At 39.6% G+C, this 144,179-nt stretch overlaps 3 protein-coding genes across 4 annotated transcripts in view; 1 reads left to right on the top strand and 2 right to left on the bottom strand.

The window, feature by feature from the left end:
• Positions 1-26,918, bottom strand: part of myo5b (myosin VB) — a 502,861-nt gene extending 475,943 nt beyond the window's left edge. Inside the window, exon 1 of one of the 2 annotated variants that reach the window (XM_051928010.1) lies at positions 26,387-26,918. In XM_051928010.1, coding sequence (XP_051783970.1) covers positions 26,387-26,413 — 27 coding nt within the window. In that variant the 5' untranslated portion in view covers positions 26,414-26,918. The remainder of the gene's footprint in view (positions 1-26,386) is intronic. The other variant, XM_051928011.1, reaches the window with a different exon arrangement.
• A 43,969-nt stretch (positions 26,919-70,887) lies between these two features.
• On the bottom strand, positions 70,888-112,186 carry cfap53 (cilia and flagella associated protein 53). Its single transcript, XM_028802584.2, has 8 exons — positions 111,931-112,186; positions 107,008-107,237; positions 95,386-95,559; positions 81,474-81,777; positions 79,191-79,409; positions 74,902-75,118; positions 73,589-73,691; positions 70,888-71,677 (listed from the first exon to the last, which is right to left on the bottom strand). The coding sequence occupies exons 1-8, from the start codon at positions 112,000-112,002 to the stop codon at positions 71,437-71,439; spliced, it is 1,560 nt and encodes a 519-aa protein (XP_028658417.1). The 5' UTR covers positions 112,003-112,186; the 3' UTR covers positions 70,888-71,436.
• Positions 112,187-140,520: 28,334 nt separating this feature from the next.
• The window catches only part of tspan36 (tetraspanin 36), a 46,437-nt gene continuing 42,778 nt past the window's right edge, over positions 140,521-144,179 (top strand). Inside the window, exon 1 of the mRNA XM_028802581.2 lies at positions 140,521-140,703. Coding sequence (XP_028658414.1) covers positions 140,644-140,703 — 60 coding nt within the window. The 5' untranslated portion in view covers positions 140,521-140,643. The remainder of the gene's footprint in view (positions 140,704-144,179) is intronic.

The raw sequence follows: 144,179 nt of genomic DNA, 5'->3' as shown, positions 1-144,179 counted from the left end.
AGACGGGGCTGTTCAAGCTGCAAAGTGGTATATAGGGGCAACTCCATATCAATTTTCATGGCTTTAGATTTGGATTTCCAACAATCTCATATACAGTAAGTGGGATGATCAGATGTCCACAAATATTTGGCCATACAGTTTTATTTTTTTGTTCTAAAACTACAGTATCTAAGTTTACATACTTGAAATCTGAATTGTGAAACACTGTCAATAGGCATCTGCCTCACTCGGTCAGTATGTTTTGGGAGCACCCTACACTCAGATCATTCTGGACTAAATTTCTTCATATTGCTTAGATTATCTGGGATCTGAAAAATCACTCTTATTCCCTTAAAAGCAATATATGGAATAACACCAGATGGATAGCACAATCCAAGGAAAAAAATCAATTGTTGCATCCTGAACACTGCTGGCAAGACGACTCATTTTGCTTAATTGAAAGAATCCTAATCTGCTGCAGACTACACAATGGGAAAGCAATATTTTACATGATAATAAATTGGAAAAACTCAAACTGTTTCTCAGAAGAATGGTTCATGAATTGTGAAAGAATTTGGCAAGAATTCATTTACGTTATCATAAAATAGCTTGTATGACTTTTACTGTTGTTTTAATATACAGTATGAATTGAATCACATTAGGCCTTTTTTGCCACACATCTCTCTAACATGGGTATGGTGGTTTCTTTTGTTATTCTTTTGTTATTAGTTTGATGGATATTTTAGTTTTTTTTTCTTCTTTGGTTGGAAAAGAATGGTGGTCCTTCTCTATTGCTCATGGGTGCGTATAAAGCAAGTATTCACTTTTTACACATATGGTTATGATGCAGCCTTATCCTAAAATCATTTAAATTAATTTTTCCCCCATCATCAAATGAAACTCAATATCCCAGAATGACAAAGCAAAAGTTTTTAGGAATTCTTGGCAAATTTATTAAAAAATAAATAAAAAATGGAAATATCACATTGAGACAAGTTTTCAGACCTTTCTCTATGACACCTGAAATTTGGCTCAGGTGCATCCCATTCTATTGATCACCATTGAGGGGTCTGGAGAATACTTGTGGTCAGCTCGATGGATGGAATGAGATTGGGAAACACCTAATCCCCCAAACACCTGTCTATAGAAGGCTCCATAGCTGACAACATGTATCAGATCAAAAACCAAGCCATGAGGCTTAAGGAACTGCCTGCAGAGCTTAGAGACAGGATTGTGTCAAGGCACAGATCTAAGGAAAGATACAAAAAAATTTTAAGCAGTCTGAAGGTTTTCAAGACCAAAGTGGCCTCCATAATTCTTAAACAGAATAAGATTGGTACACCCACAATTCTTCTTAGAGCTGGTTGCCCTACTAAACTGAGCAATCAGGGAGAAGGATCTTGGTAAGAGAGGTGACCAAGAACCCGATGGTCATTCTGGCTGAGCTCCTGAGAACCTGTTTGGAGATGATAGAAAAGCCTTGAAGAAAACTCCACTGACATGGGCTTTACAGCAGAGTGACCTGACAACACATGAACACCTGTTTGGAGTTTGCAAAAAGGTTACAAAAGGAGTCTCAGACTGTGAGAAACAAGATTCTCTGGTCTGATTAATCCACATTTAAACTGATTGGCCTAAATGCTAAGCATCATGTCTGGAGGAAAACAGACAGAATCGAATTTCACAGGTAAAGAGCACTAACAGTCAAGCATGGTGGTGGTAGCATCATGCTTTGGGGTTGCTTTTCAGTGTTAGGGACTGACAGACTTCACAGGGTGGAGGGAAAGCTGAATAGAGCAAAGTATAGAGATATACTTAAGGAACATTTGCTCCAGGGTGCTCTGGGCCGAAGGTTCACCTTCCAACAGACCAATTACCCTAAGCACAAAGCAAAGACAACACAGAAGTGGCTTCTGGGAATGTCCTTGATTGGCCCAGCCAGAGCCTAGATTTGAACCCAGTTGAACATCACTGAAAAGACTGACGGTACCCATCCAACCTGACAGAGCTTGAGAGGATCTTCAGAGAAGAATGGGAGAAAATCACTCTGTTCAGGCATAAAGGCTTCAGGGCTGGAATCGCAGATAAAGGGGTTTCAACGTAGTGTGGAGTAAAGGGTTTAAATACTCTAATGTGTTAAAGTGATATTTCAGTTTTTCATTTTTAATAAAAAAAATGCTAAAATCCTATTCTTGCTTTGTCATTCTTGGGCACTGATTGTTGTTTAATGTGGGGAAAAAAATTATTCAATTATTCATCAATTAGTGATTTTAGAATAAGGCTGCAACAAAACAAAATGTCAAAAACAGTGAAAGTACTGAATATCTGTCTGGATTGTATGTCATTGTATGTGTTTTGTTCTCTTAAGTTAAATATTTTTAAAAAATAAATCCATCCATCCATCCACCCATTATTCAACCCGCTATATCCCAACTATCCCAGCCAACACAGGGTGCAAGGCAGGAAACAAACCCTGGGCAGGGCACGAGCCCACCGCAGGGCGCACACACACACACACACACACACCCACACACCAAGCACACACTAGGGACAATTTACAATCGCCAATGCACCTAACCTGCATGTCTTTGGACTGTGGGAGGAAACCGGAGCACCCGGAGGAAACCCACGCAGACACGGGGAGAACATGCAAACTCCACACAGGGAGGACCCGGGAAGCGAACCCGGATCTCCTAACTGCGAGGCAGCAGTACTACCCACTGCGCCACCATGCCGCCTCTAAAAAATAAATACAATTTAAATATTGTTACATGCATGTGTATAGGGGACAGTTTAAGGACTCGGACAATCGTAATCTTCCTCCAGAAAGCCAGAGGGCGCTATCAATTAATGCCTTTTCTCTTCCTCTCCACGCAGGCTGGAAGATTAAGAACCATGACACCTCTGATGTCACTTCTGGTTTCCACCCACCTGGACCCGCCTGTTCCTGCCAAGAACCTTTATCACCAGAAGCAATACCATCTTAGTCTATCTTGAAGAGTCGAGTCATCATGACGTTTTTTTTTTCCTTTTCATCACGCTATACCTCACATTTTATTTGAATAAACAGGGTTAGCCTTCAAGGTGCCCCTTTATTGCAATACAGAATAATAGACATCATGTTTGGAAAATCATACAAAAAGATTGTATTTATTCATACGCAAGCACAGTATGGCAAGACTAAAGAAAATGCAGAGAGATGACCTATAAGACTCACTCAAGAATAAAAAGGCACAAGAAACCGGGAGTAAAACAAGAGAGGGATTGGAAATGCAAATGGAGAATGTGGATTTACAGAATCTGATATAAGCATTGGCACTTCTAAAATGAGAGTAAATAAATAAATAAAACAAATCTGGACTGTTACATACATACATACATATGACTTCATTAAAATAAATTCTGCCACAAACAAGTACTGAAGGGCACAAATTCTCCTTTCTGCTTGTAAGCAAAGGTTCTTATCAGTTTATTCCAATGAATGTCTGCTCTCACAAGGTCAGTTTTAGGATTATTTGCTTTCTAGCTAAAACCATCTTGCAACATCACCCATTTGAACAAGCAATTTTTATGCATGTCAGCACAGGAATTTTTTGGAAAACGTGCTGAATGACAAAGTGCAGAAAAACACTACAGCTTCACGGCTTTAGCAGTAAAAGCGCCTGGAAGCCTCAGTTCTGTATATGATTTAATAACAAAGGAATCAAACTAACAATCAGCAGTAAATGCAGCAAATTCTGCCACAGCACAGCACTGCTAGCATTTCAGGTTCTTTTATTGTCCAACACCGCATCCCCAAACAGAAGTCTACTCTCCGATAAGGAACTCAAACTGGGCCACCATACAGCTTCAGTGTGCCATATATTGCACTGTGATTTGAATTCTTCTAAGTGTACCACTGAGAAAATGCATAATAAGACATGAAAAATTAATAATGCTTCACTGGCTTAAAAGAAAAACTAAAAGATGGGATACTGCGTTCTTTGGACCAACTCACACAGTGTAAATTTTCAGGATTAATTTGCTGTATAATATACTTTTAAAATGTGTACAAATATACATTTGTATCACATTTCCACACAATATAATACACACTTTTTATATGAAAAAAAAATTGGCAAAGATGTGATTAAGAATGATTTCTCCTAGGATGGTGTCCTTGGCATGATGAAGGGATTTATCTGTCCCAGAAATCTTTGTACCTTGATTGATAGCAGACATGAACTCCGGGTAGGGGTCTTCTTAGGAATTTGGAATGGGGGAAGAGAATAAAATAAATAAAAATCAGGAGTGGTCTCCCCTAGACTTTCTCATATACTCAGATATAGGGATGAATATTTGAGGAGTAAACCACACAATGATTATACTTTTACCAGTTGCGGCGCACTGCACGATAACGCTCAGTGAATACACTTAGTTGAGCATTCCTAGTTTTCATCCTCTTTTTCTGTACGTTTAGCATTCATTTGCTCAGAGGATGATGTGCTTGCTGCTTCCTGAGCAGCTCTTCTTTTCTCCACCCTAGCGGCCCACTTCTTCTCTTCTTTTCATGTTGAAACTGATTAAGTCAGTGTTTGTGTTGCAATTATTTAGTATGTTTTCCTTAATTTTTCACTTAAGCTGGACCTTAAGTCTTCAATCTGCCCCAAGAATGATTTAAGATATGAAGAGGTAGAGGAAGTGACGGTGAAGGTGGGAGGGAATAAGAATGGAGCTGGTACACATGAGCCCCACAGACTCCATTTTGAACACTGCCGGGAGTTGATTCTACAATAAAATAAAATAAAAACGAAAAGAGGAATAACCTTGGAGGTCAATCATCACCCCGAAAGTGGATAGTAGACACATAGTATATGTGTACCAAATTTCAGGTGAATTGATCAAACGGTTTGCGAGCTACAGGTGATTTAAAATCCTGGACAGACAAACAAACAGCCATGTTAGCATATTATACTGTATATAAAGATATTATGTACATTAAAGAAGCATCAACAACAAATCAAATCAAATTAATAATATACTGAACAATTATTATAAAAGTAAAGTTCAATAAATCGGCAGCTGCATGAATAAAAGGTAAAGTACCACTTCTGGTTAGCGGAAATAGCCAAAAATTAATAGTAATGTACATTTTGTACCTAATACTTGTATGCAAAATTTGGTTGACCTAAGTGAAAGCGTACTCAGGTTATTGTGTTTACATAAAAACACACACTCAAACATAGAGACATAATTCCAAAAATTGTATTTTTGGACTCAGGGAGGTCCAAAACATCAAGATTCTTCAAAATCTCGACATCAAATTTCATATATGAGAAAGTAAAAAAGGAAGTAATGGACATGACATGGAGTCTAGTGCATAAAATGAGAATATGGAGATCCTGAGACAGATTAACAGTTTGGCACAATAACAGATTGCTGCCAGAGGAAAAATGAAAAATAAAAGTTCTCAGGCAAAGCTTTCAAGTTAATGTACTGGTCAGTCTACATTGGTAAGAAAAAGTATATGAACTCTTTGGAATGACCCGGTTTTCTACCTGACATTGGCCATACAATGTATTTGATCTTCATCTAAGTCATAAGTATAGACAAACACAAAATGCTTACACTAATAATGCACAAACAATTCTAAGTTTTCATGTCCTTATTGAACACACCCATCAAACATCCATAGTGTGCTGTGGAAAAAGTAAGTAAACCCACAAATTTAACAACTGGTCAAAACTCGTTTACTAGCAATAACCTCCAAATAATTGCTTCCAGTAGCGGTGGATCAGACCTGCACAACATTCAGGTGGAATTTTGGAACATTCTTCCTTAGAGAACTGTTTCAGCTCAGCTACATTCCAAGGACGTCTGGTGTGAACGGCTCTCTCTTGAGGTCAGTGCACAGTATCTCCGATTGGTTAAGCTCTGGGCTCTGCCTGGGCCACTCCAAAAGCTATGCTATAGTAGTCTTTGTCATTGTCCTGATACTTCACTCCACTTCTACCGAGCTTCAGCTGGCGGACAGCCACCCTGACATTATCCTGTACGATACCTTGATAAACTTGTGAATTCACTTTCCATTCAATGATGGCAAGCCGTCTAGTCCCTGAGTCAGCCAATCGGTCCCCAATCATGATACTTCCTCCACCATACTTCTCTATTGTAGTGATATTTTCATATCGGCATGCAGTGAGTTCCTTTTTAAAGCCATACATACCGAACAATTCAACATTACATTCATCAGTCCACAAAACATTTTCCCAGTGTTATTATGGAGGGTCAAGATGATCTTTGGCAAATTGCACAATTTTCTTTTCTTTTTTTTTTTTTTTTGTTTTTTTTTTTAAAACAGTGGCTTCCTCCTTGTTGTGCTGCCATGGACACCATGCCTGTTCAGTGTTTTGCATATGGTAGAATCATGAACAGAGATGTTTCAATGATTCCTTCAAGCCTTTAGCTGTTCTTTTTTACCTCACTGAACATTATGTGCCTCTCAAGTCATCTTGGCTGATGCCCACTTCTAGGGAGAGGTAGCCACAGTACTAAATCATCTCCATTCATACACAGTTTGTCTAACTGTGGACTGATAAACATCTAAACTTTTTGAAAAGACTTTGTAACCCTTTCCAGCATTATGCAAATCAACAATTCTTCGATCTTCCCAGATCTCATTTGTGGGAGTCACGAATGATTCTCATCAGCAGATGCTTTCTCTGAATAGCAAATTCAAAATGTTTGTCTTTTATTTTTTTTTTTTAAATAGGTCATAATGTCTCTAAACCACACCTCAAATCTCATTTCATTCAGGGACACAAACGATCAAAAGATGTAAAAGCAAACAACATATGAGATTTGAATTCTAATAAATAGAAACTGTACAGCTAACATTTGTTTCAATTTTTCCTATTTTCCCATTTCTAAATCACTATTTTCTTCGCTCTCTATCTGAGTGGGATTCCATTACAGTTAGATATAAGCTAGTTAAATTAACCGATGACTCTAAATGGACTACAGACTTGTACTTGTGGGCTCCATGATGGACCAGAGCATTGTTCGGAGTAATTTTCAGCTTAAGTTGGTTCTTTAGGTATAAGAGGACATTTGAAGAGTAAAAGAACTGTTGGCTCTCACATCACCTTTTAATGAAAAGTGCTACTGAAGTGCCAAGCAGCTAAAAAGAAATAGGAAATGGACAATTAACTTAATTCACAAACATCCAATACTTCTAATTAAAAGGCTGCCTAACCACACACCAGTGCAGAGACTCCAAAACTCCACACCATGCTGCATTGTTTATCAGTGAAGTTTTATAAACGTGTGGATATCAATAAATCAGTGAGCTGTGGACACTTAAAGCAGTGCATACAATAAGGCTGATGACTGACAGCACAGCTTCAGAATGAGTTGGCATTAATACAATGAGTTTGTTTTCTCCAAACTCCTCTCATATGACAAGAAGACAATTACCTACTATATACCCCTTAATTATTTTATCTGAAAAAAATCAAAATGATTTGTTTGCTAAATTAAGCCTTGTCAGTATAGCTGTTAACTTGATGGTGTAGCACCACTAAATTACAGTGTTACTGGATTACTTCTTCCCACGGACTCACTAAATGAGTCTTTATACTTGCAAAAGCCTCAATTGTAATACAAAATTTAAAAAAAAAATGGTAGAAAGGTGCTTTCTCTAAAGGCACTATATAAATTCAAACTCTGATTTGATTTTACAGAGGCTTGTGATTATAGAAAAAAGTATACCATACTGCCAAGCAACCATCACAAAATTGGATGCCATTATGAAAAATCCCCTCCATCCCCTCCAGGGGGAGCCCTTTTGGAGCACGTTTAGCCACAGCCTTATTCCACCATGGTGGGCTAAGAAGCGCCACTGGGTTTTTTTTCTGCTATCTGCTTCTAGGCAATTCAATGCTTCATCCCGATGTACTTGTTAAGTTCATTTTGAAATTTCAGAGCACAATATACATTGTTATTTACTGTATTTATCCATCCAGCTGATTGATTTATTGTATTATCTGTCCTGTGAGTCTGTATCCTTGTTTTTTATGTTTCTGCTGCTGCAAGAATCTGAATTGCCCCTTGGGATTAATAAAGTTGATCTAATCTAAGGCGGCATGGTGGCGCAGTGGTAGCGCTGCTGCCTCGCAGTTAGGAGACCTGGGTTCGTTTCCTGGGTCCTCCCTGCATGGAGTTTGCATGTTCTCCCAGTGTCTGCATGGGTTTTCTCCGGGTGCTCCAGTTTCCTCCCACAGTCCAAAGACATGCAGGTTAGGTGCATTGGCGATCCTAAATTGTCCCTGGTGTGTGCTTGGTGTGTGGGTGTGCCCTGAGGTGGACTGGCTCCCTGCCCAGGGTTTGTTCCTGCGTTGTGCCCTGTGTTGGCTGGGATTGGCTCCAGCAGAAACCAGTGACTCTGTATTAGGATATAGCGGGTTGGATAATGGATGGATGTAATCTAATCTTATAAGCACCCTGTGAAGTTTAAGGTGGTCTCATGGTAAATATCCTATGCACCATTTCATTTGTCCAGTTTCATTCTACTGTCATAAATATATCACCTGCATTCATCATTTCTAGCCAATAAAATTACATACAATTTTAATCAAAACATCTGATGTATACATTGAGAAGAATCATTTAGGTTATTATTCCAATTGCTTGCTTGCCTGCTTAACATTCACTTATTGGTCTAGTGTTTAATCTCAACATAGGTGCACAAATATATATAAAACAAAATGTGGGTCAGCTGTGCTTAAATCATTAAAACCATCTAAGGCATTACCACATCCATTAATACCCTATATTCCTATTCATGGTTATGAGAGTCTGCCAGAACCAGCTCTGGATGGGACACTTACATACATTTCAATTATGGGTCAATCAACCTGAGATGCCCATCTTTTGAGGATGGGGGAAAAAAAGAATTCAGGGAAAGGCCACACTAATGGAGGGAGAAAGTACGAACATTGACCAGGCCATCAGGTAGATGGCATTTCAGGGCATGCGACAAAGAGGAAGGCTGTTTTGCAGTTTGCCTCAATTGAGTGAAGTGCACTGTTCGACTTTATTGTGGTGCATCGGTGCCTTGCAGTGTAGGTCATTTATTAGTTAGTGCTCCTGTCCTATGATATGAAAAGAATGAAGAATTTACACGCACAATTGTCACCTGTGAATGAGCCGCAGAAATGCGTGTTCTTGCGGGTTCCTTGCTCCATGCGTCATGTTCATAAAGGCAAATTGCCTTTTTTTTAATGAATGGAATTTGGACCTTGCAAATATCATAGAGAAGGTCGATGTCTAGTATTGATTTCAATGTAAGCTCCGATTGTGAAAAGTCACTCATTTCAAGGTTTGATTGACATTTCTGCCACGGTGGGACAATGGGGACTGAATTGGATGCAACACCTGCTGCTTAAACTCTGCCTCTCTCTCCTGCTGGGGGTCCCAGCAGTAGCGCAGCAACTTTAACTGTGTGATACATCTGTTTTTAAACGGCAACACAGGTGTGATCAGGGGACAAAGTTCACAGAGAGTGTTTCATTGCTTAACGGTGTGTCAGCACCCATTGATTCATGGGGGTCTTAAATCCCCCCAAACCCTTGACTGCTGATCATGAATCATTTGATGCAACCCCTGGATCATCACTTGAGAGTCTAAGCTTCACAGGGAACACATTTGTAGGATTATTGAGATTTTTTAATGGTAAAATTGCTCAATTTAAATTTTTTCCACCAAGATGAAAGCTCCTTTTTTTTTTAGTTCAATTTGTTTACCCGGAGTACTGTATGTGGTTCAAAAAAAACAAAACAAATTTGACTTCATCTTCAAATGTGATATTACTTTTGTAAAGGGATGCGAACATAAATCAAGCATTTCCTAGAGGTGCGGGGCATAGAAAATGTTGGGGTTAAAGTTACTCCTTTTCACAAAACTTTGATAGGCATGTGGAATGTCATTTTATGCTCTTTCAAGGTTGCTGATCATGAATATGATAATATTTTGGATATTTCATTCTTTAATGGTGGTCCTAGCCCTCTAAAAGCCGCTCCCAGAAGATTAAACATGACAAATATCAAACATAAGCACATGGGGTATCAATTCAAGGTCAGTGATTATGAACACAAGGCTATTTTTTTTATTTTATTGTAATCATTCCATACAAATAGATCCATTTATACAAAAAACGATTGAAGACAAATCAAACCCCACCCTTGAGAAGGAGAGCATGGCCAAAGAAGAATTGCTAAGGGCTTTTTAATAGGGCAAAGATAAACAAGGAAAAAATATATATATATATATTTTTATATATTATTTATATATAAATAAATAAATGGAGAAGGAAAAGAAATGCGGAAATAATTATTTCTTCTTATTCTAAAATATTATTGATTAGATCCTGCCAGGTTTTGAAAAAATTCTGTACAGATCCTCTAACTAAGAATTTGATTTTTTCCAATTTCAAATAATATAAAACATCGGTTTCCCACTGACTTATTAGAGGAGAGTTAGGATTCTTCCAATTTAACAAAATAAGTCTGCGTGCCAAAAGTGTAGTGAATGCAATCACAGTTTGCTTGTCCTTCTCCACTTGAAGTCCATCTGGAAGAACACCGAACACAGCTGTTAATGGGTTAGGAGGGATTGTGACAAATTTTGGTCCAAAATGATGTTAATTTGGCGCAGGCCCAAAACATGTGACCCAGTGAGGTAGGAGCTTGGTTGCAGCGTTCGCAGGCTGGATCTTGCCCTGGAAACATTTTGGACAGTTTTAAGCGAGACAGATGAGCTCGATATATAATTGTTAGTTGAATAATTCTATGCTTTGCGCATATGGAGCTCGAGTGAATTCTCTGTAATGCTACCTTCCACTCCTTTTCTGATATATTAATTAAGAGATCTTTTTCCCCATTGTTCTCTTGGTACTTTGAAAGGAAGGGACTCTAACATAATTTTATAAAATGCGGAAATGGTGTCTAATTCCTCGAAATTGAGCAGTACTTTTTCCAGCATGGTGGAGGGTACGAGATGAGGAAAATCGGGCAGGTTCTGTTTAACAAAGTTTCTAATTTGAAGATAGTGAAAGAAATGTGTAGCTGGGAGGTTGAATTTGGAACGTAATTGTTGAAAGGATGCAAAGATATTGTCTATATAAAGATCTCTGAGCAATTTAATCCCAAATCTTTTCCAGGTATTAAAAACTGGATATGTTTGTGAGGGTTGAAAGAGGTGGTTCTCCTGCAGGGGTGCCACAGATAAAAGATTTTCCATCTTAAATTGCTTTCTAAATTGGTTCTATATTCTGAGTGAGTAAACACAAGGCTATTTTTGATCTTTTACTAGGAATTTAGCCCTCTATGGACCTCTATCAGAGGGTGAAAATAACAAATTACAATTACAATCAAGAATATTTTGCCTTTAAACATTTAAATTGAAGCACACATTTTCCATCCATCCATTTCCCAACCCGCTGAATCCGAACACAGGGTCACGGGGGTCTGCTGGAGCCAATCCCAGCCAACACAGGGCACAAGGCAGGAAACCAATCCCGGGCAGGGTGCCAACCCACCGCAGGACACACACAAACACACACCAAGCACACACTAGGGCCAATTTAGAATCACCAATCCACCTAACCTGCATGTCTTTGGACTGTGGGAGGAAACCGGAGTGCCCGGAGGAAACCCACACAGACACGGGGAGAACATGCAAACTCCACGCAGGGAGGAGCCGGGAAGCGAACCCAGGTCTCCTAACTGCGAGGCAGCAGCGTGAAGCACACATTTCAAATACCTGACACAACTATTTTGTTTATTATGTACTTCTACCTCATGAAGTAAAGCATTAGAGTTCTTATGTACACCCCCAAATAAGGGCAGCTCACACTAATTTAGTCTTTTTTGCTTTTTAAAAAATATTCTTTTCAGTCTGTTTTTAAAAACAGGCAGATATTAAAAAGCATTTTAGTATTATTTGAATTGTCCACATAGAATTAAAATATTTAGGCCCAAAATATGCATGCTGGGACAAACAAATAAATTGGTGCAATGATTTACGGCCCTTCAAATACTCCTTGTAGTGCATATTTGACTAGAGAAAGGTCTGTAAAACATTATTTTGTTTAGTTTATGTAAATCTTCATCACATGTAAATATTCAGTTACTTCCTTCTCTGGTGGTAGCCTGACTGCTGACTTCACACAGCTTGTGTTTCTGAGGTGCCACTACTCATGTCTCTCCGAAGAGTAAACTTTGTTCTCTTCTAACGTGCTGATGAAGAGAATGGCACATTACATGACAGTCTAAAAAGCTCACAGTTAATGACGTGAAAGCCAAGCTCGATTCAGTAAATGCAAAAAATCGTTAACAATTTGAACCAAATCCACAAAAGGCCTTGTACACTTTCAAATGTTCATCTTTTTATATTTTCCAGGGCATTGTATTAGTGGGATGGCTAGCACTTTTGCCACACAACACTTGGACGCAGTTTAATTTGCACTTCCAGTGTCTTCTGTATACGAGTGCCATGCTGTCCCGGTGTTTCTGAAGGTTTTCTAAAGGACCCAGGTTCCTCTAGAAGACAAGCACGTCTTTAGATATAATGGCACCACTAGAATTGCTAAGTTTGTGTGTGCATGTGTGTCAAGTGATAGACTTGTGTGGTGTATGCAATGTATTGTGGGGTAGAGGCCAAAGCAGTGGGTTTTAAAGCACAAGGTTGCTGATGGCCTCTGCCTACTTAGTTATACTGAGCAAGTCACATAAAGTACCTATGCTGCAACTGTTAAAAGATATTTATATATGGAAATAGTTATAATGTATCTTAAACTAGTAGGATGCCTTGAATAAAGACAAAAACCATCAACATGCATCACACCTTGTTACATCTGTATATTATCTATAATTCTAATATCAGATGGAGTATGTTGCCAAAGCATAAAAATGAAAAGATTTTTATAAAGATCATTACAGGAAGTTTTCAAAGCTGTAATACGTATGCGTAGCAGCATATATTAAGTTTAAAACTTTGATGCTTTCCTACAGAGTAGTCAATGGGTCAGCACCAATATATGGAGACACTTGTGAAGTCCTATGCTTCTTCTTACCCACTCAGGCCTGCAGATGAAATGCATCTGGTGATGTCACCTCTGCCTGACATCAAATCTCAGTCCAGACTCTTTCCATGTGTAGGTCCATGCAGGTGGAACGAGTCATTGACATCACCTCTCCATGCAGTCATTCGCCACGACAAAAGTCTCATTGCCCTAAGACAGGGATTCCACAGACATTCCATCCAGGAATCTCCTGAGAACGTCTGAGAACACCCTTATTAGACTTTTCTGTTTTGATAACAACTTTTTCAATCAGGTAATTGCAGTTGCAATGGGTACTGGAATCTGACCTAGGTGGAAGAGACGCTCTTTTCTTCCTACCTAAGCTTTGGAGCAAATTCGCATAATATGCATATTGGTGATTCTGTTGGCGCTGCCTCTTGCTCCTCAAGTGAGCTACAGTAATTAATCAATAATTTTACTAGTTTCTATCTATTTCTCAGGTTTAGAGGCAACGTTTCCTCCACAACTTGACCATTTTTAGATATTAGCCTATCATCTATCAGCTTTCCGGGAATTCAAGTCTCTGTCTATCACAAGACAACTAACTCGCACAGTTACCTTCTCTACAGCTCCTTCCATTCCCAACATACTAAAAACTCTCTACCTCTTTGAAAGATCCTTACACTATTCGCCTCTGCAATGATGGGGTTGACTTCTGTAATGAAGCCGTCAGAATGACGACCTTCACCGATTGAGGATACTATTATATTTTGGAAGGGACCTCAATCAAGCCAAGATCAGACCTCAAAACGTCCTTTCTAAGAGGAACCGCAATAATGAAACCTGTTGGCCAGTGGTCCTCCCATTCTACCCTAACACTCTCTAATGGAGCACAAAACAAAATTTCACAAAGTACAGCCACATTCTTCACCAGACACTTTGAGCTGTAACAGGAGCTGTCACTGTGTCATTTAAAAATATGTGACCTTGTATGTGGTGCCTCTGGTTAATTCAGTGTTAAACAATGGGCCACTTGCCAGCCTAAAAGTCTTAGCTTTACTTCATTTCTTGTACAAAGTGTCCAGTCATCTACATTAGTAAAACGGAGAGACATCCAGCAGACCGTTTCAGAGAGCACATTCAAGCCACAAAGATCAAAGGCCTTGCAAAGCCCATAGTAGAACACTTCACGTCCCATGATCAGAGTCACACTTATATCTCAGTTTGTGTTCTTTCAAAGGGCTTCAAAGACACTTCTCAAAGAAAAAAAAAACAGAAGAAGTCAAGCTTATTCTCAGCCAGGGATCACACATTTCTCCAGGTCTTAATGACCATCTAACGTTTTAATCTCTCCGTCCATCTTCTCTAATGACAGATAGATAGACTTTATTAATCCCCAAGGGGAAATTCACAATGGCAGCTTTTTCTCATCTACTCTCACATTTTCTTCTTTCATCTGCCCTGCCTTTGCTACCTCCTATATATGTACGTTACCTGCTCTTTCCTTTTCAGTTGCACACCTGATGAAACCAATTCAGCTGGAACACTGTGTCTTAAGCTCCTTTCCTTTTCAGCAACCTTTTATCCCTTTACAGATGTACACTGATGCAGCCCTACACTGAATAAAAGTGGAACAACCAATAAGTGAGAATCTGTAGACCCAGAAAAGTCATTGTCTTCAGCCGTGGGCAGATTGTGAAAGGCTAACCCTGTTGTCCAGAATCCAGGTATTGCCTATATGAATACAGCAGATTTAATCTAAAGCAACAGATAACTCGAAAGTGGAATCTAAAAGCAAGTACATTTAAGACAAAAAACAAGGCTCTTCATTTCACAGAAGGTGGTAAGAGTCTGGATAAACCGTCTGAATCATGCACTTTCGGACGGCTTTGAGGAGATTCTGGTCCACCATCCGGCGTCTCAGGAAGGGGAAGCAGTGCAGTGTCAACACTGTATATGGTGGTGATGGTGCGCTGCTGACCTCGACTCGGGACGTTATGGGTTGGTGGGGGGAGTACTTCGAAGACCTCCTCAATCCCATTAACATGCCTTCCAATGAGGAAGCAGAGCCTGGGGACTCAGAGGTGGGCTCCCCCATCTCTGGGACTGAGGTCACCGAGGTGGTCAAAAAACTCCTTGGTGGCAGGGCCCCGGGGGTGGATGAGATACGCTCGGAGTTCCTCAAGGCTCTGGATGTTGTAGGACTGTCTTGGTTGACACGCCTCTGCAACATCGCATGGACATCAGGGACAGTGCCTCTGGATTGGCAGACCGGGGTGGTGGTCCCCCTCTTTAAGAAGGGGGATCGGAGGGTGTGTTCCAACTACAGAGGGATCACACTCCTCAGCCTCCTGGAAAAGTCTATTCAGGGGTCCTGGAGAGGAGGGTCCGTCGGATAGTCGAGCCTCAGATTCAGGAGGAACAGTGTGGTTTTCGTCCTGGTCGCGGAACAGTGGACCAGCTCTATACCCTTAGCAGGGTCCTGGAGGGTGCATGGGAGTTTGCCCAACCAGTCTACATGTGTTTTGTGGACTTGGAAAAGGCATTCGACCGTGTCCCTCGGGGAATCCTGTGGGGGGTACCGGCCCCCCTGATAAGGGCTGTTCGGTCCCTGTACGATCGGTGCCAGAGCTTGGTCCACATTGCCGGCAGTAAGTCGAACCCGTTTCCAGTGAGAGTTGGACTCCGCCAGGGCTGCCCTTTGTCACCGATTCTGTTCATAACTTTTATGGACAGAATTTCTAGGCGCAGCCAGGGCGTTGAGGGGGTCCGGTTTGGTAGGCTCAGGATTGGGTCACTGCTTTTTGCAGATGATGTTGTCCTGTTTGCTTCATCAGGCCGTGATCTTCAGCTCTCTCTGGATCGGTTCGCAGCCGAGTGTGAAGCGGCTGGGATGAGAATCAGCACCTCCAAATCCGAGACCATGGTCCTCAGCCGGAAAAGGGTGGAGTGCCCTCTCAGCGAGATCCTACCCCAAGTGGAGGAGTTCAAGTATCTCGGGGTCTTGTTCACGAGTGAGGGAAGAATAGAGCGTGAGATCGACAGGCGGATCGGTGCGGCATCCGCAGTAATGCGGGCGCTGCATCGGTCTGTCGTGGTGAAAAAGGAGCTGAGCCGCAAGGCGAAGCTCTCAATTTACCAGTCGATCTATGTTCCTACCCTCACCTATGGTCATGAACTATGGGTAGTGACCGAAAGAACGAGATCGCGAATACAAGCGGCTGAAATGAGTTTCCTCCGCAGGGTGTCTGGGCTTTCCCTTAAAGATAGGGTGAGAAGCTCAGTCATCCGGGAGGGGCTCAGAGTAGAGCCGCTGCTCCTCCGCATCGAGAGGAGTCAGATGAGGTGGCTCGGGCATCTGATCAGGATGCCTCCTGGACGCCTCCCTGGTGAGGTGTTCCAGGCACGTCTAACCTGGAGGATGCCCCGGGGAAGACCCAGGACACGCTGGAGGGACTATGTCTCTCGACTGGCCTGGGAACACCTTGGGATTCTCCCGGAAGAGCTAGAAGAAGTGGCCGGGGAGAGGGAAGTCTGGGCACCTCTGCTCAAGCTGCTGCCCCCGCGACCCGACCTCGGATAAGCGGGAGACAATGGATGGATGGATATAATATTTATATTTTTCTTGAACTTCTGTAACATTTATGTTCCACATAAATATTATCTAACTATGGATTAATCCACTCAATAATCTTCTAATCTCACTTTTTCCATGAAAAGGCTGTGAGGATGAGTTATCCATATTTAATCCATCTTCTGTAGCTGTTCAACTTACAATTCATTTCCTTTTCTTTTTGTAGCTACACACTGAATGCTTATTAGCAATCTTTACTAGGCTGCTCCCGTAGATGGCCAGTCATGATGAAGAGCTCTTATCTTAGTGGAGCTGAAATGCACCAGAATTTAATCTTTGCCTTTCTCTACAAAATTGCTTAAAGACACAGCTGTATTTGATCCTGAAGAGAAGTTAACCATGATTTATTTACTTGGAAATAACACAACTTTCTCAAACCTACTTAATCTAACTTACGGTCCTGGGGAAAATGCATAAACAAATATTCAAAAAGCTTAAGGAGGTTTCATTGCAAAATCTTTAATATGCTGTTTTTATATACAGTTTGTAAAAGGAAACAAACAGGCACAGTGAGCGGATCCATGCTGCTGCTTGACTACTCCGAGGTTCTGTCTTGATCTGATTTTTGTTTTTCATTTTTTACTGCAGTTCCTAGGCATCTGAAAATTTGTCCAGCATAGTTTTCAGGGTTTTGAGTGTCAAGGAATCAAATTAATTGTTTTCATCCATTTTAAATATTATTAAAAAATGATTCCTGCACTCTTTTGGCGCCATCTTGTTTTTCTTATGAGCACTGATTTCTTGGGATAGTTTTTGTTGCTATGCCATTGCAAATCTGGATAGCCAGAAGCTACGTTCCCACTAAGACGCGTGGGTGTTTTTGGGTGTCACACAGCTGTTATCACATCATTCACCCTTTGGAGATACTCCTGAAAGCTCCTAAAACTCCACTTAATACTTCACGGGGGACACCCTTAACACTGCTCGTGAAGAAATGAGTCGTAAACAGTAAGTATCAGTTCATGTGCTATTCACATCTGCTCATCAGTAAAAAAAAAATTAGAGGGAACATTGGCCAGGAGTGTGAGACACATGACGTCATTATGTCAATAATATAAAGGTCAGTGTCAGGCACTTCCAGGTTATCCAAGATCAGTATCACAAAATAAAATCTTGATCATACATTATTTTTGCCAGTTCTTAGTTTTCTGGTTTTGACCCCTTCATACAAAGATTTACAATTTGCTATTTTGGCTCTGTTTACTGGTGCCATTTGTAGCGTTCGACAACCGCATCATTTATTGATTTTGATTTTGGCTAAATGTCCTGAGCACTATTTACTTAATTATTAGCTTCCTGATTACAACCTTAGCTTCTACTTTTGACCAATCCAAACTATCATCCTATTCCATTTGATCACAAATTGACAACCAATGGGCTCCCAGCTGAAAGTACAATACAACAATGTATGGAAAGAAGAAGAGTGGATGTTTTTTGACCATGCAAACAGAAGATAAGCTTGTCTGCCTGATGGCTTGTGTGCCATACCACTACAAGATGGTGAAAGAAAACAAAACCAAGCTGAGACTATAGCTAAACTTGCTGTACCTCACCATTTATACTGCCTCCAGTGCTGTCACAGCATGTTACAGAATGTGGCGAGCTTGCGATACTTTAAAAATCTGAAACTATGCCAAGATTTGTGCAATCAATTATCCCCTGAAATATCTATGCATAATCGCACATCCTCAAGGCAAAGAAATCCAACAGACGCAGTATTTAGGTGTGACATGGTCTCCAGCATGAAAATGTATAGTGTGATGGTGGCCTTAGAAAAGGCTTTGTCACAACAGGTGACTTTTCCAACATTGCAACATTGGACACAGAAGGCGGCATGGCACCAGTCATCTAATGTAACATAACCAATGACCAAATCCAACAATTTTGAGACTGGCTAGGATAAAATCAAACAGGTTTGATTTTCTCTTTAATTGGAGGGATGGGCTCCTTGCAGCTGAGATTTGAGAACCAATAAGCGTTCAGCTGAAATGGTATACAGCAATAAAGAATAAAGAGCGTAACAAATAGAAGAGAAGCTTGTCTGATGTCTCGTGTTTTATGCACCAAAACAGAATGGAGAAAAAAAACAAAAAGGGCCAGGTCTGTAGTTAAACACTTCACAGCTGTTAACACTTCGTACAGCACTGGAATTGTAGCGGCTCCATCTAGCAGTATGGGAGCTATGGACATCACAAAGGGAACATTAGCTTGTCTGTCTGAGGTCTTGTATTATACATACCATAACAGAATGGAAAAAATAAATAAAAGGATAGAGATTGCTGCCAAACTCTCTGGAGCTATTAACCCTTCACACATCGGCAGCTCTGTCAGGCAGCAAGCACATTATTGGACGAGCACAACTGCACTGGAAGATCAGCAATCGGTAATTAAATTTGACATGAGCTGCGATTTCTTATTTGGGTAATTTGACATGGTGCAGCACAGAGATCAGTGACTGCGATTGTCAAATCTAACATACTTCAAGACAAAAAGATGAGTAAAGTGGCATCAGCTTAAGTCAAGATTGAAGTATTCTTCTGCAAAACTTTTACTTCACATTCTCTAGCCAATTATGTGTAAGTTTTCAATCAGTATTTTCAGAGTACTGCTTTATATCCTGCCTATCTAGACTCAGGTCAGGTTGCGGAGCATGCACTGGTACAGCTCATTGCCGTATCCACTACACAATGAAACACCTTGGGATCCCAGTTTGCAGACAAGTGATCCAGTCCCATCCTTTGCAAATGACCCTCTATATGCCACAGCCAGGCATTTATATGGGTGTCCCCTTAGCCTGGTCCAGCCACTTGGGTCCTCAGCAATGAGGATTCTGTGAGCCGGATCACCCCCAGGGAATTGTGCCACATGGCCTTAGTGCTGTAACTGAAGCTCCCTCACAGTGCAGGTAATGTGCCTCATTTGGGACTCTGTGAGCAACCGCTCATTCAACACAAAGTCAAACCAACAGTACCCAAGGATTCTCCGGAGACACAGTACCAAAGGAGTTCAGTCTTTGTCCAAGTCATATAACAAAACAGGAAGCACCAAGACTCTAAAGACTTGGACTTTCAACATTTTGCATAGATATTGGGAGTGCCACATACCCCTTTCCAGCGACCTCATGACTTCCCATGCTCTCCCAATCCGTCTATTGAATTCATAGGAAGAGTCACCAGAGACATGAATGTCACTGCCGAGGTAAGTAAACCTCTCGACAAGGTCAACACTCTCTCCACAGTCAGACAAACTACTGATGGCTGTGTCCAAGAGGTCATTGAAGGTCTGAATCTTGGTTTCTATCCAGGACACTCACAAGCCCAGACACTCAGACTTCTCACTCAGTCTCTCAAGAGCCCCGATCAGAGCCTCCAGAAGATCACGGCACCATTGGCAAAGTCAAGATCAGTGAATCTCTCTTCACCAACACATGCCCCACAGCCACAAGACCCCACGATGCTGCCCAACACCCAGTCCATGCAAGCACTGAACAGAATAGGAGCAAAAACACACCCCAGAATTAACTGGGAAAAACACAAGAGATTCTGTCTCTATCTGAACTACCAAGGAGAAAAACTTTTCTAAAAAGTGCAGTCCGTTTAAAAAAACACCCTCTTTTATTAGCTCATGCTTAGTCTGTCACATCTCAATTTGTCACTACACCTAGTACCCAGAGTAGCCAAAGTGGTGACAATGCCACTATCTTCAACTGGCGGCTCTTTTATACATCAACAGTGCAAACGGCAGCAATTCCTCTATGAAGATCTCACCCAAAAGGCCGAGGCTGAAGACTTTGGCTGCATCCTATTTGAACCGTTTCACTTGTGTAGGCCAGAAAGTTTTTGAGCCAGGCAGACCATTTTACTTTTTGACAAGTTTTGTTTGTAAAGTATTTATCATTCTTAAAGAGGAAGGCTTAAGAGGAGGTTTATGGATGTGGTGAGAGAGGACATGCAGGTGATGGGTGTAACAGATCCAGAGGAAAGGAAGATATGGAAGATGATGATCCGCTGTGGCAACCCTTAATGGGAGCAGCCGAAAGAAAAAGAAGAAGAAATCAAGTACTCGAAGTTCAATAACTGAAAAACACTAATTAAAAGGTACACATCAGGTATATGAGAAGAACTCATAGGCATCAGTTTGTTTTGTAAAGATTATATCAGCCTGAAAAAAGGACATTTTTGGAGATAGCATACTTCAAATATTAAAACGAACCAGGAGTCATCGAGTTCAGATATGGAGGGACAGAGTGGCTGTAGGTTTTTTTCTTAGTTAGAAGACATCCCTTGCCAATGCTGGAAGATGTTATTTAATTCTGTGGCATGCTGGGGTCTTTACTCTGCCATGCTACATCACTCTTATATTTCAGATCTTTTATTTCCAAGGATACAGTACCATCCAAGTGATTTGCTGGCCAGAGCAGATGGTTAGATCTCAATTCTTCACTTGTTTTCCTTTTGTAAATACTGTATTTTATTAAACCAGATATTCCATGATGAACACACACACACAGGTGTAAATGTGATTAAGTTAGACAATGGGACTGCTGCTCCATTTGTCTTTTGCACCTTACTGCTAATTGGCAGGTGGCTAAGATAATAAATAAATAGAAACCGGGAATTTAACACTAAAAGAATACATTAAGGAATGGGAATTTTAACAAACATGTTAGCTAGAATGAACCACAAATGTTGCTTCAGTAGAATATTTAATTAAGAAACCGTTTTAGAATAAAAGCCTGTAGGACTGAACTTGAGGCTTCCCGTTTAAAACTGAAATAATGACAAAGATTAAATGAAAAAACAGTACTTTTTTAATGATAAGTTGTAATGGGGAATAAACCCAGTAGCCTGCCATCAAGTTTTCAAATCGATTTAATCCAAGTTATCGTTGCAGGATAACCAGAGCCCACCTGGCAGCACCGGACAAAAGAGCACCTCGGGGTCCACTGACGACATTTTGCACTTTAAAATAAGCGTCATATTGTGTGCACTACAAAATCGCGTTTATTTATTTACTTACTGACGGAACGAGAAATAAATCAGTTTACCGTACTTCGAGAGTAAAGTTAATGTATTCAGTTACTGAGTAAACTGTTCTGCGGGGATCAGTGCGCCGATAAGGAATAAAGAAACTTTTTTATTTTGTTATTTTATGAGTTGATGTGGCTAACATTTTTAGTCAAGCTATAATGCAGCGTGCTGTGGAACGACAGATACTGGATGCCAACCGCGTTGTCTCTGCAGAAACCAAGTAGTGAAGCGTCAACAGGAATACCCGCATTGCCCTTAACAACAGGCCGCCGTAAGGGGCCGTCCACAAACTCCATTTAACTGGCACGGCGCAGCAACGAATGTCAAACTCGGCAAGACGCGAATTCAACTTTACACAGCCGATCCCACCGTTGAAGTCTTGGGCTTGCAACTGAATTTTATAGACGACGTGTTTCACATAACGAACTATAAAATACATTTCATTTTTAAAATTTATTTGAAACTACCAATCTGACGTGTATTAGATTTTCATGTATTTGCTAAGCAGGCTCTTTTATTCAAAGCGACTTACAAAGAAGTCAACACAATCCAATAAACTTCAGCCTGGGGGACTGTTTGGGAACACGTATTACAAGTTAAAGTTATAAAACTGATCACCACACGTGAAGAGTTTAGAACAAAAGGCAAGCTAGATAAACTTCCTCAGGACGGCCTTACCAGCATCATAGGACCCCCTGGTAAAAACTATTGCGCTGGGGTCCCTGTTTTGACAGCAAAACAGAAACATACATAGGCATCAGAAACATCGTTGGCCCCAATGCTCCTGGAGATCCTGGCCAGTGTCCATTGTGTTAAGATGGCCCTGCAAGTTGACTTCCTCAGTTACAAGAACCTATCAAAGCCACCGTCAGTTAGATAGAAATTCACAAAACCAGTCTTCAAACATATTGAGGGAGTCAGCAGTTCGAATGGAGGTTGGCAGCTCGTTCCACCAACAAAGGGCTGCACGGAGATCTGATGATACACTGAGGTGGCATCAACAGATGCCGTTCACCTAGAAGACCTGAGTGGGCGAGAAGGAGCAGAAGACCTCAAGAGTGCATCCATATGTATAAGCGCTGACCCACTGGCTACTCCGATTTCAGCTTAACCCATACTGCTCCACGGAGCCAGTGTAGTGACCAGAAATGAGGAGTGACATGTGCTCACCTCAGCTGGTTGAGCACCAGATGTGCCACTGCATTCTGAATCACCGATAAATGTAAAATAAAAAAAAATTTAAATTTTCACTCTATATAAAATATCAAAAGATGATTAGAGACAAAAGGCACCAACTCTCTCTAACCTTTTTCTTTCATCATGGAAATAACCTTTACCTATTTTTCCTTCACTTTTTCAGATAGACACTGACACATCTTTCAAATGATCAACCATCAATTTTGATATTATACTGTGCACATAGTGACTGCCTATTCAGAATGTACGCATTCAATCAGCATTTACACCTGATAGTCAAGTCATGAATAAGAGGTTAATAATAATAATAATACATTTTATTTATATAGTGCCTTTCCCATGGTCAAGGTGCTTAACGGTTTGTGGTGATTGACAGACCAGCACCAATTCTAAATCTGGACCCAGCTTTGTTTCCACTGCTCTCAGGAGAGGTTACAGCTCCTTTATGACCGATGGTCAACTTTAAATTGAGTGGGTGTGCATATGGGTGTAAATGAGAGATGCTGGTGCCCCCTTCAAAGATAGTTTCTGCCTCACACCCGATTCCTGACACGATAGGGTCCACTATGTGGATTCCAAAATGGACAGATGAATGGATGTCTCTGTGGTGTTTATGTCATTGTTGCTTAGTAATTAATGTGACTCACAGCTCCATCATTCTGGGTATACACTATAGAATGAACACTCCACGTGGACTTTGCATATTCTAACAATATGTGTTTGTCTTTCTCCTCACACATTACACAGATGACGCCTGTTAAAGCTATGCCACAATAAATGTTTCCTGTGATTTTCAGTCATTGCCATCATTTGCATTATCTTCGGGAATCAGGCGGTGGGCTCCTGTGAAGCCAGTTGCATAATACGACACGCCCAGGGATTCCAAATAGTCAGCAACTCGCTTTGACAAAATCAAACAGGTATCTCACCCCTCTCATTCTTGGAATTAGCCTAGTCACTCTACTCTGGACTTTTTCTAGTGCTGTTCAGTCCTGTTTGTAACACATTAACCAAACTGCACTCCGTAGTCCTGAAGAGGCTTCACTAGTGCGTTATATACCTTAAGCATAACCTCCTTTGACTTGTACTCCACATATCATGCTACAATATATAACTTAACATCCTAGAGGTTTTTCTGATAGCAGGCACTGTGGTGCATTGGTTAAGGCTTTGGACTTCAAACCCTGAGGTTGTGGGTTAAAATCCTACTACTGATATTGTGTGACCAGGAGAAGTCATTTGACCTGCCTGTGCTCTGATTGGAAAATTAAAAAGAGATGTAACCAAATGTATCATAAATGTTGTAAGTCATGCATGTAATGGCATCAGCCAAATAAGTAAATGATTGCTTCTGACAAGTCCACTCTGAATCCCAGGTTCTTTCCATATGGGGTAGTTTCAAATCTCAAATCGTGTATTCAGATCTTTCCTATGTGTTGGAAATTCTATCATGTACAAATTGCTCCACGCCTGCATCAGCACACATCCCTTTGTAATGATTCATCTGATTACCTGCCATTCCACCTAGTTTGGTATCTTCTGCAAAATTAACAGGCTAATTAAAATACTGTTAGGATGATTTATTTTTACTGAAAAAAGTAGCAAGCCAGCCCAAGCACTGATCCTTGAGGGAGTCCACTTTCAAGATCTTCTCATTATAACCCTTTGTTTCCAGTGTTAATGCTATTTTGCAACAATATACACATGACACGTTCTCTGTCGGTTTAATGACTAACCTCTTATGTGGTACCTTATCATAAGCTTGCAGAAAATCCAGATAAATAATATCATGCATTTCTTTTATAATATCAGTTTGATGTTTCCATCATAGAATTTCATCACAGAAGTGAAAATGGACATGGCTGTCAGAACCCATGCTGACTTTTTATCAATAGTCCTTGCCATGTGATACTCAATCTATTCCTTAACAATTGCTTGCATTATGTAATTTACCTGTGAATCATGTTAAGTTTACTGGCCTTTAGTTACCTGGGTCAGCTTTTCCATGTACTCAGCAACGGACTGTCACCCTTATGGGGTTGGTTGATGCCTTGAACCTTATACAACTAGAATAGGCATGGCGCTTATAACGACATAAGTGTGTTTAGAGCATGCATTGAATTCATATAAATGTATTTTTCTGTTTCAATTAACTAAATATTCATCCATCACATTTTAGCTGATATTTCAACTTCACGCAAGTGAGCACAGAGGACTTGAATCTTTGTCTCATTGCCTCGGAACAAAGAAACCTTGGGTAAAGCACGGGGTTCTCCCTTCCTGGAGTTTACATATCCATTAAAATCTGAATGTTTCGTAAGATCATTTAATGGATGCTTCTAACGGAAATAACTTACAGATCCTAAGTGCAACAAAGTAAATAACAGAACAAATATACAAGCACTATCTATGGCGCATGCAATGGCTATAATATCCTCTAAGATTTCCAGCGACCCCGCATTGGGAAGTTCTAGTCCAGAAAAGCAATGCCTGCGCTAAGACGAAACAAATACACTCACCGCCTTCGTTTACTACGGGAATTCTCAATTCGCAGACACTCCCTTTCCCAAACGTGGCAGCCAAACCTAAGTTACTTCCCCGAATGCACCTGTCCGAACATTATTGCGCGCTCGTAACTATGCACTCCTTTTTAGAACTCAAATCGCTTCCAATAAACATTAGATCTCTGACGGGACATAGAAAAGGTTGCGTTTCTGTATTCGGGATCCCGCGAAGTCCAAAATTATTTGAAAATACCAATTCAGATCGCGTAACTAACAAGCCGCGCTGTTTAATTAGGAAGTACGCCTAAACCGAGGCGATCATATTCTTCCTTGGAATTTCAAGAGTTAATCCCAGAATCGATACCATTTCCAGTCGATGCGGTATTTTTTTTTTAATTTCCCCTCCCGCTCTCATTCCCAGACTGCAGGTTTGTATCCACATTATCTAGAGATTTATAGAACCGCAGCAAGTTGGGAACACATCATCCAGATGAGAGAAAGAGGAAGGGAGAGAAATATTTTAACAAATAAGCAACATGCCCCAAAGCTGCGTGAATATAAAACATTTTTGTGAAATACTGTTTCGGCTTTGACATGCTTAAAAGAAACTGCCAGCATTTACTTCGATCTGCTTAACACTGCTGGTAGATTGTTTTACAAAAATGAACACTTTATCAGGTACCTGAACAGGTACGTCATGGTTCAGAAAAAATCGAGCTTCTTCTGGAATTTCTTTTACTTTTAAGATTCATTCTAAGATCGCAATGTCAGGAAATGTAGACGATGCTGATCAAGCAACTACATGCTGCATTTGTCCACTGGCGTCCTAAGCAACCTTATTACTGACAGCTTCTTTTACGCTCTTTACCATAAATACACAAGCTGTACAATACAATTACCATGAACCCTAAGTGGAGTGTACACAACACCAAAATAAAACTTGTCAGCCAGCAATTAAAAAGATAAAGTAGTTTGAGCTTACCTTGGTGTAAAGCTCGCCCACTGACATCTTCTCTTCCTACACGATCTCTCTCTCGGCGGAGCACGCCAAATGCATGTATATAATGCCAAAATCCTTCAGATCTGATTAAAAACAACTCTCATTCAGAAAGTGCCGTTCTGATTAAAGAGAATCCCGTACGGTCGCCATTTTACATCACAAATACAGATATCAATTTTTTTTCCTCCACTTAGGAATATCCGCTTTGCGATTGTATTGTTGCTGCCTATTGTTCGCCGAGCCGGTGAAGTTTGCTTTTTAACTTGCTGGTTCCTCTAGCAGGTGCTCCTCCCTCACCAATAAACAGCGCTTCTCTCCCAGGTAAAATTAAAAAAAAAGCCAGACTGAGTTGGTAAGTAGAAAAGTGCCCACACCATTACAATTACTGCCAACAAGAGTATCCCTTCTGCCCCACCTGGCGCAGTTTCGGGTAACCTCCGTACTTTGCTCACTTACAGGCGATACTCGTGAGGCTGTCCACACAGAGAAGGAGACACCTGCTGGCTTACTGACCGCAATGCACTTCCGCGTTACCTTCAACAGGCATTTACTGCATTTGGTTGTTTGTGCGTGCGTGCGCGCGCGCGCGCGCGCGAGTAAATCCCGTAAGTAGAGCCGGGTTTGACGCTCCAGTGCTGAGGCGCGTGCTCGTTAGCGCAGGTGTCGCGGAAGGTGAGTGACATGCGCGAGTCTCAGTCGCTGCGAAACTCTAAGAGAGACAGAAACAAGCGCGTGAAATACTGTCCAGCCTCGGCCAACCTGGGGTGCTTCAAATGTGCACTATAGGTAACCGAGTTTAAAATTGCACGTGCAATCCTTTGATATTTTTTTTCTTCATGAAGCGCTTTTAGATAGCAAATAGGCGATTTATCATTTGAAAACAATGTTCACATTCCTTCTTTGCTATTGCCAGAGCCGGATTAACCCTATGCTCAATCCCCACGATCTGGGGAACACCCGCACAAAAATAAATAAATAAACACGATTAAAGCTTCACTAGCATCTTGAAATCTGCATTTGGACATTTTCATTCGCCGGTTTAACTAAAATTATACAAAAGATCTGTCAAATAAATAAACGTGATTTCCTAAACTGAAGTTTTTGTGTGAGAGCGGGCATGAAGACCCCGCTTTCTGTACAACATGTGGTGGTGCCGATTGAGAAAATAAAATTGTCAGACGTCAACTTAATGCAGGGGTTCTGAATCCGCGGTCCGCCTCACTTGAACGAGTCGCCCGCACAAGTGCCTGGACTTTACTGACACGCGGACGCAAATCATTTTCTTTGGTAATTTCTCCACACTTTTACGTATAATGGTGAACTACTGTATATGTAAAGGCTCGTACTTCTTCCGTAATCTGTCAAATCAGTTTATTACAGCATTTTATGATGCTACGTGAGTGCTGGTCATCGAACAAAAATGACAAGTGTGGTGGGTACAATTTCAAATTACGCGCGATCGTAGAGTATGCTGCTGTTACTTGACTATTTGTGATTTGCCGTCCTGTCCACTGTTGCTCTTCGCTTGCTTGCTCAGGTGGGCTAAATCTGGTTTTAAACACTGTGAAACTGTCTATAAAGAATCTAAAAGTGCAAACTGCAAAACAGCATTTTCTAAATGTTGGAAAGAACAGGAAAAACCTCAATTCACAAACCGTTAATAATTCTGAGCGACTGCACAAATTCTAACAGCAACTCAGTCCTATGGTTCCTTCACTTGCAGTTTAAGAAAATGGACACAGGTCACAGGTGTCTGTATTTTGAAGGTTTTTTTTACCTTTATTACTGCCTTATTAATTTTTTTGTATAGTATATTGTATTTGATTTGACTGTGTGTGTGGGTTTGTGGATGTGGATGCGGACAGAAAACATGAGAATAAACGTCAATATCTGGGAAAAGGATACTCTTCCATCCTTGCTGCTTTCAAAGATTTGGCTCTCATTTCTTTCTTTTGGGTGTGGGTTGAATTTTGGTTTTGCTAAGTTGGATTTGATTGAATGGATTGTTATTTGCTTTTAATTAAAATCAATAAAATAAAAAATGAAAACGTGCTGATGCCTGGGGCACCATACAGCCTTAATCCAGTCCTGGCATACAAAATAAATGGCTTATATAGCAACATCCCCTATGTCCACTAGTGCCTGGTGCAACGGACATGACTGAGGCAATGGTGTTGGTGCAGACCGACCTTTATAAACAAATAAAATTTAAAAACAATGACAGGATGGGGTTACATTTTTTTTCTCCTAATGGTTTAAGGGGCCAAAGAGCCACAGAAAAACTGAAGCTACCAGCAGCTTGTATGGAGAATGATGCACTGAGGTGTGGGAGGAAACAGTGAGCTTAACTGAGTTTGTATTATTAATAATCAGGCAAGCTAGGCCATTGTGAATCTATGAATTCCTGCCAATTTCCAAGATTTTATTGTGGGTATACATTTGCTGACCAGCTAAAAATAAACTGAAAGGCAATGCAAAGCCACCGTTAGACCGTTGTGCAGTCGCCCATAGGATGTGTGGCTGTTTCGAATTTCAGATGAATGATGTTATGATTGAGTCTAATCTCTCTTATTATATTAAAAAAAGTTTTCCATTGTGTCAGCGTTATTCAGCCTTGACCACTCCCCTCCACACTGCTTGCCCAATCATTATTCTCCTTTCAACGCAGTCGGTTATAATGGCGCACAGAAAAGCAAATTGTCTATTCAAGAACGTCAAATTTTAGATTGTGATAGGAAAACAGAGGCAAGGACTGATATTGGACATCGAAAAAAAGAAAATGAACAAAAAAGAGCTGCATATAATAAACATCAAAAACAAAGACAATCATCCAATTAACAAAAAAAGTGAAGAATATCCTGAAGAATATGCCAACATAAATGCAAAAAAGCACAGTTTATAGAATGTGAGAGGATAAAGTAATTCATAATATTGTTTTTGACGAGGCATTACTGTAATTTAATATTTATTTACTTTTTATTACTTTTTACTTTTTTACTTCCTCTTTTTTACTTTTTACATTTTATTGTTCATTGGTATTTAAAATAGACAGTCAAGTCACTTATTTTTTTTCTGTAATAACTAAGAACCAAACCGTCTTTACTTGCGCCACTGATACTCTTCTGCATACCAACTCTTTAAATACAATCTCTTTTTGTGACGGAGGGGCGCCCCAACGCCATTTGAGTGGCTCAGCCGTGAGATAGCAGGTGCCCTGCAGTGACCACCTCCGGGGGTTGGCGAGCAGGGGCCGGATCCCCCTGGTCTGTTAAAAGAATGACTTGTTTATGTATTTCATGTATTCCTGTATTGTATAGGATTCATATACTGTATTCACACCAACTTGGCTTGCAATGGAAAATACATTCTGTTCTAAATGTTTCTTGTATGCTCTGCCCTCAGCTCCAGTTAACACTTGCTATGGTCAATTTATCATCCACCAATTACGTAAGACATGAGCATGGAAAATGCTAAGCGTTAAGACACTTCGGGATCTTTATACAACAACAACATTTATTTCTACAGCTCATTTTCAGACAAAGGATGTTGCTCAAAGTGCTTTACAAGATACACATGCAATGCTTTAAAATATGCTATTAACTATAGCCGTGCTGCCAATCTAAGATGTGTTGAATTCAAAGTAATCAACATAGACCTCAGCATTAACATTTGTCGTGCACCATTTAGATAGATAGATAGATAGATAGATAGATAGATAGATAGATAGATAGATAGATAGATAGATAGATAGATAGATAGATAGATAGATAGATAGATAGATAGATAGATAGATAGATTATACTTTAAACATTTACAGAAGCTCCAATTGGAATGTATTTTGTAATGCATGTAGTAGTAGTAAAATGCATTTTATTTGTCGTTCCAACAGATGATGCATCACAAACATTTGTAGTAATAGAATGCATTAAAACAAATGTTTGTGATGTGCCATCTGTTGAAAAGACAGAGACATAGCAACTGGATGGACATAAAGTCAGACACACAGCACTTACCCTTCTATTAAAGTGGATTGTTTTATTATATTTAATAAGTTAGTTTTTTGCTTGTGTTTGTTGTTGTTATTTGTTTTTGTTTTTTGCTCTTTACTCGTGTCTCTCATCTTTTTCTCTTTTTTGGGGTGAGAGTAGATTTTTTTTTATGTGTGTGTATTTCTAGTTTTCCTTTGTTTTTTTTCTATATTGATTTTTGAAGTAAAATGTTGGATCCGTTATGTCATTATTATTTGTTTGATTGAGTTGCATGCCATTATAATATTCTGGTTTTCAAAAATAAGATATGAACAACCTAATACTTAAAAAAAAGAACAAACATTAAGGCAAAAATTCCATTACAGTACACAAGGCTGTTCCCAGTGGAGAGTTTTGCAGTTTCAGCCTTGCACCCAGTGTGCTGAGATTGTTATCCAGTGGCCATGGCTTTAAACAAGAACATTCAAGGTCACAGTTTCATATCCTAGGTGAACACGTCCGTTTACCAGCCTGAGTTTAAAAATTCTGTTATCCGTTTTCTAAACCTGCCTTTTCCATTGCAAGGCTTGGGGTTCCAGAGCCATTCCTGACAGCCGTGTGTGCCAGGCAGGGGATAACTCAATGTAAGTTGGCACATCATCTCCCCCAACCCATAACTTAGTTAATGGGAATAACCAATCTGCCCGGTCTGCTAACATCCTCGTTCTAATGTATTAAATGCAAAATCCTTGTGTACTGGGCATACATTAATAATGGCAGGGTTCTTGGAGGTGGGGGACACTGACAAGCTTGCTCCTTTCTGTTTAAAACCCTTGTATCACCACTGCATATACTTTATGACTTAACCTTTTCAGCTACAACCATATTTATGGTTGCTTTAGCCGAAGGGAGCATGGCAGAATGGCACAATATTGCTCCACAGCTCCAAAATTGTGGTTCACATATTGCTTGTATTGAGTTTGCATGTTCTCTCTGTGTCTTCCTTCCTCCCACACCCTAAACAAAGATAAGTTAGCTAACTATAAGCTGGTCTGGTATGAATAAGGGTATGTGGTGGGCATGAGTGGACAGGTGGTATATGCCTTGCATCTCGTACTACCCAGATAGATGTTGACTCATTACAACCATTTAGTATAATAAGAAAATTAAAGAAAAACTAAAGAAAACACATTTGACTCAACAGGAATACACATATAAAGAAAGAATGTTTGAATTTACCTTAGTGTAGAGACCGGGTTCCATCATTAATTCCTTTTAAGAGTTTGCTAGGAAAAATAATTCCCAACAGAGAAAACCTGCACTCTTCCTGAATGATGGCAAATAGGTCAAGAAAACCAGCCAGGGCAGCTTTTCTTCATTTAGAAGGGTTCATCATTTTATGTTTCATTTAGCTCTTCTTCTCCTTGGTCAGCTCTAAAGTGTAGTCTAAAGTCTCATTATCGTGTCACTTTTCTGTCTTTTGTTTCATGAAAAGCACGTCCTTGCAATGGGTGACGATAATGGGTGTAAAAAAAATGTTAACCATGCCTGACTTCTTTGTTTCTGGCAGCCACTCCCTGGTGTGGCATGAGGAGGTGAGGAGGTCTAAAAATAAACCAAAGGTACCTTTCTGTCTGGAAGGAGATTTTTTTTTAACACAATAAGCACTTCTGGTTACATAATATTTGTTAAAAGTCAGAACAAATACACACATTTTGATTTCAAATATTGTCTAATTTAGTCTGATGATAAGATCACTTTGAGTGCCACTCTTTTAGCAAAGCAAACAAATACGATGTAATGCAGTATGAGTCATAAATACGTTACATAGGTGATGGCACAGATTCAATTTTTTTTTTTCAAAATTCAAATTACAGTAATATTTCAAAAAGTTCTTTATTTTTAATTTCTATTAAAATGAAAATAATAATGGGCCTTTTTGTTATAACTATCATATAGGGTGTCACATGTGGCTGGGGGGGCAACCCGGCCAGGATGCCCTGGAGGACCGGAGGAGGGCTTACGCCTCCCCCAGACCATGTGGGGGCGACCGTCCTGGTGGCTATGGGGACCACGGGTACAGAGCTTTGAAGCTCAACCCTGTAGGGGCCCGTGGTCACGGCCAGGGGGCGCCCCAATGCTTATGGAGCCCTGGACCTCAGCACTTCCACCACACCTGGAAGTGCTGGGGAGAAGAGGACCGGGGACACCCAGAGTGCTTCCGGGTGCGCAGCTGGCACTTCCACCACACTGGGGAGTGCCAGCAGAAGATTGTCGGGAGGCACCTGGAGCACATCTGGGTGATTATAAAAGGGGCCGCTCTCCTTCATTCATGGGCTGGAGTTTTGGGAGGCCGAGAAGACAAGGTCTTGGTGGAGAGGCAAGGAGGCGACCTGAACAGTGAGGCATTGTGTTGTTGGCCTGGACTTTTGGGAACTTTGGGGTTGTGTGCACTATTGTATATATGGAGGATTATAATAAACGTGTGTTGGGTGATTTAAATGTGTCCGCCTGTCTGTGTCCGGGTCATGTTCCACAAGGGGTATGAGAAATTTTTGAAAGGATGGAAGCTTGTCCAGTTAATCCATTTTTCAAATCCATAAATTTGTATTTTGAATTTGCCAAGGTCTTTAGCTACAGGGCACGACACACTTTGCTCTAGATCTGTTTGTGTTTTGATTCTTCTTCATTTCAACATATTTTCTGAAATGTTATTCAAGTACAAGCAATCAGCTGGATGACGTTTATGGGTATTTTCAAAAATTTTGATGGTCTCTGTGTTTGTAGGTTTTGAGGGACGGCTGCCTTCCTTACCCTGCTGGGACGCCCTCACAATGGAAGGACAAGGGAGAAACAGAATCTTTAGGATATTGCCTCCCCTGGAACACTAGATGGGCAGCGAGCCCCGGCTGGGATCCCTGCATGGAAACCCACAGGGCATGCCAGGTATTGTAGCCCCAGGGGACAGCCCTGTTGGGTCTCTTGGGGGCCACCAGTGGGAGCTGCAGGATTTGGGAGTCCTTACTCTGTAGGGCTACAGCCTCACCCAGAAGTACTTTGGAAGTGCAGCTTTATGTCACTGGGAGCGCTCCTAAGTGTTAGATAAAAGGCGCTGCCTGCCTCACATCAAGGAGCCTGAGTCGGAGCTGGGAGTGGAGATAGGCACTCAACACTCAACTGGAGGAGTAGCAGTGTGGTAGAGAGAAAGAAAGAGAAGAAGCACCTGTTTAGTCACTGTTATACAAGGTACTTTGTGATAAACACCCTTTATTTGAACCTTATTTTGTTTTGATAGATAGATAGACCGCGTAGAAGAGGGCGCTCGCCACAACCGTCTGATAGAACATCTGCAGCATCTTATTGCAGATGTTGAAGGACGCCAGCCTTCTAAGGAAATATAGTCGGCTCTGTCCTTTCTTGCACAGAGCATCAATATTGGCAGTCCAGTCCAATTTATCATCCAGCTGCACTCCCCAGTATCTATAGGTCTGCACTCTCTGCACACAGTCACCTCTGATAATCACGGGGTCCGTGAGGGTCCTCCTAAAATCCACCACCAGCTCTTTGGTTTTCCTGTTGTTCAGTTGTAGGTGGTTTGAGTTGCACCATTTAACAAAGTCCTTGATTCTGTTCCTATACTCCTCCTATTGCCCACTCCTGATGCAGCCCACGATAGCAGTGTCGTCAGCAAACCTTTGCACGTGGCAGGACTCCGAGTTGTATTGGAAGTCCGATGTATAGAGGCTGAACGGGACCAGAGAAAGTACAGTCCCCTGCATGTTCATGTTTGAGGTTTGGTGCTCTGTAGCGCCCTCTAGCCTTTAGAAGGTGTGCATATCACTATCTCACGACAAACGCTGTCCAGGAATGGTTCTGATACTGCTGGGCTGTTAAATCCTATAAATCACAACAACCTGCACTCAATGTTTGTGCATGTGTGACACCACTCATATCAGTGCAATTCAGTAGTAGTACTGTCACGCTCAGAGTACGGTGAAATTCTTACTTAATAACCCTCACCTTGATCTACAAGATTGTATTAAAAGAGAGGACTTCATTTTATTTAATAGAGACTGCCTAATTAATCAAACATGCATTAGGCAGGCAGTGTGGCGTAGTGGTTAAGGCAGCTTTTCTCAACTGGCAAATAAATAAAGTTGAACAGTCAAAGAAAATAATAAACCTTCTCTAAAAGGAGTAAATTCGAGTTCACTTTAGTTGTATTAACAGCCACTAGGATGAGTGGCAATGCTGCCCGTGCTTCACTTATCATACAGCAACTAGCGCTAGTGTCACTTATGAGTTAACTGGTGCTGATTAGTGCAAGATGGTGCAAGTAAGAAATGTGAGAAGTTCAGTCAGTCTCTTATCAATCCTATGTGTTTTCTAGCGTACAGGTATGTATTCACTCATTAATATGAAAAGTTGGTATGTTTTCCTTCTCTCCCCATTTTCCAATGTCAGTCAGTCATTGTCCAACCCACTATATCCTAACACAGGGTCACGGGGGTCTGCTGGAGCCAATCCCAGCCAAAACAGGGTGTAAGTCAGGAACAAATCCAGGGCTGGGCGCCAGCCCACCTCATGGCACACACACACTCCAAGCACACACTGGGGACAATTTAGGATCGCCAGTGCACCTAACCTGCATATATTTGCACTGTGGGAGGAAACCCACGCAGACATGGGGAGAACATGCAAACTCCACGCAGGGAGGACCCAGGAAGCGAACCCAGGTCTCCTAACTGTGAGGCAGCAGCGCTACCACTGCGCCACCATGCCACCCTTGTTTTATTTATCTTCTTTTCATTTTTTTTTATTTTGTAGAAATTTCTAACTGAAAATGTGGAACAGGTTTCACACTAGAAAAGTAAATTTTATTAATCATATGTTTCAAGAATAACATTTCTTTGGCACTTACATTTGTTTATTTGATATTTCACTTTGATTTATCTTATTCTTTTTGAAAATTGAGATAAACAATTAAGTATAGCACTTATTATTGTTATGTTATACATGTTTTCCTTATGATCTTTAAATTTATAAATAAAAAGCTACTAATCTTAATACATAATTCGCCTGCCTCCTCACTCACTCACTCACTCACGTCCATCCGAAGCCGAATGCGCAGTCGCCTTCTGCGCAGCTGCCCGAAAAACCTTACGAGACTGACATCCAACCCCAACATCGTGGCAGGCGGCGGATTTACGGCCGCAAAAATTCAAAGAGAAAGGCGACGTTGATGAAAGCTCTAGAGGCCTGAAAGGCGATTTCGACTACAGCCCGAGGCCTAATGACGCTTTCTGATTCAATTACACATTCATTCAATACACCTATATCAGGTTTGTGGTGCTTATACTTATTACTATTCCATATTGTACTGGTTCATTCATCATTCAATATTATACTATAGGCCTGGAAAATTCATCAACTAATAGTACAAGCCTGTACAGTAATGAGTAAAGCGGACTACAATTATTACAAAACAACTTCTTCTTTACTTATCATTTGTTCTTCATACACTGCTGACACAAAATCGTGCCCGTTTCATCTTACGTTGTCGAAACGGGCTCTTTGTCTAGTAATGATATAATTATTATGTAGGAGTTCCCTAGAACATGAATATTAGTATCTATCTATCTATCTATCTCTATCTATTGCAAGGGCAAAAAGGTTGAGAAATGCTGGGTTAAGGTTTTGAACATTGGACTTCAATCCCTGAGATTGTGGGTTTAAATCCCACTACTGACACCATCATGATCATGAGCAACTCACTTCACCTGCCTGTGCTCCAATTGGAGAATCAAAAGGAAATGTAACCAATCGTATCTCATATGTTGTAAGTTGTCTTGGTTGAAGGCATCAGCCTAATAATAATACCATGCAGGTCATTTGAAAGTATGCTGATGTAGAATGGATTCAGAAAGTATTCAGACCCCTTCACTTTCTTCACAGTTTGTTATATTTCATCCTTCTGCTAAAATAATTTGCATGCATTTTTTTTCTCAAACCAAACAACATTTAATACCCCATGTTGTAAATTTTGGACTATATTTTCATTATATTTTGTTCAAGACAAAATAACAGATGAACTTAATACTTGCATGGACAGTTAAGATCAAAGGCAATCTGTTTTCCTAAATCACAGTACCATTTGTTTGAACTGACCAGCAATTCAGGAGATTCCTCAGGCTGTTGATTACTTTAAAACCTGGGCATCTGGGACAACTAGTTGCTAAATTGGTTTACAAGTAGCACTAAGCAACATCAAAAGTTTTATTTTTTGGGAAAACAGGCGTACTCCAGATTAAAGAATTTGAGTGAATCCCTTCATCATATTGACAGCCCGCCAATCAGGTGTAACTAACCGCGTAGAATTTTATAATAAAAATGCCTTGTCAGAAGAGGAGATGAAGACGTCAGGAGAAGCGAACAGAGCAACGTCAACATACAGCCGTTTCCATATGATCATCAAAAAAGCATCTAATGAACAACTACAAGTGCTAGATCACAAGCCGCCTGTGACATTCATCCTTGTCATCTTTGAACTTTTCGTAAGCTTTCTAAATATTATATATATCCAGATTTTGCTATCCACATTTTCTTTTATGCTTTTCTCTGCTGGTATTATTGTTCATGTAATAAATACCACGCTGCTTTTAACTTTCTATATTTTGTCTTCATATTTAGAGTGATTGAAGTAATAAGGTAGATTTCTTTGAGCACCTGGTGCAACCAGAGGTTTGCCATTATCGAGCTGCGGACAAAGAGCTCTGTCCAGTAATGAACAGTGCATTAAAGTAAAACATTCACTGCTTAATAAATGGCCTAGCGCCACAGATGTTGAGTCTTTGTATGTTTGAATATATTCTTAGAGACCAAAGGTAATATTTAGGTCTGAGGTATATGCAAGATATCGCACGTTGTTCAAGCCTATGATAAGTAAGTCTCTTGGAGTACTAGGGAAAGCGGGCTGTGCATGTGGTATTCATACGGTACTTGTGTGGGTTAAAGTGCAAGTGTATACATCTTTCATAAGGTACTTTTGTAGATAGATTCCATGTTCATGTGTATATCTACTGTATGCATGTGTGTGTTAATCTTAAAGTGCAACAGTAGACCAACCCGGTAACAAACTTGACGAGTACACGTACCCTCAAAGAAAATAGGTAAAGGGTAAGTAGAGGGAAATATCATGATAACACACCCCAGAATGCCAAAGTGAAAACAGGATTTTAGAAATGTTTGCAAATTTCCGAATAATAATTTACTGAAATACCACAACCTGCTTGGAGGTTGTCAAATGAAATTTAAAGGACACTGAGAGCATGAGGAAAAAGATTCTCTGGTCTGATGAGACAAATCTTTGGGCAGAATTTCACGCACTATGTCTGGCAAACATCAAGTACTGCTCATCACCTGCCCAGTACCATCCTTATGATACCATCATGCTATGGGGGTGCTTCTTAGCAGCTGGGACAGGGAGACTGGTCAGAATTGAGGAATGGATAAATGCAGCCAAAAATGGAGAGGTCCTTGGAGAAAACCTGCTACAGAGTGCAGGCAAACTCAGACTGGGTTCAGCTTTCAGCCTGACGCTGACCCGAAGCAGACAGTCAAGTCAACGGGTGAATAGCTTTGGGACGAGTCTCGGACTGACCTTGTGTGGCCCAGTCTTAATCTCCATAGAACATGTGTGGAGAGACCAGGGGATGCTCACAGACTCTTCCCATCCAATCTAATGGAGTCTGGGAGGATCTGCCAGGAAGAAAGGGATAAACTGTCCAAATCCCAAAAAGGGGTGACCTTGCAATATTTTGGAAATGAGGAACTGTGTTGAAATGTCATCAAGGAGTCATGTAATTTGTCGTGCCCCGCAATTCCTCTTTGTGTGATCTGACATCTCAAGCGATGATGAGTGGCCACATTCTAAAAATCCTATCAGCATCCAAATTGCTCTTCATTTTTCCACCATTATGATTAGATTATGTATTATTTGCTCAAAATTCCAACATAACCACCTAAGGACCAGATTGGCCAGTTACATAATTGATCTTAAATCTCCTCTTAACCCTATGACCCTGAATTTGATAAAGTAAGTTTGGAAATGGATGGATGGATAGATAGAGAGCAGCGGGAGCTTGGAGCTTTTAGATTTAAGAATCCATCAGAGAGGAAAATAAAACAGATGAATGAGTCTAAAAACAAATGGAGTGGCATCAACAACCTAAATAGCTTTTAAAGCACCTACCCTGAGACGTGACCAATATGATGTGTCATCCTGCTTTTTCTGTACCGAGACTAAAGGTCTCCAACAAGTCCTCAGATGTCATATCTGAATTTCGATTTACAACTTGTCAAGAACACAGAGGTTACCACGGAGCATCCTCAGAAGCTCTTGATAAAGTCACAGCATTGGAACGGCAGACATTCACATCATATTATGGACGTGATGAGCCGAGGTGAGGTCATGTCAATCACACAGGCTGCTTTCATAGCTTTATATTTGAGCTTCTTTATATATATGTAACTGTAAACTTACCCCAGTAAATTGAGAAAGCCTTCAATTTCTTTTTTCTCTCTCTGACTCACTAACTGCATAATTGGGGATGCAAACTGTGAGGACTCTGAGAGCAGAATTGGTTATTCCCTGAGGACTTCTTCTTCTATCATGCAGAGCGAAGTCTGTTGATTTTTTAAATCGGTTTATAAATTGCTGTTCTCTCTATCTCAAACACTCTGTGCTTTTGTCTTGGTGTTTTTCATTCACTTTAAAGTAAATTTTTTCCTTTTCTACTAATCCCCTATTTTTGCATACTTGTTATGGCAACTTTTAAAACGTATTTAACTTTCTTACCATTGGTCAGTTTTTTTCCCTGTGTTTATAAAGCAGTGATATACAAGAAGGTCTCCTCCAAACCTGTACATGTTTTTAAATGGTGTACATTCTGATCATGCTGTGTCTATCTGTGCTAACTTTTAAAAGTCACATTGTAATTTCCATCTAACCGTACATTTGGTGGGTTCTGCTGCTTACCTGAAATTTCAAAAAGAATGAGTAACTGAATGAAAAATCTCCTATGATGTTTATATGATTTCGTTTTTTTAATACTGTAAGTGCCATGGAGGATGCATAGACAACTCAGCTGGGATGGAGAATGATTTCTTGCCTGGGCAGGAGGCCACAACCCGACACAACCTGACTGGAATGCCTTATCATCTTCATTCCCAGATGGACTAGGTGAAGGTGGATACCAGGAACAGTTCATTCCCCGACACGGAAGGTGGCAGTGTTCGTCTAGGCCAGGGGTGCCGAACTCTGGGCCTGGAGGGCCGCAGTGGCTGCAGATTCTAACCCTTTTCCTAATCAGTAACCAGTTTTCACTGCTAATTAACTTCTTTTCCCTTCATTTTAATAGCCTTGTTTTTAACAATTCAGTTCTCTGAAATTATTCCTTTCTTCATTAAATGACAGCCAAACAGAAATAGATGACCAGCTAAACTGGGATTTCAAACTCCAACCAATCTCTTACTGTTAATTTAATTCCATGACTTGTTGCTGCTCTCGTTCTGCCACAGCAGACATTTCCATAACTGTTGATATTCTGTTTTTTTAAGAACACCATCAAAATGTTTTGGTGACCTGTGAGATCAACCTTACAGAGACCATCATCTTTCTTTATTTTCAGATATTGTGTGATAGGCACAGGTGAGCTGGTCATGTGGCTGCTTGTTTTGTGTCTCCTTATTATGTGGCTGCTAAATAAGGAAAAAGAAATTAAATAGCAACAAAAAATGATCACTAATGAAGAAGATGGTTAGAATGAAAACCTGCAGTCACTGCGGCCCTCCAGGACCGGAGTTCGACACCCGTGGTCTAGTCTGATCCCAAGTAGGACACCCACAGGGCTGCAAGGAAATTAGAGTGTGAACGTGCAGTTCTGTCAGGGTCTTTGGGGGCCACCAGAGGAGGCTGCTGGGGAGGGGACAACATTAGTTTCCATGTGACCTGGAATTGCTCTCGATATGCAGTTCAGTGACACCAGAAGCATCTCCAGGTCTGACTTAACATCGAGGAATCAGAGGAAGAGAGAAGAAGACATTTATTTCGTTATATTGTGGCATTTGTGGCTGTATGCGCTGGAAAAGCGTTTGGTGAAAATAAAAATCTATTATTTTAAACCCAGACTTGTGTTGGGCAATAACATGTCTGAGGTTCTGAAAACGTCCCAATGAAACCCAACTTTTAAAACAGTATGGTAGTAGCAGTTCAGTAGGTTTGTGTTAAAGAGTGTTATCTCTCTTGTCTTCTGCTGTTCAAGGCACTGGAAACTACACAGGGACCTCCAAACTCTACAATCACCCCCCACCCCACTGTTTGATGCACTGGAGACTCCACTGGGGAACTGTGGCGGCAGGGAGTCACGTGCTTATGCAGCAGACCTGGGAAGCTTGAGATTGTGTGGCGTGCAATGAATGTTGGACTGAGACGTGGTGGCGGTGTTTGGGTTATCCATTATTTTCTTTGGCACTGTTTCTGTACTGGTCCAATAGCTGCTATCGATACCAAAGTCAAACTTTTAGTACTGATCCAACACAGCATTGTAATATGCACTGAATGTGGCTTGGCTTTGGCTTTGGCTTGCTGAAATAAGCAAGAACATCACTGTAGATGCCAGTATATGCTGCTCCAAAATGCATATGTACCCCTCAGCATTAGTAGTGCCTTCACAGATGTGCAAGTTTCCCATGCAACAGTCACTAACACACCCCATGCCATGGCAGGACCTGGCTTTTGAACTTGGTGGTGGCAACTAATTATGACCATTATTCTAAGGTGCAGAGTTTCACTTTTTAAATGGCAGGGGTGAGGCAAAAACATGTAAGTACCAGAGAGGAAGGACAGGCATGTACTCCTCTGTCCCAGCCAGGAGGCCATAATGGAAGGAGCAGGTGAACAGGCTCACTGGGAACAGATCATTCCACCATATGACAGGGCTGCGTTTCAACTTCAACTCCCATGCCACCCTGTGGGTGTCATGATCAGGTTTACCTCGGTGGGATTGCATTAAATAGATGCAAGTATATGTGTATATTACCGCTCTATTTCCAACCGTATGACACAAATGGTGACTGTGGAACCAGCATGTAGGTGAACTAACTGGTCAAAATTCGCGTCACATATTGCATGTCCAACAGGGAAAAATATAAAGTAGCCTCGCGAAGTACATTTTCCTAAAAGGGTAAGCGGATTTTATTTTTATTTTATTTTATTGTTATTTTTTCCGAATACAAATAAATTGCAAAAAACTCATACAAAATATATATTCGTAAAAGTCCACTATTTCTGCTTATCCAAATACAGTACTGTATTCGGATTCGGCTCCACCCCTACATTACAGGGTAAGGTAAAACGTTTAATCTGGACCTACACTAGATCCAGAATGTCACATAAAACTGAACTAGCTCACGTTTTTGTTCTTCACTTTCAAATATGTTACGTTAAGTTCACCATTCTTAGAAAAATGAGCTTGTTCAATGAACGCGCTCTTTTGAACTAGTTCATGCACAACACTGAACATTACATACCAAAAAATATTAGATAAGACTAAATCAGCACATTGTCATGCATGTACACTTGAGGTTCACCTTCCTGGTTCTGCTGAGGTAAGCGGCACAACAATGGGACAAGAGGACATGCTCACACTAGCAGTTTCTCCCTCTCCACCTGCAGCTCAGGGAAGCCACCAGGAGGAGGACAACTGACCCGACTGAAGCACCCTGTGCCAGCCCCACTCTGCCAGTCAGGTCTCTAAAAAAACCTGATGGTCTTCAGAGGTGGCCATCTGCTTTTTGGACCTGAACTTGGCCTGGACCAAGCTCCTAAATGATACCTAATCCTCCTGAAGAGGAACCCTTGTCTGTTGAACTGGGTGAATGTGCCAAATTTTTTTGTTATTGGTGCCATCAAGAACAGTTTGTGTTTATTTTGTGCCACTTAAGTGGTGACACCTGGTTGGTGCCCCAACATTTCTAAGTGGCTCGTAAAATTCTGTCCACCTAATCATAGCATACCGTATTTACCTAACATAGATATACAAGTAGCAGAAAAAAACAGAGCCCTTATTTGATTTTTAAGTCTTAAAAGATAAGTTTGATGGTATGGTCAGATGGCTGGAGAAGACAGAAAAAAAATTTCCAGATGAAAAAACAAAATCTGCAGGGGTTCCCAGGGCAAAAGATTACCCAGTCCCCACGTTCTGTAATCTACAAATCTGTCACAATTACAGGACACTCATGTGGAGCTCTTTATCTTCATCTTTCCAGCATATCATGCAACTGCAACATACTTACACCAGGGGCACAGAGAACTGGACAAAAAAAAGAAAAGAAAAAAACCCACAAACAAAAGTAGTACTTAGTGACCAGCCTATAAAACTACAAATTCAATTACATTTAATTAAAATTAGCCAATTTCCAACTCCCCTTAGTTTGAAGTACTAGTATTAAAGATGCTAGTAATTTCAGTGATCAGGAGAGAATGGCAGGTTAAAGAGGTGCATTTGTAGCAGTCATTTGAAGTGTTTATCTCTACTGGTCCAGTGTACCTCTAATGGTAAAGTAGTCCAGGATTTTTGGTGAGTAGAAACAGAAAGCCACCTCTTTCATGTTTCACTCTCGGACTACAATTACAACTTATTTTTTGTATAGTGCTGTTAACTGAGTGCAGGCACACAGCATTCTGAATAATTCCCAGTTAAAACACAATTATAGATTATACTAATTACTAAATACAGAACTAGTACACATAAAAATACAGAAGTGTTAAAGCACAAGGACAACAAGGCAGAGACCGATTAAACATAAATGAAAACCAACCATATCTCTCCAATAATTAATTGATAAACTATGGCCAGTTGGCAACAGAGAAGATTAAAATTGTAAAAGAAAAAGTCAAGAACAAAGTCACGTTCCTGAAAACCTCAGCCCACTGGCCGCCCACCCTCTCATGGGTTTTCTATAGTGGAGTCTGTGCTAGCTGTCCAATCTGGTGAGGGAATCTTTCTGCTCGATGATTCCAACACTCCATTATCTGAGATGACTTTTCCATATGCAGGAGAGCAGCCTGGCAGTAAAGCAGTGGCACCAAGTGTCACATCTAGATACTGAGAATAGAAACAGAATTGAGGAGGGTTAGTGACAGTTTATAAATATTGTATTACTTGTATTTCTGTACAAATGTCTAACAAACAGAAATGCAGTACACACAGCTAATCTGCAGCTCTAGTCAGGGTATGCTAGACTAAAGTAAGCCAGTGTGAGAGGATCTGCAGTAAGATTACAGTTAGGAATGTAGGGGAATAAACAGTCCACTATAAGAAGATGCAACACTGTTTAGAGCCTTATATACAATCAAAAGTATTTTAAAGTCAATTCTAAAGGACACAGGAAGTCAGTGCAATGATGCTGAGACTGGTAAAATATGCTGAGATGTTCTCTATTTAGCTAAAATTCTTGCTGCTGCATTTTGGAATAATTGCAGTTGTCTTTTTTTTGGTAATCCTGAAAGAACTACATCGTAATAATCTACACAGCTAAAGAAAAAAGCATCTTGCTGTGATAAAAAAGATCTAACTTGTGCAATGTTTCTTAAGTGAAAGAAGTCAGATTTAGTGACAAAATTTGTGTGTATTTGAAGTTTAGCTCTGAATCTAAAATGATGCCAAGATTTTTTACTTCTGGTAAAGAGCAATACAAGATGATGTTGATAAATGACACAAAAACAATAACTTTGTCTGAATGCCTTGAAACAAAAAACAAATGCCATTTTCATAATCCTTGGGTACTAAAACCCCAGCATGAATGCACTGTCACATGCGAGCACTTGGGAGACAACTTGAAGGCTCATGTAATGGAATTCCACCCCAAGCCAAAGGTTGGCACTGTTGTCTAGTGCTTCTCCTCCTTTCTCTCCTACAAACCTCCAGTCCCGGTGACATCACTTCCTGGTCACAGGTTCCTAGCCCCACCCCTTCTGGTCTAGCTTCTTCTTAAGGCGCAGTGCCACTATCTTTGTGTCAGTCCACAACTTGAATCCTGATCTCAAATGTTTTTTGTGCTTTTTTTCATCAGTTATAAGGGGTTTTCCTTTGAGGTGCCCCAACTTTGTCTTTGTTTTCCCTTACAGCACACTTATTAAATATTCATCCAGAGAAACCTACAGTAAATTACTGTTAACCACTGATCATAGATCACTTATTGCCCATGTCTCTGTTTGGAGTGAACATTATGGCCTAAAATTCATATCACTGTATACATGAAAGTATTTTTTGAACAAGTAAGAAATGCATTGTTTAATATAATAATTAATACAATTAACACAGACGTGCCTCTTATCCATCAAGGCTTTTTAACACTCTGCTACTCAAACTGACACAATTGCAGGTGTTTTCCTCTCTTCAGCTGACAGAAGTATAGCGTTGTTCTCTCTTTCTCATTCACTTTTGTCACAACATAATTTGCCTTCTCCTTTCCTGTTCGCATCGACTCACCAATCAGGTTGATCTGCTCGGATCTCTGGGTAATTCTCTTAAAGGAGTAGGCTCTCTTATTACACACAGTTCACATATAAGTCAATACACATTGACATTGCCCTTAAGACACTAATACACCAACACAAAATCACATTTTGACGTTTATTTTGCACTTATGTTTTGTCTTTTATGTTTAAACTAGTCATGGCACTTGTCTAAGATGGGTTGAAATCTAAGTAATCAACATAGACCTCAGTGTTAACATTTGTAGTGCACCATCTATAGGAATGTATTTTGTAATGGATGCAGCAATAAAATACATTACATTTGTCATTCCAACAGATGGCATATCACAAACATTTGTAGTAATAAAATGCATAACTGCAAATGTTTGTGATGCACTGTCTGTTGGAATGACAAATGCAAAGTATTTTATTACTACAACAACAACATCAGTTTATTTCTTGTATAGCCCAAAATTCACATAAGGAATGCATCAATGGGCTTTAACAGGCCCTGTTTTTTGACGGTGCCCCCCTACCTTGACTCTCTATGAAGACAAGATAAAATTCCCCCCCCCCCCCCCCCCCCCACCCCCCCCCCAACATTGAAGGAAAAAAAAATGGAAGAAATCTTGGGAAAGGCAATTTCGAGAGAGACCCCCTTGCAGGTAGGTTGGGCATGCAATGGGTGTCAAAAAATGTGGTAAATACAACACATGAAACAGAACATGTAATCCTCATCACAGGGCTAGATGGCCAGTCTATCATGGCGACCTCAGAAATACAATACCACGGTACAGACTACCTTGCTCTTGCACAGTGCTCACCAATTGCAAACAGAAGTAAATAGTTTACCACTCACTACTACAAACATTTGTGATGCACCATCTGTTGGAATAACAGAGACACAGTAATTGGACAGATACACAAATACATAGACACACAGACTTCTTTTTATTTATTCATTTTTTAAATATTTTTTCATAGAATTAATACTGGCTGAAGAATTTCACCTGGTATGGCAGATCAGTCGCTATATCACCCACTGCTAATCTCTGCATCACCACTGGTCTTATTATGGTTAAATGGATCTTTACATTTATTTCATCTGGCAATCTTTAATCATATACTAGTCCAGATATGCCATTATTTCTTCTCTGCTGCCTCACCTACTGTATCTCCACTTCAGTGACCTTTCCTTGTCCAAGATTGTGAATAATTCAAAAGAATTCTCTGTGGGGTTGTAGTTTGTGCTCTTTATTGATGGTATAGTAAGCCCTTTTTGGCTTTGACTTTGACTTTTCATTCACGAATAGATTTTGATGAATGATATGATGGACTCAATCATTTTTGTTGCCTTTCTTGATGTTTTTTTCTCCTGGTCACCTCTGTTATTCTCAGTTTCCTCCTTAAGGCAATCCATAAAACTTCATGGGTTATAACTAACACTTTACAATTTTCAACCTTTTTCAGATCTAAGCCTGCTTGGTCTTGTATCAACAGCCTCTCCCCTCTTCTCCCGATACTAATCCTGACCTCTGATGTTCTGGCATTTACTTTTAGTCCGCCCTGTTCCAAGTCCCACACCCTTCTTTTCAATTTTAGCATATAACAATTCCCAGAATCCACTGCTCTTGATGCTCTCATTAAGCGTATCTACCACAAGGACAAAGAGGAAAGCACTAAGAGCCAAAACCTGTTGTAGACTTACTTGCTCATTGAACAATTTTGTGTCTCCATATGGGGTTCTCAGTGTTGTTACCAAACTCATATTCATCATTTATACCTGTGGAACTTCATTTGCACTGCACAAAAGCTAGTCATTAAAGCCATGTGTAAAAGCAACAGATACTGTACTACTCACAGGGCTGGATTAAGAGCTTTTAGAGGCCCTAAGCACGCAAGAGATTGTAGTGAGCTGCACTCTCAGTGAACATCTGACCAGGACAGCTGACATGACCAAGTCAAGAACTTCAGGAGAGCCTCGGTGGACTATTACCAGATTCTAATTATGTTGTATTCCCAATATTAATTTATATATATATATATATATCATTAACCTTTTGTGGGAGACAGCCGACAGTTCAAACTGGCCAGGACACACCTGGAATGAAAGGCTGGGGGAAGGCAGCAGCTACTTGTGGACACTGCCTCCCCCAAAGCGCTAGATGTCAGCTTCCATGGACTGCAGCGATGTCTGGGATTCCTGCAGGACACTATGGGACATGAAGTCCGACATCGCAGCCCTGCTGGGTACCATGGGTGCCACCAGGGGATGCTGTAAGAGGACTGGAGGAGTCATGCTCATCCATAGCCCGGAAGTTCTCCCAAGTCACAAGGACGGAAGCTCTGAAATACTTCCGGGTTGAAGAAGAAAAGTCCTCCATCTGACCCAGAAGTGCAGGCAAGTCATGCATGAGGAAGAATAGAAGCAATTCTGGGTAAAGGACTATATAAAGGACTGATGGGAATCCAGCAAGCGAGCCAGAGTTGGGTGGAGGTGGACAAAGCTTGCTGGGGGGTGTGGAGGAGAGATTTATAGAGAGAGTATTGTGTATTCTATTGATTACGTGCCTGTTTTTTGGTGGCTGTGGAGCTGGAGAGGCACTATTTAAAGAAGAAAAATATTAAAATACTTCTTAGTACTTTTACCCTGTGTCCTGAGCATCTGCCTGTTGGGTTTAAAGGGGCAACAGTGACCCCTAGTGTCCTTACACTCTATTATTACAATTTTATTATTTTTATTAGTACTAGGGCAGGGGTAGGCAACGTCAGTCCTGGTGAGCCGCAGTGGCTACAGGTTTTCATTCCAACCCAATTGCTTAATTAGAAACCAATCATTGCCAATCTCAGACCTTATTTAATTTTATGGCTTGTTAGTCTGTGCAATGTAAGGCTCTTATATCGTAGATTTTTTTCCTTTCCAAGGATATCATCCAAATGATATGAAGCCTAAAACAGATCATTTTCAGTCTGTCACATTTGTGTTTTATTAAATCAAACAGTGCATGATGAACACACACAGATGTAATTGGAAAAAAGCTAGTTGGAGAACTGCTGGCTGCTTTGTCTTTTACATCTTATTGCTAATAAGGAGCAATTAAAACACTGAATGCAGCAGTTTAAGATTGAAATAAGCAATTAAGGTTGGAGAACCTTAACAAGCGAGACCACTAAAATGAAGCATCAAAATGTCACTTAAGCAATATGTGCTTCATCAGCCATAATTGAGTTCTCATTAAGGAACTGGGTTGCAACAAAAACCTGTACATACTGCGGCTCTCCAGGACCGACGTTGCCTACCCCTGTACTAGGGTGTTGTACCATGTTAGCCATTATGAATGTAGAGAAAAGCCAAGCAAAATGACACCTTTTATTGGCTAACTAAAAAGATTACAAGATCTTGCCTGAAGAAGGGGCCTGAGTTGCCTCGAAAGCTTGCATATTGTAATCTTTTCAGTTAGCCAATAAAAGGTGTCATTTTGCTTGGCTTTTCCCTACATTATTTTTATTATTATTTATATGAATGCAATTGTTTTATTACATGGGGGAGCCCCTTTTTGGGGAACCTGGTTCAGCTACACCATTTGCAGTTTTGCACCATATGGTCAATGGTAAATCTGGCAAAGGAAACTTTCTGTGGTGCCCCCCCTTCCCTCGATGCCCTAAGCATGTGACTACTTTGCTTATTGGCTAATCCAGCCCTGACTGCACATGAGCTTTGCCTGTCCCTTAAAACAAAGCCATCCACTAAGCTCAAGTCCTCCAGGAGTCAGTCAATACACAGAATGCAAACTTCCTACACAGCGGCTCCCCTCTCTGAGCCGTGAGCTGCCTCATGTTAAAATAACAATGCTTTCAGCTGTCCTTTGAGACGTAGGCGTATAATCTCAGGGAGTATGACTGCACATGAAAGGCACGTTATTTGAGTAGCCAGCCTCCCCTTAATAGTCTGCTGTCTAATTTAATGGTTTATTCAATGCCTTTTTTGAGATTCAGAACAAATGCACCCTTTTTAACACCTTTTGTTGAGACCAAAATAAATCAATAATAAAATATTATAAAAATATTGGCATGGCACTGTTCAAACACCTTGATCATTTTTCTCGAACAGCCTTTGTCACACACCAAGCAGGGCTTGAATAAGGGCAGTTATCTGCTGGACCAGGGGTTCAGACCATCAGAAGGAAGGCCTGATGACCTCACTTCCAGTCCCAGCTCTCCTGACCTCACTTCTGGTTCCTTCCATATACAGCATAACCTCCATCTTTGTTAGCCTGAATCAGTTCTGTACTGAGCACCATCTGAATAGACTTCATATAATTTTCTCTGCGCTTGATTTTCAAGTATACAGAGTGGCTACCGCAAACCTTTGATACCTTGTAGAGAATGTTAGCAGGAGATTAATCATAAAGCCGAACGCCCCTCAACCCAAATGAGAACTCATCATCTCTAGTAGTTTCCTCATTCTGTTCGAGGCTACTACTCACTTCCTGCAGACATTCTATCTTTTAGGAAAGAGAGACGACATATACCATATGAATGCTCCCTATTTACCTTATGGAGCAGCAAGGGACCCTTTTTAATTAATAAAACATTACATGTATGAAGGCTTTTTAATAGTAAGTCACATGTGAGTCTAATAACCAATCTCCAAGAAGTGCTGTGAACAGGTTGGGTACCAAATTGACTTTAGCACAGGAACAAAGAATTACGGTGAGAGTACTCTTGCAGAAGCCAGACGTATAATTTATACATCTGGAGACATCCATGAGTGAATTTTGCCTAAAACTGGGTGGAAACAATTAGACGGCTCACTGAGTGTCACATGTCTAAACCAATCCCACACCTCATGAGGATGACACTCAAAGTAGGAGCAGCGACTTTCAACTGCAAATCTCAGAGGTGCTCTCGTTAACCTGGTTTGACAGACAGCAAGCTTCTGATTACGATGAACAGTCTACAGCTGAAAGTCTCCTAAAAAACCCTATCAGACATATAAATGTGAGTTACGTGTGCAGAGAGCACATTGCATGTTTTAAAAATAAATAGAACCTGATGCAAGGAAAAACCCTTTCTGTATCATCAGATCATACATTGGCATTCGATGGCATCAATGGACGAGAGGTGAACGTGAACGATACGTTGTTTCAGGTGCCATGTGTGCTCTCTGTTGTTCAACATAAAAGTCAATATAAGCTTGAAAGAATTGGCAGCTATATTCATGAAAATATAAACTGCAATAGATGCATTTGAAGTAAACGGTATGTGTCACACTCCATCCAAAGGACCACCATTAACAGAACTGATAGCAAACAGCCACAGGAGATGCAGATTTCAATTCTCAAAACACCCAAATCAACAAATCTGCCTGACAACATCAGTAGACGCACAGATGAAGCTGTGCAACATCCACCTTCTGACTGCACGTCTAACCGAATAACAAAAAAAATGTAGCATTACTGGCAAATCAGAAATGCAAACCTGTGTTAGCGGGGCTACATAATAATAAGTATTTGTTTTTTGTCTGTGCTGAGTGCGTTTTGTTTTCATCGTCCCGTTTGCTATGCTATATGTGTTGTGGGAGATGGCTGGCTGTTCATCCCAGCCAGCACCCCCAGGCTGCTAAATGGAGCCCTCCCTGTAGCATGAGAGTGCCCCAAAGACCAGCAGGGAATCATGGACAATGGAGTTTTTATTCCCAATCATGCTGGACACCGTAGGGCCCACCAGGGTACGCTGCAGGGAGGCCCAAGGACTCATATGTGCCCTATAACCCGGAAGTGCGTCACAATCATATGACCGAAAGGAACAACGTGCTTCCGGGTTGAAGAAAAGGACTTTTAATCTGACCCGGAAGTGATAAGGACTCATAGACTGCTGGGCTGGAACCACTTCCGGGTCGGGGAATATAAAAGGACTATGGGAAAGCCCAGACGTTGAGCTGAGCTGGGTGGAAGGGTGGCAACGCGTCTGGGAGAGGAGGATTGGTGAATTGATTATTGATTAGTGTATTGTATGTGTAGTGTGGAGTGGAGGGTGCTTTGTGCACATTATTATTATAAAATAAATAATAATTGGAGTTTTACCTGGTGTTTGGAGTGGTATCTGAGGGTTCAAGGGAGCTCTAGCGCCCCCTACTGCTACAGTGTGTATCAGTAAATGTTGTCCCCGTAAGATAAAAGGGGAAGGATGATGAAGGGAGACCGCAACTCTGAGATGGAAATTACCTGTTGTTTTCCACCAATTACATCCAGGGCTGTCATTATTTAAACTAGAGGAGCGTAAAGGAAAAGGGAGCAAGGAAAGAAAGAAAGAAAGAAAGAAAGAAAGAAAGAAAGAAAGAAAGAAAGAAAGAAAGAAAGAAAGAAAGAAAGAAAGAAAATTGTGAGATGGAAGGAGCCATTATTTACAGTCATTTCCACCCATCATCCCGTTTATTGTGCCATTCAATTACTTGCTTTTGTCAAGATCTGGATCAACATTTACAGCAACCTGTGCAGAGAAACCCCGGGGTTTGGATTCACACCAACCATTGCTGAGGACATACAGTATATGGTGTATTGTATTGTTGTTTGTATTGTTGGGAGGAAGCAAGGTATCACATCAGCTAGTCATTAATATCCACCAGACTTTTACAGTTTTGGGACTCACTTATCAAATACATTTCACCTGCTGTGTTTGTGTTTATGTGCTGTGATAATTCATTTATTGTTTAGGGGCTAGGGAGGAGTTTTTGTAAATAGTATTATTATTGAATATCTGTGTGCTCGTGTATATAATATATATATAAATATTCACAGGTGTCATTGGGATAGTGGTGGTCTGTGTGCTCTTACATATTATTGCATATTCGTCTGTCCTCGTGCACATATATACTTATCACTTACAATATATCCGCATTTGATTTTACATTTCTGTTTACTCTTTGCTTGTTATTTCGTTGTGTCACAGGGAAAAAAGGACAATCTGTAAGAAGTGTGGCTTGTTATCGTCTTGAGAGTCTTCAGGCTAGCCGAAGCAAAAGTCTTGATAGTCTAGTCGCCAGTCTGGGAAATGGGGTCGGGTGTTACAATGTCAAGACAAAATAGCCGCTAAGTTTAACACATTGTATATCCATAGACCACAAGCAAACAGAGACACTTCTCAAACATGTGGAGCCCAGTTGCTCTGGTGGTCATTACAACGTGCAAATTAACAATTAAGCTTCAGTTACTTTGTGCTAATGAGCCCCTGAATGGATAACAGCAATTTTAACTTTGTATTTCCTCTCAGCGTCAAGTTTTTTGTTCAGATTCTTTTGCTCTCTCAATCAGGCCATTTAACACATTTTAAGAATCAAATTCATACTGTACTGCGGTGGGTTGGCACCCTGCCCAGGATTGTTTCCTGCCTTGTGCCCTGTGTTGGCTGGGATTGGCTCCAGCGGCCCCCGTGACCCTGTGTTCGGATTCAGCGGGTTGGAAAATGGATGGATGGATTCATACTGTATTTTTATACTTACATTGAGAAGTCTTCATTCTACAAACATCAAGGGTGAGTACAATAATATTTACAATTTAAAAACATTTATTTTTCTCTTTAAGAAACAGGGAGAGTAAGGAAAACTTGTCAAGTTTTTGTGTGAAGTGTGGTATACTGCATGATATGCCTTACAGAAACTGCCATTGAGAGAATAAGAAAAAAGTAGAGTGGGGGTTAAAATTTGGAAATCCTCAGAATCAAGTTGTATGGCCATAAGACTAAAGAATTCACAAAGACATCAACATCAACTAAATCAAGTGGAAAAATAATGAACATGGATGCTGTCAAGGAGGAAAACAAAATGGTGAGGGGAGAACTTGAAGACAGATCAGATAAATAAAGACCAAGACCCCAAACAACACTAATGCTGTTAAAGGGTGGAAAAAGGAGGAAATTAAGAATAAACATCAAAGAGTTATGGAGGAATTGACTGCTATGAGCTAACTTTCAGGCAGCATGCTGAATATGAAAATAAATTATACAGAATTTTTAAAGGTTCATCCCTGGGCCTTGACATACGCCATGGAACATTTAGTTGATGCAGTTCTGTGTAAAGATGGCCAATGAATTATGGATTTTAACATAATCTTATAAAGCACACATCTGCTTGCAAGAGCAGAACATGACATACTGTACTATTACAAATATAGGATCCTTAAAATGAACTAACATGGTACAAAAACAGTGTAGAACAGAAAACAACCATATAACTTATATATACTATGGCCTGCAGGGGGCACACCAGCTCCCCAAACCTGACACAGACAGACCCAAGGCACAAGTCCAGCAACAAACATGACTTTTATTCAGCTGTCCCACCAATGCAGAGTACAATAAAGCAGCACGGACGGCACAATAATAAAGCACTCAGCACTTTGTCTTCAGTCTTCTCTCTTCCTCTGTCTCTTTTTCCTCTGTTCCTTTGTCCTCCACCTTCAGACTCTGGCTCACTGAGCGGTGGCTGGCAGCACCTATAATGCAACCTCCGGAATTACTTCTGCTGAATATTTCAGCAATAGTAAGATGAGCCATCTTTGGAGTAGAAATGGCCCTGCATATGACCATAAAAATGTCATACCTACAGTGAAGTTTGGAGGTGGAAACATCATGGTGTGGGGCTGTTTCTCTTCTTATGGCACTGGTGGATGCCAAATTACCATAGGGAAGGTGAATGGAGTAACGCACTGAGAAGAATCTGTTACCATTCACCAGAATGATGAGGATGAGATGCAGATGCTCCTTCCAGCAGGACAACGATCCTAAACACACTATAAAGGAGACTTTCAAATGGTATCTTAAGAATGGAGTCATATGAAAAAGTTTGGGAACCCCTCTCAGCCTGCATAATAATTTACTCTACTTTCAACAAAAAAGATAACAGTGGTATGTCTTTCATTTCCTAGGAACATCTGAGTACTGCGGTGTTTTTTCCGAACAAAGATTTTTAGTGAAGCAGTATTTAGTTGTATGAAATTAAATCAAATGTGAAAAACTGGCTGTGCAAAACTGTGCGTCCCCTTGTAATTTTGCTGATTTGAATGCATGTCACTGCTCAGTACTGATTACCTGCAACACCAAATTGGTTGGATTAGCTTGTTAAGCTTTGAACTTCATAGACAGGTGTGTCCAATCATGAGATATAAAGGGATTTAAGGTGGTCAATTGCAAGTTGTGCTTCCCTTTGACTCTCCTCTGAAGAGTGGCAGCATGTGATCCTCAAAGTAACTCTCAAAAGATCTATGGAATGATTTGAAGCAGGCTGTCCATGCTCGGCAGCCATCAAATTTAACTGACCTGGAGAGATTTTGTATGGAAGAATGGTCAAAAATACCTCCATCCAGAATCCAGACACTCCTCAAAGGCTATAGGAGGCGTCGAGATGCTGTTATATTTGCAAAAGGAGGCTCAACTTAGTATTGATGTAATATCTCTGTTGGGGTGCCCAAATTTATGCACCTGTCTAATTTTGTTATGATGCATATTGCATATTTTCTGTTAATCCAATAAACTTAATGTCGCTGCTGAAATCCTACTGTTTCCATAAGGCATGTCATATATTAAAAGGAAGTTGCTACTTTGAAAGCTCAGCCAATGATAAACAAAAATCCAAAGAATTAAGAGGGGTTCCCAAACTTTTTCATATGACTGTAAATTAAAGGTGTTGGAATGGCCCAAGCAATCACCAGACTTAAACTTATTAGAAAATTTGTAGAAGGAACTGAAGATCAAGATTCACCAATGGGCCTCCCAGAATTGTCAAGATTTCAAGACTGTCTATGTAGAAGATTTGCCCAAAATCCCTCCTGAACAATGTGAGAGATTCATTTCTTCATACAGGAAGTGTCTTGAAGCTTTCAATGAAAGTAAAGTATTACCATATATACTCGCGGATAAGTCAGGACTTGCTTTTACAGTATAATTTCTGGCGTTTTATAATGTCGGTCATGTAAGTCGAATGTGGAAAACTCACGCTGTTGGTACAAGGGATTATGACATACTAATGCCCACCTGACAGAGTAACCATGGAGCACACAGCCTTTTTTTTTCTATGTGAGTGTGGGCAATGCGCTGTATCAGCGTGTGCTCCTGACCTCTCTCGCTCTCTCTATTGTACCTACGTGACCACAAGGTAACACCCCTGTCCACAACTATTCCGAAGCAACGTTTGCACTGATTTTCTGTTTTTTGGTATCTCACACCCTCATACACCTTTATCGTAAGAGCATCCCTTATCTACGATGGAGTGTTTGATCAGAAGAAAATATGAAGCTGGCTTTAAATGAAATGTCATTGAAGTAGCGAAAGAAATTGGTAACTGCGCTGCTACAACAAAATTCGATGCGTCTGGGAAACTGATGCGAGATTAGAGGAGGCAAGAAGATGTAAAAAAAAAATTAAAATTAAGTGCCGCATTTTTGAATGGGCACATAAGTCAGGGTCTGATTTTACAATCGATTTTTTGGGTTTCAGGACCTGACTTACATGTGAGTATATATGGTAAATAAATTTAATTTACCATGTTCAATACTTTTTTCCTGTGTCATTCCACTTTATTGTAAATAACATTTTTATGGATTAGAATGTTACGATTCCTTTTGTTCTGCTGTTTTATTAGGTTAATGGCAAGAGCTGGCCTAAGTTTCATATGTAGACCGGCATTGGAAATAAATTTAATGAGAAAAACGTTGACATGTTAAATACTTATTTACCCCACTGCACACACAGTACATACTGTAAGTAGATACACAGCAATTTATTTTGAGCAATTTAAACATTATGTTCTGAGCCACTTACCCCACACTTACAAACCACTTCTATTGAACCACTCCTCCACATAATGATATGAGAGACAGAAGATTGTAAATCAGTTCAGTGTAAGAGCTTCGAGATAACACTTGTTGTTTTTTTGTTTACATGGGCACTATAAAATCCAAGTAGTGCTTATGCCACAGGGTCTGGGGTGTTGGTCTGCTGATCTGGTACCCATTTGTGAAAACTCATTTAAGGCATCTATGACTGAGGAGTTTAAAATATACAATATGTACACAAACATAATGTACTCCAGTAAATCGCTGAGGGTAAGGGTGTTGGCCTGAGCACAGTAATAATTACAAGATCTCATCTGTAGTTTATTTACTAAGGACATGGGTGATTTGCATTTTTATTTTGACTAATACAAAGATTCAGACTAAACCTGATCCACATAACTTTACTCACTCCTTCAACTTTCATTTTAAACTTTATTTTTTATAATAAATCTGTTGAATAGGCTGTAAATTTCACTCTACATTGCAGATTAACTGAGAACATTCAGAATCAATAGAAGATACACAGGTTCTCAGGGCTCTGCTGGGGCTTCTTCTCGGCCTTTTGTTTTTCTTCATTGTATTGCCTTGGCTCTTGTTTTTTGTTGTTTTTTTTAAATTTTGTAATTTTTCCTTATTTGCATTTATCTCTTCAATGTAATCATTTATTTATAATCATTAACTATAGCTAGTTGTTATGATTGTGTGTTGTTTCTAATTTTTATCTAATTTTCTAGAGAGATTCCTGTAAATAAATGTATGGCTATTACAGTTTTTGAGGTTGCTAATTCCATTTCCAAATCTGTTTTATTTGCCTTTGTTTTCAAGTAGTTTTAAATCATTTGCTTCCTTTTCCAATGCCATCTTGACTTTCATGGTTGCTACCATTCAGTTTTCACTATGGTACTAAGGTACAGTTGTGCTTGAAAGTTTGTGAACCCTTTAGAATTTTCTATATTTCTGCATAAATATGACCTAAAACATCATTAGATTTTCACTCAAGTCCTAAAAGTAGATAAAGAGAAACCAGTTAAACAAATGAGACGAAAATATCATACTTGGTCATTTATTTATTAAGGAAAATTATCAAATATTACATATTTGTGAGTGGCAAAAGTATGTGAACCTTTGCTTTCAGTATCTGGTGTGACCCCCCATTGCAGCAATAACTTCAACCAAACATTTCCGGTAACTGTTGATCAGTCCTGCACACCGGCTTGGAGGAATTTGAGCCCATTCCTCCGTACAGAACAGCTTCAACTCTGGGATGTTGGTGGGTTTCCTCACATTAACTGCTCGCTTCAGGTCCTTCCACAACATTTTGATTGGATTAAGTTCAGGACTTGGCCATTCCAAAACATTAACTTTATTCTTCTTTAACAATTCTTTGGTAGAACGACTTGTGTGCTTAGGGTTGTTGTCTTGCTGCATGACCCACCTTCTGTTGAGATTCAGTTCATGGACAGATGTCCTGACATTTTCCTTTAGAATTCTCTGATATAATTCAGAATTCATTGTTCCATCAATGAAGGCAAGCCGTCCTGGCCCAGATGCAGCAGAACAGGCAGCAGTGCCACCGTGTCGCCCCATGAATGGAGTCCACTGATCTAATTAATTTCAGGAGGTCATTCCAGAGTCTGGGCACTATACAGCTGAAGGCCCTGTCACCCATAGAGTGCAGATTAGTTTGGGGCACAACAAGATTGCCAGAATCGGAGGAATTTAGTGGTTGAACAGGAGCATAGTGATGGAGAAAGTCACTGATGTAGTCCGGTGCAAGGCCATTTAAAACTTTGTAGATTAATAATAGAATTTAATAATAGAATTTTATACTCAATCCTGTAAGACACAGAAAGCCAGTGAAGGTGGAGCAGGATGGGTGATACGTGCTTGTTGTTGCTGGTTCATGTTAGAGCTCTTGCAGAAGAGTTTTGAATCAACTGAATCTGTTAAATAAGCAGTTCCTGCCTGTAGGAAGTTACAATAATCGATGTGGGATGTGATAAAAACATGGACAAGTTTCTCAGCATTAGAAAAAGGGAGGGAAAAGTGGATTAGTTACAGAGGTGGAAGTAAGAACATTTCTTAATGTGGTTTATGTGGGTGGAGTAAGAAAGGGAGGAATCAAAAATTTCACCAAGATTCCTTGCATTAGAAGAAAGTCTGATAAGATCACCATCAAGAGTGATTGAGAAGAAGCTCATTTTCTAATGTTGTGCTTTAGTGCCAATTTGCAGGAGTCCAATTTTGTTGCAATTTCATTTTAAAGAGTTCCATTTCATCCACGATTTAATTTCACTGAGACAAGTTGTGAGCTGAGAAGTTTCACTTTTAACATTGAAATACAGTTAAGTATCATCTGCATAAAAATGATAACTTTTTGATTACACTTGACAACGGATCAGTTTAGATGTCCTGGTTTTCAGCTTGGCAAGGCTTTAGACGATGTTTCTTCTCTTGATTCTTTATCATTAAATTCTTCCTTAATTCTATCTCTGGTAAAATATCATTCCAACTGCTCCACGGAACACCAGGTAATGTGTTTTTCATCCATCCATCCATTATCCAACCCGCTATATCCTAACTACAGGGTCACGGGGTTCTGCTGGAGCCAATCCCAGCCAAGGGCGCCAGCCCACTGCAGTTGTTTTTCCTTATTGTTTAATTATTCTTTCTTGTTTTCACGATTGTGTATTTTAAAAATTGAGCTCTATGTCAATCATGCTGGGGTGCTGATTCCAAAGTGGTGATCAGGGCTTCTATTTAAGGCCTCCTCAAGCTGCAGTCTAACTGCTAGGCCATCGAGTATCTTCTCTCTTCAGGTTACGGAAAATGAAAAAGAAGAAGTTGTGTTTAGAAAGAAGATTGGCAAGATGAATAATAGGAAAGGATGAAGAAATGAATGAGACAAAGGTCTAAGTCAAAAATACTAGCGAGGGCTGTTAATATAAGCATATAAGCAAATTACAAAGTTAAATATGCAAACCAACAATCATAAATGAGGAGAAACACTTTCTGAAGACCAATACACACACCAATTACCATCGAAAGATTTTGTTTGTTTGCTTGTTTGTTTGAAACCAAAGTCTTGGACAACCAGGTAATGTTTGATTTATACAGCGATGTCACACATCAGGTTGTCACGTGGTAGCAACAGAGATAGCAGCCAAACAGAAACGCTACTAAAAATGGCATACTCAAATGCTGCTACAAAAAGACCTTCAATCGCCAAACTTAAGAAAGACCTCTGTGTGTTCTAAACCCCCTAAACTGAACAAAACAAACTAGGAAAATATGTTTAGCAGATACTGAGAAAATTTTTAAATCCAGACAGGAGAAGAACAAGCAGGAGGAGGATGAGGAGAAAGAGAACGAGAACAAGAACGAGAAGAAGGGGAAGGAGTTTATTAGACTCTCTTTCTGTGTTTTGTGTTTTCTCCTTTACAGGTTCACTAATTTTGTTGTGGTCTGGTATTTTGGTTTGGAGGTCCCTTGGTACATTTTTTGAAGATCCCTTTTTGAAGATTTGTTAGAATTACAGACATCTTGTAAAGGGATTCTCTTTATTTTGAGTCTCCTTCTACATTTTTTATTGTAAAAACAAATTTGGGTGTTCTTGGGTATTTTGTTTATTCCCGCTCAAGGCTAGACAGTATTGCAAGGTTTTGCGGTTTTGAAGCCAAACTGGGCTATTTTTGATCGATGTCTGCAGGAAAAAAAATGGGCTTTCACGGGTTGCATTTTTAGGGCTACTTTTTAAAAATCAATGAGGTGCTTTGGGCTTCTTTTCAACCCCCTGTGAAAGGATAAGACATACTCCGATAAAGGTTTGGGGCAGCCACCCGTATAATCTCAAAATCCTTAGCTGCAAAGTTGCAATGAAGAGTAATAGCACTGAAGTGCAAACAAACGAGTCCAAAACCAGACTGACGAATTAGGAAAGAGGGCAGGGTTTTAAAGGGGAAGACAGGAAGTGAGGTCATAAGGATCAGGGATGTGTTCGTTCTCCATTGGACCGAGCCCGGATGTGACGTCAGAGGGGTCGGAGCCAGTCAGGTCTCCTTCCATTGGCTCGGTCCCGGAAATGATGTCACGAGATGTCACGATGACCATCAGCATCAAGTGACTCCGTGAAAAACCCGAACTACAAAGAGGACTATTTCATTTATGTTAGGTAGAATGCCCAAAGGGGACTGGCGGTCTCGTGGCCTGGAACCCCTACAGATTTTATTTTTTTCTCCAGCCTTCTGGAGTTTTTTTTTGTTTTTTCTGTCCACCCTGGCCATCGGACCTTACTCCTTTCTATGTTAATTAATGTTGTCTTATTTTAATTTCTTATTTTGTCTTTTATTTTTCTTCTCTCCATTATGTAAAGCACTTTGAGCTACTTTTTGTATGAAAATGTGTTATATAAATAAATGTTGTTGTTGTTGTTGTTGAGAGCCAGGTGGAATCTCCCGGGAACGGTCTGCAGGCAAGAGAGAAAAAGAGTCAGTGCACTCTGCCACCTCCCGGTATGTCTCAGAACTGCCGTCCCTCAAGCCCTTTAGCTGCCTCCCATGTGCACGTGTGTGACACCCCCAACAATGAATTTTTATCATGTTTTTCATCCATTTGTTATCCCCTTCCCATTTCACACTTGTATATTTTCTTTCTCATTGTAAAATCTCCCCCAGCTTTCCAGTGTCTCATTTTGTCCACCTCTGCTTTGGGCTATTTTTTGGGGCAAATTTGCTATCTTTAAGCTGTCATTGGGCTATATTTCTTTTGGAATGTGGCAACACTGAGGCTAGAAGTTCCAGGAGTGATGTTCAATTTTTGTTCATAGTCAATTGTCTTGGATCAGTTTCTTCTCTTCTTCAAAAAATAGAAGATGTAATAGTTTGTTTTTGTTACTTGTTTAATTATTTCATAAAAATTTTTGACTTTACCAATCCCGTGTAAGGGTCATAGTCCTTTTGGCCATATTTATAGTGCTAATTGTAACATAAGGTAGGCTGATGCAGTACATCACTTCAAATTGGCACACTGTGAGCCAGTGTGGGTTTGCAAGTGTGTCCTGCAATGGGCTGGTACCACACCCATGTTTGCTTCTGGCCTTGCAACCTGTTCCGCTGAACTAGAGAAGCAGGTTAGCAATATAATGGATGGATAATTTAATGTAATGATTCAATAATTTATACATTGTAAAATGGATATTTTCATGTAGTGACTTACCATATATAGTCGCATATGCTGTAAGTCAGGTCTTGAAACCCAAAAAATCGATCATAAAATTAGACCTCAACTTATACGCCCGTTCAAAAATGCGACACTTATATATTTTTTTTTACATCTTCTTGCCTCCTCCAATCTCTCATCAGTTTCTCAGACACAGTGAATTTTTTTGCAGAAGCACAGTTACCAGTTTCTTTCGCCACTTCAACAACTTTTAATTTAAAACCAGCTTCACATTTTCTTCTGATCAAACACTCCATCGTAAGTAAGGGATGCTCTTACAATAAAGGTGTATGAGGGTGTGAGATACAAAAAACACAAATTAACGCAAAAGTCGCTTCAGATTAGTTCGGTTATTACTGTGTGGTCATGTAGGCAGTGTACTCTGTGGTTACTCTCTCAAGTGGCCGTTAGCATGTCATAATCTCTCAGACCAATAGCATCAGTTTTCCACATTCAACTTATACGACCAACATTATAAAATAACGGAAATTATACGGTAAAATCAAGCCCCGACTTATCCATGGAAGAACTTAAACATGAGTATATATGGTAATCATTTATAAATTGATGGATAGATACTTTAATGTAATGATTCAATTATTATTTTATTTAGCCCTTTAGATCAAATTAAGTGTTGTGGGGAAATGGTGTTAAAACTGACATCACCTCATCCATCACACTACGTTCACATTAACTGGTACTAGTACTTTCTTGAATTAGCAATTAAATTAACACACATGCAGTTGAGATGTGAGAGGAAACCAGAGCACCAAGAGAAAACTTACACAGGGACGTTGTGCAAATACTCCACAGACCACAAGTTAACCCTGAGTCCTACCATTAGGCCCACATCACTCAGTCAGTGCCTTTATCATTTGCTTTCCACTTTTCCTGATGAGAACATAACCAAGATCTCTATTCGTAATTTAGGTAATTTAGGGTTAGGATTATTATTGTCTCACAGTAGTGCCAACCATCTGTATGGAGTTTTATGTTCTATAGAAGTTTGCATGGATTTTCTGCCCACATACAAAAAGTGTACTCATTAGATTAATTAATCTAATTTATCTAATCTAAGGTCAATCATTAGAGCAATCAGGTAGTCCCTGTCCAGGGCTCACTCCTGCTTTGTATCCAGTGCTGTCAGGGTAGGCTTTAGCAACCTTGTCCCTGGACTGGATTAAGAGAGTTTCACAATGGATGGAGGGAAGGTAATATTCTTTTCACATTTTTGCTCAAACTGAATTTTCAAGTAGGTATTTATAAGATTCTAAAAATATTATTAAAGCAGTGTGAGAAGTTTCTGTGACTACCATCATCCATTCATTGATTGTTAAATTAAAGCACATTCATTTATAGCCACACTTTGAGGATGTTACGTAATGGTAACTTAACACACATGTAAGTGGCTGTGGGAGGAAACCCCAGTGCCAGGAGCAAGATGACAGATGAGATGCGGTGTGTTGACAAGTGAAATGTTAATCTCTCTACCACCATTAACCAAGCAGCTGCCCCAAGGATTTTCTTGTGACTGGCAGTTAGTTAAATGTTTTATTCTGTAGCCTATCCCAATTGTTTCCATGTTCCATGAGTAAAATCATTTAAAATTTACAAATAATCTTTTTTTTTTTAATAGAAACCATGCTTCTTTGAGCAGATGAAGTGTTTAACAGAGGACGCAGTAGATGTTTTTGTAATGCAAGTGTATGAACCCCTGGCATGGACCTTAGTCGCCCTCTGGTGTCTATAAGCTGCAAGTGCAAAACTGATAGGCTGGGCTTGGCCACATATTAATAAAAATTTTGCAATGAAACTACAGTATGCTCTTAACTTTGTCAGCCTTGCTTACCATTGCAGTAAAGTTATGGGTAGTTGCCTTTGATTTCCCAAAAGACATTGCGGATTGTGGAAAATTATGAAAAGTTCGTTTTTTTTGTTATTATAGCATTTGGTAGCATTGTGAGCTTTTGAGTGTGTCTTGAGTAGTTGTGAATATTGTCAGAAATTGTGATCCTCACATGTCAGTTAAACAGGGCCTGTTAATTGAGGCATTCTTTAGGCTGTGCAAACGTACTTGTTATTGATGTGCTGCTACACAATTTTGTTTTCAAGGTTAAGCTGGTGGCACATTACATAACGTCTAGATTGTTTAAACAAAATTTTGAAAAGTGAGAAGATGCCTGAGGAGTGGAGAAGAAGTATATTAGTATCAACGTTCAAGATTAAGAGAGATGTGCAGAGCTGGAGTATAAAGTTGATCAGTCACACCATGAAGATATGGGAAAGTGTGATGGATGCTAGGCTGAAATGAGAGGTGGTGATCAGTGAGCAGAAATATGGTTTCATGCCAGGATAGAGTACTACAGATGCAATGCTTGCTTTAAGATTGTTGATGGAGAAGTACAGAGAAGGTCAGAAGATCTGCATTGAGTGTTTGTGGACATAGAGAAAGACAGAGTGCCAAGAGAGGAGTTATGTTACTGTATGAGGAAGTCGGGAGTAGCAGAAAAGTATGTGAGGGTGGTGCAGGATATGTATGAGGACAGTGTGACTGCGGTGAGGTGTGCAGTAGGAATAGCAAACTGGTTCAAGGTGAGAGTCGGATTATGACAAGGATTGGCTCTAAGCCCTTCACTGTTTGCAATGGTGATGGACAAGTTGACAGATGAGGTCAGGCAGGAGTCCCCATGAGCCATGATGATCTTTGATGACATTGTGATCTGTGGTGAGAGCAGACAGCAGGCTGAGCCAAACCTGGAGAGGTGGAGGTACGCACTGGAGAGAAGGGAAATGAAAGTCAGTAGGAGTAAGACAGAGTACATGTGTGTGAATGATCGGGAAGGTGGTGGAAGAGTTGGACTGCAAGGAGAAGAAGTGATGAAAGTAGACAACTTCAAATACATGGGGTTAACACTCCAAAGTAACAGACAGTGTGGCAAAGAGGTGAAAAAGAGAGTGCAGACAGGGTGAACTAGGGGGAGAAGAGTGGCAGGAGTGATTTGTGATAGAAGAGTACCTGCAAGAGTGAAAGGGAAGGTCTATAAAACGGTAGTGAGACCAGCTACGTTGTATGGTTTGGAAACGGCAGAGCTGGAAGTGGCGGAGTTGAAGATGCTACGATTTTCTCTCGGGAATAATGAGGGTAGACAGGATTAGGAATGAGTATATTGGAGGGACTTGTGCAGAGGAGGTTCGAGGGGTACATCGGGAAAAGAATGTTGAGGATGGAACCAGCAGTCAAAAGGAGAAGAGGAAGGCCAGAGAGGAGGTGTGTGGATGTGGTGAGGAAGGACATGAAGACAGCCTGTGTGGCAGAAAATGATGTAAAAGACAGGGATAGATGGAGACGGATGATCCACTATGGCAATCCCTAAAGTAGTAGTGGGTGGGAATGTTAAACTTGAAGACTGAGGTTGTTGGTCTCTTCCCCATGAAGATGTTGGATTACCTGACTGGAATTCACAGGGCATGACCAATTGTACCTCATGGCGACTCTCCGGCACAGTTTCACATCTCCAAAGTTTCACGACTTCACCTCTTTTTCTGACAACAGAGAATTGCAACCTAAAGGAGCAGGTGACTGTGTGAAGGCTTTACAAGTATGGCAAGATCAGCCACAATCTTAACGCTTGTCAATAAGTGGACGCTTGGTAGCATTATTGCCCACCTTTTCCCCAACAGATAGACGCTCTGAACACAGGTTTAAAAGCACCAAGAAGTATTTTAATGTTCTTCTTAAATAGTGCCTCCAAAGCACTCAGCCACAATAAATAGGTAATCACTATAATAATCACACAACACTGAACACAACACAATAAATTTCCTCCTCTCCTCCCAGCAGCTCCGTCACACTCCCTCCCAACTCCGGCTCCCTTGCTGGGTTGGGTCTCCCATAGTCCTTTATATAGTTCCTGACCTGGAAGTGCTTCTCCTCTTCTGTTCACATGACTTGTCAGCACTTCCGGGTCAGATGGAGAATTACATTTTTCTTCAGCCCGGAAGTACTATTGTCCTTCCGCCCTCATGACTTGGGAGTACTTCCGGGCTATATTGGAAATGGAAATCCCTGTGTCTTCCTGCAGCGTCCCCTGGTGGAACCCACGGTACCCAACAGGGCTGTGAAGCCGAACTCCATCTCCCATAGTGCCCTGCGGGAATCTGGGACACCGCTAAGCTGCAGGGAAGTCACCATCTAGCATCCCGGGGGTTTTGGCTGTCCATCACACCCCTCATTTTGTTTTCCATTTTTTCATGGCATGTGACACATTTCATATCAGACAGATGAGCTTCTCTCCCGTTTCTCAGGTCACCCATGTTTCTTATTCTTTGTTAGCTGCACTCTATGGATTGTACATCTGACTGAACACTCATACACACAGGGCCCACCGCTACGACTTAAGACAAAATCAAACCTGTCGCAAGGCGGTTGGAGTACATCACTGGGGACGTCAGAGTGCACAACTGCATGTCACAGGGGCCCACTGCGACTGCCTCCAACTCTCCAAGATTGTGTAAATGAAGTCTGAGACATTGTATATTGGTTTTTAAGGGAACAGAGTCTTCAAATGGGAGTGCGAGTATGTTCCCTCCATAGTAAAAAAAGAGGTTATGTTACTACCTCTAAATCCCATCTCTTTTTTTTGGGTGTAATAAAGGGTTTATACTCATCTGAACCAGTATCTGAGATTCATATGATTTGTATTAAAAGTATGCAATCATTCATATATCTACAGTAAGTGTTGGCTTCATGTGCACTTGAAGTGTGTCACGCACGCGCGTCTAGGGGGCCATGGAAAGACCCGATGAGCAGCGTACAACAGTCTGCCAGGGGATGGAGACGGGGCACTAACCTTTCTTTCTCTTGTTCCCGCAGAAAGCCAGATGCAACGCTGCCTTAAGCGTTCTCAGGACACCATTTAATCTGTTTCCTGTAGCCACTTCTGCATTTCCATCCCTTCCTCTGACCTGACTTGATGACACCATCTACCCATAAAACACCTCGGTTCCTCCCAGCATTCCAGTCACCAGCTTCCGGTCCCACCTCATTTATGTTCCCCTCTGCGAAGGGATGATGTTCTTGGTTGGACGCATGTTTGAGCCCATAATTCATTTGAGTTACAATTTTGACAGTATACGGGGCCGGAAACCCCAACCCTTTATGCTTGTCTCTTATTTACAAGTGAAACATTTGGGTTCATTTTGTTATTCACACGTTTAAAAGGGAAGAACGACCTTTATATGGAACATGCAATTTGAATAAAATACAATATGACAAACTAGAAACCTCTTCTTTGAAAGTCAGGTACATTTGGATGTCATCTTCCTCCTCATCTTATCATGAACATTTAGAGATTTAAGGTTACTGGTGTTTTTCCTCACGTTTTTTCCACAGGTTTTAGGTAATCTTCATCATCATCTTCTTAAGCTTTTCCTGCTTTTATGTGGAATCATTATATTTGACCAGTCTCCTCCATTCTCATCTGTTGTACACTTCCTCGCCTGACACCCCTTTGACCCTTAGATCTCCTTTCACACAGTCCATCCACTTAATCTCTTTGGTCATCCTCTTCTTGTCCATCCTGACACTTTCATGTCTTCTGATGTGCCCATAACTACTTTAACCTTCTTTCATGGTCTAATGAGAAAAAAAAAAAACATAACACCAAGCACTATGCTTGGTGAGGACCAGGCACTACTCATTATCTACCTAGGATCATCCATATAGTGAAGTATGGTGGTGATGGTAGTGTCATGCTGTTGCAGTCCTTCTCAGTGACAGGGACAGGAAGACTGGTTAGAACAGGGAGAAGGATGAAATACACTGCTTAAAAAATGAAGGGAACACTGAATCATCACTGTCTAACACCAAGTCAGATCAGGGATGTCAACCTGTCCGGTTAGGAAGCCTAAGTGATTTGGTGCAAATGAAAGTGACAACAGGTGCACTGGAAAGGCAACAGCAAGCCTTTTTTTTCTGAAGCCGTAAAGAGTTCTGAATGAATTAAAATAATTTAAAGTAAAAGCAGTCTTTTCCCTCTAGTGATAAGTACCCCTGAATAATAAAAGCTTGTAATGCAGTTCCCCGTATTGTTGTAAATATTAAGTCTATTATTTGTTGTAATGTTGTGTGATGGACGGCATGCATGGGCAGATATCCCTGTCAGAATTGGATGAGGTTCCTTACCTTGCAGGGATGCCTGCCCATCGGAGGAACAAGAAGAAAGGAGTGGAATGTCCTGCCCCTGCCAAAAGATGCCCTTGTGTAACTGGGTTTGCTGGCATCCTTACCCAAGATCCTTATCCTTCTGAGAGGCCAGTATAAGAGAGGAGACAATCAGCTCAGACTATTTGCTAACCCAATATACTAGATGGCAGAATCCCTGGGTTTCAGTACCTATATGGACACCCGCAGGGTATACTGGGAACTGGAGCCGCCCTGTTGGGTGCTGACAGACTTCTGTTCGACCCAAAAGATCTTCCAATGGGCTATGCTCTGCCACCGGAAATTCTCTCGGGTCTGGTTTAAAAGAAACTGCTCTACCGTACTGGGAAGCAGAAGACAAAGCTCATGGGAAAAAGTGGAAGAAGAAGGAGAGACATTGGCATATCAGTGTTTGTGGTACTTTCATTTACTTTTTTTTGATTACAGTAGTCTGTGTAATTAATGGACTGTTATCGAACCTGTGACTGTGTTGGGAGTGAGTAAATCTGGGTTTGGAGCTCAGTGCTGCCCCCAGTGGTTAGAGTTATTAGTATTTTAGCATTTTCCATTTGTTTTTGATCGATTAATCATTTCATGGTGCTCTCGAATATTTAAAAGCTGCAGCTCTGTAGTGAACTCTCACTACAGTCTTGATAGTGTTTTCCTGACTTAAAGGAAAACTCACCCAAAAATGATATTTGTTTTTATATGTTACTTAATCATGTAGTTAGTAGTGAAGGCTAAGAAAAAAAGTTTAATCTCAAGTTTCCATGCAGAATTAATAAAAATGCTTATGATATTATTGAAGCCAATAGTCGCTAATATATAATGGCAAACAATGTGAAAAACATCTATGGAAAAAAATCTCATGTTACTTATGTCATGATTTCATGAACAACAACGATCATATATCATACAAGCCAATGGTGACAGCACCACATGATGTCCATGGATAAAGGAAAAATAAAAATTACTCGTTGCATAATTCACGTGTCAGTCATCTAGTTGTATGCTGAAAATAGATGCATTTTTTGCTAAAATATTGTTAAATGAATACTTCCATAAAAATAAGCACCCATCATAAATAAGAAACTAAAGCAACAAGTGGACTGACTTTTTGGAACTGAACGCAGAACTCTTGACCAATGAATGAAGAGGCAGACAGAACTCTTGACCAACGAATGAGGAGGGGAGGCGGAAGAGAGAACTCTTGACCAATGGATGAGGAGGGGAGGCAGAAGAGAGAACTCTTGACCAATGGATGAAGAGAGGCACAAGACAGAAACAGACGCAGATGTTTAGTTCAGTCCCATGTGGCCTTAGTTTCCTGATTATGATGGCAGCTGATTTTTCTGGAAGTATCCATTTTACAATATTTTAGCAAAAAATTCTTTGCACATCGCAGTGGGTAGCGCTGCTGCCTCGCAGTTGGGAGACCTGAGGACCTGGGTTCGCTTCCCGGGCCCTCCCTGTGTGGAGTTTGCATGTTCTCCCCGTGTCTGCGTGGGTTTTCTCCGGCCGCTCCGGTTTCCTCCCACAGTCCAAAGACATGCTGGTTAGATGGACTGGCGATTCTAAATTGGCCCTAGTGTGTGCTTGGTGTCTGGGTGTGTTTGTGTGTGTCCTGCGGTGGGTTGGCACCCTCCCCGGGATTGGTTCCTGCCTTGTGCCCTGTGTTGGCTGGGATTGGCTCCAGCAGACCCCCGTGACCCTGTGTTCGGATTCAGCGGGTTGGAAAATGGATGGATGGATTCCTTGCACATTTTGAGCACGTGACTGAATAATTGACACATGGATTATGAGATACAATAAAAGTGAGTTTTTTGTTCTACAGATGTTTCTCACATAATTTGCCTCCATTGTCATGTATTATACCTTCAAATTTTTTATTATCATTCAGCATAGAAACATGAGACTAAACATTTTCCTTCATAATCACTACAAACTAAATGGAATAAGCAATGTATACAAAATATTTCTGGGTGGAGTATTCCTTTAAACATATCCTTTCTGTAGCTTAACTTCAAATGATGTTTTAAATAACAATTTAAAGTTGTTTCAGTCCAATTTACTAGACAACCAAAAACAGAGATTTGCTCATTATATTTAGTAATTACTTAGGGGGCTTTGCCCCCTGCTCGCTTCACTCGCAAAAAAATGCTCCAGCCACTTTACGTCTCCGCCGCTCGCATTGTGATGGGGGGAGGGGACGGGTAGCTGAGCGCACGCTAAGGAGATGCGGTCTGATCATCTGCTGTCATTCTGCTGCTGCTGTCGAGCTGCGTGTTCTGCTTGTCGCGCTGTGCATCGATCATTTAAAAGCCTGTACAGCAGCTGTCCTTTTGTCTCACTGCCTTGTCTCACGGGACGTTATAGTGTCTCTTACAGGACGTCAGATTGTCTTCCGAGAAGATCACATATCGTCTCCTTCCAAGCCTTCCAAGATTTTTTTTTATAATAGAGAGACATTATTTCATCACAAGTTATATACAAAGTAACCAAAAAAGCAAAACGTTCAGCACAAACAACCAAACTCACTTCCATTACTGTGATCTAAGCCCTTACTTTTATTAAATGTACTCAAATCCTTACATGGTTCTTACTACGGGATTCAAAAACATTAACATTTACTAGGATCTTGACTTAAATAGACAAATGTGAAATTCAAAAAGATGACAGAGGGATTCTGAAGTTGCACAGATAAGTCCAGTTCGAGGAGACTAATATTTTAATAATATTTTAAAACAAAACATGAATTATTTTGTGTTCATACTGTCTGCAATGAAATAAAATTTGAGGAGAATTTATAACTTTCTTTTTTCTTTTTTTATTCACATTTTCCACACTGTCCCAACTTTTTCTGATTTGGGGTTGTAGTTCAGACAACTCTACTACTGATTTGTAAAAGATTCAATATGGAAGCCACCCATAGGCTTAGTTTGGTTCAAAACCCAAATCCGGCACCTAAGACCATGTAGGATAGACTGCAATTGCAGATATGATGGTGGTACTGGGTAAAAATGTACATAAAGAGGGATTTACTGGGTTTCCTCCAGGTGCTCTGGTTTCCTCCCACAATCCAAAGACATGCAGGTTAGGTGCATTGGCAATTCTAAATTGTCCCTAGTGTCTGCTTGGTGTGTGTGTGTGTGTGCGCCCTGCTCGGGGTTTGTTTCCTGCCATGCACCCTGTGTTGGCTTGGATTGACTCCAGCAGACCCCTGAGACCCTGTAGTTAGGATATAGCAGGTTGGATAATGGATGGATGGAAGATGAAGTGAGTATCCAGTGGAACAGCCTTCTTGAAGTTTACTAAAATCCTTACATTTCCAATGAGGATGGCCTACCACTGAAGATGAGATTGGGAGTGCAGGATAAGGATGACAACAAATGTAAACAGAGAAAAACAGAGTTTTAAAAAATTAACATAAACTAACTGACCTAAAAAACAGCCTTGTTGAAGAGTATTAAATCCCCATTTTCAAGGAGCACAAATGGCCACTGCAGAAGTAATGATGGAGTTTGGTAATGATTACAAGAAATGTAAACCATTACAAAGAAATGTTTTTAGGTTTGAAAAGCTCAAGGATTAACTGATGGACTTTCCTTTCTGAAGGCTACTAAAAATTTCCATGGCTAAGGGAGCTCAGTGACAATGGCTGCTGGGATTACATGGCAAGCAAAAAAGCATACAGTGGGTTTTATTAGGTGAAAGAAGTTGAGGCTTAATTGAAATGGCATATTCATCTTTTGCACTCCACCTTTTAAATGTTTAATTAATGAGAACAAATTTCCATAAAATGAAATTAAAGAAGGGGTACAAAGTAAAATAAAGTACAGCAGGCAAAATAACCTTACAATAGAGCAACTATGAAGCATGATACATTTTTAGTTTGCTTATATTATTTAGGAATGATACACTTTGTCTGATGATCAAATAAAATCAGTACTGGCGAACAACTATACCAATGTATATACAAGAGAATTTCATAATTTTATTACAAGAATGCCATTACCTAAAGAAAATAAGAATGAAGAGACTCAAAAACAGGCCAGTAGCTGAAATATTAATATTATAGACAGTAACAGCTGTTAAATAGTCTAACTGGAAACATCATCTAGCCATAATATTATTATCATAAATAATCAATATGAGTGGGAGTGTAGAGTTTCCAAAATTGGCAAACATTCTTTATGCATGTAAAAACTGCAACTTGAAAAAAAAATAGCCTTATACTGTTGGGGATGCCCTGAATTGTTTATCCCCGCAAATTAAAATTAGGATGGAAGCCAGTTTTTGGGGCTGGAGATACGTGACCTCCTAAAAGGATGGATATGCACCAGTTTCATGTACGGACGAGTGAGAATCTCTGCCAGCTTATCCTGAAACTTATTTTCTTCAGTCTGCCCATCTTCATACTCGCGCCACTGCTCCATCTTCTCTGTCTCCCGGAGATTTTGAATATGTGCCATCTGAGACAGTAGATGGTCCTGATATTCCTTGTTTGCTTTCCTTTGGCTGTAACAAACAAATTGAGAATTGGACAGGTTTGAAAAAAAAAAAAACAAATGACCTCTGAAATACTATACCAATGGCGCTACATCTATATAACGCCTCACTGTGACTGAAGCTGCCAAGCCAGACGTTTTCTTTCTTTTCAGTCATTCTGGTGTGTATTTGAGAGACAATTTGTTTTTTGCCATAACAATATTTACTTATTGAGAGCCTGTAAAAAATCAAATTTCCATTATCTATCTATCTATCTATCTATCTATCTATCTATCTATCTATCTATCTATCTATCTATCTATCTATCTATCTATCTATCTATCAATCAATGGAATTCCTTAAATTTAAGTTATGCTGTTATGGTGATACACTGAAGGCCTTCTCAATGTGAATACTTAGACAACTGCATCTGAATATACTGTAGATAGATCAGCATCACACTACAAGACTTCTATACTTCGAGTCAGAGGGGATACCAATCTTGACGACTGCATTGTTGACTTTGTTGCCTGAGGATGTCATATTACAAGACAGTAGCACAGAGGCCAATAATGTGCTGCCTGACAGGGCCCATGCTGTATGAAAGTTTTCAGGTATGGCGAGTTCAGTAGATTATTTTTCTTTTTTCCATTATGTCATGGTGTATAAAAAATTAGACATCAGAGAGATGAAGCTCACTTCTGTTTGCGAGGTATTGCTTACTCCTCATACTGTAGCTGCATGACATGCATTGTATTTCCCTTTGAGTAAGCACTCATTGGTTGTCAGCTCTCATATATAATCCCATTGGGATTAATAAAGTATCTATCTATCTATCTATCTATCTATCTATCTATCTATCTATCTATCTATCTATCTATCTATCTATCTATCTATCTATCTATCTATCTATCTATCTATCTATCTATCTATCTATCTATCTATCTATCTATCTATCTATCTATCTATCTATCTATCTATCTATACACAGAGCCCACCACTATGACTTAAGAAATCACAGACTGGTTAAATCGAGTCGCTGGGGGCATTTAGACTACGCAATTAGTGAACACAGGAGCATGCCACAACTGCCCCCAACTCACAAACATTATGTAAATCAAGTCTGCGAATGAAAAAATCGTGTAGAGTGACAGGGTCTTATGCTCTTCTATTAATTTCTACTAATGTCCTTGATTATGTGTTTTATTATTGCATTTAAAGACTTGTGTTGTATCAACTTTACCTTCCAGAATTTTAAAGATCTCAAACAAGAAACAAGAAAGCTTTCTATGATCAAGATAGAGATGTTTCAGCCACCTCATCATATTGGAGCATGACCTTTAGGACAGGGAATCCCTGGTTAATTTTTTCTGCACTTCTAGTGTTGCTGTATGTCCTTCTGAATTATTGTACCTGGAGTTACATTAATGTCTTTGTAGATATGATTGTATTCTAAATGTTTGCTCGGGTTTTATGATTTTGTATGCTAATGTCTGTAAATGTAACTTTCTATTTGAGCGTTCATTGTGTCTTTTACTATTAAACTGAATTTCTATTTCAATATAATGGATACTTGCACGAATTGGGAGATTTCTGTTTGTGACATTTAATAAATTTACTAACCTTTATGAAAACATGTTTTCTCTTTGTCATTATGGGTTATTGAATGTAGACTGATAGGCAAATAAGGCAAGTTTATCTATTTAAAATTAAACATACAACACAAATAAGATGTGCAGAAAGTGAAGGGGACAGAAAACTTTCTGAATCCATTCTTTAAAAGAGTTTTGTAAAACAACTTGGGCTTATTCATAATTCACATTTATGAAAATATTCTTAAAGAGCAATACAGAGAAAGGAAAAGTTATCTGAATAAATAGAACCTGCAAAGGCTACTAATGGACATTTCACAAAAGAAAAGAAAGCCCTCAATAAACCCACCTTGCTTTCCGTTCATCTTCCAAGGCATTCTGCTCCTCAAGTGCTTTATAGAGCGTCTCTTTGTCTTTCGCAAGCTGCATCTGTTCTGCCTTATTTTTATCCACTATTTAAAAGGACATCAAATAAAACAGTTTTAATTATTATACAGTATATCCAAACCTAACTTTTCCACTATAGAGTCATGGGAAGTCTGAGCCAATCATCAGGCACAGGCAGTAGCCAATCCATTGTGGAATCTACTAAGGCAAACACACTTTGACTAGGCAAGTTTGGGGAGATGGGAGAACCAACATAGTGGGTGAAAATGCTTGTAAACGTTAAGGAACATAAAAATCCAACAAAGACAGTCTCACTCAAGCCTTGTGTTGGAGGCCAATACATTGTACAACTTATTTAACAACACCAACCAACCTGACAAGTGTCACGTGAATTTAACTTGTTGGTGACACAGCCATTTTTATTTCTTTCTTGAACTTTCAAAAATTAGAATTTCAAATTATCAATATTTACAGGTGAACATGTACAGGTGTGGAATTCTGTTCAGGTTTGGTTCCTAGCTTGTGCCCCATGTTAAGGTCAATAACTCCATGACCTTAAATTGAATTAAATTGTGTAATGGGAGGCAACACTAGAGTGATGTCCTGGCCAGAATGGATGACGTTTCCATTTCCGGATGGGACTTTAAAATGGATGGACAAGGGGAGACAGCACTCCAAGACTCTCTGCTCCCCCATTACACGAGTTGGCAGTGTCCCTGGTTCGGTACACCCATGCATACACCCACAATGCATATTAGGAAGTGCAGCCCTAATGGCAGCTCTGCTGGGTTCCACGGATTGCCACCAGGGGGAGCTGCAAACAATGGCTGACAAACTCTACAAAGCCTGTGTGAAGATACAGTTGTGTCTGGAGTTTAGAGTTGGCCATAATGGATTTGAGAATGGTAGGTTACATCGATATTTATGGAAAATTCTTAAAATTCTTAAATCTTCTCCACTGAACCCACTGTATTTCTTCAGACTTGATTAAATAATGTATCACTGTAAAATACACCATGTTTTTAAAATGTTCAGTAAAAAGCATCTATTAATTTTTTGAACCCAATTTTACCAAATCAAGGTCTCAGGGGAACAAATCTAGTCAGCCTAGAGAGTTAACATTGGACACAATCCTGGAATCATTGCTGAAAGGGAGTATGATTTTTCTCAAGACAATATATTTTAAGTCTTAAACTGTAAATGAAAATGAAACTAATGCTTGAATAAAAAAAACCTCAGACAAAATTGAAAGTGGCAACAAAATGAAGATCTTACATTTTTCTTGGATTTGAAGTATCCGGGTGTCCATGACTTCCTTCATGAGGCGGTTCCTGGCCTCCCGCTCCAGACTCCACTGCTCATCTCTCTTGGCCCAAGACTTCTTAAGCTCTGCATCAAGGAGCTGATCCATCTCTCTTTCTTCACGTTTCTGCTCTTCCAGCTGCTCAGCCAAGTATTGTCTGTACCACTGCTGTTCATTCCGCAGCTCAATCTGCATGATAAATGGGTGGATATGGTTTTTTTTTTGCTTCAAAAGAATTTACTCCCATAATGAGAGCATCACTGAATGTAAACAGCATGAAGATCTGCTGTCCAGTTTATCAGGAAATCAGAAAACTATTACTTCACAAGGCTGAAAGTGATACATTTTTACCCACTCTACATGTTACATTTACTTTAGTAATTTAATTAAAATAACTATGCTTTTTAGCATAAATTTTTTTATTATTCTATTTAGTGCAATAATGTTAAAAAGATTTTTTTTTATAAAAAAAAAAGGTAAAATACTGATGTAATTTTGCTAAGTATCTTGTGATGGCATTTATTAGTTTGATAGTAAGCGTACATACAGTATGTACATCTATATGAGTTAATTTAAATTAACGCGAACTCTTAATGCACACTCAAAGCATTATTGTGCCTGTGTAAGAACAGTATACAAAATCAAAAAAAATATTTTTTCATCTCTTTCTGGCATGATTTTGTGTTAGCATATCCTTTAACTTACTTGCCTCTTTTACTTCACCATATGCTGCAGATTCTGACAAGCTGTTTTCTAATTCTCACTCTTAAATCCATTTACTTATTTCTCAAACATGATTACTACAGCACAGAGTTAATGAGGGGCCCGAGCTTATCAGTGAAGTTATGGATGTAAGACAGGATGCATCCTTGAAAAGCCCACCTGTCTATCACAGAATAGGCCACAATTGATTACGGTAGGCCAGTATAGTGCCAGTAATCAGCTTAATGTGCTCTCTTTTGAGATATGGTTGGCATAAACAAAGAGAACCTCCAAGGATACAGAAAGAATCTGTAAACATCACACACACACAAACACTAATAATTCCCATCCATCCAGAAACTGCACTAACCCATGTTGCAAACAACATTCTAAATCCTCTGGCAAAGTAAATTCTAGTAATTACTTTTTAGATTTAAGCACTTTTTAGATTTTTGACACTATTGACCACTCAATTCTGTTACACAAGGCTGGAAAATTAGGTTAGACTCACTGTGAGGAACCATCCATGCATGGCTTATCTCATATTTACCAAACTGATTTCAATATAGTATATACAGAAATGTGCTGAAAGTGCTTGTAATTTTCTGAAGTTCAATGATGTCCCACAGGGCTCAATACTCGGACATTTACTGTTTTCACTTTACATGTCTGCATTTGGAACTATCATTAAAAACATTATAGTAAGTTTCACTCATAGGCAGACGCGCGTTTCCAGGGGCATGGCCTATGACCAACGGTTCATTGGTATAACGGGATGAAAGGTCAGCTAGGAGCTCATTTCTTTATCCAATCTGTGGATACAATACCTTGAAGAAAAAAAAAAAAAGCTCTAACGCTATTCTTTTCTAGGGTTGCTTGGTTTTTGATTCCATCTGGGTTTTGGTCTCTATTTTTATTTTTATTAGCTTTCTTCTCTGGAAAACTTCACCTGTCAATTCTGAGGCAGGATACCAGCATATAAATACTGGAATATTATGAGGACTTCTAAATATGGAAAAAATTAATTCAGGCATTTATTTCTAGAAGGATTGACTACTGAAATGTGCTATTCACTGGCTGTTCAAATCGTTTTTATGCAGCTTTCACCTAATTCAAAATTTTGCTGCATGAATCTTTACAAGAACTATAAAGCATGATCACATAAATTCAGCTCTTAAGTTGTTACACTGGCTTTTAGTTGAGATCCAAGCTGTTTTCAAAATTCTCCTTCTTACTCAAAAACCTAAATGGCCAAGGCCTGCTTACATACCTGAACTTATCATTACTTACACAACAGAGTGCACATTAAGATCTCAACATGCTGGACTACTAAAAATTCCAATAATTAAACGAAGAACAGTGGGAGGTCTAGCTTTTTTTTGTTACAGGGCCCCAAAGCTGTAGAAAGATCTGCCTGCTTATTTATGAGATGCCCCTTCAGTCTCAGCTTTTAAATCCAGGGTAAAGACTCATTACTTTAGACCTGCATACCCTGACTAGAGCTGCTGCATATTGTATCACTGTTTGTTAGTCATTTGCATTACATTACATTAATGGTGAACTATTACTAATCCTCCTCCATTTTGTTTGTTTTCTCGGTGTCCTGCTATGGTACATGGTACCACTGCTCTATGTCCAAGCTGTTGTCCTGCCCATGGAAAGATATGATATACTGGGAGCCTTGAAATCAATGGATAGAAAGATTCTGTCATCATATTAAATGGCCTACCACAGACTCTACTGCACAATGAACAGGAGGATGGGGCGGCCATTTAGCTGAGAGCTCTAGAACTGTCTGACCTTGTCTTTGATTTCTCTGTTACAATTGACTATGGATGCTCCAGAGGTGTATTTTTCTCCAGGGATGCTGCTGTTTGAAGGTTTTGTTTTCCTCTCCTTCGTTGTTAACTGGCCACTGTCCAACAATAAATTAATGGACAGAGAGTGCTGTGCTCCATTTATGTTATTCAGTTTGAACCACTGTTTAAACAAATCCTTGTCTTTATGTGTACTCATTATGTAACTATTAATTTGTAAACTTTTACTTGTTTCTACCTAGCACTCTGCACCTACTCTTGGGTGAAGTATGTTAGGAAAAAATAAACTGTGCTGAATGGAATTGAATCCATCTATTTTCCATAATCCAACACAGGGATGTCGGGAAGTGTAGCCTGCATGCAAATTGGGACATGGTGCACAAATATAGACAGGTAACACAAAGGAAGATATATGCTTCCTGGGTTGGTATTGAAATCATGGAGCCCACAGATAAAAAGTGACTTAGTGGTACTTAAAACATATCAGGATAAACAATTCCAGAATTAATGTGAAGGTAACTGAATGAGATACTTTCAAATATGATGCTGTACTTAACATTTTTGAAAGGCCTGAAATTTTAGTGCATCTCTGAGCAACAATCAAAGGGAACATTGTTTTAATATTTTTGGTAAGCCATACAAGAAGCCACAGTGAAAAAAAATCAGGGTTGGCACGAGAGGGCTACATATGTAAGATTGACCAATATGGTGTGACTAGAAGGAATTACAGTATGAACATTAATCAATTTACTTATTACTACTCGGCTTAATATAATTATACGGAGGTATTGTCTATCCTGGTAAAAGCCAGCACTAGATAGGGTGCTAGTACATAGCAGGACACACTCACTCACACCACAAACTGGAATGCTGGCAGAAAAATTCTAGCACAGGAGGAGAACATGCAAAACCTACACAGATAGTACATTGACCAAGTCAATATTTAAACCAGGGGTGGGCAAAGTCATTCCTGGAGGGCCGCAGTGGCCGCGGGTTTTTGTTCCAACCCAGATGCTTAATTAGAAAACAACCCTTGCCAATAATTACATATCATGGCTTGTTAGTGCTTTAACTCTGCTGTCAAGTCATTCTCATATCCTTGATTTTTTTTCCATTCTAAGGATATCATCCAAATACTTTGAAGTGTAAAACGGATGGGTAATCCTCAGTCCTTCACTTTTTTCTCTTCTCTTTCCTTCCAAGTATTTAATTAAACCCAATAGTGCACGATAAATACACACAGGTGTTAAGGGTAACAAGCAAAATGGATAACTGCTGGTTTCTTTTGTCATTTGCATCTTATTGTTAATAAGGAACAATTAAAAACCGAGAATGCAGCTGTTTAAGACTTAAATAAGCAATAAGGGTTCAAAATCTTAATGAGGGAGATAACTAAAATGAAGCAGAAGTGTTTCTAGAGCAATAAGTGCTTCTTATTAAGCAATTGGGTTGGAACAAAAACCTGCAGCCACTGCGGCCCTCCAGGAATGACTTTACCCACCCCTGATTTAAACCAAAGTATCAGCTGCATCAATCTACATTAAGAAAACACCTAGCAAAACATTCAGAAGGGTACCCAACTGCTGTCCATCATCATCTGACATCACCATGGTGTCGTCACCATAGTAAAAGAAGTCCTCTAATGACTGTAAAACAGACCCTGACACATCAAGATATTTTCTTTAACTTTTGGTGTTCATGGGGCTCAAACTGTCTATCCCAAACAGAACAACATCTCTCACCTTTCTCCGTCGCCTTTCCTCAGTGTCATCTTGCTCCTCACCGAGAAGCTGCTCCAGTATCTTCATGTCCAATGCAAGTTCTTCCTGTGCTTCCTTGTTCAAGCGTTTCATCTTCAGTCTCAAAGACTCATCTAAGAGGTTCCGTGTCTTCTGCTGTTTCTGCAGTTTCTCAAGTTCAGTACGTTCCTTTTCCAGGAACAACATATTCCGCTGCTCATCCTGAGAACAAAAAAGAAAATCTAAATTGTCAAGCTAAAAATAAAAAAGCATTAATTTACTACACGTACTGACTCGGGAGTTTATTCAAAGAACTGTATTGACATGTTTTCAAGCATTGCTACTTTCCATTTATCCATCAATTTTTCAAACCCATTTATTCCAATACATGGTTATGGTGGACTGGGGCTGACGACATCAGCATTTAGGGCAAAGCAGGAAGCAATCCCAACTGAAGGTGCCAGTCACTTCTTACTTTTTAATAAATTAGAAAATGTGCAAAAATGGAATATATTGCCCCTTGAAACAGAATTGTGACTAGACATGTTGATGCTTTCAGTTAAGAAATGCAGTAAACATTTATAGGGTCCTTATCATCACCTGCACACAGCATAGAGAAATTCTTACTTGCATGTAGTAATCATTCTCCGATGCCATGACTAGAACTAGCTTCCTTGCGTTACATAGCTACATTATGGTATAATGCCTATATTTTAAATTACTTTTTTTTACTGGTTTTCAGTAACCATCAATCCATTCTCACGCACGAGCGATTAGGGAGCAGCTGATTGACCCGGTTTGTTGCGCAAAACGTTCCGCGAGGGAGCTACAGCAGTGTACTAATCCCTGTCTCTTTACTTCCTCAGAAAGGCCGAGGTGGCGGAGCCGTAAAGAGCGCCCGGACATATCAAGGAAACGCACACTTCCGGGTTCCTTTGTAGCAACTGACGAGCCCTGATGACGTCAGACTCCCAGAAACCATCGCAACACTTCCCAGCATCCCTCCACATTATTTCCTGTCCGCCATTATAAAATGTCCGTCCTTCCCTGCTTAATTTGTCGATTTTGAGTTGCTGAAACTGACTTGACCGTTTTGATTTACAGTATACGGGGCGTAAAAACCCCAACCCTTAATCTGTTGTCGTGTATTTATTTCACACTATCCACTAATTTATATAATCCAATTTTAGGGCCATGGGAACCTGGATATGGCACCCTTGTATGACAGTGCATGACAGGCCATTGTTAATTGCCCATCACTAATAAAGGATATAAATGTTCTTGGCAATTTACATTCATTATAGAGTGAAGAGGAGGAGGAGGTCGAGAGCATGCACTGATACAGCACATTGTCACCCAGAGTGACAATCCTGCCACAAGCCCTGAAGTTTCCCTTGCAAGTTGGAGGACCTGCTTGCAGGGCTGGTTGCAGGTTAACGTTATACCCACGACGGAGCAATTGCAGGTTAAGGACCTTGCTCAAGGGCCCAACATTGTGGAATCACTTTTGGCATTTACAGGATTCAATCTGACAACCTTCCACTTTGTGGAAGCTAAAAACCCCACCCATCCGTCCATTGACAAAAGTGCTTAGTCAAGCCAGTTCTTAGTTGTAAAAACATCAGAAGCAAGCCAAGATCAAACTCTGGATGGGGTTTCAATCCACTGCACACTTACTTGCACAAAGACTATTTATATATTGCGATGGAGAGCTGGAACTCTTACCCAGATGGGACGAGGCAATACCTCCCCCGGGATTACAGAGCGCAGCCCCCCTGGCTTGCTACGGTGCCATGGGGTTGGAGCATGGAAGCTTAACTCTGCCAGGGCCCATGGCCCCCGCCAGGGGGTGCAAGGGAAATAGTTGAGCCCCACTTAGCAGGACACCTGCCACACCCGGAAGTACTGCCAGAAGAAGATCACCAGACACCTGGAAGCACTTCCGAGTGCCCTTAAAAAGGAGCCAGCTACCACTACTCCTGGGGCCAGAGTCAGGAGTAAGCAGATAAAGCTTGAGAGAGGAGCGGAGGTGGAAGGAAAGACAGAGATAGAGAGAGAGAGAAAGAAAGAAGAGAAGTGAGGAGAAGAGAAGAAAGGACTGTGTATTTTGGTGCTTGTACTTTGTTACAGGTAGGAGACAAAAAAAAGTTTCCCACTCTGAATAAAGCCTCTGTTGTGCTGGGACTTGTTTCTTTGTCTGTTGTGTCAGGTGTCAGGGGAGCTGTGTGGGCCCTGGTCTCCAGATTATGCATATTAAATGAATTAAAATTAGATAAATTAACCTACAGTCAACCGTGCTTCCTCTTCTTTTAGCCTCTTTTCTTCAAGCCGCTGGGCTTCTGCAGCTGCTTTCTGGACCTGAAGGACATCCAGCGTCTCTCGCATCCTTTCTGCCCGCTTCTGAACCTGCTGTTCTTCTCGTTCTGCCTTGGCTTGCCTATCCTTCTCCCAGAGATCTGCGAAAAATTGCTCCTCTTCTTTCTGTTTTTGTAGTATCTGCTCCTTAAGGTTAAGTTGTGCCATCCTCTCAGAGAATACCTGCTCAGTATGGCGACGACTCATCTCTGTCCGAAGCTCTTCAGTTTGTTCCCTTTAGGAATATATCAAAAACCAAGGTAAACAGGTATACATTAGTCTTTTACATATGGTATATTTAATGTTACACTCTTACTCATGCTTAGTTATAGCCACTTATACCCAGGAAGATTAGTAGAATACACATTTTATACATGCAATGTATTATATACTGTGGTGGGTTGGCACCCTGCCCAGGATTGTGTCCCTGCCTTGTGCCCTGTGTTGGCTGGGATTGGCTCCAGCAGACCCCCGTGACCCTGTGTTCGGATTCAGCGGGTTGGAAAATGGATGGATGGATGTATTATATACTGACATTGCAAGGCAACCCATCCAACAAAGGGGATGGAGTATTGTCAATTCCAAATGCAAGCATAAACACATAGATAACACATCTGACATAGAATCTATTATGCTGTAATACTTATACATTTTTTGCATTCATGGCAGTCAAAAACTTCCGCAAGATGTCTAAATGTCCACAGTAGCTTTAGAAGGTCTAGTCAAAATTGTAAAATTACTATACATTACCAAAGAACACACATGCCTCTGATCCTAAGATAGAAGAAGTGAAATCATATGGACCATGTCTTGGAAGATTATCAATAGAGGCTCCCATTGATGCAAAAGATAAGCAGCTGTAGATATATCTTATGTGTTCTAAATTGTTTCTTCTTTCAGTTTCTGTGAATGTTATAATGTCTTTTATTAGCTGTAGTGCTAACGCAATACCACCCCACAGTAAGCATACTGCCGATGTAATTTTTGTAAATAGTGCTCTTCAACCAAACACTGTTGTAAGGGTGTAAAAGCATTGTTTCCACATGGACAGAAGTTAATATTTAATGTTTGTCAGTGAACATTTTTTTGTTGTCATTCTTGCATTCTGTATCGTGGAGTATGCCTAGCATGTCAATGAACCATAATATTGTTCACTTGCTCAATGGCACCATATTCAGGTTTACCTCTTGCTTTGCTATGTGCTTCAGCGTCTTTCAATCTTATTGTTTCTCGTTCTTCACCACTAAAGTGCCTCCTGTGTTTGATCTGATGCTCTAGAGATGTCGGTCCTGAAGTTGTTTTCTGTGTGTACACTGTAGTTTGCCATCAGAATGTTCACTTTGGTGTGAGTTTACAGGAACAGGTCAGTTTGTGGAGGCATTCGTTTTGTCTTTGTTGAGTGTGCATTCTGTATCCTGTACGTGACGCTCAAAAGATGGCACAGCTGTTCTACTTCTTGACCCTATGAGAGGCCTCAGCAATAGCTGTTCTTTACCGTTCTGCAATGTCAACCTCTCGAGCAGTTTGTCATAAAAAGAACCTTCACAGAGGTTTGCTTTTCGAACAGATATCATTCCATAAGCTTTCAATTAGTAATCATGTCACAGACGGACGCAACCTTTAGTATTTTTATACTGTGTGTATATATATTGTGGCAGGAGGTTGGGGGCCAGACCCAGCCAGGATGCCTGGAAGGACCGAGAGGCAATCTATACATCCCCCGGGCCACGAGGGGGTGACCGCTCTGGACAGCAGAAGGACCACGGGGAAGAAGCAGTTAGGCTGAAACCCGTGGGGGCCCGTGGCTACCACCAGGAGGCGCCCCAAGCCTCATAAAGCCCAGGAAATCTGCACTTCCGCCATACCAGGGAGGGTGGAGGAAGAACCTCCCAGGGACGCCCACAGTGCTTCCGGGTACTCATGCGGCATTTCCGCCACACCAGGAAATGCCGCCGGAAGAACATCAGCAAGCACCTGGAACACATCTGGGTGACTATAAAGGGGGCTGCCTTCCTACAGTCGGGGAGCGAGAGTCGGGAGCTGGAGGAGGACGAAGCTCCAGCGAGACGAAGAAAGGCAGCCCACGGACGTTAAAAGGCCCGTGTAAGGGTGTTTGGTGCTGGAAGCACTGTGTGCTGTCCGGGACTGTGGTGAACAGTGTAAATATTTGTAAATAAATCGTGTGTGGTGGACTTAAGACGGTGTCTGTCTGTGGTCGGGCTGGCTATCACTATATATATATATTTATGGGCGGAACGGTGGCTGCTGCCGGTGGCGCTGCTGCCTCGCAGTAAGGAGACCTGGGTTCACTTCCTGGGTCCTCCCAGCGTGGAGTTTGCATGTTCTCCCCGTGTCTGCGTCGGTTTCCTCCGGGTGCTCCGGTATCCTCCCACGGTCCAAAGACATGCAGGTTAGGTGTACTGGCGATTCTAAATTGGCCCTAGTGTGTGCTTGGTGTGTGTGTCCTGCGGTGGGTTGGCGCCCTGCCCGGGATTGGTTCCCTGCCTTGCGCCCTGTGTTGGCTGGGATTGACTCCAGCAGACCCCCCGTGACCCTGTGTTCGGATTCAGCGGGTTGGATAATGGATGGATGGATATATATACAGTGAATCCTCGCTATATCGCGCTTCGCCTTTCGCGGCTTCACTCCATCGCGGATTTTATATGTAAGCATATTTAAATATATATCGCAGATTTTTCGCTGCTTCGCGGGTTTCTGCGGACAATGGGTCTTTTAATTTCTGGTACATGCTTCCTCAGTTGGTTTGCCCAGTTGATTTCATACAAGGGACGCTATTGGCAGATGGCTGAGAAGCTACCCAACTTACTTTCTCTCTCTCTCTCTCTCTCTCTTGCGCTGACGTAGGGGGGTGTGAGCAGGGGGGCTGTGTGCAGCTGCTTCCTGAAGGACATGCTGCACGGTGCTTCGCATACTTAAAAGCTCAAAGGGCACGTATTGATTTTTGACTTTATTTTTCTGTGGTTATCTCTCTCTCTTCCTCCTCCTGACAGAGGGGGTGTGAGCTGCTGCCTTCAACAGCTTTGTACCGGGCGGTGCTTCGCATACTTAAAAGCCAAAAAACCCTATTGATTTTTTTTTGACTGCTTGCTTTGTTCTCTGTCTCCTGACGCGCACTCCTTTGAAAAGGAAGATATGTTTGCATTCTTTTAATTGCGAGACAGAACTGTCATCTCTGTCTTGTCATGGAGCACAGTTTAAACTTTTGAAAAAGAGACAAATGTTTGTTTGCAGTGTTTGAATAACGTTCCTGTCTCTCTACAACCTCCTGTGTTTCTGAGCAAATCTGTGACCCAAGCATGACATTCTAAAAATAACCATATAAACATATGGTTTCTACTTCGCGGATTTTCCTATTTCGCGGGTGGCTCTGGAACGCAACCCCCGCGATGGAGGAGGGATTACTGTATATATATATATACTAGGGGTCTCCGCCCCCTGCTCGCTTCGCTCGCCAACCCCTGGTGTTGGGAATGAGAAAGAGCGTGATGTATGAATGAGATATAGAATAGTGTGAAGGTGTAGATGATGCAAATAGAAAGCAAACAATAAAGTGTGTGGCACAGTGTAAAGGTTTATTTGAAAATTTCTTTGTACACGCCGTTTAAGTGTAAAAGGTAATTCCAGCTCAGAACTTGTAAGGTCATTTAAGATGGTTATTGTTGTGATCAGAGTCAAGTTTGTCAGAACTTAGAAAGAGTTGTGTCTCTCCAGGAAGTAATGGAATGACTTGGGTATTAATGTTCTCCACATTAATATTTTTTGGACGTAATATAGTGCGTTGTGTTAAAAGGGGCATTTGGTCTAATGAGATTGCTGTTCCAAATGTCTCTGTAACTAAGTCGTCGCAGATTAAGGCTTGAGGAATTGTAATAATATGTGGCTGAAGTCCATCTGTATTGGTGAGTGTACCATCTCTCAGTTGTAATAAGCAATTGTTATGATCTGGTTCTGGACATCGCATCTTTTTTACTAACTGTATCTTTTGAAAGCAATGCCAATTGTCTGCGTATTTTAAGGTGCACTGAACAATAGCTGAGTGCATGGCATCTGGAAGAATAGCTAATCACTGTTTAAAATCTCCTCCTAATAAAAGTACCTTTCCTCCAAATGGAATATTATTATTCATAAACGTTTGTAGAAGTTTATGAATGGTGTTGAGTAAGTGACTTCATGCCATTGAACATTCATCAATAAACAACATTTTTTCAAGACGGATGTCACGTGCAGTGCCACCGTTAATGTTCATAGTGGATACCGAGTTGTAGGATCTAATGCAGTTGATAAAGATTTCACTTTCAGGTACATCGTCAGTTAGAAGCTTCTGTAGATATTCAGTATATGAATGTAAAGAAGGCAGTCTAATTTGACCCTTTTGACAACAACGTCTAAATGTATTACTTGTATTGCCAGTTGTTTCTTCAGGGAAGTGAACTGAATGACAATGATTGCAAATGACATTCATTAATCCGAATGAATTTTTCCGGGGTATGTTTTGCTTGTGCCGTTTGAGAGGCGCGTTGTTGCATATGTAGTATTTGGGACGTGTTGTTTTGGAGCTGTAATCGATTTGCCTGTGCTGTGTGAGAAGCCCGTTGTAGCCTTCCTTGCCGTTAACGTATGTCTGAGACGGGAGGTGTTTCGTTTTGAATCCGTGCCTGTTGCGATGCAGCACTTTGATTGATAGTTTGCGTCATGTGGATCCAGGATGTAGATTTGTGCATATTTGCGTTGTTGATTTGTTTCAGGGTGCACTGTTCCAATGCGATGCAGTATTTGTGCACATATGGGAAAGCAGTATGGGCCATTGCCTTTTGGTGGCCTGATATTTACTAAAAGCAAATGAACTATTGTAGGATCTAACGCAGTTCATAAAGTTTTTACTTTTAGGTACATCGTTAGTTAGAAGCTGTAGTTGAGCTTTGCGTTTTTGGAGTCGAGACATTTTTTCTTTTAGAAATATGGATAAGTAATAAGAAGTATTGCACTCACTGTTAATATGGAGACTTTTCTGCGGTTGAACGGTTAATAGTGCCTTATGGTAATGAGATCCACCTATGCTGCATAGCCGTCTATTTTGTTGTTTCTTTCATGTTCGTGTGTTTGTTCCTGTTATCCTTTCCTTTTCGTTTTGTACCCGTGACCGTGTATTCATGACTTGTTTCAATATGTTTCCTTTTCTGCAGTTGAACGGTTAATAGTGCTTTATTGTAAGGAGATCCACCAATGCTGACACCTATGCTGTCTAGTGTGAAGGTGCTGACGTTCACTTTAGAATATGTGGCTTTGGGTGTGACTTCTTATGGATGTGGGTGGGGGGGGGGGGGGGGTTTTGAGGATTGTTGTTGCGCGAGCGTCTTCTTTCTTTTTGTGTTCCTGTGTCTTGTTGAATCCCCCTCTTTGTGTGTGTCCCGTCCCTCGCTTGTAGGGTCTGTGGGGTGGTTTTGTGTTCTTTTTTTTGTGTTCCATGGGCTTGTTGAATCCCCCTCTTGGTGTGTGTCCCGTCCGGTGCCTGTAGGGGGGGGGGTGCCTTGCTGTTGTGCGCGAGCCTCTTTTTTTTTTTTTGGGTCTAGTTTCGTGTGCAATGTGTTTGGTGCTTTACTTGCGTTTGAATACTTTTTTATGTGCCTTTTCCTTTTTTCGGTGCTCTTTGCGCCTCATTTCTCAATTTTTCCTATGCTCACTCCTTTTTTCTGTGGTCTTGTCCGCCTCTCTCGCCCTCTTTTGTCTGCCTTTCTCGGCTCCTCAGCCGACTCTCGCGGACTCTTTTTGCGCCTGCGCAGTACGTCTTTTTGCAGCTACGGCCCATTGCAGGCACCGACTCTCGCGGACTCTTTTCGCGCCTGCGCAGTACGTCTTTTTGCAGCTACGGCCCATTGCCGGATGTGCCTGCGTCCATCATCCGGTTTAGCATTCTCGGTTAGTAATATGGATATATATATATATATACACACACAGGTGCTGGTCATAAAATTAGAATATCATGACAAAGTTGATTTATTTCAGTAATTCCATTCAAAAAGTGAAACTTGTATATTAGATTCATTCATTACACACAGACTGATGTATTTCAAATGTTTATTTCTTTTAATGTTGATGATTATAACTGACAACTAATGAAAGTCCCAAATTCAGTATCTCGGAAAATTAGAATATCAATTAAGACCAATGCAAAAAAAGGATTTTTAGAAATGCTGGCCAACTGAAAGGTATGAACATGAAAAGTATGAGCATGGACAGCACTCAATATTTAGTTGGGGCTCCTTTGGCCTGGATTACTGCAGCAATGCGGCGTGGCATGGAGTCGATCAGTCTGTGGCACTGCTCAGGTGTTATGAGAGCCCATGTTGCTCTGATAGTGGCCTTCAGCTCTTCTGAATTGTTGGGTCTGGCGAATTGCATCTTCCTCTTCACAATACCCCATAGATTTTCTATGGGGTCAAGGTCAGGCGAGTTTGCTGGCCAATCAAGAACAGGGATACCATGGTCCTTAAACCAGGTACTGGTAGCTTTGGCACTGTGTGCAGGTGCCAGGTCCTGTTGGAAAATTAAATCTGCATCTCCATAAAGTTCGTCAGCAGCAAGAAGCATGAAGTGCTCTAAAACTTCCTGGTAGATGGTTGCGTTGACCTTGGACCTCAGAAAACACAATGGACCAACACCAGCAGATGACATGGCACCCCAAACCATCACTGACTGTGGACATTTTACACTGGACCTCAAGCAACGTGGATTCTGTGCCTCTCCTCTCTTCCTCCAGACTCTGGGACCTTGATTTCCAAAGGAAATGCAAAATTTACTTTCATCAGAGAACATAACTTTGGACCACTTGGCAGCAGTCCAAAGGCGAGACGCTTCTGACGCTGTCTCTTGTTCAAGAGTGGCTTGATACAAGGAATGCGACAGCTGAAACCCATGTCTTGCATACATCTGTGCGTGGTGGTTCTTGAAGCACTGACTCCAGCTACAGTCCACTCTTTGTGAATCTCCCCCACATTTTTGAATGGGTTTTGTTTCACAATCCTCTCCAGGGTGCAGTTATCCCTATTGCTTGTACACTTTTTTCTACCACATCTTGTCTTTTCCTTCGCCTCTCTATTAATGTGCTTGGACACAGAGCTCTGTGAACAGCCAGCCTCTTTAGCAATGACCTTTTGTGTCTTGCCCTCCTTGTGCAAGGTGTCAATCGTCGTCTTTTGGACAACTGTCAAGTCAGCAGTCTTCCCCATGATTGTGTAGCCTACAGAACTAGACTGAGAGACCATTTAAAGGCTTTTGCAGGTGTTTTGAGTTAATTAGCTGATTAGAGTGTGGCACCAGGTGTCTTCAATATTGAACCTTTTCACAATATTCTAATTTTCAAGATACTGAATTTGGGTCTTTCATTAGTTGTCAGTTATAATCATCAACATAAAAAGAAATAAACATTTGAAATACATCAGTCTGTGTGTAATGAATGAATCTAATATACAAGTTTCACTTTTTGAATGGAATTACTGAAATAAATCAACTTTGTCATGATATTCTAATTTTATGACCAGCACCTGCATATATATATATATTCTGTTTTGAGTGTTAAAAGAGGTCTGAGAGGTGAAATTAAAGGAGAATATCACTTGCAGAGGAAAGGCTCACTGTTGACTAGGTAGGCTTATTAACTGAAAATATGGGTTGGGCCCTATAGTAAGCAATAAATATAATTAATAATAAGGAAATCAATATGATTTATGCTTTAAAAGGTTATATGTAACTTTTTTGTACAAACTGCCATATACAGATTTAGCTTTCATTTGCACACTGAGTACAACTTAATAGGGAGTTGGATTGTAAGCATATGAACACAGTTCCGGGTCATTGTTATACTGTTGAGATCTCTGAAAGTAAAAATGTTGGTTTGCTCTGCTAGATGATGATGTACTGCTTAATGTGATATCTGGGGGGAGGTATAATGGGAAAACAGAAGGGAACATTGGTTTCAGAAGCAAGATTTCTCAGATTCAATAAATGGTGGCAGCAGGGCTAGAATTTATCTCAAAATATTTGAGAACCTGAAGGGCTAGTAAGGTGAAAAGTTTACTAGCAGTGGAAAATTTGCACTAATCCTTTCTGCAAAATACCTCAGATAAACATCAAAATGAGCAAAAAAATTATATATCTAGCATCACATGTATAGTTGTAGATGTTTGAATTAGCAAAGCAGTATTGAGACAATAGTGACCAATGTTGGACAAGTGTTAACAACTCAAAGCATCCATGAAAAAATCTCACGTTACCTGTGTCACACACCTGTGTCATCCAGTTGTACACTTATAACATTCCAAATATGTGTTTTACTAAAATACTGTTAAATAAATCACTTCTGGAAAACTATGAACTAAAATGGAACAAGCTCAGACTTGCCTCAGCATTAGAAGACCCTCCACCCATTCATTTTTCATGAGTACAGCCCAGTAACAACTTATTCATTGGCTACCATTGCATGTCATGTGATATTGACAGTGCAACATTCACGCAGAAACATGTACAACTAAAGATTAAAATTAAAAAAAAAAGCGAGTGAAACCATTCCAATAACCTGCCTCGTACTTGTGCATATACAAGATGCTTCAGAAGCAAAAGGTCCATTCATCCGTGTAGTTTCACAGCCTACCATTAAATAAATACGAGGTGCACCAGTTGGGACTAGCTGCTATGAATATAAATGTAGCAAAGGGAGTTGGGTCTGCAATTTAAATGTTCAAATGTCTGAGAGAATTCTGTTTTAGCTCATAATAGCATTGTCCGCAAGTGACTTATTTAACAATATTTTAACAAAAAAATGTGTTCGAGACGTTGTGTGCGTAAAATTGGATAACTTGAAATGTGGTTAATGAGAAACATGTTTGCTGTTGTCCAACGCTAGTCACCATAGACTTGTATAAGAAAATCTGTCATCTCCATTCTGCATGACAAAATGTGATATAAATTTTTTCTCTACAAATAACAAGGGGCCATTAACATATAAAAAATATATTCTTAAAACTGGATCGAGGTCTTTAAAGTCTAAGCTGTACAGGCCTGAATATGGTAAGCCATTTTAACATTTAATGGCTCCTGCTAGTACCTATTTTCTGTATCTACAAGGCATGAGTATGGGAAACCATTTTAACATTTAATGACTCCTGCTAGTTCCTATTTTCTGTATCTACAATTATATTTTGACTTGTCAACTGTTCTAATCTGTAATCCATAATTACATTTTGAATGGTGAGAATTGAAATAGTAGATGTCTGAAATTGTGTTTTACTAAAAAAAAAAAACTTTTCCCATAGATTGCTTAGATAGGGCTGCAAGAATTAGTCGATGTAATCGAAGATGTCGACTACAAAAAATCGTAGATTGGGATTTTTTATTGTTGACGCGTCATAAACAGAACCTTCAATAGATGCTCCAGTCACAAAGAACCACATTGGTTTTGGTAACTGCAATGCACTACATGAACGTCTAGGGGCAGTATCGTTTGTTAGAAGAACGTCTGAGGAGAAGAAGAATGTAGAGGAAAATAAACGTGGTTGCAATGGCGAGTCACATAGAGGAGGAAGAAGAAAATGGAAAAAAATTGAGACAGAAACTTTCTAAAGTGTGGGAGCACTTCACCGAAAAAGAAAAAAAAGTTGAATGCAGATTATGCAAAGCGGAGCTTTCTGTTCACAGCAGCACCACCGCGATGCATGAGCATCTGAAACACAAGCATCCTGGAGCTGTGATGCTACCGTCTCTTGAGAGGTAAGTTTTAGCAAGTAAAGTTAGTGTCACGTGTTAACGTTGATATTTGTACTATAATGTGTATATCAAGGTTTCGACAATGATAGTTAACCCTTAAACCGACACATACTTCGGGGTTAATGCACCCCTGGACGCCAAATACTTTTTAGCTGCACTTTTTCAATAAACGTCACAATTCACAAAGAAAATGTGAAATTTTAATGGAACATGTATTTTTTTCATGCAAAGAGCATCACAATCATTTTACACACTGCAAATGAACTGTAAAAACTATAAAAAAAACTACTGCAACAATCTATTACAGTGGAACCTCGAGATACGATCACCTCTGTATACGAGAAATTCAAAATACGAGGAAAGTATGAGCGAAAAATTCAGATCTAAATACGAGCATTGGCTCACGTAACGAGCCACGAGCCAGGCTGTGGGTATAGCTCGCGGCTTAGCGAGGGGGCGTGGTAGCTGTAGCGAGCCGCAGGGCGATCTGCGGTGTCTGCGTTTCTCACCTAAGTGCACAGGTGGGAAACTGCCCACATCCATGATTGTTCCTGTGGCTGATGGGCTGGGCAGGGTTGCCACCCGTCCTTTAAAATACGGAATCGTCCCGTATTTGAGTATGAAATTGCGCGTCCCGTTTTGAATCAATACGTATGCGTCCCTTATTTTTTTGTATTAAAAGTGGTAACCCTAGCAGCTGCCATGTCTTCCCCGCATATATAGAGAAGCGCGAGCCGGTTAAGGGGGAGAAGTAGTAAAAGAAAAGAGAGGAGAGGAGAGAGAACGGAGGTTGCAGGAGGAGGCAGGAATCCGCAGCAGTAGGAAGTCGGTGCGAGAGAGCGAGCGAGTACAGGCTCGCGTGTAGTTGAACAGGCGAGCCAAACAGCTGAAGCAGGACGGTGTAGAGAAGGTCAGCTGCATTAAGTGTCTCGGCTGTTGCAGAGCCCGCATGGGAGAAGCAGGTGAGACGCTAACAGAGAAGAAGCACCGGGGATTGTCATCTGTTTTTTTGAAGACTGCTTCCTGTTGACGTTTTAACCTCGTGTTAAAGGATTGTTATTCTTATGTACTTTAAACCTCCACTTCACAACTGTTTTAAGGATTATTTATTTAAAGATTTATTGAATGCTCTACTGCACTTTGGACACCTGTTTTGATTCTTTTAATAATCAGTTATATTATTTACCAGTGTTATTTATTAAAGGTAGACTACAGTATATATAATTTATCAGTGTTATTTGTTAGGAAAATTGATATTTATGTTAATATATTTGGGATGCGGAACGGATTAACTGGATTTCCATTATTTTCAATGGGGACGTTTGTTCTAGATACGAGAAATTCGCTATACAAGCTCAGTGCTGGAACGAATTAAACTCGTATCTAGAGGTTCCACTGTATTATATGTTCAAGGTGCAACTGAAGTCATTGGTGAAAAAAAAAATTCAGTAAATAGGGTGGAGTGGTAGCTCTGAGGCTAAGGATCTGTGCTGGTATCCAGAAGGTTGCTGGTTCGAATCCCCATCACTGCCAAAAGAGATCCTACTCTGCTGCGCCCCTGTAATTGCTCCAGGGGCGCTGTACAATGGCTGACTCTGCGCTCTGACCCCAAGGGGTATGCGAAAACTAACAAATTCCTAATACAAGAAATTGTATAAGGCAAAATAAATAACAAAAAAAAAAATTCAGTAAATCACAGATGAACTGGCTGCACGCAAACACACAGAGGTAAGCGCTGATGCTTGCAGGCTCGTTTAGTGCAGCGGTTGAATCCCAGAGACAGTGGGGCTGCAGTTCTGCTAGGGCAGTGGTTGTGAGCTGGCTGCTCAACGAATATATACCTTTGACTGATCACCTCCGGTGTGCTGGCAAATTGGTCTGTGAAGCAAATATAGCTGGTTGCAGGGTTCAATGAATATACATTGCCGAATACTGTATACTCAGCTCCGGCGTGCTGGCAAATTGCACTGAGAAACAACTTTAGCCGGTTCCGGCGGTTTAAGGGTTAAGTGAATATAATTTCAGTTATGTTTGCTAACGTGTTTGGAGCTATAGTAAACAAGTGAAGTAGCTGAGCCATCCTAGTTTTTTTTCTTCTTTTTTCATATAATATTTGAGTTCATATGAATTGTAAACCATCTCTAACTAACGTTAGGTAACTTGTGTTTTGGAGTATATCAGTAATTCGCTTGTTACATATTTTAGTCCATTATTTTTTTTTATTTTGGCATAATATAGTACATAATGTGATAAACTACAACACTTTTCCTTCAGAGTGTGATGATTAAAACATCTTTCTCTGTCTGCAAAATCACACGTGTATTCCTGCTACCTCTACTCCCTCTGAGTGTCTCTTCTCAGCAGCTGGGAACATTATCTCAAAGAAGAGAGCCAGCCTCACACCACAGCATGTCGAAATGCTCACGTTCCTGCACTGCAATCAGGAATATATGAACTGAATCTTTTATAAACTGTACATTATTGTTTTATTTTATTTGAATTGAAGCTTTATTTAAACTTTTGGACTTTAAGACACACCAGTGGCCATTTTTGGTTAAGTTAAATGCACTTTTTTTTTGTTTAAAGACTATGTGCACTTTAGTTTGTATTGTTTAATGTATTTATTTTACATTGAGACAGACAGACAGACAGACAGACAGACAGACAGACAGACAGATACTTGATTAATCCCAAGGGGAAATTCACACTAATATAAAACATCTGATTATTTTCAAATTCATTTGTTTCACTGGTTGTTATTTTAATTTGATTATTATTAATCGTGTTAATGTAGAGACATCAGGGTGACATTCACAGGTGGACAGACGTGAGCAGATGAGGTAAGACATGCACTGGAGCCCAGAACAGGATGTGCAACCACAGGTCGCAGGCATCAAAATAGTCAGGCATGAAATAATCATGACTATTCGAAAAAAAATTGAACGATTAGTCGACTACCAAAATAATTATTAATTGCAGCCCTAGATTGCTATCAAGGTGGGTCCCAGTTAAGACCTTGACCTTTACAGTTTTGTAAAACAATGGTTAGTGATGGGTATATATTGCTGAATGTGCTGCTTTTGGTCTTCAAGGAAGATGGCAGTAGGTTGCTGATGCATATTTTATTGTCACCTTTGCACAACAGCCTGGCCTTTTTTTAGCAAATGGGCCAATGAGGTTATAGGGGTGCCTGGCAATACAAAAAGTACAGCCACTGATACTTCTCCCTGGCTGGCACCAGAAGTACTTAAGGGCTGCTGGTTAAAAAGAGCCCCCCCCCCCCAATCCCCCCCCAGATAGACAACACTGGAGTTGGGAGAAAAGTAGCTGAGAGGAAGTCTAGCCAGGAAAGATTCAGAGGAAGGAGCAGGAGGAAAAAAGAGTGACGGGGAGTGCTGCTAGTGGTACAGAGAGGGTCACCATTGCTGTGCTTAGGGAGGTTCCAGATGGCTCTAGTCTTCGTTGTATTACCTATTTTACTTTGTAATGTTCTCCTATTGCATTAACTACTCCATATGTTAATTTTTATTAATAATAATGTATTTCTTTTTTTTTTTTTTTTTTTTTTTTCTTTCGTCTGCTTCTGGGTCTGCATTTTCAACTCAAAAGCTTGCCTTACACACTTTTGCCAACACATCTGACGTATGCTATTATGTTGTGTATAATGACACTTAAATCTTTAGAGTCTGTCAATTCTTTCTCTGAATTGAACACTTACACACAATCATTACATAGTTTAAAAAGCTTTAACTACTTCGTGAATGATATTATTTTATATAGTATGAAGCATATTATATCAGGTGATTTATTTACACAGCAAAGAAGTATACATTTCAAGCAGCAAGACAGAATTGCAACTTGGGAAGTCAATTACCGAGAAAGGATGGGAACAGTTAATAAAGTGCTGACTCAGTAGAAATGCTAACAGCTTGTGTGTTTAATGACTACTGAAAGCCAAGAAAGGACAGCATGAATTCACTGCAGCTGCAAGAAATGTCTCTGAATACATGATAAAGGAACTATTTACAAGACAATGTTCTGTATATTTCCACAGCCACTTTACCTGAACTGCTGTTCGAGCTTTTCTGATACAAGTTGTTGCCTTTCTTCCTCTCTCTTTTCCCTTAGAAATTTGGCCCTCTCTCTCATCTTTGCTTGCCGTTCTATTGTCGTCTCCTCTTTGCATTCCATTTCTGCAATGAAAAGTTTTTCCTCCTCTTCAAGCAGACTGCGTAATCTGTGAGGAGAAAGCAATACATTGTTATGCAAATGTGTCTTTCAAGAATACGACCATTAAAAAGCATTTGATAGAGTGCAAAGACAATTCATATCTTAATGACAATCATGATGAAAACACTGGCGATAAATGAAAATCAAGGTTCTAACCTATTTCAAAATATTTTTAAGTTTCATATTTATTTACGTATTATGTAACAAGTAAAACAGAATTCATAATCCACAGTCTTGGATGATGCATTAAAAAGATTTCAAGAGTTGTCCAACTCGTAAGGGGTTGACTGAGGCAGAAGAGACATCAGTACTGTGGAGTAGATGGTCTGTCAGGAAACACAGAATGATGAAAAAATCCACAGTGGCAGACGGAGAGTTTATCTGCATCCAAGTGAAATATGGCATAGATCATGTAACTACAGGGGAAGCCTAAAAACAGAATAATCTACAAATGCCCAAAATAAAAGAGGATGGAATTATGGTCCCCTAAGATGATAGTATTTCTCAAGGATGGAAGAAGACTCTCTAATCAATTAAGAAATGAAAAAACTGATAGGAAGTGTCTGCTATTCCTCAAGGTCAGCAGGGAGCAGGCAAGGCTATCCAGTGAGGAACCAACAAGCAGCCACTGTAGTCCTGTGTTTTCGAAGAACTCAGTGGTATCATTTCTCATAGCATTCCCCTCACCCAAGCCAGGCCTGGAAGTAACGTTGAACAAAAGAACATTGAAAACTGAGCACTCATAGAGAGAAAGAAAAAATGGTAGTTGAAAGGGGGATGTTTCCATGGTCCTGGGAAGGTGAAAGAAGTGGGGGCGCTACCCCGCCAGATAGGCAAGGTCAACCAGGGCAGGGCAGAAAAGGTTTGTTGCTTCATTTACTTGTGGTACCTTGTACTTCCATTATACACATCAAGACCTGTTTTCTTGAAGAACTTTAGACTCCATTGGCAAATGTGGAGAAACATCAAGAGGAGACCTACTGTTATAAAGGGTATAAGCAGCAATGGATAAAAAAAATCAGTATGGAATGGTCCATCTAGTACTTCCTTATAAATTACACTTTAGTGAGGAAATCTGTCTACATAGATTTTACAATACAATAAAACCAATTGTGCTATATAATAATGTACAATCAAGTGAATTAACTTATATAATATTTATTATATACAAAAATAGAGAGAGAGAGAAAAATTAACAGTGAATCGAATCAAATGACTAACTTCAATAATGTTTAGAATTACAACACATTGAGTCAAACAAGTGGAAAGAGTGTGCATGTGCGGCCTTGTGTGTACCCCCATGTATGTGTACATGAATCCACTTTAATAAAAGGGTAAGGTCTGTGTGTCTGCCTGTGTGTTCATGCAGTCACCTGGTCTCTGTTATTCCAAAAGATGGCACACTATAAACAGTTTTTAGCAATAAAATGCATTGTCTTTGTCATTCCAATTGATGGTGCATCACAAACATTAACACTGCTTTTATGAATCTCTTAACAAATGGCATTTAAAAGAGACATATGCATTGCGTGGAGCATCACAAACATTAACACCGAGTTCTACGTTGATTACTTAGATTTCAACCCATCTTAGACGGGTAGCACAGAGTGAGAGAGAGAAAAAGTGGTGGGGAGCTTGCACTGATACAGAGCATTGCCTCACCCACCAAATGATGAACCACCTCAGGATCCCAAATTAGGACCTGAGTGCAGCAGCTCATTTTTAAATCAATTATGTATCTCTAAAACAAAAAATCAATGGGACTGGTCAAATGACTAAATCGAGCATACAGAAACAAACCTAGTTAAACTGAACAATCACTATGGCAGTTATCATTGACATATGTCAAACTGTTTTTGAAGGATATAGGGATAAGTACTGGACCAAACTGTACCAAAAAAAAGGCCTTGAGCCTGTAACAAGGCAAACACATTGCAACTTGTTTAAAGAATATAGATCCAATTTTTTCAGACGTTATCGTTGCACATGGGTCTCATAATTCAGTGTGGATATTTTAGAAACCACTCGTTCCAAAAAGCCTTCTCTTTATTGGGAGGTAGTCATCCAGGAGCTCTACATAACACAAAAAACTACATCATTTTACTAAAAAAGCTGATTTTTTAAGTTGTTAAAATCAATGTGGATTTTTCAGATATGCAGACAGTGACACACACAGACACCATGCTAAAATCAGAACCTCAATTCAACAGCAAATTTTGACCCATCAACAAAGAGAATATTAGTATTACAACACAAAAGGTATAATATAAAATACACAATTCACCTAAGCTGTATTCTTTGGGTTGGGCTGCAGATTCCCCACGACTTTGCTCTGTATAAGCACAATTGGCTAGAATGGATGTATGCATATAAACAAATGTAAAAAATGGTAGCAATTCATATTTTATAAAAAATTATTTAACTAAAACTGCCTGCAATAACTATGGCCTCCATCTCTTTTATATCCACCCAGGAAAAGGACATTTTTTTTAACCTGTGTATTCTCCTCCTTGATCACATCAGATTGCACTGCAAGACAAGGTAGAGAAGAACTGAGAGAAGTGAGTAACTGTGGCTGATAAACCGAGAGACTGTGCATGAAAGCAATGTCAAGTGTGACAGACGAGGTAACAAATGAGAGTGCCACTCTCGCACTTTCAGGTTGGCTGATGTAGAGCTGAAAATCTCCCGGGAGATCTTGAAATCTTTATATGGTACTTTATGTCGTAACCAAGGTGTCAGCATGACAACAACCAAATAGTTATTATCAAACCAAATAGTTAATAATGACTTAATGAATTAAAATAAATTAGTTGTTTAAAACACATAGAACAGAATTAGGCAACAAACTATAACTGCAAAGTCCCTAATAAGGAATTACACTACATCACAATGGAGACAAAAAAACGTACGGAATTTGCATCTGAAGACTGTGAGCTCACAAAAATCACCAAAAATGGAAGAGAAAAGAATTGGCAAAAACATACATTATGGTGCACAGACAGGCATCTTGGCCAATATAACTGAAGTTTTCATACCCAGCCAGGAGGCCATAATGGAAGGACCAGGAAAATGGACTCACCAGGAGCAGGTCATTCCCTCACACACAGGGGTCAGTGTTCCTCTGGGCTAAACCCGTTTAGGACAGCTGCAGGGTTGCATGGGAAATGGAGTCTGGAAACACATCCCTGCTTGGGTTTTTGGGGACCACCAGAGGGTGCTGCTAGGGGAGGACTGCCCTGGTTCCCACACGACCCGGATGTACTGCAGACAACTTCAAAAGGAGGCCGGAAGCAGTTCTTTGGTCGACTTTAAAAGAAAGCCCGCTGCCACAGTTTATACAATCAGAGTTGGGAGGTGGTGGGCTACACTCTCGGAGGAGGGAGGAGGACTTGTGATCAGTGCTTTATTTTGTTGATATTTTATTTGAGGTTAAAGAGTGTTTGGGCATTATTGTGACTGAGGTTTGTGGCTCTCTGGTGCCCCAATAGTGGTTACATACACTTTTAATAAGGAAAAGGTCAGTCATAGTTCAACATAATTAATGGACAGACATTGCTGGACTCCATTTACATGAATCAGTTTCTACCCACTTTGTCTCCTACAGGTTAAAATAAATTTGTGTCTTTGTGTATTCATTATTAAATTAGTAATTTGTGACATATTTGTATCTCCCTGTTAACTTTTCACAGCAACCTGTGCCTGTACTCAGTGAAGAGCACTGTACAAAATTAAACTGAATTGAACTGCGTTAATGTGAGGGAATGGCCAGAGGAAGTAGAAACAACAAAAGAGTAATTAGTGTCAAAGCAAACAGGCCCTAAAATATAATCAGTTTTTAGTTACCTCTAACACTAAAATAATTAAAAGATTTCAAAAATTCACTTGATCAAATACATCAATACTGGATACAGTGCATCACCATCTTTAAATAACGTAATACCAAGGCATCATCTATATGCTACACCGATCCCTCTCTCACTTGGACAGAGGCAGTGGTGCTGTAAGAATTATGTTTCTAGACTTCTCTAGCGCCTTCAACACAATCCAACCTCTGCTCCTTAGAGACAAGCTGACAGAGATGGGATTAGATTCATACCTAGTGGCATGGATCGTGGACTATCTTAAAGACAGACCTCAGTATGTGCGTCTTGGGAACTGCACGTCTGACATTGTGGTCAGCAACACAGGAGCGCCACAGGGGACTGTATTTTCTCCGGTCCTGTTCAGCCTATATACATCGGACTTCCAATACAACTCGGAGTCCTGCCATGTGCAAAAGTTTGCTGATGACACTGCTATCGTGGGCTGCATCAGGAATGGGCTGGAGGAGGAGTATAGGGACCTAATCAATGACTTTGTTAAATGGTGCGACTCAAACCACCTACACCTGAACACCAGCAAAACCAAAGAGCTGGTGGTGGATTTTAGGAGGCCCAGACCCCTCATAGACCCAGTGATCATCAAAGGTGACTGTGTGCAGATGGTGCAGACCTATAAATATCTGGGAGTGCAGCTGGATGATAAATTAGACTGGACTGCCAATACTGATGCGCTGTGCAAGAAAGGACAGAGCCGGTTATACTACCTTAGAAGGCTGGCGTCCTTCAACATCTGCAATAAGATGCTGCAGATGTTCTATCAGACAGTTGTGGCGAGCGCCCTCTTCTACGCAGTGGTGTGCTGGGGAGGCAGCATTAAGAGGAAAGACGCCTCACGTCTGGACAAACTGGTGAGGAAGGCAAGCTATATTGTTGGCATGGAGCTGAACAGTTTAACATCTGTGGCAGAGCGAAGGGCGCTCAGCAGGCTCCTATCAATTATGGAGAATCCACTGCATCAACTTAATAGTATCATCTCCAGACAGAAGAGCTGCTTCAGCGACAGACTGCTGTCACTGTCCTGCTGCACTGACAGATTGAGGAGATCGTTCCTCCCCCAAACTATGCGACTCTTTAATTCCATCCGGGGGGGTAAACGTTAACATTTAACATTATACATAGTTACTGTCTGTTTTTCACCTGCATTATTATCATTCTTTAATTTAATATTATTTATTGTATCAGTATGCTGCTGCTGAAGAATGTGAATTTCCCATTGGGATTAATAAAGTATCTATCTATCTATCTATCTATCTATCTATCTATCTATCTATCTATCTATCTATCTATCTATCTATCTATCTATCTATCTATCTATCTATCTATCTATCAGAACAAAACCAATCATGTGGTAGTAACAGCTTGTAGCATCCGTCAACAATATGGTTGTAGCCATACAGAAAAAAGCACAAAAACACAGGGTCTGCAAAGAAAACGAACAACAAAATGCTGCCCTGGTTATGCCACAATGAAACAAGTAACACTTATATACAAAGTGCAACAATGAGTTAAAGGAATTCTAAAGATCTGATCAAATCAATGAACAGTGTAACACATAACTAAATCAAGAATAAAAAGAACCTTATTTTTCAGTTAAATTTCAGGTATCCATGTTGGTCCATTTTAACAGAACATTTTAACATGGTTTCTGAGAAAGATGAAAGTTCAACTAAAAACTCACGTTTCTGTGACTGTTAAGCAGAGTAACATGGAAGCTCAATAACCTGATATGCAGCGCACAGTTCTATAAAGTTTGGTTTGATTCATGGCTCTCTTGATGGTCCGTACCAACATTCCAAAGATGTGAAGGTTAGGTTAGGTTAATTGCAGTGAGTGTAGATGTGCATAAGAATCTTTGTGTTCAGAACATTAACTGATTTATTATTCCATTAATTTTCCAAATGTGCGTATTCCAAGATCCATCCATCCATCCATTTTCCAACCCGCTGAATCCGAACACAGGGTCACAGGGGTCTGCTGGAGCCAATCCCAGCTATCACAGGGCACAAGGCAGGAACCAATCTCGGGCAGGGCGCCAACCCACCGCAGGACACACACACACACAGCACACACTAGGGACAATTTAGAATTGCCAATCCACCTAACCTGCATGTCTTTGGACTGTGGGAGGAAACCGGAGCACCTGGAGGAAACCCACGCAGACAAGGGGAGAACATGCAAACTTCACACAGGGAGGACCCAGGAAGCGAACCCAGGTCTCCTTACTGCAAGGCAGCAGCACTACCACTGCGCCACTGTGCCACCCCATATTCCAAGATAAAAAGCACAAGTCCTCACCAGTACTGTCAATCTGAAAAATTCTCCGAAGCGTTTTTCACAACGAATCTGCACGTTTGCCAGTTACCTTGTTCTCCAAAATTCTCCATGAAAATTCACAGTGCGGTCGACTTAGGCAAATTTTTTTTCCCCAGTGCCCCATGATGCTTTGCAAGGGCAGCATGACATCATAAAGGTGTAACAGCCAGTATTTTTATGGGGAATGTCACTACCTGATCTGCACTAACTGCTTGATTTGCAATGGGTACTTGAGAACTTTCACGTATAGATACTGCAAGATTTCTCCACCTCACACTTTACAGCATTGCCGGATTTGCTTTGTGTATATGGGAATAATTTATGATATATACATACACGCATTTTTGATGTCATGTTTGCACCCTTTATACGTTAAAAAAAAAAACTTGACTTAAGGTTTTAGTTTAAGGCATAGCCCGGTCTGAATGGTGTTGGATACACAACTCACAGAATTTTCATTGAAGGGTACATTAGCTGACCATGATTATTAAGAAAATACTTAGCTGATCTGCAGTGATTCATTGTACTGTTTGTCTTTACTGCTAGATTAAGGATGATATGCTCCTCGCTATGTAGCATTGATCAGTTAGTGATGGGTTGGGCTGCCCCTACAGCTAAAGTATGCGCCACTGATCCCTTGCATAACAGGCTCTGTGAGTTGAAGTTAGTCATGGTCGTAGGAGCTCAGGAGACACACAGAGACATAATTGTACCATTATATTTAATGCAAAACAAGCTTCATTTCTTCCCTATTGACTTCAATACATTTCGACGAGCATGCTGAAATTCCCAAACCTTTTCACACTGAAACAAACTCGAGGCAAAGCGAACTTCAGCAACGTTCGTTCATTACTACTCATCCTCAAAATGTTAAATGTTAAGGTAAAGGACATTTTCCGATTCACTTATCCTGTTTCAAGTCTACTAATAAAAGAGTGAAAGAGTAATTGATGTCATTTAAAGTGGCCATATTGACAAGAAACACAAATGGTATTATAAACACTCAAAGTTATACACGATAAAAAATGAAGCCACACTTCTAAATTAAAAATAAATAAAGAATAAACATAGAATTATTTTTGCCACTGTGTGTGGAGAAGTGGCAAAGTAATTAGTGTTGCTGTTGCCTCCCAGGTCCAGGCAGAGACTTAGGACTGACTCTTGGTCACTATCCCTCATAGTTTACACAAAATCCCTATGGTCTATATGGTTTACCTCCCGAGTGCAAGTTAAGCGAATTGGCAACTGAAAAACTGGATTTGTATACGTGAGTGTGAGTGTGTAGGTCTCGAGAGAAGACTGCTTTCCTCTCCAGGGTTTGCTCCTGCAATGTGCTGCTTTTACAGCAGGCCCCAACTCTCCATGAACCTGTACTGGAGAAAGTTAGTTGAGAAAATGGATTGGTGCAGATTATCATTCAGGTGGCATGGTGGTGCAGTGGTTAGTGATCCTGCCTCATAGCTCCTGGTGACTGACTGGACTGTAATCCTGGCACCGTCACTGCCTGTGTTGGAATCTGCACGTTGTCCTCGTATTGGTGTGGGGCATTTCTCTCGGTATTCTGGATTCTCTCCCATTTCCAAAGACCTGCGAGTTAAGTTAACTGCTGAGCCTAAATTGGCCCCGTATGAGTGAGTGTGTCCTGTCCAGGGGTGATTCCTTCCTTGTACCGGATACGGTTGTGATGGGCTCCAGCTCCCCTCGACCCTGAAATTGGATTAAGTGAGATCAAGAAATGGATGGATTGATGTTGACAATTGTGTTTCAAACTGATTTCGCTAAAGATACTTTTATAAAGAAAGAGCAGAAGAGAATTTAATGCAAACTCTTAAACAGCATTGTTGACAAAATAATTAAAAATTGTAATGCCAGAATATTAATGTAAATACAAACAAGCAAGGTATTTCCTTATGGTAACACTGTCATTTCTTAATGTCTTTGGACATTTTCCCCGTTTACGGTACACATTGTCTTTCCACTGTCCCCTAGTCTTTTGATGGGCACTACACTGTTAAGACTATAAGACCACACCCTTATCATCTAATCTTATTTTGCTTAATCAGTTTATCCGTCTTATTTAGATTCCAGGGTAACTGAACATAAATCAGCAGAGGTTACTGATCTTGCAGTAGAATAGCAGAATGTCATTCATAATAAAAACACAACAGAATTGTACATCCATCCATTATCCAACCCCTCTATATCCTAACACAGGGTCACGGGGGTCTGCTGGAGCCAATCCCAGCCAACACAGAGTGCAAGGCAGGAACAAATCCCGGGCAGGGCACACCCACACACCAAGCACACACTAGGGACAATTTAGGATCACCAATGCACCTAACCTTCATGTCTTTGGACTGTGGGAGGAAACCAGAGCACCTGGAGGAAACCCATACAGACATGGGGAGAACATGCAAACTCCATGCAGGGAGGACCCAGGAAGCGAACCCGGGTCTCCTAACTGCGAGGCAGCAGTGTTACCACTGCACCACTCCAGAATTGTACAGTAAAAAGAAAACTCCATTTATCTATCTATTCACTGAAAAGCTATGAAAGTTTATAACAGCACAATAACCAATTTTAATGTATCTATCTAATGTAATGTAGCAAGAGAAAAAAATACAACACTGATAAAATCCAAAGTGTTTTGAAATCTTAGTTCTATCATTATTTACTCCCATCACCCTGGAGGCAGTTAAAAAGAAAGTGTAGTAATACCCACAAAGAATTCAAAACCTGAATAGTGAAAACCTAATATGAAATCCTAATAGTCATTTCTTTTTAAGTGTAAAATAACAACTGTTTATGTTTACTACAAACTTGCTGTTAATAACAATTCTGCAGCTCAGTTATTGTATTGCCTCAATTATATTTTTTGTGTATGCAGCATATTGATATTAACTATTCTAATATGGTACATTATCTTGTGTATAAACGTCTACGCGTGAAAGTATGTATATCTGTCCAGCCCGGAAGTGAGAGGTGCAGTAGGGGTAAGGGATCCACTCCGCGGTGGAAAGAAAGTCACTAGCTTAGCCGCTAATACAGAAGCAAGGCGAGCATATCGGCAAAATAATACTTTTCCTCCCACTGGTAATACAGAAGTGAGAGGAGCATGTTGGCAAAACGAAACCTCCGAAGAAAGACAAAGTCGCTTAGCTGCTAATACACAAATGATGTAAGCACATCAGCAAAACAAAACCTCCAAGGAGAGAGATGCCCAGAGTAGTTCCTATCAATTACCTGACATCTCTACATTTCATTTTTTTTTCTGACAATTTCAATAGTTTCTTGGACCCCAGGCTTTTTACAGCACTGGCTTACACAGCTACTATATTTATAATATATCATTTGCTGTTATTGCTACTTTAAAAGAACATTCCATCCAAAAATTATATTTTTTATAAGTTACTTACACCAGTGGTTCCCAAGTTCAGACCTGGAGTACTGCTGTGGCTGCAGGTTTATATCCCAACCAACAACTTTTAATCGGTCTCTTAATTTAATTAAACAAGCTGTTTATTTCCCAGTCTCTGTATTTATAATAAAAGACAAAACTGAATTTCTAATTTTTTATTAATAAACATTTCTCCATATTACATGCCGATACTTTATAATATTTTTATCTTTATTATTAAAATCGTCCATCCATCCATTTTCCAACCCGCTGAATCCGAACACAGGGTCACGGGGGTCTGCTGGAGCCAATCCCAGCCAATACAGGGCACAAGGCAGGAAACAATCCTGGGCAGGGTGCCAATCCACCGCAGGACACACACAAACACACCCACACACCAAGCACACACTAGGGCCAATTTAGAATCGCCAATCCACCTAACCTGCATGTCTTTGTCAACATTTTTATCATGATTTTCATTCCAATTTTCTAGATGTCCTGATCATTACTGACAAATGAGCACAATAGGGGGTTCTGATAATCAAGTAGCTGCAGCCTTTCACCATTTCGTGTTGTCTGTCCTGGGATCTATTTTATTCACCTTTAATAGTTGTCATTATTTGAATACAATTAAGGAAGCCAAAAACATGGATTTAAGGGGATGACCAGAAGTGCCATGGCAAAAATTCTGATGTTCCTAAATGTATATAAATGAATCTAACATACTGTGCTGTTCAGAAGAGAGGAAAAACAAAAGACTAGCTACTTAAACATTGACATCAATTCAAGGTGAAAGGGCGGGACGAAAACCTGCAGCCACAGTGGTCCTTCAGGACTGGGTACTTGGGAACAACTGACTTACACCCATATTGTTTGTAGTGGTGGCCAGGAAAAAATTCTAATTCCACTACAACCCTCATTCATTGGCCAAAAGGACTGTCTTCAATTCAGAAAGCCTTTCCCATGAAGCTTTGGTTTCTAAATTATGATTTACACTGTTCATTCCAGAAGTATCTATTTAATAATATTTTACCAAAAAAAGTGTACATTTTGCATATTTTGAGAGAACAACTGGATAACTGACATATATATTATGCATTATTAGTAACGTTGAGATTTATCTTCTTTTTTTCATGGCGGTTTTTCCATATAGTTTGCCATTTTTCTGAGTTTGTCACTATTTCTATCAGAAACTTAAATCACACTTAATATAAAAATTTTTCTCAACCACTAGCACAAACTACGTGGAGTAGGTAACATAAAAAAATAAATAATTTTCGGAGTATTCCTTTAATAAGCTATGTCTTGTACATTATGCCAATTTAGTTCTGCAAATGGTATTGCCACTACATGTTTAAAGCTTCTGCACCGTCAGGAATTAAAATGAATACATTCCACTCTTCTGAAAAGTATAGTGACCATAAAGTGAAATGACTTAAATTTTAATTTTTGAACAATACAGCTTTGATTATTTTGATTAGGAGGAGATTTTCTTTATTGGCTTTAAAACAATATTAAATTCTCAAAGGATATTACAATAATCTGTTCACTGGGACTAACTTAGTGTGTTTCACTTGTTTACAATACTCCTGATTAAGAGTACAGTCTATTCAACCAGTTAACAACAGCAAAGGAGCTCAGAAAGAATGAAAACTAAGGGCAGCTCAACATAGCATAGGATCGCTGTAATTTACCTACCACATTCTATATTGCCATTTTTATTAACAACATAAATAAACAGCAACCGTGGTGCTCACATTTTTAACAATCACGTCTAAAAAAACTCCATACAAACAAAAATAAACTCAGTGAAGATAATAAAGAGTTCATTACTGAACTCACCTAGCTGTTTTTGACTAACCTTAACCTCCTGTCTTCAATTCCTGAATGGTATAGGTGTAGACCTTCATTCACCCTTCTCTGGACTGCACCATGTGTAATCCGCTTCTGTGACAGCTGTTCCCACTTGTTTTTGACATCCCAAGTATCTTGGTATTGTACAAAAGCCAACATATCCTTTCTGGCATCTTCCTGGCGTCTTCTATCCAAAATAAGGAAATAAGGAGGCCTTGAAGAAGTAGGTTTAGCCCGCTTAAAAAAGAAAAAAAAAAAGAACTAAACCCAATGTTCCACAGATACAGTCAAATATAATAATACATAATAGCAAAAAATGCAAATTGCTTTTTAGAGAAAACAGCCTCCCAAGTGCTTTGCTGCTGCACCACCAGAACAATTATGCATACTTAGCAGGTGAAGCTCTTCCCCTGGTGAATGAGGACATGAAGTCTCAGTCTAACTTTGTTTTACACAGTTCATCTCATTGGTCACTGGGGAAAGACATTCACAATTTAAAGGAGTGATTTGAAATTTAACAACTAAAAATGATCTAATGAATGTATACAAGTATTCAGTTTTTTTCTGTATAATACAGTATAAGAATACTAGACGTGGAACATTTAGAATACTGGTTTGATAGTTGTCAAGACACTAGGACTTTGTATACCCAAACCATTTGTGTTTATTACTCAGTGAACATACAGGTTCCAAATCTTTCACCCCAATAGTGTATCTAATCTACAGTATTCTGATATAGTACAGTGTCTGTGAGTGTGTGTATTATTAACACACACAACTCAAATATTATCACACACCTGACAATATAAGGCAACTATCAGCAATATCTTATTGGCTAAGTATATAATTAAAGTGTGGTATGTGCACAGGATAATGTAAAAGCTACAGTATAATCATGAATATTTCATCTAGAACTATGCCACAATAAGACTTAATAACTGGCCTGTCATACTTGACAATACGAACTGACACCTTAGATAATGATGTTTCCTGTTCAAAAAAGTTTAAAACGGTACAACCATATCATCCAGTCAAGATTTAGTGTCTTTGTGTTTCTTCTATGGACTGCACAACAGTTTAACTTATTTAATTTGGAGTTCACTTAAAATCTATTCACCTGCCCCTTGTTAGAACCAGCTTAATCTATTTCTGAGTCATGGAGAGCAGAATCCTATATTAGCCATAAAGGGCAGAAGGCAGGATGCAACTAACTGAGCATCAGTCTATTTAACTCTTTTAGGGCAAATGTCCACTTTTGATTAGACAGGAGGGGTCGACAGCGGGAATCAATTAGAAATGGTGACAAAACCAGCCATTACGTTGTTGGTTGACTGTCTTTGCTTGAAGAAAAGTGAGCTGTGTTGGTCTGACTGAGATTCCCTGTGGTGTGAGTAGTGAAGGGTATCGACATTTGACGAGAGATTGGAGCGAAAATACTCCATGGACACCATTTTACATATTATCACTGAATTAAACCCTGACTGGTTGAGCTCTCATTTTGATGCAAGTGACCTGGAGATCGAAATACAAAAAATGAAAGTGAGGTATCTGTGTCAGCTGATCGTGGTGCTGAACACGTTCATGTAGCTGATGCATCTATCTGTGGCAATGTTCACCTGGGTGGACCGTCACTTACAATGACAGGAGATACAAACCAGCTTGCATCACAGTGTCACCTTGACTGACGTTGCCAATGGTGCCCCCGCCTCCCAAACAGAACATGGCAGCCAGACTGCTGCACAACCCTGCTAGCTGTCATGCCGGCTGTGAGTGGCTTGAGCCACAAGAGACTGCAAACTGGTGGCCACAGCACACAGCAACAGACATTTTATGTTGATTTACATGTCAAACTATAGCTTTGTGTGCTTTTCAAAAAACTGCATTTTTTGGAAAAAAAAAAAATTCAGCTCTCAAAGAGTTAAAAAAAAACTTATTTGAGGTGGGCCAAGTTTTGATTTGTCAGGCAGCCTAACCTGTTTGTCTCTGGGATGTGGAAGGAATATCAGAGAAAAACCAATGCAGACACAGTGTGAATATGCAGACCCATCCTGGGCCACGGTTTAAACACGGGAATCTAGAGTGGTGAAGAAACAGCACTAACAACTGTGTTATCATGTGGTTTGTACATCTTAACAAAAACTCTAAAAGAATTTACACTTAAACAGCTTTTGCATGTGTGACCTTGTGATTGATAGATAGATAGATAGATAGATAGATAGATAGATAGATAGATAGATAGATAGATAGATAGATAGATAGATAGATAGATAGATAGATAGATAGATAGATAGATAGATAGATAGATAGATAGATAGATAGATACTTTATTAATCCCAAGGGGAAATTCACATACTCCAGCAGCAGCAATCTGATAAAGAAAATATTAAATTAAAGAGTGATAACATTGCAGGTATAACAGACGGACAATAACTTTGAATAATGCTAACATTTACCTCCCCAGGTGGAATTGAAGAGTTGCATAGTGTGGGGGAGGAACGATCTCCTCAGTCTGTCAGTGGAGCAGGAAAGTGACAGCAGTATTCTGTCTCTTCTATTCTATTGTGCTCTTGCAGTATGGCGATTTTTATAGTAACAACAGGCAGTCATCTTGCTTACTTTTTACATAGTTTAAACACATCTTTATCACAAAGTTGCTTAGAAAGAAAAAGTTCAGCTACTACAAATATTCCTTAATGCTCATCCCTCATTGTCCAGAAAATATCTATTACTCATTCTCTCCAATTTTTTACTGAACAGTTAACATGGGTTCAGATGGGGGATGTCATATTTGACTAATATGCAATAAATGGCTAATTGACTAATATACAGTACATTCAAACAGGTGCATACGATAAGCAATAAAGCTGAAAGACGTGGGACTTTAGGACGCAATGTGCAGAAGGATGCAAAATTGTTTAAACTACAGGAACTCATAGGGTTATGGTGCAAGGAACCTTAAATGATGCAAAAGTGCTGTCTCTCAGGGGTCAGTGCTGGGGCCACTGCCACTTTTAACATACAGTACATAAGTGATCTAGATAGATAGATAGATAGATAGATAGATAGATAGATAGATAGATAGATAGATAGATAGATAGATAGATAGATAGATAGATAGATATTAAATAGGAATATAAGCAACAAACTTATATAAACAAATTGGGATGGCAGACAGTCTAGAATCTGAAGAATCAATGCAGATAGGCTTGGACAGATTTGTGGGTGATTAAATTTAATTCAAATAAATATAAGGTATTACATGTATTACACTGCACAATGGATGGTCTGGAACTTGAAAATACCAAAATGAGAAGAATCTGGGAGATGTACTGAACTCATCACTACCTACATCAGACAATATAAATAGAAGCCATTACAACGACTAACAATGTTAGGTTATATAGCACTGTGTGTAGAGTACAAGCCAAAAGAGGTTATGCTTAAGCTTTTTAATGCACAGCTGAGGCCTCACTTGCAGTGTTGTGCGTAGTTTTGATATCTATGCTACAAAAAAGACATAAAAGCACTAGAAAAAATCTAGAGCTGAGCAACTAGGATGATTCCAAGACTGCAGGGGATAAGTTATGAGGAAAGTTTAAGCAAAAAGGGAATATGCGGTGCCATGATTGAGGCTTTTAATAAAAATTCTGAACAGAATTAGTAGAGCAGATCTAGCCATTACGTTTAATTAATTCAACAAGAACACGGGGGCACAGTTGTAAACTTGTGAAGGGTAAATTTTGCACAAATGTTTTACGTTTTTACTCGCACAGAGAAACACAGACACATGGAATAAGTTTCCAGGTGCGGTAGACTCGTCATCAAGTCCTTCCGTGAGAATATTAAATACAAAGAGGACTATTTCATTTTTGTTAGGTAGAATGCCCAGAGGGGACTGGGTGGTCTCATGGCCTGAAACCCCTGCAGATTTTATTTTTTTCTCCAGCCCTCTGGAGTTTTTTTTTTTGTTTTTTCTGTCCTCCCTGGCCATTGGACCTTACTCTTATTCTATGTTAACTAATGTTGTCTTATTTTAATTTCTTACTTTGTCTTTTATTTTTCTTTTGTTCATTATTTAAAGCACTTTGAGCTTCTTTTTTGTATGAAAATGTGCTATATAAATAAACGTTGTTGTAAACATGTAGGAAATTAGTTGGATAGGACAGGCGTACTCTGTTGAGATGAATGGCCTGTTCTGCTCAAAAACGTGAAAGTGAACTTGTAATGGCATTAACATTACCGAAGCATAATCTCTGCCGACGTGCACACAACATAGTATGGGTATAATATATAGTTAGTAATATCCAATTTGGCGTTTTATATATGCTTTGTATATATATACCCTGTCCATTTGAGTGCAGCGGCATAATTACTACTTTAACTTCTCTGATGTATGCTGTGTTTTTTCACCCACATTGACAGCGAGGTAATTAATCTGAATAACTGAGTTTCCTGAGGTATGTCTAAAAATTGTATTCACTTCAGTCTTCAAATATTTGCTAATTTGTAGAAGTCTATGTGTGATGATTTTACTGACTACATGGCATCTGCCAATCGAATTGTTTGCTGCTTCCTTGTGATTCGCGAATTCTTGCATTTGTTTGCCCGGCTAACCCCCACCCCGCCGAAACTTCAACCTCATTTGCACCAATTGCCCCAAGTCGGCAGTGGGGCGAAGGAAGTGCCATCCATAATTACTCGTCAACATATGCTGAAACACAACAAAATATTCTAAAACCGGCTAATTCCAAATACTGCGAATTATGCAACCACCTGCAGTTAAGCGACAGGGTTTATTCGACACCGCTGACTAGCTTGGCGACTTTTAAGTACAAAACATTACATAGTTTGTTATATTTCAAATATATACTGCAAAATTATAAATCTGTTAAATTGTTCCATTGAAATAGTAAACTGCTATAATACTCACCACAGCCACAGAATGCGGAGTGGGACCGGTGAATTCCCGACAACGCTGTCTGGTCCTCTCACTCAAAAGCATTTTTTAAATTTTATTTATTTAGTCAGATATTTACAATTTGGAACAAGAAAGTGTGTTTCCCTACGAACCCCCAAGAAAGAGTAGCGAAAAGTTTTAAATAATAAACCAAACTAAACTTTAAAAAACCTACTCCCCTTTACCTACACGGCTGGGGATTTGAATAAGCAGGGGTTCGGTGGCGCTAGCAACAAAAAAGCAACAGTAAAACCACGCCCACTTATCTTGGCCTCGCCCTCTGCACAATATAATAAAAGTCTCCAAAAGCAGGAAGACGAGAAGGCTGCTTACCTTTAAATGGTCTTCATAGCAGTCAGCAGAGCAAATGAGCACAATATATTTCATTATATGCACTGCGGATTTAGAGATAAACCTTAAACATGTACTAATGTTTTAATTAGTATATTTTAAAAACTAGTTTTATCACGTAAAATAGCATCTGCTAAAATTGCATTATGACTTGAATAAACATTTGTCTCCCAAGTTCTACTTTCCATGTGAACATGGTTGTTTATTCATTTTTTTTGTTTTGCTTTCATTCGTCCTTTTTATAAAATCCCCTTTTCCAATACAGATAACAAGACGAGATGGAGAATATCCAGACAGCAATGAGCGAAATTCAGCAACTAGTCCTGCATGGCAGTATACGTCTTACACAGCATTATAGGCCCCTTGGCAAAGTAGTGCACTGGGGCTCCTGTTTTAATAGCAAAACAGAAACATACATAGGCATCAGAAACATCGGTAACCTCTGTTCGTGGTACCCTATGCTCCAATGGCCAGCCAGCGGCCATTGTGCCCATACGTTAAGACGGCCCTGATAATATATACAGTACACTCTAAAACATAAATGTGCCAAAGTGGTTTATAAGAGCAATGCAGAAAGGGAAGTATTTGGGGTCCCAAAAAAGTTCCAGTAAGACTCCCCATTTATTTAGATTCATAGGAGGTTCCATAAATAGCCATGAATAAATGATAACAGATATGTGAAATAGCAGTGGGTTCCTGATTTTAAAATGTTGCACCTTAGAATATTGAGATATTCTACACGGAAAGGTTCCCTTCTCATATACTATCTCAAACATTCCACACAAAATGAGTTTTAGAACTTTGTCCGTGAAATTTGTATTTTCATTTTCATGGTTTGTACAACCCTCTGGGCCTGTTATTTATGCATTGGTAGTATTGCGGAATGAATGCAATTTGTGTTTTAAACACGAGAGTAAAAAAAAGAGCAATTTCTATTATGTTGACTTTGTGTTTTTTAACAGTATATAACATAATCGAATTGTACTACATGTTTCAAGGAAATGTGGTCGCCATGTGAATCTATATGAAATAAACTCACTACGCTGACAAGTTATATGAGTGATTATGCCCCAACAGTATGAGTTGCCATGCCATCATTCAAATTTTCAGCATAACAAGGCAATGTGCACAGTAAAGGTTGATTATTGAAAACCAGATTGAAGACTCCGTTCTTTTCCAATTCTGTGTCGATCGCTTTTTTTCATTGTCGAAATTAGTACAAGAATTGCATCAACTTAAACGGACACTTTTGCAAAACAAAAATCGCGTTTGGATTGGCTGGAAAGACTTCCAAAAAACTATTGTTAGTTGGCAGTTTTCCATCTAGAAGGGTGGCAGAGGATGTTTTTATCAGTGACCAACAAGGAAAGACAGGGTACAGTCTCCCAGCTAGGAAATGTTTTTATTTAGCGCATGTGCAGTGTATCAGAAACGTAAATCGATAATCAAGAAGAGTTATACCATTCGTTTTTATACATGCAAAAAATAAATAACAATACAGAAATCGTACATACGTAAGTGAAGGGCAAGGTAGCGGAGATGCTTCTTGTATGCAGCAGCCTGTCCTCGACTCGGGCTGGAGTTCGCTGGTTCTCCCCGTGTTTACAATTTTCCACCCACATTGCCAAAGACGAGTGTAGGTTGGGTTAACAGGCATTTTATTTGGCATTAGCTGTGCGTGCGTGAGTGGGCTCTGCGATAAATTGTTGCACTGTCCATGGCAGTTGTGTGCTCTGCGCCCAATAAGCTGAGTAGTAATTTAAATAAACGGATGAATAACACGAATTTATTACATTTAAGTAAAATTGTATAGCTGTATAATTTCTGAGCATAATAATTTACAAGTTTGTATTTTGGCATTATAGATGATACGAGGCTGCACGACGACATTTTTATTAAAAACATTGCATTCCATTAGCATTTTCAAAAACACAACTACTTTAGTTGATTGGGAGTGCAGCATTTCTTTACCTTTCAAGCCCTAATCTCTTGCAGTTTTACTACTGTAATTGGCTACAATTTAAAATTATTCCAGCTTGAATTGGATTAAGTGGGTTTAAGTGAGATATGTTGCTTACATTAATTAAATGATGAATTGATTGATTGAGTGATTCATTCTCCAAGCTCATTACATATTAATTTAAAGATGTAAAGCGCCATATCCGTTAAGCTTTGGGTTTAACTGCTTATCCAATGGCGGTCTTTTATTTCAAATCTTTTATAAAGAAAGATGGCCGTGCAACTGTCCTACAATTAAATTTATGTCTGAAATTAATGTCTTTTCGACTTCTTGCCCTGTTCAAGTCTCTCGGTGTTCATTTTGATGCTATTAATCTCTAACAACTGGAAGACGGATGGATGGATTTACAGTATCTTTGTAACTTCAGTTTTTTTATATCTTTTTAGATTTTTATATATTTAAATTTGTTCAAGGACATAATTTATTCTTATTTAAAACTAACATTTATTGACATTCTGTGTTCTCATGTCGGCTTATGTTTACGAACGATGCTGATAATTTGTCTTTTTAAATTTCTTAACAATTTTAAGATTTAAAATTTTTCGCTAATACCCATTTGAATTGTTATAACGTATTCGAGCCACTTATACCCTTGGTATTTATATTTGTGTGGATTTCGTTTCTTGTGTCCTTGTTTATAAATTACACTTTAAAGAGTAACAACAGACAGTTGAAAGTCGTTTTCGTTTTTTTATATGGGGAACCGTAAGGTCTTTTATTTTGAAACATGATTGTGACATAGGAACAGGAAGCCCTTCTACAATTTTGCATCTTGTTGCTAGATACTGGACTTTTGTGTACGGAAACGAGTACCCCGTTTCCATAACAACCGGAAGGTACCCAGACCAAACGAATAGTCTAAGCGTCTGATTCAGTTCTTTGATTGGTGTAAATGACTTTTATGAGGCGTGTTCTCCTACTCATGCGCAATATTATTGGCCAGAATCCTTGTCAATAGTTCTTGAATACACACGCTTGTTCAAACATTGCGTCGTGAAACTGAAAACGTTTTAGATAAAATTCAAAGTGGCACCGAACTTTATTTTTAATATTGGGGATACTTCTAAAATTTACACATCGTTTCTGCATGTGAATATTAAGGTTACCACAGTATCGTACAAGATAGATAGATACCAGAGTATGTTCTTAAAGGAAAGAGGCAAGGGAAGCATTATATTGTAATGATCACATCTTTTCGCAGTATTCATGAACAACGTGAGGTGTCATTTTTCCATATTGGTGTTGTAGAAACTGCAGTATTTCTGGGAATTGCAATATTTTTATGTCATACATTGCAGATGCTTTTTCACTATAGCAGATACCACTGCTGCAATGCGTTTATCAATATATTGTTTTTATGCTTCTTTATAGTGTAATGATGAAATTCTGTAGGTTATAATAAGAAAGAAAGAACTTTATTTGTCTCCAGGAGGAAATTTCACATTTCACAAAAACGTAAGTTAATGAAATTACTAGAACACACCTCAGAGATTTACAGACCTTAAACAACTTCAGATTTCAAATAAACATTCATCAAATAAATTAAATATACTATATAATTTTCTAAACCCGCTTAATCCTGAGCAGAGTTGCTGGAGTTTGGTGGAATTACATACCTTACAGGAGCCCAGAGGATGATCAGCAGGCGCATATGCATGACAGCAGTTTTTAAAAGTCCCTTTTCCTTTCTTCACGTGTAAAAATGCCTCATTGTCTTTTGTAGCATTCTTTCTTGATCCATTTTTTCATTTGAAAATCACTGATTTATTTTAATATTGGAACTGTAAAAACCTTATTTTAACACAATTCATATGTGTGCCTATCCAGTGCCTATAAAAAGTTCTCACCCCCTTGGAAGTTTTCACATTTTGTTATTATACAACAATAAGTCACAGATCTCTTAAAAGTGAGCTAAACTAATTATAAATATAAAACCCCAAATAATTGATTGCACAAGTGTTCAAGTCAGTATTTAGTAGGTGCACCCTTGGCAGCCATGACAGCCTTGAGTCTATGTACAGAGGTCTCTCTTTTTACCAGTTTTTCACATCTGAATGCTGCCATTTTTCCTCATCCTTCTTTGCCAAACTGCTCAGGTTCTGTCAGGTGGAATGGAGATCGGGATTGAATGGCTTTTTTCAAGTCCAGCCACAAATTCTCAGTTGGATTGAGATCTGGACTTTGACTTAGCCACTCCAGGACTTTGACTTTATTGTTTTTAATCCACTCTGGTGTAGTTTTGGCTTCATGATTGACTGTGGTTTGTTGTCTTGCTAGAAAACAAATCTTTTGCCAAGACACACGTTTCTTGCAGACGTTATGACGTGTATTCAGGATTTCCCTGTATTTTGCTGCATTCTGTTTATCCTCACAATCCTTCCAGGACCTGCTGTAGAGAAGCATCTCCACAACATGATGCTGCCACCTCCATACTTCATGGTGGGGGTGCTGTGTTTGTGATAATATGAAGTGTTTAAAGATGGCATTTAATCTGATGGCTGAAAATCTCAATTTTGCTCTCATCAGACCATATGACCATCTGCAGAGATGTGTTTTTTAACAGTGGCTTCCTGTTTGCCACTCTCCCATAATTCCGTGACTGGTGAAGCACCTGGACAGCAGTTGTTGTCTGCATAGTCTCACCAGTCTTAGCCTCAGCCTCTGCAGCTTGTATGTCCTTCAGATGTATCATCAGTGGCCTCCTTAACTCATCTTCTTCTTGAACAATCACTCCTGCTTTTTTTAGCCAACTTTAGGCAGATATACACCTGTGCCACACTCTTTCCATTTCTAAATGGCTGATTTAACTGGACTTCAAGGAACTTGGAGGTTTCTTGTCTCCATCCTTTGACTTAATGCTTTATTTCATGGAGTTGTTTGGAGTGTTATTTTGTCTTTGTTGTGTAGGTTAGGCCATCATTCTGATTCACTACAAGATGGACCTTTTATATCACGTGTATTTACAGTATACTACAACTAATTTAAACCCCAGACAGGTGATCTCCATTGATCTTATTCTGGGATTTCTAAAGGCAATTGGCTGCACCAGATGATGATTTTGGAGCATCCTATTAAAGGGGGTGAATACTTATGGTATCAATTATTTTGTGTTTTAAATTTATAATTAATTTAGATCACGTTACACATATCTGTTCTCACTTTGACATTTGTGGCCACCGGTGGCCGCATGAGCTCCCCAAACAATCGACACAACAGACACACAAGTCCAGCACAACACACATTTTATTTAGGTGTGGGAAACACCTTCCTTTCGTTCCCACCACCTCAGCACAGTTACAGTGAACACAGCACAATATATAGCACACAATGCCTTTTCTTTGTTCTTCTCTCCTTTTCTCTTTCTACCTGCACTCCTCCTCTGGCAAGCCTTCTCTCTCTCTCTCTCTCTCTCTCTCTCTCTCTCTCTCTCTCTCTCTCTCTCTCTCTCTCTCTCTCTCTCCCTCCCAACTGTGGCTCCTTGAGTGAAGTAAGATGGCTCCTTTTGTGCGGCACCTGGGAGAACTTTAGGTGGCTCATCAGCATTATCTGCAAGTACTCTCAGACTCTCAGGTGTGGCAGAAATCCAAAGTAGAGCTCTGCAGCCCCATCCCCCCCCAACCCCGGCAGCTGCCAAGGATCCCAACAGGGCTGCAGCGAATTCCAACTCCCAGTGTGCCCTGTGGGAATCTGTAGTTGCACAGCAACCCAAGGGGGCTGCCTTTTAGTGTCCCAGGGTAGATAATGCCCTGACCACACTCTCTCCCCTAGTCCTTCCACAATATTATTATTATTATTAATTTAAAACTCCTGTTTAAAACACATCTTTTCAATGAGTATTATTCATTTTCTTGTATGTGATTTCTATTGTCTTGTTCATGTGTTTATTGAATTGTAAAGTGTCCTTGAGTGTATGAAAGGCGCTATATAAATACAACTTATCATTGTTATTATTAATACCAGCATCCCGGCCAGGCAAGGCTCCTGGCCATCCGTGACACATTAAAGAGTCCTTGTTTTTAAATCAATGTCAAAAAGTCCAAATCAAACCTATTGTAATTCAGTGTTGTAGAAAAAGAAAATGTAAAAAACTTCTGAGGGGGTGAATACATTTTATAGGCACTGTAAATATAAATATACAAGCATATACACCATTTAATTGATTCAGTACCTTGAACTGTGTGTTTTTTATTTCCAGAATATCACGGTTTCCTACATCCTCCCTATCTGGAAGATAAGCATGTTAGCTTAATTTGCTAATTTTAAATCAATCTTGTGTGACTGGGCTCTGTGATGGACTGGTATGTCACCCAAAGTGGTTCCTGCCCTGTGTCAAAGGCTACACATCCCAACTTAAGCCACCCAAGAAATTAGTTTTTAAAGCTAATTTGGCCAGCTGGTGTTTATCTGCCTTTGGAAAAATAAAACAAAAAAAAAATAAAAAGCACTATGCAATGTGTACATTTGTTTATTTTTAATCAGCCTTGATCAACCAGATTGATCAGTAACATCCACCCATCCATCCATTCATTCATTCTCCTTACCGCTTATCCTGAGTATGTTCGCAGGTAAATGGCAGCCTTTCCTTGCACTAATTGGGTGCAAGGCAGGACCAATTCCAACACAGGGTGGCCCAATTTAGCAAGTGTTGGGTAATTTTTTTTTTCTTTTGTATTCTAAATTTGTAATGGTGTATAGTACCCTGAGATTTAAATGGAAGTGAGCTGTATCAGAAACGAATTTAACTGAATAGGTACTACCTTTTGAATGCTTGTTTATTTTTAACAAAGTACTAGGGGGCTCTGTCCCCTGCTCGCTTCGCTCGCCAACACCCATGCGGGCCCTATGTTCTAGTCATTTCCCAGATCTGCCGCTTGCAACGAATCGTGCTGTACTTTTGGATAAACGCGAATATCAACTCTGTCTTTGATATCTCTGTCTTTCTAAACTATTATCGCTAACAATTCATCACATGTTGGTTTATTATATATGCGAGCATGATCTTTCGGATTTATATAGAAAGCCAAGAAAACTTCTTTGTCTGTGTTTTTCTGATAAATTTTGTATAAAGCGCAATACTTTTGGACGTATGGATTTGTATCTGTTTTTAGCTGTAGAATTTCCAAAACGTCCAATTGTTTAATTCTTTGATTCTATTTTTCATCGCTTCTCAGTGATCATACTGTAAATATAAACCTGACTGAATTGTGGTTTCTTTGAAATTAAACTTGTAGTAGCTCTGTCATATCACCTATGTTCATATATTCAATCTGTTTTCACTCTTCTGTTATTTCACCAAGTAATAATTTCCAGTTGTTAGCGCTAATGCGATCTTTACCATCGTTTTTTTTTGAGACTTTCAAATTTTAACACTTTTATAATCTCTAACCTGCTCTGCATTTGTATCGCACCAACGTTTTTGAACCTCTTCACGCCGTTCTACTTTCTCTTCTTCTTTTCTTCTTCTAATGTTTGTCTTTTATTTCTGCCCCCACTTGGACCTGTTAGGTTTTCATATTATCTATCTCTTGGCACAAAGTCTCAGCTCACGGGACGTGAAATTATCTCTCTAAAAATGTCTCGTCTCGTCTCTCTAAAAAAGTCTCATTTCGTCCCAAGATTTTTTTATATAATAGAGAGATGATCTCAGTTTGAAAACTGCTACTGTCTAGCCACTGCACACCATTTCTTTCAATCCTGGTTAAGAAAGCACTGCACATTCTTGTCATGAATAACCTGCAGAGGGAGACAAATTCTTTTTTGAATATTCTTCCTTCCATTTCCAGTGAGACTGCCCAACCAAATAACATGTTAACACATTTTCAAAGTTTTTGGATTTTTTTTCATGAAATTATTTTTTTTCATATCATATCCCATGTAATGAGCCCAGAAAAGATGCACTCAGAACAAATATTTTGCTCTAGCTAAAAAATAAATAAATAAATAGAATCCTTCATTCATATTCAAGTAAGGTGGTAATAGTTTTGTATACTGTACATAAAGTTAAGACAAAACTTCTATGTTTTTATTATTACTAGCTACAGCTCAATAACAAAAATTCAGGGAATCATTATACGTAAAATGTATAGTATGTATGTGTAGCATTTTTACTAAAATAGGGAATAAATGTTTCTTAACTGCTATAAAATTCTGTGGAAGCCTCTCTTCTTCCAATAAAGTTCCTAGGAAGGGTAACAAATTCCACAATACTTCATTTAACAACTAGCTGTGTTATTCAGCTTCACTAGTGAAATTTTCTAAGATTTGCAGATTTGTAGATTATTTTTTTGTTTAACCAAAGGCTAATATTGTTACATTAGTAGAGTTACTTACTCTTGAATATGCTACACACAATTGTTCATGAGTAAAATTTTCCTGCCTTAGATAAATTTCTGTTTTTCCTAGTGACTGACCTTGGCTTTTGTTGATGGTCATTACAAAACACAATTTTACTGGAAACTATATTCATTTGAATTGAAGCTGGCAATCAGCAGGAATAATGTGAATTTTAGATATATGTTATTATCATTATTAGATACTAGGGGGTTTCAGCCCCTGCTCACTTTGCTCGCCAACAAAGCCCATCAGCCAGCGCTACACAACTTTTTGAAAAGAGGGGCTGAACGCACCCCAAGGAGACCCGGCTACTCCTCCGAAACCCCTCTTAAACGGTGATACAATGGGAAACAAATACAGTTTTTTTTTTTTTTTTTTACCTCCTCTTTGCTCGAACAGCTGCTGGCTTGCTGCTGCTGCCGTGCTGTGTGATCTGCATTTTGTGCAGTGCTTCAAATGTTTAAAAGCCTGTACAGTACCAATCATTTTGTCTCACTGCCTTGTCTCTCTTCTCCCCCAGACATCCTCAAACACCATTCAATCTCTTTTCGCTGTTCCATTATTTCACCGGGTAATATTTTCTATGGGGCGGCACGGTGGCGCAGTGGGTAGCGCTGCTGCCTCGCAGTTGGGAGACCTGGGGACCTGGGTTCGCTTCCTGGGTCCTCCCTGCATGGAGTTTGCATGTTCTCGCCGTGTCTGCGTGGGTTTCCTCCGGGCGCTCCGGTTTCCTCCCACAGTCCAAAGACATGCAGGTTAGGTGGATTGGCGATTCTAGATTGGCCCTAGTGTGTGCTTGGTGTGTGGGTGTGTTTGTGTGTGTCCTGCGGTGGGTTGGCACCCTGCCCAGGATTGGTTCCTGCCTTGTGCCCTGTGTTGGCTGGGATTGGCTCCAGCAGACCCCCGTGACCCTGTGTTCAGATTCAGCGGGTTGGAAAATGGATGGATGGATGGATATTTTCCATTTGTTTGCACTCTCATTTTTTTGAGCCTTTCGAATTTTCTGACTTCCATTATCTCTCATGGGACATGAAAGTGTCTCTCTGTCTCTCTTCAAAAGATCACGTCTCGTTGCAGAAAAAAAGTCTTGTATCGTCGCAAGGTTTTTTTTATAATAGAGAGATTAGGATTTTCATTTGTTTATGTCGTTCACTGAGACATTTCATGTTTTTTTCATCAGTTGTATGTTCAAGCTTTGTTTTTTGTAATTTGTCTTTAAAATTTTATTAATATGGATTTACTCTGAGTTAGACAATAAAGTGCTAACACTGAATCATGCTTTAATTTGAATTTCCCATTGGGATTAATAAAGTATCTATCTATCTATCTATCTATCTATCTATCTATCTATCTATCTATCTATCTATCTATCTATCTATCTATCTATCTATCTATCTATCTATCTATCTAATTTAACTTACTACAAACAGCAATGATGTTTACTGGCTGCACATTTGTGCAGCCCATTCAGTTAACTGAACATTTTTAATTTCTGGGTTGTTTTCTCCCCTATAAATGTACTGCAGTGACTTATTCGTGGGTTAAAGAAAGAGGACACGGGAGTCACAAATGCAAACAACTTAAGGAAACCTTTTATGAAAGGTTGAGGTTCAAAACATTAGAAAAGCAAGGATTGTAAAAGAAAAAAAAATTGAAAATAAATTATATTGTGAGCTATGTACAGTGTCCACTCCTCTTCTTCTCTGGTCATGGGGGACCCCTCAAATTAACTGCACTAGTGTTTAAACTGCTCAAGGTATGCCATCACTCCCAGCTTGTCTTAGACCAAAGGATACTACTTCTACTTTGACTTCCCTGCCTCTACCTTTTTACTTCTCACAAAGCAACATTTACGTTCACAGTCACAGAACGTGACACATGCACTTGACCTTTATAGTGCATTTGCTAACCATGTCTTCCTTGTGCTTCACAGCTCACCGTACTACATGCCAAATATAATCCTGTTTCGTTTTCCTATATAGGAGACCTCCCTCCTTCAGTCATCTGTCCACCCTATTGGTCAGTGCTGCTCTTTGTGTACCTCGCCAATCACTTCTACTACCAGCCTTAATTTGCATAACCCGGCAAGCACTGTTCTGAGCATGTTCATGACACATTAGCATAGAATACATGCAATGGTATTATTATTGTCAAAAAAATAAATTATTTACAAATAAAAAGCCCAGATCAACTAATTTTCTCTTTTCTATAACACCACCAAATTTCAATCAAATCGATAATAGCATTTTTTAGATTTTGGAATATTTAGTTTTTCTATTGTAGTGGTTGTTTTTACCCTTAAATATTGTTTCTTTCTTAGCAAATGCAGACTGCCCTAGATAGATAGATAGATAGATAGATAGATAGATAGATAGATAGATAGATAGATAGATAGATAGATAGATAGATAGATAGATAGATAGATAGATAGATAGATAGATAGATAGATAGATAGATAGATAGATACTTTATTGATCCTTAGGGAAATTTAATTACACATTATACAAATAACATTAAGTAAGTACAAGCTGTCAAGTGCAATCCCAGTACACTGGGGTCGGAATCATACAGTCTAATACAGATAATGTAGATTGTGTATACAATAATGTCAAAACAACAGAAATTTTGCAAATGTAAGATTTTTAAAGTGACACATTGTGAAAAAAGGTTATACAGCAGTGACCAAGTAGTGAGTTATCAGATGTAGTGCATAGTTAATACAGCTAATATACAGTAACTTATGAGCAGAGGAGAAGCATCGGGCCCAGAATGTACAATGTTGCCAAAGTTTAATTTTTAAATCAAACAGGAAATAGTGTTTTTGTTGATGAGTGACTAAAATTTTCTTCACTGTAGCTCGCGCTAATTCACACTCATATCTATAGTGGAACAATTTTGCCTGGTCAGTTAAACTAACCTTCAAATATTTGGTTTGTGGGAGAAAACTATAACAAGTTCCTCAACATATACTATTTTATACAAACCAAAACATGTACTAACATCTCAAGATGCTAGCCAACTAAAGATTCCAAGGATAAATAAAACAACAGTGGGAGACCATGATTTTAGCTACAGGGCCCAAAAGCTTTGGAATGTTCTACCTGCTTGTATAAAGATGCCCCTTTGGTTAATCCATTAGGCGACATAGGCAGCTGCCTAGAGCACCATCATCTGAGGAGAACCAATTTATGAAAGTTAAGGGAATGCATGCTCTGGACACTGAGGGGGACAATGGTACTCTGATGATACTGAGTGCGTGTTGTTACATGCTGAGAGTCATTTATAAAAGTAAAAGTACACACGCCCCATATACCAAAGGGTGTGCGCTTCTTATAGACCACAGTATATATACAAAGAGGTGCCATTTGTGCTATTGAAGGGATGCAAGCTCTAGACACTGCAGGATGCTCAAAGGTCAAAGGTTCAACCCCTCTACCACTCCACATGGGCTTTGAACAGCACTGCCCTTCATTCTCATCTTTTAAATCCAGGCTGAAGAATTACTACTTTATTTTAGTACACCCTGATTAGAGCTGCCAATTAGCTGTACATATTGCATCTGTGTTTGTTAGTTGTTTTGTATAAAAATATAAGTATTTGTGGCCAATAGGGTTTGCCGGAGAGTCCCAAACACGAATGCTCAGATAAGTTCTGAATATAAAGCAAAGGGTTTTATTTTTAAACAGATAAATCCATAAAGCAATTAAGTTCACAATTCTTTGCTCCTCTCCACTGCTACTGCTCCCACTGTCTCCACTCCTGGCTCCATTTTGCCTGGACAAGGCAGTGCAGTGTCTTCTATTAAAGACCAGGGAGTACTTCTGGTACCAGAGTTTCACCCGTTGGAAGCACTTCCAGGCCAGACGGAAGTCACAAACAGTGGGAAGTGTAACTCCCTGCAGTATCCCCTAGCAGTACCCACAGACCACAGAAGGGTTGCATTACCAGCGTCTAGTTCCTGGCATTCCATGCGGGTATCCAAATGGGTACTGAAGACCAAGGATGCTGCCATCTAACAGGTCAGGGAAGCATACAGCATTAAGACAGAGCCTCCTCCAATCTCTCCTTTATATTGGCCTCCGGGCCAATTAAAGAACTGGCACTAATCCTGGCAGGGACACCAGCCCATCCATGCCATCCATTACATATTATAACAGTTAAAAAATGTTACTGACCCTCCTCTTTTCTGTGTCTATTTTTGGTATCTTGATGGTACCACTGATCTACTGCTAAGATGTTTTCCTACTCCTGGGAAAGACACCTGAGATGCTGGGACACATAGAATCCAATAATAACTGGACTCAGTCATCTTATTAGACTGCCTAGAACAAATTTCTATAATACTGTATAGTGTTCAGGAGGTGATGGACAGCCAGTTGGCCTTTTTCACCAGAATTGCAACTGTGTCTGACTGTCTGTTTTTTGAAGTGGAGAGTTCTCCTCTCCAGTCTTCACTGGGGTTTCCACATTGGCTGGGGAGCATGCCAGAATCCACACCAGTGTACCCAGCAGAGGAACAATTGACCTGGCCAATTCCCAGGGGTGACCTGCTGTTTTCATGGGTAGCAGGCCCTCTAAATGGAAAACTGGCCAGAAAACTAACAGTCCCAAATTATATTAACAAATACCATTACAAGGAGAGGGTCACCATAAACCTCTGGCTGTATAAATAAGGACAGGGAAAGAATTTTTATAAAAATAAAAGGTTTAATTTTCAAAATGACTCAGAAACTCAGAATGTGCAAAATGGATATGCCCAAAGGTATTGCGACAGCAATCCCAGAACAAAATACAAAAAGAGTGATTAAAAAACAAAGCAGAGGTAAGCAATCCAGTAAAAACAAATAATAAAACATAAAAAGTATGCAAGACAAAATGTACCGTATTTGACCAGTAGTTTTCACCAGTGTCTTTATTGGGCTGGGGGTGGTTTAACATGGAAGCAGACCGGTGATCCTGCCACTTGGGGAACCACCCACAAAGCACAAGGGGCATAACAGAACATGAATAGACTCATATAAACATAACTACACAATAATGAAAAATTATACATGTTATAAAATTATGTTTATCTTACTGTGTGTTTTAATTATTCATCGTGTTTATGTGTGTGCATTATGTGATTAGTAATCCGTATAGTTTGTGATTGTATTTTGCTTGTGAATTTGTTACAATGTGTTTTTACAATATTCTAAGCCTGCCCTGAGTGAAGAGTGTGACACAAAAATAAACATAAATGGTGATTTAACACGTAGGGCAAACATGTAAGTTCAATAAAGACAGTGACCAGAACAGGAATCAAACCCAGGTCCCTACAGCTATGAGTCAGTAGCAGTAACCATTGTGTCACCCACAACAGATCTGATTTGAGTACAAGCAGTTACTAATTACAGCCTGTCATGTGACACAGTGAAGTTTGTTGTAGCTACACCACTAGAGACTAAGACAAACGTCACATGGAAATTTCATATTAGTCATTATTCATCTAGAGAAGATCTGAAATGACTTGTCCAATCTCATGAGCTGAGCATGGGGCTCTGAAACTCTTCATAAGATTTCATATTTTTCAGTGTGTAACTTCAAAGACAAGATAGATAGATAGATAGATAGATAGATAGATAGATAGATAGATAGATAGATAGATAGATAGATAGATAGATAGATAGATAGATAGATAGATAGATAGATAGATAGATAGATAGATAGATAGATAGATAGATAGAATAACTGAAAATAAAAGAAAATTTAAAAAGAACTGACTTAGCAGTCCTAGTCCCAGTGAGGCATCATGCAAGGGTTTCGTTGTTATAAAGGAGCCCCAACAGCATTTCTTGACACACTTGTGCTGAATAATTAATTGGCTGAAAGTCCTCAGTGTTAGTGTGTCACAGAGAGGATGTGCAGCCTTGTTCATAATGACACTCAGTTTTGTTTTAATCCACTACTTTGCTATGACCTCAAGGTGGTCCAAAGTGCATCCTATAACTGTGCCTGCCCTTTTAATTAGCTTGTTGATTCAGCAGGCCTCTCTTGAAATAATATTACCAGCCCAGCACACCATAGAATAGAAAATTGCACTGGCCATCACAGAGTTACAGAAGATGTCAAGGATATCATTACCCACATTAAAGGAACACATTCTCCTAAGAAAAAAGAATCTACTTTGCCCTTTCATATATAGTTCATCTGTGTTGCAAGATCAGTCCAACTTGTTATTGATGTGGACTCGAAAGTACTTGTAGGACCACACCACCTCTACATCCACTTTCTGAATAGCGACCGGACATAGAGGATCTTTGGTGTGGCAAAAATCAAGAATACCCCCTTACTCGCTTCGCTCACCAACCACCGGGCAGGCGCTATGCACTAGCCACTTTGTGGATCTGCCACTCGTATGGGAAAGTGCATGTACAATTTAAACTGATTGTTATTTTCATGGGAATTGTTACATATGCATAATAGAACTAACTATTGTACTTTACAGCAAGTAATTAACTATAGTAAAAAACAGTGAAACATCATAAATTGGGTGGCACAGTGGCAGTGCTTCTGCCTCGCAGTAAGGAGACCTGGGTTTGCTTCCCGGGTCCACCCTGCGTAGCGTTTGCATGTTCTCCCCGTGTCTGGGGTTTCCTCTGGGTGCTCCAGTTTCCTCCCACAATCCAAAGACATGCTGGTTAGGTGCATTGGTGATCCTAAATTGTCCCTAGTGTGTGCTTAATGTGTGTGTGTGTGTGCCCTGCGGTGAGCTGGTGCCCTGCCCAGGGATTTGTTTCCTGCCTTGCGCCCTGTGCTGGCTGGGATTGGCTCCAGCAGACCCCTGTGACCCTGTGTTAGGATATAGTGGGTTGGATAATGACTGACTAATCTTGTCCTATTGCATAGCCTATCACTCAGACATAAATTATGCAATAACATTATGATACATCCTTCTTTCAACAGTAATTCAGCCGGTGGAGGACTGGATGGTGTTAACGGTTGTAGATATTCTACGGGATATTGTAAGTTGATGTTTTCATCTTCTGCGTCATCACCACCAACTGTTTCAGCATAGTTTATTGATATGCATTTAACCAATTTGCTGTGTAAACCAATCGACAATTTTCATGTTAATTCGTTTGACTTCCTAGTTTCTCAGTGCTAGGATTGCCCGTGTACTCATTTCTCCTGTTGATAACCCTTCAGGATGAAATTCTTCAATATGATTTGTACATAATACATCTTCTTTTATTGGGAACTTAAAGTGAGGAAAACATAAAAATTTATAAGAGCTGAGAGTGCAGGAACTGTGTCTGACAAAAGCATTCACACGAATGAGAGGTGAGAGGACTGTGTGCATGGGCCGTTAACCTGAAATGGTTGAGAGGAGGGCGGGACTTGAAAAAATCTTTTGGCAATAATCTCATCTCAAGATTTTCTTTTAGAGAGATTTACGGGTTCACTTGGACATTTCTGAGGCAAACAGGCCATTCATCTCTCATTTCCATCTCTATTCCAGTATATACAAAATAAGTTGAAAATTTTGAGACCATTCACATTTTTTAGTAAAATCTGTTATAATTGAGTTTTATACATTATTAAAATCACTTTATGCTTGCAATCAGTATTTGTATTTACATAATAGTCTTATCCAAAATTACTTACAAATCATAAGCTCTTGAATTCACAAATCTATGACACATTATTATTTATTCATAATTAATTATTCTGCCACTAAGAGGTGGGGGCTAAGCACAAAACCCCACAATTAAGCAATTGATCATACTGAGTGTATGTTAAAGAATATATATTGTGCCTACTTGATAGACAGAACAGGTGCAGCTCCAACAATAAAGGAATGAACTTGATTAGAACATTAGGACATTGGAACAGTTGTAATGAGAACAAGCCATTCGACTCAACAATCTCCAAAATAACATCAAGTCAAAAATTTGAAGATCCATAAAGCCTTACTCTTCAGCACAGTACATTGTTAATTTACTTCATGTGTCTATTGTTCTTTGTGTGAAGACAAAAAAATGATTTGTGCAAAATCTGCCATTAAGTTTCTAGCCATGTCTCTGTGTTCTTGTTTCTGAGTTTACTTTAAAGTAACAACTGAGATCCACTGTACTAATTTCTTTCACAATTGTAAACAGTTTAATCATGATACCTCTTAATTTCTATTTGCCTTAACTGAAACGGTTTCATGTCTTCAATCTCTCCTCATATCTCATACCTCTTAGTCCTAGAATCAGCTTGATTGCTCTTCTCTGGATTTTTTCTAACACTGCTTATCTCTTTTGTAATATGGAGACCAAAACTGTTCATAGTAATCCAGTTAAAGCCTCACTAGTGCATTGTATAGCTTGAGCTTAACCTAATAAAAATAATAAGAATAATACATTGTACAATATTTATATAGCACCTTTCTCATGCTCAAGGTGCTTCTCAGAGTCTCAGAAAGAATTGCAGGGTATATATAAAATTCAATACAAATAATATCCACATAGAACATCAGGAACAAATAAATATACGATATATAAAGAATTACACAGAATAAAAGACAATATATCAACGTAAAATAAGAACTACAATACCAGAAGAAAACCTTGAACAAATAACATTATTTCTGATACAATACGGACACAAATTACCCTGAGCATCTGGACTTCCTGGCTTGGACCCCAGACATAATGCTATATAAACTATAATAATAATAATACTTCTTTACATTTATATAGCACTTTTCTCACTACTCAAAGCGCTTTCCATGCAGGGAGGACCCGGGAAGCAAACACATAATCTCCTTACTGCAAAGCAGAAATACTACCACTGCACTTACACCCTAATTAGCCTTCTTGATTGCTTTTGTACACTGGATGTACAGTAGATAGTGATGAGCCCATTATAACTCCTAAGGTCTTTCTCATAAGAGGTATTTTCAAGTTTCAGACTTCCCATTTTATATTCATGTCGAACATTTTTACTTTCTACATGTAATACTTTACATTTACTTGCATTACATTTTATCTGTATGCTGTTGAAGTCCCCCTGTAACAATTTCACTGAGTCTTCATCATCTGCTCTTCAACGTAATTTGGTATAATCTGCAATCTGAACCATCTTGATTATATTCTTCTTCAGATCTTTTATGTACAGTATATTAAAAAGAGCAGTGGTCCCAGCACTGACCCCTGATGGATACCAGTTCTAACATCACCTAATTCTGAAAACGTTTTGCTCACCATAACGTTTTGCTTTCTGTGTTTGAGCTAATTCTTTACCCACCTGTACACCATGCCATTCCACTTCTTTTCATATATAAATCAGATGCTTTTCATTGTCCTAAATGCAGAACTATTGGAATTTCCCCTATCTCTTTGATATTGAGTCTATTTATTTGATTAGACTTTTAATTAAAATGCTTTCATTTATTTTCAGGATATCAGTGATTAAAATTCCAGTTGAGTCACTGCCTTTGAGGACTTTGCATATTTTCCTAGTGTGTGCTGGTTCTCTAGTTGGTTTCACACATCTCAAAGATGTTCAGACTTGGTTGACTGTAAGCACCACAATGGACTGACACACATTCTTCATGCCAACATACTTCAGATATAGTAGGCTCTGCCTTTCTAACCTAAAACTGGAAGAAATAGGTTGAGTAATAGATAGATGTTGGTAATATATTTAATCATGGGTCAGGCTAATTATTTTTCTTTCACAAAACAATAAGGGGGGAGTCTTAACAATTATCTGAAGTTTGAAAATTTACAGGGCTGTGAATGTTTCAACTATTGTCAGTAACCTCATTTTCAGAAATCACTTGTTTTTGGCACATAATTAATAGTATTTCCAAGGAACTGTTATTGCTCTGATGTGGACTGGCACCCTGTTCAGGTGTTGCCTGGTGATTGCTGGGGCAGACTCCAGCTCTCCTGGATAAATGGGTTAAGAAAATGGATAGATGGATGGATTACAAAAAGAGAAAAAAATGAAGAAGCAAAATAAACAATCTTTGTTCATTTCCTGTTACCACTTTGTCCATGTGATGGTCATGGTACTAACAGGCTTGCCAAACTTCCCTTTCGCCCCAGATATGGTTTATATCACTGCTGGGAAATGACCAGATCAACCAAGAAAAACTTTCCCTCCAGTGTGTCATGGGTCTGCCCCTGCACCTACACAGCAAACCACAAATAAACTATAAATCCTTAAGAAAAGGCAAATACACTGTGTTAGTTACTTATGGCTTATTAGAATAGCATATAAATAGTCTCATTACATTAGTTTTGCAGATAATGTTATGATTGTAATTGATCTTGGCTATAATGAAAACTAAGAGCTACATACTGACATTCCTTCCAAACTGTGCAGCAGAACATAATATAATAACAACAACAAAAATGTAGTAATAGATTCAAGCTAATCAGAATAATTTTTTTATTTTAATGTCACCTAGGCTACAACTGCATGTGAAAAGTGTATATCTCCCTTGCAATTGGATGTGGTCCTGTGACACTTTCCCATGTTAATCCTTCTGTCCCAGATAACAAAACAGTTCTTAATACGTATTTAGCACTTTAACTATAAATAAAATTTTAAACTACAAAAAATTTTTGATTAAGTTTATTTATTTACATATTACATTTTTTGCACGTAAGAAAGTTGATCAGTTTTAGGAGGAAATGAGGCCACAGGCGACTAAGATACCCAACAACTAGCGTTGCAAGCTTCGGTCCTAAAGAACAGTGATTTAAATAATTTTTATTTAAAAAGTATGACTCTTAAACTTATACAGGTGCTATAAACCTACTTTATTATATTACAGCACTTTCACAGTGAACACTTAACCCAAATAAATGTACAATTGCTAAAATATTTACACCATGTAACTAAATAACATCAAGATTGTACTGAAAAATGCACCAAATGAATATTTACGTTCACATTATTAAAATTGTAATATTGTTATTCCATAGAGTACATAATCATTAGGCACAGTTCAAAGCACACAACAACGCACTTCAAAGCAATTCTGTAACAAATTACAACATAAGATGTTTGAAAAGAAATCACACAGCCCATGGATATACTGTGGCTTCAGAAAGTAATCAGACTCCTTTAGTTTAGTGCATTTTATTATACTGCAGCCTTGTGTTAAAATTATTTAAATTCATTATTTCACTAATCAAACAACATTCAATACCCTGACAAAGCAAAAACAACATTTCAGAATGTTTTGCAAGTTTATATAAAATAAAAACTGAAATATCCCATTGTCACAGGTATTCAGACTCCTTACTCAGCTACCTTGGCAGAGATTCCAGCTTGAGTTTGACACAACAAGCCTCACACATCTGGATTTTGGAGATTTTCTGCCATTCTTCTTCGCAGATCCTCTCAGTCTCTGTTAGGTTGAATGGAGATTGCTGTTTTCAAGTTTCCCCACAAATGTTTTATTGGGTTAAAGTCAGGGCTCAGGGTTAGCAACAGAAGGACATTCTCAGAGTTGTTCCTAAGCCATTGCTCTTATATCTTTGCTTTGTGCTTAGGGTTATTGTCCTGTTGGAAGATGAACATTTTCATTAAGGATATCTCTGTATTTTGCTCTATTCAGCTTTCCCTCAACTCTCCCGGTCCCAGCCACTGAAAAATAACCATGCAGCATAACACTGCCACCACCATGTTTCACCAGAAAGGAATTGCATAGGTAATGAGTGATGCCTGGCTTCTTTCAGACATTATGATTGATAATCTTGGTTTCTTCAAACCAGACGACCTTGTTTCTCAGTGTCTTAGAGATCTTTAGGTGCCTTTTTGCAAACTCCAAGGAGGCTTCCTTACTGAGGAGAGGGTTCTGTCTGGTAAACTCTTCATAATGCCCAGTGTTGCAAAGATAGTTGTCATTCTGAAAGTTTCTTTTATCTCCACAAAGGCTCTCTGGAGCTCAGTCAGAGTGACCATTGAGTTTTTGGTCACCTGTCTTACTGGGGTCCTTCTCCCAAGATTGCTGGGTGGCCACCTCTAGCAGGAGTCATGACTTATTCCAAACTTCTCACGTGTAAGAATTTTGGAGGACACTTGCTTTTGGATTTTTTTGTAGCCTCACTCTTTACCTTGACACAATCTTGTCTCTAAGCTCTGCAGAAAATTCGTTCAACCTCATGACTTGGTTTTGCTCTGATACACTTTGTCAGATGTAGGACCTTCTATAGACAGGTGTGTGGCTTTCCTAATCCTGTGCAACCAATTGCACTGACTACAGGTGGACTCCAAACAAGGAGTAGAAACATCTCAATGATGATCAATAGAATGGGATGTATCTGAACCAGATTCCAAGTGTCACAATAAAAGATCTCAGTACTTGTGTCAATGTGATATGTCAGTTTTTTTTAAATCTTAATAAATGTGCTAAAATGTCTAAAATCATCTTTCCAATTTGTCATTCTGAGTTCCTGAGTGTTGATTAATGTAGGCAAAAAATGAATTTAAACAATTTTAGCATACTCCTTATTACTCTACGAACCCTGAAGCATACAATACACCTATTTTAGGACGGTATTTATATTGGTGTACTCTGTGTTGGTGTTTGAAGTAAGGATGACCTCTTACACAGGAGGTGACACATTTTTTTTGTTTGGTGAGCTTATAATACTCATTAGTAACATTTTTTACTTACACTGAATTTATGACACCATGTCTCTGTTATTTGACAATTTGAGCGTCAGAGAGTCAACCATCAGGTTCCTCCTAAGGATGTAGTTCCAACACAGGCCAAGAGGGACCACTGCCATGCATTCCTTTGTCTCCACAGTGCAGAGAAACCACAAAGTGAGGGCAATTGACCGTCCCCAGTACCATAAAAGCACAGGCGTCACTTATTGACTGGAAGCTTGAAGGGATAGAGCTCCTTCAAACCCCAACTGAAGTATTCGAAAAAGCTTTAAGAGGCAGTTATTTTGTTCTACAGAACACCAGGGGGCAACTTTTGTTTGTTATTCCATCATCTCATGCTTTTTTTGCTGAACTGTTCGGAACTAAACGAGGATGGCCAGGTTGGCACCCTAACATCTGTCTTGTCTTTTCACCCATTATTCCCTTGAATGACCACAACAACTATATTCCTGAAGCAGGTTCTTTCCAAAATATTGCTTATATCCTACTGGGGCTCTTGATCAATAAGCACATCAATCACCTGAAATTTACTTAGCCACTATTATTTGTAATTCGGTATATGTTTTATCCCCTACTACCTGTTTTGAGGAATGTGTTTTGTGCTAGAAAAAGGCCTAAAATAAAAGATCCAAATTTTAAAGAAATGTGTGGCCACTGAAAGATACAACTGGATATGGTGAGAGATGAATGGAAAGATTATTGTTGCAGTGTTTTTTTTTTTAAATCTTCAAAGGGTTTTATTTAGCCCGTGAGTTCAATAGGCTGAAAACAAGGTAAAGCATCCATTCATTTTCCTAACCCACAAATCCAGGACAGGGTTGTGGAGCCAATCTCAGCAATCATCAGGCATAGGGCCGGAACAACACCTGGGCAGGGGACAAGTCCATCACAGGGTGAACACACACACACAGACACACATCAGGGGGCAAATTAGCACCAACAATTCACCAAACCTGAATGTCTTTGGACTGTGGGAAGAAATCAGAACACTCTGAGGACACACACAGATATGGGAAGAATATGAAGCACCGAGAACGTGAACTCTGGTCTCCTTGTTGCAAGGCAGTAGCACTCCCCTACAAGAGAAGCCTTTAAGAAAAAGGTCAGACAGAGTTTTGTTAACTCAGGAACATACATTTCACTATCTTGCCCTTTAAAATATATGATTTATTAGAATGCTGGTTTTGCAAAGACGTTTACCCTTAAGACAGATCTCATGGCTATCATACTTAAGTGTCTAAGTCATATGGTTCAGGACACAAGATTTGTAAATGTGATGCTGCTTTCAGAATTCTTGTTGCTTTCATTCTCAGAAAGGAAGTACTGTGCTCTCCACTTATTCATTAAAGGCTTTTATTATTTAGCAACTGTTGCAGTTCAAATCGATTCTCTGGGAAGAAAAGATAAAAAATTCTATTGACCTATATTATTTAATAGTCAGATTTTTAAACAAGGTGGACAGATAAATGAATGGATCGATTAATGGATGTACTTTATTAAACCATAATAATGTATAATAAAAATAACATTTAGTTAAAAAGTACGTTTTTATACATGAACGCAGCTCAAAGTGCTTTACAATAATAATGACTAAACAAATTACAAAAGAAAGCAAAAACTGAAGAACATTTATTTATAACCTTCTAATGTCTAGCTTAACAACAAATTATGGTCAGATGGTGAAGGAGGACAGGAAAATAAAACTTCAGTTGGTGGGATGTTGGAAAACATAAACCTGTGGGGTCCTAAGTCCAAAACATGGCCCAGACCTCTGGACATTCTACAGTCCACCATTAATAGGATACTGTTGTGGGGCTTTCTTCACATTCTCAGCACCTCAGGGGGCAAAGGCACATACCACCACCACAGATTACCAAAAAAAAGAAAAGCCACAAAAGCAGTAATTAGTGACCAGCCTATAAAAACAGCAAAAAGAAATGTATTTTATTAAAAGAACAACTTTCCTTTTAATAACAGTGATATCTGACATATGGAGAGTTTATGCAAGGGTTTGAAATCGTGCTTCTGTGGCACTGCATTCCTTACAGTGCCTTTTACTGTAAATAAGAAGTAGAATTCTGAGTTAACTAGAAGGCAAGGCTAAATATCAATCCATTTTCTGAATACACTAAACCAGTTTTGGGTTGCAGGGAGCCAAAGACTATTTGGGAAGCATTAGTCACAAGGCAGTAGCTAACCATGAATTGGAGTGCCATGCTAGGCTCAGGCAGGGCACAGCCACTCACACAAATAAATTCAGTCAAACTGTACTAATTTAGAGTCAACCTAACATTGACATCTTATGAATGTAGGTTCAAAAACCAGTTCAGACAAATGGGAAACAAACAAAAACCACATAAAGAATGACCCATATTCTGGGGATGCGATGGAACTGAGCTAATTAAGGCACCCGGCTTTATAAACTTACCTAAATAGAAATATAACAAGTTGAACTATATATAGTACTCTGTGTAACAGTATAACTTGGACAATCAAATGTATTTCGTATCGAACTAACACCTGTTGGTATGAGTTACCAGAAACTATGGACACATTACCAGTTCCTTAACACTATATAGAACTCATTAAATCAATAAAATGAAAAAAAAAACATTAATATTTATAATAACATTTTTAAAGAATTGCTAAATGCAGGATATTGGGAATCAGAATAGCACACCACCCACATAACAGTCACATTCATCCACCTTAATAAAATTATATGAGTTTGTGTGTCTATTTTTCTGTGTGTTCATCCAGTGGTTATGTTTCTGTCATTCCAACAGATGGCACATCACAAACATTTCTAATAATAAAATGCAATGCATTTGTCATTCCAACAGATGGCGTATCACAAATATTTGTAGCAATGCATTTTATTACAACTGTACAAATGTCTATACTGCACCATCTGTTGAAACAAGTAAGCCCGTGATTCGCTAGCGAATCAGAAATCCAAGAATGGCAATCAGTTTCTGTTCCGTCTGATATTTGGATGGATGACATATCATGGAGGGTGGGTGCGTCTGGGGAAATGTCATTTAATTCAATAAGCATATCTGTACTAAAGCGGTTTCGTTTTGTGGAGACGTGATTCTGTTGCCTTTGCTGACACCGACTGCTGGCAGAGTGGAGCACAGCAAATGTAGTTTACAAGTTGTGGTGTTCGTGTGCCAGCCACTGAGTCGGGGAAGCCGCTGGGTTTGAGTCTGTGACCGTTATGTGATCTATATTACTGGCACAGTGGATTAGAGCAAGTGTAGTGAACAGGTTGTGTTGTTTGGGCACCACCTACTGACTCTGGGAAGCCGCTGCGTTTGATTCTGGGGCGTGCGCCACGGCACAATATGCGCATCGGTGGGAAGCCGCTGCGTGATGAAATATCATGGAGGGTATATGCGGTGGTGTGGGCGGTCGCGTCCGGGCGGCTGTACAACCTGGCGTGCACGCTTTACCTCAGGTGTAGTTCACAGGTCGTAGGCATGGTAAAGTTTCCATTTAATTCAATAACCCTATTTGAACTAAAGCGGTTTCTTTGTGTGGGCGCCTTCGTTCATTGTTTGTATCCATGACTGTACAGGTTGTGTTGTCTGGGCGCCACCTACTGACTCTGGGAAGCCGCCGCGTTTTGGGAAGCCGCTGCGTTTGAGTCTGGGGCGGGCACCACGGCGCAGCACGTTGTGTTATTTGGGCGCCACCTACTGACTCTGGGAAGCCGCTGCATTTGACTCTGGGGCGGGCGCCAAGGCCGCAGTGCACATGCGCCTCGGTGCGTCTGCCGTGCATATATTAACTGTGGTTTAGTAAGATAGATGACAAATGTAAAGTATTTTATTACTACACACATTACAAAAGACATTCCATTAGATGGTGCACTGCAAATGTTAATGCTGAGGTCTGCTTTGATTATTTAGATTCCAATCTATCTTAGAAAGGTAATAAAGCTAGTATTTATATATACCAATTGGTTGTTGATTCATCATATTACCAATCCCAGGGTACAATTAAATAATGATAGTCATAAATATCTAGCCTTACCCAGTGTCACAATTACAATACATAAAACAGGGTTGTGAGAAACAATGTATCTCATGCTCCAAGGTGAAATGCTGCAATATACCCACCACCACCACTGAGTGATAAGGATACAGGATACTATGGGCATTGGCACCAAATCCATCCAATAAACCCACCATTTTTGTGAAACATGGTGTTGGGAGACAATTGTGTAAAAGAACATCTACATGTGGATGCCAGATCCCATAAGGTCTACTGTATAAGGGGGTGCTGTTCCAGTTCTGGGTTTTAGAGGCCATGACACGTATGTAATTTTCAAAAGACGGAGAACATATTGCTATTGTAATAGGATGAAATATCCTTTCTGACACATCTCTGAACCATCTTGGTCCTGTTCTCATGGATTATATAATCCAAATTAAACATCAAAGCAGCTTTAAATTGTGGAATAATATCCACCACACAGAGATGTCTCAAGCAAGAAATGAGACAATTAAGTATTCAAAAGGTACCATGTAAATATACCAAGGTAGGAGAAATACACACAGAAGACAGAGATATACATAAGATAAATAAACTGACCGGCTGTTGTTTGACACTAAGTAATCACCAACAGTGCTTTAAGTGGGCCTGTACTCACCAGTATGCAGTACTAGCACTTTCCTCAGTTTCTACTAGTAACATTTCTTAGTGTACTGAAAGTTTTAATGTGACTCCCTGGGACATCCCACACTCTTCAATCAAATACTAGTGACTTGTCACAAACAGAGTACTGTCAGAAATATGGTTCCACTTCAAACAATGATCACCAATACAGTGTAGTATGTGGCATTCACCAACAACCAGCCCTAAATGGAAACATTGTAAAATACACCATTGCCGGGTGAACACACACATGGGCCAATTGAATATCACTAATCCCCCTAACATGCACTTGGTAGGCCTGATCTCTAACCACAATGAGCAGGCTTACCGCTGGATGAAGTGGAAAGTCTGTCACACTGGTGTCAGGTCAACAGTCTACTCCTGATTGTGAGCAGAACAATGGAGATGATTGCAGACTTTGGGAGAAAACAGCACAGGCACTATTACCCCCCTCAGTATTACCAACACTCATGTAGAGAGGATGGACAGTTCCAGATACCTTGGTGTCCATATCGCAGAGGACCAGAGGAAACTGGAGCATCTGTGGACACTCACACAGATACAGGGAGACAGGGGAGTAGCCAGGAAAAGATTTTAGGGTAGGCATGTGTAAAAATGGATGTTCTAGTTTTTAGTAGAATATATAAGGGTACTCTTCTAAAAAAATACATCTATTCATACTGTGGTACATTCACATAACTGAATTAATAGGATCATGCAAAAGTTGAGCAAAAATTTTCACGACAATCAAATGTTGTGCCATTGAGGACACACACAAAAAACCTGTCCTGTAACGTTTTATGCCAAATGCAGGTGTTGGGGCTTTAGATTGAACTGGTTGATGATTTCATCACAATCTAGATTTTCAGTAAGATCATGTTCTAATGATAAAATAGTCAAGTTGTTGAGATAAACTGATGACACTGTTGATATCAAACACATCTTGATCTGATTTATGGATTAAAAACTTTCTCCACCCTGCAAGTTGTACTTAGAAGTGTGACCATTACTCGCAACAATGCATTAAAATTAGGGAAAATGTCCGCCGGGCAGTTGTCAAGCACCTCCAAAAGAGATGACCATTTTTGCTGTCTTGTTTCTACTTTTCTGTTAATTTGTTGGACAAACACTGTGTGTTCTACATTCTGGATATTTCCTCCATAAACTGTAGCTAAACAAGGATTTTTGAAAAATCTTGATATTTCCAATTTTTTTTGCCATATCAGAAATAATCCCTCAAAATAAGAAACTATCTCTTGGTGTTAACTGTCTAATGACTAATACTGCCCCATTTATTTATTTATTGAAAATTTAGTAAACCAATGGAATTTGACATACCACATAGAAACTGAAGGATAGATAAAATAACAAATGCCCAATCAATTACAAAATTTAGCAGAGATTGTCTGGGCCTATGGCCAAATGCAAACTCCACCCAAGGACGCAAATCCGGTCTCCTTACTGCAAGGCAGCAGTGTTAACACTGCACCACTTTGACAAACAAGTCCTTAGTTTATTTAGCTAATAGTTAAGATGTCCCAGTATCTCATCAAAATACTTCTTAATGGTTGTAAATGTTGGATTGGAGGATCTGGATTAAGAATGTTATGTTCTCATATCTGGATTCTAACTAAAAATATAATTAGACCCATTAATGAAAAACATTGCAAGGAAAAGAATTTTAGTGAATATTCTAACATAGAAAATACGTTTGCCTACCCTGGAGATTTTTTTATAACAGGGTGAAAAGACGTCCAATGTGTTACCTGTGCGATCAGAACGAAAATACACTTTTCATGGCACCCTTACACTATTTTAAGATTAGGCACCTACTCTAAATTTTTAAGATTAGGGACCCTGGTGTACCTGGCCATACCCCCACAAAGCTTAAGTTCAGGGTTTGTAGTAGGGGTAGGCCAGTCTAAAACAAATAACAAGAAGGAGATGGAATATGAATGGAATATTTCATCAGTTATTCCTTGAGTTTTTCAGGCTGCACTATCTCAGAGAATACCGAACTCCCCCTCGCTTTCTTGAGAGCTCGCTTTAGCTGTACTCCCTTCGAATGGTGGTTACACCTTGACATTATGGAAGAATGACTAATGGTTATGATCAACTATTCCTCACCCTTGTGCACTCTTTCTGCTGGACTATTACATCTATCTATCTATCTATCTATATATATATATATATATATATATATATATATATATATATATATATATATATATATTCAATACTTCACAAACGTATGCGTCTCTTTTGAGCGACACAAAGAAATGAATGGATCATATCGATACTAAGTTGCAGCTTGACATGCTAGACTATTTAAGCTTCGTTTATATTTTCCTCTTCTGATCAAAGTACATTAAAGATGAATGCAAAAATTTTTAAATGAATATTTGAGGCTGACCACAAATGTCACTACTGAATACATTGCGAAAATAATAAAGACAGCTTTAGTGTTGGAGGCGCCGCATTCTCCCGGACTGACTGACACGCCTGCTTAGGCTAGCGCGTGACTGCTGACTCGCTTTAAACTGCACGGGCGGATCATGCGCTCTGAAAAGTCATCGGTAAACTGTTGGGGGAGATAAAGGTTTCATTGCATCGTGCTCTTCGTTGTTTCTGCGAACGGATTTTCTTCATCGTACTCGAAAAACATGGATTGTGGAATAATCACTTCCAAAACTATTCTGCTGCTCCTCAGTCTCATATTTTGGGTAAGTTACAGCGTAGTCGTTGATACAGGCACCGCGTTTGTCCACTTTGCTGTTTCGGATGTACTTTGTGTTTTGCGCAGTACAGCAGGAAATATGGTAGTGCTCGTGGTAAATTCTTTCAGACGGTAGACTTTAGGAACAAAAGAAAAAACTTGTCATAAATCATCTTAAAAGGCTGAAAATTATCGTCATGCGAGGCTCCATCTACTTTGATTGATTTGTATTCCGGACGTAAACATGCCGGTGTGAAAGACAGTTGTTGAAACCACAATTAGCAATAGTTGCTTTTCACTAAGGCAGGTGTTTTACATCAGAAAAACTGTAACAAAGGAGAAAACGGAGTTGCCGGATAAGTCGAGTAAATTAGTTCAAAGTTGCTTAAAAAGGCCGCCCAGTCAGTTCACACCGTTTTCGGTTACCTTTCCTGCTGCTTTGATTTATATTCTTTATCCATAATGAAATCCTGGTCCCCAAACATTTAGAATTACTGATTCATCCTCCGACTGAAACTCAAAAATATCAGCGGTTTAAAAAATCAAAATTAACGTTCGTTGACCCCTTCCCTGCAGGCCCATAGTTACAGGCAGTTGTTTAATTCATAATTGTGGTATGTTTCTGCTCTTTTTTTTTTTTTTTTTTAAATATTATAACCTTTATTGTTATGTGTTTGTTTATCCTGCGATGGACTGGTGCTCTGCCCAGGGTTTGTTCCCTGCCTTGCGCTCTATGCTAGCTGGGATAGGCTCCAGCAGACCCCCGCGACCCAGTTCAGAACTAAGCGGTTCTGAAAATGATCGAATGCTTTGTAGAAATCCGTTGTTCAGGTGTTAGTTATGTTCTCGTTCACTAATTTATAAATCCCCTGCAGTCTTTGATTTGTCATAGATTCGAAAGAACAAATAATGGTTTTATATTTTTCAAATTAAAATTTTATCGTCCACTTTTCTCTCAATTGTGTAAACCGTTTCATTAAGAAAACAACAAAGCAGCCACTCGAGTAACATTTTTTCCTTTCGGTCATTAACAAGCAAAACCTCCCAAAACCAAAATCATTTACATAAGTCTAGTGAGAAGTCAAGCAAAATGACACCTTTTATTGGCTAACTAAAATATGAGAGCATATCATAATCATCAAACTGTATGTTGTTAAATTGAAGTTCAAATGTATTGGCAAATACAGCACATTGAAGTCTAACTTTCTTGTCACACAACTTACTAGACTGACCTAAATATGAATATACCCAGTTGTACTCTATGTATTACCCCACGTTACTGTACAATAAGGACAATCAAATGTAACACATAGAGAACTTACACATGTTGGTATGAGTTACCCAAAATGTCGATCTTTGGAGACCACACCAATCGACAGCAGAATGACTCCTCAACAGGATATAGGCATCATTAGATTAATAAAATAAATTTTTAATAAATGGGGGGGGGGGGGTGATTAGAGAATCAGGACAGCGTTGTGCATCTAGTTGCCCCATTCATGTAAACTACTAGGTGCATGATTTATTACTTGTCCTAGTGTATGATTAAATAATGCTAGTGATAGTCATCTAGGCTTTCTTGCATTTGTTTCCAAAACCACAATTTATAACAGCCATGGGGTCTATACTGCGTACTTCTCTAAGGCAGTGTTTGTTTATATATATATAATATATATATATTTGATTGATTGATTGAGGATACCGGTAATATTCTGGGCCAACTTTGCTACCCTATGTAGTATCCTGTGGTCCTGAACCTGAGGAGGTGTCGTGCCAGGATGTTATACAGCCAGTAGGAATGACCTGCTATGCATTTGGTGAGCATAGATTGGGACATACTAACTTTCTTCTTATAAAACGTTAGTACAGTAATATTAACAGCCAGAAAATACCAAAATGTACTCCAGTTCAAAGCACAAAGTGGTTGGAATAAATACCTGTGACACCTCAAGAAAGATGTTGATTACCCCATTTTAGCACATTGGGTTAAACTATGTAGTAACCATCCACTACATACACAGTACTACCCTGTTATAAACTCTGCGTAGGACTTTGTGATTTGATCACTCACATTTCATGAAATTATCATGCTGATAGAACATGCTTGTTTGCAAGGAGAACTGGTATATTTTTTTAATAACATTTTGGGTCACAGAACTCGCACAATTATAAAGAAATATAGCTGAAAATGATGTGTCATACCTAAATTCTATCTGAAAAATCAGTCAGTTTTTTTCTGACTCACTTAATCCTGAACAGGGTTGTGGGGTCTGCTGGAACCTATCCTAGCTAGTACAGGGAGCAAGGTAGGAATGAACTTAATCCTGGAGAGGGCTGGAGTCCATTGCAGGGTGAACACACACACAATCCCCAATCACACAGTAGGGCCAATTCAGGGTCGCCAATTCACATAAAATGCATGTGTTTTGACTGTGGGAGGAAGCAGAGCACCCAGAGGAAATCCCCTTACTGGGAGGCAGCAGTGGCAATAATTCTGTTCGACTGTGCCACCCTGAAAAGTCATCTGAAAAGTGTCTGTCTATAACCTAGCATGTAGGAATAAGAACCACATCGGAGTGACTAAGGCTGTTTTTGACATGTAACCTAACCCACCTTCCATTTAAAGGAATGTTATTTAGAAGGATTTACAAAATGTTACAACTAAACAGTAGAGAATATTTTTGTTTAAGTACTTTCCATTTATTCTCCTCAAAGCATAAAATAATGTCTATAAGCATGTTTTTTTCTTGAACATACTATTTCAAAAGGTTACAGAAAAATGTTATAAAATGTTAATCATATGTCACATGTTGTTGTACTTTCTCAGTTCAATAATGATTATATTTAAGGTACGATTAGAAATTAAGCATATAAATCTGTGCCAATATCCTACATAAGTAGACAGGCACTGAAATGCTTATGTGTAACTCTGGTAATTGATTAATTTGGCCACTCTTGAAATCCCCACCTAATATCATTTTTTGGTGATAGCCCCTCAGAATTAGGCACCCAAGGTTTTTGGCCTTTAGCTTATATTCTGATCATCTTCAAGGTCTTTCTAACAATGCCAGTTATATTATTCAGGTTCAGTAATTTCTCATTTCAGAGCTATTTGCCATTTTCTAATCTTCTCACATGTACAGCAATGTTTAACTTTCAAAATTTCTGAATTTAACATTACATTTCTAAATTTTTAAAATTCTAAATTCCATTGCTAAGTTTCCCCCTTAGACAGACACTCGGTACTTTATTTGTCCCATGTGAGGCTCATAATAATAGTGAGAATTTACCAGTATTTGTCTCTTCTCACTACATCAAGCTTTTGGAAGTATGACTATCCAAAAAAGTGATAATTTGTGTATTGGGTGAATAGTTTAAATTATGAAAATATTGTTAATTTACAGGTTTAAAATTTAGTTTTTTGCAAGGTGAAATTGAGCTTTTCCACCATTGGGGGAAAACAAAGGTGTTAGCATACATCAT

This window comes from Erpetoichthys calabaricus, chromosome 5, assembly GCF_900747795.2.
Source record: "Erpetoichthys calabaricus chromosome 5, fErpCal1.3, whole genome shotgun sequence".
Lineage (NCBI taxonomy): Eukaryota > Metazoa > Chordata > Cladistia > Polypteriformes > Polypteridae > Erpetoichthys > Erpetoichthys calabaricus.
Note: the sequence above shows the minus strand (reverse complement) of the source record. Positions and strands in the feature narration are given on the sequence as shown.

Bases quoted from the DNA above. Each gene is read 5' to 3' on its own strand.
- cfap53 (XM_028802584.2), bottom strand. From the start codon at position 112,002: ATGCTTTTGAGTGAGAGGACCAGACAGCGTTGTCGGGAATTCACCGGT. The intron at 75,119-79,190 runs GTGAGAGATGTT...TTTATCATGCAG, and splicing joins AGGAAAGGCGACGGAGAAAG to ATTGAGCTGCGGAATGAACA. The intron at 71,678-73,588 runs GTGGGTTTATTG...TGTTTGTTACAG, and splicing joins GAAGATGAACGGAAAGCAAG to CCAAAGGAAAGCAAACAAGG.